This window comes from Prunus persica, chromosome G7 (genome assembly GCF_000346465.2).
Source record: "Prunus persica cultivar Lovell chromosome G7, Prunus_persica_NCBIv2, whole genome shotgun sequence".
Classification (NCBI taxonomy): domain Eukaryota; kingdom Viridiplantae; phylum Streptophyta; class Magnoliopsida; order Rosales; family Rosaceae; genus Prunus; species Prunus persica.
Genome location: NC_034015.1, coordinates 18,386,348 through 18,523,951, shown reverse-complemented (window position 1 = coordinate 18,523,951; position 137,604 = coordinate 18,386,348). Strand labels below are relative to the sequence as shown.

General features: G+C 36.4%; 21 protein-coding genes, 1 long non-coding RNA gene and 1 pseudogene across 26 annotated transcripts in view; 10 read left to right on the top strand and 13 right to left on the bottom strand.

Moving 5' to 3' along the window:
- LOC18769516 (pollen receptor-like kinase 3) overlaps positions 1 to 1,230 on the bottom strand; it is a 2,687-nt gene extending 1,457 nt beyond the window's left edge. The window contains exon 1 of the mRNA XM_007204778.2: positions 1 to 1,230. This exon is cut by the window's left edge and continues 643 nt beyond it. Coding sequence (XP_007204840.1) covers positions 1 to 795 — 795 coding nt within the window. The 5' untranslated portion in view covers positions 796 to 1,230.
- On the bottom strand, positions 1,332 to 2,991 carry LOC18770687 (photosystem I chlorophyll a/b-binding protein 6, chloroplastic). The gene is made up of 5 exons (XM_007202389.2): positions 2,836 to 2,991; positions 2,568 to 2,753; positions 2,408 to 2,445; positions 1,790 to 2,304; positions 1,332 to 1,674 (listed from the first exon to the last, which is right to left on the bottom strand). The coding sequence occupies exons 1-5, from the start codon at positions 2,877 to 2,879 to the stop codon at positions 1,654 to 1,656; spliced, it is 804 nt and encodes a 267-aa protein (XP_007202451.1). The 5' UTR covers positions 2,880 to 2,991; the 3' UTR covers positions 1,332 to 1,653.
- On the bottom strand, positions 6,445 to 8,129 carry LOC109950413 (F-box protein At5g65850-like). Its single transcript, XM_020569030.1, has 2 exons — positions 7,982 to 8,129; positions 6,445 to 7,742 (listed from the first exon to the last, which is right to left on the bottom strand). The coding sequence occupies exons 1-2, from the start codon at positions 8,127 to 8,129 to the stop codon at positions 6,445 to 6,447; spliced, it is 1,446 nt and encodes a 481-aa protein (XP_020424619.1).
- Positions 9,684 to 12,805, top strand: LOC109950270. 2 transcript variants are annotated; one of them, XR_002272588.1, is made up of 3 exons: positions 9,684 to 10,116; positions 12,004 to 12,111; positions 12,408 to 12,805. It is a non-coding gene; the product is annotated as an uncharacterized LOC109950270 (long non-coding RNA). The 2 variants fall into 2 exon arrangements; XR_002272587.1 differs by having other exon boundaries at positions 12,004 to 12,805.
- LOC18770229 lies at positions 12,857 to 13,789 on the bottom strand (annotated as a pseudogene).
- LOC109950269 lies at positions 14,501 to 15,930 on the top strand. The gene is made up of 3 exons (XM_020568770.1): positions 14,501 to 15,150; positions 15,243 to 15,318; positions 15,543 to 15,930. Exons 1-2 carry the CDS (start codon positions 14,583 to 14,585, stop codon positions 15,302 to 15,304), a joined length of 630 nt encoding a protein of 209 aa, XP_020424359.1. The 5' UTR covers positions 14,501 to 14,582; the 3' UTR covers positions 15,305 to 15,318; positions 15,543 to 15,930.
- LOC18769491 (probable polygalacturonase) lies at positions 23,142 to 28,540 on the top strand. The gene is made up of 5 exons (XM_007203812.2): positions 23,142 to 23,938; positions 25,009 to 25,129; positions 25,936 to 26,184; positions 26,888 to 27,041; positions 27,757 to 28,540. The coding sequence occupies exons 1-5, from the start codon at positions 23,513 to 23,515 to the stop codon at positions 28,280 to 28,282; spliced, it is 1,476 nt and encodes a 491-aa protein (XP_007203874.1). The 5' UTR covers positions 23,142 to 23,512; the 3' UTR covers positions 28,283 to 28,540.
- LOC18769244 (protein TIFY 10A) lies at positions 36,123 to 38,652 on the top strand. Its single transcript, XM_007202363.2, has 5 exons — positions 36,123 to 36,624; positions 37,148 to 37,331; positions 37,556 to 37,872; positions 37,973 to 38,030; positions 38,282 to 38,652. Exons 1-5 carry the CDS (start codon positions 36,453 to 36,455, stop codon positions 38,385 to 38,387), a joined length of 837 nt encoding a protein of 278 aa, XP_007202425.1. The 5' UTR covers positions 36,123 to 36,452; the 3' UTR covers positions 38,388 to 38,652.
- Positions 41,935 to 46,421, top strand: LOC18769549 (oligouridylate-binding protein 1). 2 transcript variants are annotated; one of them, XM_020567877.1, is made up of 12 exons: positions 41,935 to 42,320; positions 43,199 to 43,260; positions 43,509 to 43,611; positions 43,888 to 43,964; positions 44,042 to 44,103; positions 44,187 to 44,274; positions 44,415 to 44,490; positions 44,595 to 44,625; positions 44,752 to 44,871; positions 45,152 to 45,234; positions 45,507 to 45,680; positions 45,864 to 46,421. In XM_020567877.1, the coding sequence occupies exons 1-12, from the start codon at positions 42,237 to 42,239 to the stop codon at positions 46,140 to 46,142; spliced, it is 1,239 nt and encodes a 412-aa protein (XP_020423466.1). In that variant the 5' UTR covers positions 41,935 to 42,236; the 3' UTR covers positions 46,143 to 46,421. The 2 variants fall into 2 exon arrangements, with proteins under 2 accessions (XP_020423466.1, XP_007202165.1); XM_007202103.2 differs by having other exon boundaries at positions 41,937 to 42,320; positions 45,149 to 45,234.
- On the bottom strand, positions 46,988 to 48,320 carry LOC18771060. Its single transcript, XM_007202423.2, has 2 exons — positions 47,614 to 48,320; positions 46,988 to 47,490 (listed from the first exon to the last, which is right to left on the bottom strand). The coding sequence occupies exons 1-2, from the start codon at positions 48,192 to 48,194 to the stop codon at positions 47,331 to 47,333; spliced, it is 741 nt and encodes a 246-aa protein (XP_007202485.1). The 5' UTR covers positions 48,195 to 48,320; the 3' UTR covers positions 46,988 to 47,330.
- On the top strand, positions 52,215 to 56,333 carry LOC18771734 (beta-galactosidase 15). Its single transcript, XM_020567876.1, has 16 exons — positions 52,215 to 52,423; positions 52,513 to 52,579; positions 52,676 to 52,768; positions 52,867 to 53,010; positions 53,103 to 53,191; positions 53,288 to 53,393; positions 53,500 to 53,584; positions 53,671 to 53,789; positions 53,890 to 54,051; positions 54,132 to 54,328; positions 54,424 to 54,527; positions 54,633 to 54,742; positions 54,839 to 55,066; positions 55,166 to 55,380; positions 55,474 to 55,747; positions 55,862 to 56,333. The coding sequence occupies exons 1-16, from the start codon at positions 52,215 to 52,217 to the stop codon at positions 55,967 to 55,969; spliced, it is 2,310 nt and encodes a 769-aa protein (XP_020423465.1). The 3' UTR covers positions 55,970 to 56,333.
- LOC18771728 (ethylene-responsive transcription factor ERF017) lies at positions 56,764 to 57,865 on the bottom strand. Its single transcript, XM_007204667.2, has one exon. It carries the CDS (start codon positions 57,688 to 57,690, stop codon positions 57,043 to 57,045), a length of 648 nt encoding a protein of 215 aa, XP_007204729.1. The 5' UTR covers positions 57,691 to 57,865; the 3' UTR covers positions 56,764 to 57,042.
- Positions 62,305 to 64,543, top strand: LOC18770253 (20 kDa chaperonin, chloroplastic). The gene is made up of 6 exons (XM_007204661.2): positions 62,305 to 62,447; positions 62,581 to 62,753; positions 63,258 to 63,437; positions 63,564 to 63,719; positions 64,010 to 64,087; positions 64,204 to 64,543. Exons 2-6 carry the CDS (start codon positions 62,583 to 62,585, stop codon positions 64,375 to 64,377), a joined length of 759 nt encoding a protein of 252 aa, XP_007204723.1. The 5' UTR covers positions 62,305 to 62,447; positions 62,581 to 62,582; the 3' UTR covers positions 64,378 to 64,543.
- LOC18770792 (auxin response factor 7) lies at positions 64,640 to 71,670 on the bottom strand. 2 transcript variants are annotated; one of them, XM_020567694.1, is made up of 14 exons: positions 70,779 to 71,670; positions 70,035 to 70,147; positions 69,843 to 69,938; positions 69,656 to 69,712; positions 69,409 to 69,564; positions 69,211 to 69,295; positions 68,854 to 68,944; positions 68,602 to 68,766; positions 68,306 to 68,501; positions 67,914 to 68,052; positions 65,745 to 67,729; positions 65,356 to 65,546; positions 65,086 to 65,262; positions 64,640 to 64,976 (listed from the first exon to the last, which is right to left on the bottom strand). In XM_020567694.1, the coding sequence occupies exons 1-14, from the start codon at positions 70,819 to 70,821 to the stop codon at positions 64,964 to 64,966; spliced, it is 3,507 nt and encodes a 1,168-aa protein (XP_020423283.1). In that variant the 5' UTR covers positions 70,822 to 71,670; the 3' UTR covers positions 64,640 to 64,963. The 2 variants fall into 2 exon arrangements, with proteins under 2 accessions (XP_020423283.1, XP_020423284.1); XM_020567695.1 differs by lacking the exons at positions 69,843 to 69,938; positions 70,035 to 70,147; positions 70,779 to 71,670 and having other exon boundaries at positions 69,652 to 69,699.
- LOC18769591 (DEAD-box ATP-dependent RNA helicase 17) lies at positions 80,731 to 84,492 on the bottom strand. Its single transcript, XM_007203698.2, has 9 exons — positions 84,335 to 84,492; positions 84,059 to 84,241; positions 83,810 to 83,953; positions 83,617 to 83,725; positions 83,134 to 83,483; positions 82,882 to 82,955; positions 82,273 to 82,577; positions 81,629 to 81,869; positions 80,731 to 81,325 (listed from the first exon to the last, which is right to left on the bottom strand). Exons 1-9 carry the CDS (start codon positions 84,441 to 84,443, stop codon positions 81,077 to 81,079), a joined length of 1,764 nt encoding a protein of 587 aa, XP_007203760.1. The 5' UTR covers positions 84,444 to 84,492; the 3' UTR covers positions 80,731 to 81,076.
- Positions 84,604 to 86,781, top strand: LOC18771221. Of its 2 annotated transcripts, none has more exons than XM_007202468.2 (8): positions 84,604 to 84,712; positions 84,813 to 85,145; positions 85,345 to 85,438; positions 85,539 to 85,657; positions 85,743 to 85,826; positions 86,041 to 86,124; positions 86,214 to 86,268; positions 86,407 to 86,781. In XM_007202468.2, the coding sequence occupies exons 2-7, from the start codon at positions 84,861 to 84,863 to the stop codon at positions 86,265 to 86,267; spliced, it is 720 nt and encodes a 239-aa protein (XP_007202530.2). In that variant the 5' UTR covers positions 84,604 to 84,712; positions 84,813 to 84,860; the 3' UTR covers position 86,268; positions 86,407 to 86,781. The 2 variants fall into 2 exon arrangements, with proteins under 2 accessions (XP_007202530.2, XP_020424118.1); XM_020568529.1 differs by having other exon boundaries at positions 86,378 to 86,781.
- LOC18770245 (3-oxoacyl-[acyl-carrier-protein] synthase II, chloroplastic) lies at positions 89,202 to 95,030 on the top strand. Its single transcript, XM_007204133.2, has 14 exons — positions 89,202 to 89,993; positions 90,833 to 91,038; positions 91,115 to 91,318; positions 91,735 to 91,845; positions 91,944 to 92,039; positions 92,199 to 92,244; positions 92,344 to 92,423; positions 92,740 to 92,808; positions 93,178 to 93,262; positions 93,605 to 93,759; positions 93,842 to 93,922; positions 94,072 to 94,131; positions 94,247 to 94,410; positions 94,571 to 95,030. Exons 1-13 carry the CDS (start codon positions 89,612 to 89,614, stop codon positions 94,361 to 94,363), a joined length of 1,692 nt encoding a protein of 563 aa, XP_007204195.1. The 5' UTR covers positions 89,202 to 89,611; the 3' UTR covers positions 94,364 to 94,410; positions 94,571 to 95,030.
- Positions 95,360 to 103,171, bottom strand: LOC18769714 (RRP12-like protein). Its single transcript, XM_020569135.1, has 18 exons — positions 102,568 to 103,171; positions 101,869 to 102,388; positions 101,448 to 101,708; positions 101,244 to 101,335; positions 100,473 to 100,682; positions 99,983 to 100,387; positions 99,266 to 99,402; positions 99,047 to 99,140; positions 98,883 to 98,939; positions 98,400 to 98,543; positions 98,184 to 98,252; positions 97,912 to 98,025; positions 97,525 to 97,686; positions 97,240 to 97,368; positions 97,027 to 97,128; positions 96,851 to 96,930; positions 96,517 to 96,666; positions 95,360 to 96,226 (listed from the first exon to the last, which is right to left on the bottom strand). Exons 1-18 carry the CDS (start codon positions 103,066 to 103,068, stop codon positions 95,662 to 95,664), a joined length of 3,792 nt encoding a protein of 1,263 aa, XP_020424724.1. The 5' UTR covers positions 103,069 to 103,171; the 3' UTR covers positions 95,360 to 95,661.
- Positions 105,903 to 106,980, bottom strand: LOC18769631 (21 kDa protein). The gene has a single exon (XM_020567771.1). The coding sequence runs from the start codon at positions 106,733 to 106,735 to the stop codon at positions 106,127 to 106,129; it is 609 nt and encodes a 202-aa protein (XP_020423360.1). The 5' UTR covers positions 106,736 to 106,980; the 3' UTR covers positions 105,903 to 106,126.
- Positions 111,519 to 112,561, bottom strand: LOC18771134. Its single transcript, XM_007202513.2, has one exon. It carries the CDS (start codon positions 112,303 to 112,305, stop codon positions 111,679 to 111,681), a length of 627 nt encoding a protein of 208 aa, XP_007202575.1. The 5' UTR covers positions 112,306 to 112,561; the 3' UTR covers positions 111,519 to 111,678.
- On the top strand, positions 119,105 to 122,845 carry LOC18771117 (probable flavin-containing monooxygenase 1). Its single transcript, XM_007204046.2, has 5 exons — positions 119,105 to 119,622; positions 120,047 to 120,287; positions 121,115 to 121,296; positions 121,417 to 121,769; positions 121,859 to 122,845. The coding sequence occupies exons 1-5, from the start codon at positions 119,176 to 119,178 to the stop codon at positions 122,199 to 122,201; spliced, it is 1,566 nt and encodes a 521-aa protein (XP_007204108.1). The 5' UTR covers positions 119,105 to 119,175; the 3' UTR covers positions 122,202 to 122,845.
- Positions 126,334 to 128,192, bottom strand: LOC18769832 (peroxiredoxin Q, chloroplastic). Its single transcript, XM_007202494.2, has 4 exons — positions 127,789 to 128,192; positions 127,555 to 127,692; positions 127,210 to 127,299; positions 126,334 to 126,887 (listed from the first exon to the last, which is right to left on the bottom strand). Exons 1-4 carry the CDS (start codon positions 127,990 to 127,992, stop codon positions 126,669 to 126,671), a joined length of 651 nt encoding a protein of 216 aa, XP_007202556.1. The 5' UTR covers positions 127,993 to 128,192; the 3' UTR covers positions 126,334 to 126,668.
- On the bottom strand, positions 129,503 to 134,545 carry LOC18769663 (respiratory burst oxidase homolog protein E). The gene is made up of 14 exons (XM_007203734.2): positions 133,701 to 134,545; positions 133,454 to 133,613; positions 132,903 to 132,951; positions 132,667 to 132,780; positions 132,156 to 132,581; positions 131,655 to 132,038; positions 131,479 to 131,574; positions 131,257 to 131,372; positions 130,991 to 131,161; positions 130,744 to 130,903; positions 130,462 to 130,650; positions 130,239 to 130,367; positions 130,074 to 130,152; positions 129,503 to 129,922 (listed from the first exon to the last, which is right to left on the bottom strand). The coding sequence occupies exons 1-14, from the start codon at positions 134,236 to 134,238 to the stop codon at positions 129,813 to 129,815; spliced, it is 2,721 nt and encodes a 906-aa protein (XP_007203796.1). The 5' UTR covers positions 134,239 to 134,545; the 3' UTR covers positions 129,503 to 129,812.

Sequence of the window (137,604 nt, the reverse complement as noted above, 5' to 3'; positions counted from 1 at the left end):
TGGTGCGGATGGTGATGGGGTTGATGGGGAAGGGGAAAGGGAAGGGGCAGGGGTTGGAGCTGGTGATGGGGATGGAGCTGGTGATGGGGATGGAGATGGGGATTGACATGATGACTTGAGTGGCACGCCACACAGCCCTTCATTTCCTTCAAATGCCTTTGGGTTGTACTTGGACATGCTGTCTGGGATTGGACCTTGTAACTTATTATTGGACAAGTCAAGTGAGTTCAATCCTTGTTTTAGTTTGGGGATAGGACCTGTGAATTGGTTTTTCTCCAAGTGAAGTTCTTCTAGCTTGTTCAATTGGCCCAAGGACTCTGGGATTTTGCCTGTGAAATTGTTGTTATCGAGGTATATTTTTTTCAGTGAGGTCATATGGGAAAAGTAGTCTTTTGGTATTTCACCAGAGAATCCATTTCCTGACAGGAGCAAGGATTTCAAGGCGCCAAGTGTGTGGAAGTCTGGGATTGAACCTGAGAAATTGTTGTTCATGAAATTAATGGTTCTTAGGGTAGGAATGTCTTTCAGGGCATCAAAATCAATCTTTCCAGAGAGACCCATGTTGGAGATATGGAGACCACTGATGACATTACTGCCCTTGGAGCAAACAATCCCGGTCCATTGGGCTTTGCATGGAGATGAGTTTTGATCAGGGGTCCACTTGTCTAAGGCACCTGCACGGGTGAGTGATTTCTTGAACTTGAGGAGAGCTTCTTGGTCTTGTGGTAAGGAGAGGGAGAGGTAGGGGGAGGAAGAGAAGAAGAGGAGGAGAAAGAGGAAGCGAACAGCGGCCATTGCCGAGCCGGGAAGGGGGACAATGGGTCGTCGTCTCCACCGGATAGAAACGAGCCGCTGTTCGGAGAGAAAGACGGGTGGTGGTTCTTCTCTGAGGTTCTCTTGTGTTTGCTTAATTTCGTTTTGTTGATCATGAATTTGGGGTGTATGGGAGGAGGAGGAGTTGGGTGTGTCATGTTGGGTGGTGGGTTGGGGGTGTGTTTGTGGCTTTGAGATGGGTTTGGGGATGGAGATTACCAGATTTTACAAGATAAACTCTAAGAATAGAGATTGGGACAGAGGAAAGAGGGCTGGATTTGCCTCTTGTGGGATTTGGGGAGGAAACAGAGAGAGGTTGTGGAATTTGCATTGACCTTGTCAGCCTCTGGATGCCCTACATTTCAGGACTTTCAATTTCCAAAAAGTGCTAAACATTCATTCAGTTGGTTTCGCAGAGGCAGAGCAAAACCATATTTATGTTATTACACACTTTTATGGCAAACTTCTTCTTAAAAGAAATCACGGAAAACTTAATTAATTCAATCTCAAAAAGGAACTAAAACAAATAAAATTGAGTGAATAACAACCAATTCTAGCCAAGTTTCAAAGATGGTGCCTGGACACTTTGCTCATGATCATGCTTGTTGGATATCACCATGGCCACCCAAGCATCGGTCATGAACTTTTAACAAAAAAAGAATATTCAAATTACAGAAAGGATGTCATGAGGCTGTCTTGGCTTCTTTGTATGTACAATTTCTTTGTTCTTATAACAGAAGAGATTATCTCATAATGCAGAGATTAGAGATATACATGCATGCAGGCTGCTTGGTGTTTCAATTACAAGCTAGCCTTCCAGCAGTCTTCAAGCCCACAGCATCAATATTGTGAAGTGAAAGCCTGCACAGATGAATTGTTAGTTAAAAATTTATCAGCACATCAAAGTGTGTAATACATTTTATGTTTTGGACAATTCAGAGAATGCAATGAAGTATATCTATATATATAGCGTTACCGAAAATATGTTGCAGTGACCAGGATCTGCAATATGAGCCATCAAATTCTCAATGGGATCTTTCCCTGTATAAATGGCTTGGAACAAGAACCCTACAAAAGCCAGCATTGCAAGGCGCCCATTTTTTATCTCCTTTGTTCTCAACACCATAACAGGCTCAGGAGATCCTCTTCCCCACATCATGGGATCAAACCATAGCCCACCAGGGTACCCAACATCTGGTTTTGGGTTCTTTTTGTGAGGCAGCTTAGGCTCAATATCAACACTCCCAGGGTTAATTATGTCAGCCCATCTCCTTCCCTCAACCCACCCCATTAATGCTAACTGCACCACAAACAGGGTTGTGGGGTCTGCAAAGTATTCTCTCTCACCAGCCTCAAACCATGAGAAGTTCTCAATAAACCCTAATCTTTCAAGCCACTCTGGAATTAGAATTCCAGACACTGCCAGCATTGCCCATCTGCCATGCATCAGCTCAGCTTGTGCAAACCATTTTAGTAACTCAGGATCAGACCCTGCAAAAATTCGTCAAATTGGGTTTACATTTCTATGGAAATAAGTTAAACTAAGACCATACACAGAAAGTGTACAAATGGTCTAAAATTAACATGTACATACCTAATCCAAGGGGGTCAAAGCCAAAATCACCAGGAAGGCTATAGTTTTAACCCCAAAACAAAAGTCAGGATGAAAGCAGAGATAGATATAAGCTGAAAATATAGGAGGGGTGATGTGAAAACAGTCAAATTGATGAATTTAATTAATAATTATTTCTGACCTGCCATCAAGCCACTCTGGAGGTGAGCTACCAGGAAACCACAATGGCCTATCAGGAGGGAGTGGTTCACACACACTTGACACTCCTTTTGTTGCATTTAAACTGGTTGTTCTTCTTCCCAGCATGCATGGTTTTAATTTTCCTGGGCAAAATTTCCGAGGCACTTCTCTGTACTCAATCCGAAACCTTGTACATGAACGGTAGTATTTAAGAAAATTAGCGTTTGAAAGATTGAAATTAAGAATGTGGTTTAGGAAAACTTTGTTACCTGCTTGGGATGGTTGAGAGTGCAGAAGTAATAGCCAGGGCCATAGATGGCAAGACAGTCCAGCCAAACTGAGCAGAGTTTGATAGCTTAATTTGGGTTCCCTGCAAATTGTTTGACAGTTTTTCTACTCACCGGGAAGATGGATAGTTCATGATAGGGTGAATTATAACTTAATTGGCACAAAAAGAAGAAGAAAGAGCCAATGGGAAGTTGGCACGTGTTCTAGATATAAGTTCCTATCCTAGACTCGTAAAAATTTGAGGTATTGATTAGCCAATGAGAACTTTTATTTTATAATTTTTCTGCCTTCTTCAAAATTTAAAAATTATTATTCTTCTTTTTCCCACCTGTTCTTTTTAGTAGAGATTAATATATATATATAAAGCAAAAGACAAATAATGGTGAAACATTCAAAATACCATAAAATGCTCTTGGTTAATGCAAACAATAAGAATTGAAATTATTAATTAAATGAGGGTAATAGTAAATTTTCACACTTTTCATATTTAAAAAATTAAAAAAAAAATCTGATAATGAATCCTATTTTTATGAAACACAACTATCTATTATCTTTTTTAATTCTAAAATAAATTTAAATTTTTTATAAAAAAACCTCTCACAAGCACAGAAGCGCATGCAAAAAGGCTAGTTAAGAATTAAAATCAATACCTTGGTATACCATTTTTTAGGTAACTGGTATTATAAATTTGAAAATAAAACCGTGCGTGCCAAGAGGCTAATTAAGAATTAAAATTGGTACCTTGGTATACCATTTTTTGGGGTACCTGGTATTATAAATTTGAAAACAAAAAGGGTATGTAATTTATCAGAGAGCCCATAATTCATTTTATTTACTTGTTTTCCCAATAATTTTATATTTCCTTACAATTTAGCCCTTCCCATATTGCCTCTTTTTTTTTTCTTTTTCTTTTTGGTGTCTTTGTGGTTCATTTAAGGACTTGAGATTCCACCCCAATTGGCGGCCTGAAATAGTAGAAAACCCAACCCTATAGAAACTCTATAAAAATCCAAAGCCCCTTATCAGAAAAACAGAAAGAAAACTCCAAATCCAATCGCGTAGTCGTCTTCGTTGAAGTCTTTCCACAGATCTTTCCTCATTTTGACAATTCCGGTGAGGGCAGATTGAAGCATCTGTTTGTTCGAAGCATCTGCCTTCAATCTGCCGTCACCGGAATTGTCAAAATGAAGGAAGATTTGTGGAAAGACTTCAACGAGTGACTCTGGAAAGGAACTCTATCAGAGCTTTCCTGCTGTAGCAGAGCTGTGGTTACTGACAAAGGTTTCGGAATTTTTTTCTGAAGCTACGGTTCCACAGATTAACACAGACACCGTAAACCCCACCAGCTCCCCGAAACCTAAGCTCCCTTTCGGTAATTTTCGTCCCTTCCTTTTGTTGTTTCTGAATAATTTAGTTTTAATTATTGTTATTGATGATTTCTTATTTATCTTTAAATTTTGTAGCCACAGTTGTCGCACAGAAAGGATTACAGCAGATTCTCGATGCTGTAAAATTGGATGTGTAGCAAATATAATATTGGTAAGTTTCTTCATTCTGCTGCATTTTCTTGATTAATATATGTAAGTTTGTCTTAGGGTACCTTGATTAACTGATAATTAAAAAGGATTATAGACTTATAATAGTCAAAGTAGTCCCTATCCTTTGATTGATTGGATCACATATTTGTTGTCAACATATATGGTGCTATTCTGTTTTACTCTCTGTTAAGTCTGAACTAAATTATTTGCTTGATGGATTCCAGGTACAATTGATAACTAGCTGTGCTGATTTTGCTTCCCACCAGAACCACCCCCAACATACTTGACACCGCTGCAGTAGACATCTCAAGGCACACTGGTACATATGGTATATACGGCATATTGGTACATATATACATGAAAACAACCTAATACTGCTCTAGATTTGATAGTGATTTTCCAATTTAGGTTACTTCATTAAGCATCGGATTTGTCAAATAAACAACGGTCATATGAACTCGATTGGTAAAGTTTCTTTTTGTTCATTGAAATGGCATTGAGTTTGAGATGGCATTGATTCTCCCCTGCTAGATGTATTCTGGAATATCCGATTGGCAAACTTTCTTTTTGTTCATTGAAATGGCATTGAGTTTGAGATGGCATTGATTCTCCCCTGCTAGATGTATTCTGGAATATCCGATTGGTAAAGTTTCTTTTTGTTCATTGAAATGGCATTGAGTTTGAGATGGCATTGATTCACCCCTGCTAGATGTATTCTGGAATATCCAATTGGTAAAGTTTCTTTTTGTTCATTGAAATGGCATTGATTCTCCCCTGCTAGATGTATTCTGGAATATCCGATTGGTAAAGTTTCTTTTTGTTCATTGAAATGGCATTGAGTTTGAGATGGCATTGATTCACCCCTGCTAGATGTATTCTGGAATATCCGATTGGTAAAGTTTCTTTTTGTTCATTGAAATGGCATTGATTCACCCCTGCTAGATGTATTCTGGAATATCCGATTGGTAAAGTTTCTTTTTGTTCATTGAAATGGCATTGAGTTTGAGATGGCATTGATTCTCCCCTGCTAGATGTATTCTGGAATATCCGATTGGTAAAGTTTCTTTTTTGTTCATTGAAATGGCATTGAGTTTGAGATGGCATTGATTCACCCCTGCTAGATGTATTCTGGAATATCCGATTGGTAAAGTTTCTTTTTGTTCATTGAAATGGCATTGAGTTTGAGATGGCATTGATTCTCCCCTGCTAGATGTATTCTGGAATATCCTATTGGTAAACTTTCTTTTTGTTCATTGAAATGGCATTGAGTTTGAGATGGCATTGATTCACCCCTGCTAGATGTATTCTGGAATATCTGATTGGTAAACTTTCTTTTTGTTCATTGAAATGGCATTGATTCACCCCTGCTAGATGTATTCTGGAATATCTGTTTCCTTTAAAAGATGTGATATTTGTTGATATTGTTTAAAAGTTTCCATTTCCATCCAGTTGCATTCATTTGGAAATTATGGCCTACTCCAACCTGCTTTTTTTCTTAACAATGTGCAATGTGATTAGTATGATACTTGCACAAATATGGGCTTAGTCCAGACAAGGGGGTGCACATGCAGACTATATGTTTGTTGTGCAACGGCAAACTTAATAGTTTTAAGTCTTTGTGATCTGAAGTTTGCCTAGGAGTTGTAGCAGTTGTAGTTCTTCAATAATTAAGCACCAAGCAAATATTTTAGTACAGAACAGATTAGGAGTTGTAGCAGTTGTAGTTCTTCAATAATGAAGCATCAAGCAAATATTTTAGTACAGATTAGGAGTAAATACCATAAGACTACTAGAAATCAAGCTTTGGAGCATAGGCCCCCTTTTGCCATGGCAAAAGGAGGTGGGAGTGCTCTAATGCAGAAGTTAATTCAATGAGCCGTTATAGAGGAGTCTGTCATGTGCTGCCGGCGCTGCTCCTATCTATGACTGTGAGTGTATGACCCATGCTGGAATTACAAAATTGCTCCTCCCACTTATTTGCACACTTCCCTTTTAATCAATCAAAATGCCAGGTCCTCTCCCTCCCTACAAATGAAAATGCCATTTCCTCAATCATTCAATCTGCCATGTCCTCGTTTTTGCTGTTTCACTGCACACTCGTCTTTCAACCAAATTGCCATAAGTCTCTGAGGAAATCAGACTTTTAGTATAACTGAGGATGCTCAGCTTCAGCTTCGATTGACTCCGCCTAGTACCCGGAAGATGATAATAACTGAAGATGCCTGGTAATAATGTTTCATGATTTATGTATCTCATGGATTTGTATCTCATGTCCCAAAAATAAAATATTATAGGATATTTTTCAGTGAGAAATATGCCGTGCTCCCATTCACCACAAGTCTCAATCGATCTAAGAGAGTGGCCAAAAAACATTTTGTTGTCAATTTTGTAATCTAGCACCCACTCTTTCTTTTCATAATTTTTTAACACCCATATCTCAACAGACAAATGCCCAGATGACACAATGGCCAAACATCCTCCCAAATTAAGCAAATGCATGTCATGCGAACCACATACAAAACCTTGTGATGAATTAGGATAAGGATTCCAAACGAATTCATCTTTCTTGAAATCGAAAGACATAATATAATTCGGGCTTCCTCCAATCACATCACGATCAATCAACCAATGCATGTCTCCATATGCAGATACATTCTTGCTAGTAAACTCACATTGAGGAACTTGGTGTATTTCTTGCCACGATGATGATCTTGCTCCCAATGTATAAACATGAGCCACCAATATATCAGGATGTTTGCGTATCAAGTTTCTGTATCGGTCAATTTGAGAAATACAAACAATCTTGTGAGTGCTAGTTATACTGTCAAATCCCATGCCGTACCACTTTTTACCATAGGTTGGAAGGAGGTGATTCTTTGGGAGCTCTAGAACTTGTCCTCTAAGAGGATTGAGCAATAATCCAAATGTCCTTATCTCATGTTTAAAGCAAACCAAGTTACAGAAAACAAAATCTACTTGGTAATTACCAAACTCTGATAAAATCTTTGCATGCCAATGTTTGCTTTTTGTCAAGCCGTGCTCGCCGCTGTATTTCAATGATTGCAAGGCTGTTGAACGTTTGGCCCGAGAGGACCAAGACTGAGCAAGAAGCATAAGTTGTGGTACTTCAACAGCCGCAGCATAGTTGGTACCAGACGAATTAAGTAGACGCGGGGTGTGCAATGTAGCAAAATATGGGTTATCAACCATGCGCAAAGTGGTCTTAGATACGCAACGCATGTGACAAAGTGAGTTTGTTGGCAATCTTGTAAGGACGTCGAAGATGATATCATTGGGTATGTCCACTGAGGTTGACTTCTCGATTCTCTTTGCCCTCGACTTCTGCAACCCTACTCACTCAAACAAATAATTTTAGTAACAACTTTAAATACAAATTATCAAACTTATCACAAATATATATATATATATATATATCACTTCTATAAGAATTATACCCAAATACTCATGGTGGAAACAATATTATTAGCACAAGATTTTATTATTCAACAATAAGGAAAACGCAGACAATTTGATGTCATATAGTTACGTGTTTGAGTAAATTAAATTGTTATAAATCAACAATACATACCTTTCAGTGAAAATATTAAAAGATGCGGTATCAAAATTAGTAGAACATCGATGCATCCCGTTAAAAAATTTCCTCCATACTTTGTAACAAAACTGTTTCTTCCAAGCCAGGAACTACCCAAAATTCTCTTCACCTCAGTTCCAGCCATTCTTCGTGCAGAAATAAGAATATTTGTTGATCATTCGGTGCTTTTATATATTGCGCAAGTTTTAGCCTTCTCCCTTTGCTAACTGGAATATAAAAAAGAAAGAAAAAGGCTACTCTCTTTTTTTCCTTTTTCTTAGAGGGAAAGCAAATCAAAGGCGAGTTGGAATGGAAGTCGTGTTTAGCTAGGAAACAAACAATTACTTCCCTAATAAATAATCAAGATTTTAATTTAACTAATGAATTTTTTTATAACAGAATTGTTACACAAGTAACATGTTCAATATATGGCATAGCCTTCATAATCAAAGCATCTTGCTACACAAGTAACATGTATGTTATGGTTGGTTCTGGAATTTACATGAATATAGCAATATCATATTTCATCTACATCGATCCCTGCTAACTCAAAGTTAGCCCTTGGCTGAAATTAAAGCAACAACAAAGTTGCAACTCCAACTTACTCGCACGTGCGCGCACACTTCTCTTTTGATCAATCAAAATGCCATGTCCTCGTTTTTGCTGCTTCAAAAATTGTCCACCTGCACACTAGTCTTTCAACTAAATTGCCACAAGTCTTTAAGGAAATCAAGCCTCTAGTACAACTGAAGATACTTATAATCCTACCCCAAAGATGATAATATAGATTATCATAACTGAACATGTCTGGGAATAATGTAGCACCTGTGATATATTTTATGGATTTATATCTTATGTCCCAAAAGTAAAATATAAGAGGATATTTTCTTTCAGTGAAAAATATTCCGTGCTCCAATTCACCACAAGACTCAATTAAATTTAGCGGAGACTTGACACCGCTGCAGTAGACATCTCAAGGCACACTGGTATATACGGCATATTGGTACATATATACATGAAGACAACCTAATACTGCTCTAGATTTGATAAATTTTAAGATGTCAAATTCTAGTGTAGTGATTTTCCAATTTAGGTTACTTCATTAAGCATAGGATTTGTCAAATAAACAACGGTCATATGAACTCGATTGGTAAACTTTCTTTTTGTTCATTGAAATGGCATTGATTCTCCCCTGCTAGATGTATTCTGGAATATCCGATTGGTAAACTTTCTTTTTGTTCATTGAAATGGCATTGAGTTTGAGATAACGGAGAAGAAGAGAGAGAGAGAGAGATGGAGAAGAAGAGATTTTTTTAATATTAATTTTTTTCCATTTGTGATTTTTTTTTTATATTAACAAGTAATTACATTATTTAATTATTTATATTAATATTTTAGTCTACTTAAGCAGAAAAAATGAGGCCCACATCTGACACATCATTACTTGTGGTAAAAAAAATTAAAATAATCATGCCACGTCATCATAATTGTCGGAGTTATTAATGGAGATAACGGTATGGAGTAAATTAGAATACAAAACTTTGATAATGGGGTTAAGTGGGCTATTTTAACTTTTGTGGAGTAAAATAAAATTTGACCAAAATTTTAAGAGGTATTATAGTAAATAAGCCTAATCTGAATGTGTATTTGGTAGTGAATGTTACTTTCCTGCACACGTGGCGCGACCTGATACAGGCACCGTGAAATTTCCACGAGACTGCCTGTTAAACTGTCACTCGCGTCACTGCCCCAGAACTCAACCTCTCGAAGCCAAAGCTCCAAACTCTGTTTTCCTGGTTGCTGAGAGACCCGAAAACCCAAAGCTTTCAAATCTGAACCAACTTTTCCTCCTCTCCTTAAACACCCTTCCCTTCAATTGCACTCAAGCTTCCCCATTTCACAATCCAAACCAAACCCACCCTCTGATCAGCAACAACATTAACGTCTCACCACAATTTCCATGCTATCAAAAATCAAACGCCCCGACTTCCCCAACCACAGCTCCATTCGATTTTCTGCATCAAATTGGCCCAACCCACTTGTTCATCTGTGAAAAAGATCACTGCTTTACATTGTTGTACAGTCAAATGACTCTCTTTCTTGCTGAAGATGCTGAGATTCGTGGGATTCAGGTTAGCTTTTGTCTTTCTTAATTGTATCTGTGTTAGCTTTTGCCTACCACCATTTGTTTTATTTCCGACTAAAACATGGAGACAACCTGGAATGCTGCTCTAGATTTGTTAGTATTAGGCTATCAAATTCTACTGTTGTGACTTTCCAGTCTAGGTTCCTGTAATAAGCATAGGATTTGTCAAATAAGCAACGGTCACATGGTAGATGATATGACTGCTTATCCAGCGCCTCGATCTCTAGAATAGACGAGGTATATGTTTATATCCTTAGATGAGAATTTGACTTGAACCAGACTTATGCGGTGCATCACCTGACCATCTAAGGCTACAAGGAATCAAGCTTTGGAGCTCTTACACACAAATACACATACTGCCATAATGTTATTGATTCATTCAAATTAATTAGCATATAAAAAGTCTTATTTTCACTCAAAAAATAAGTTGTAGTCTACGTGGCTTTGCTAATATTCTTTAGATCCTTCCATGATTCTCTCTCTCTCTCTCTCTCTCTCTCTCTCTCTCTCTCTCTCTCTCTCTCTCTCTCTCTCTCTCTCTCTCATACACAAAACCTGCACATCAGTACAGTTATTTCTGCTGATGCATACTCCTTTGATGCCTCCATTTCCTTCAAATGGTTATTATAGCCGTTATACATGAATATAAGCATATGTTGACATTTGTGAAAATCAAGAAAGATTACGCGAATTAGCCATCTTACTATCGTAACAGTCAATGATGATTTTCTGCCGAACCTTGTAAATAAAAAATTAATTAATAGTTTCCCATTTCATTAACATTACTTAATTTGGTCCGTTTAGATTTTCACTGAGGTCTTCGGCTGTACCAAGTTGATCCTGACAATTTATATGGCAAAGACAATGAAAGAATTGACAAATGATTTTTATATAAAAAATGGATTGACAAAGCGTATTACTCTATCGTGATTGAAATACCAGAGGCAGGAAGTTGCCTTCATTTCATTTCTTGTTGTCCACTTGGCCATCATGTATTCTAGGGAAGTCGATGATTCTAATTGTCCATTATATTATCACATAGCCTTCAAGCCTATAAATCTTTCAGAGCCTCTTACTACAAGAGTAACATGTTGTGGCTGGTTTTTATAATTTGCATACTGTTGGAATTTTAAAAGGTTTTAAAAATTTAACCGTTTTATTTATTTAATTATTTTGGCTGTTTTATTTTATTTATTGTGGGGGTTATATATATTTAATATTCAAGTTTTATTTCTGGTTGGTGAAAGCCTTAATTTTTTGGTTGGTGAACTTTTATGGTTGGTGAAGGTTACATGTTTTTAGATGCCTATAAAAGGCCACTCCTCCTTCACATTTGATACACACAATGACACATAATAACACACACGATATATACAATACACTATCAGAATATCACATACACATTCTAATTCTCTCCTTTTCTACTTTTACATATATTCTGTACTTTATTATTATTATTTTGGGCAATGGTTATGTGACTTGGATACCTATATCTGTCTGTGAACGTGCTCATAGCGGATCTTGAGTTTGTGTATAAGGGGTCGTATCTTGGAGTCTTGTAGACCGTCAGTACCTGCACGTAGGGAGGCTACAAAGGCTTTAGGACAACGTCTTTGACGTGCTTCACCGTACCAAACTCACTTTCTTACTTATTATTTATTTTCCTTTTACTTACCTATTATTTTGTTTTCTTCAATTTTATTATACCTTCAAAAGTTTCCAATTTGTTTATAAGTTATTTATAATATAAATATTTTGTATTTGGCTTTACGGAAAGAGGAAAACTATTATTTTTTTATAACACATACTTGGTGTGTCAATCAGAAGGTCGGTGTATTCAGTGCACTCTTATCTTATGGACACTATTATGCAGGTCTAAGTTGTACACTTCATCCATATGACTGCAAAAATGTTACGGTAAGAAATGTTACGATTTTGGCTCACGTAGTTGAAGCTCCAAATACTGATGGAATGGATCCTGGTAAGTTTATCCTACTCGGGGTTTTTTCCCCCAACTTTATGTTTGATGTGCTGAATAATGCTATTCTGGTACTGTTATATTTTGCATGGGTTTCCATTCTCTTTATTTATCCGTTGCAGATGAGCTTATAAATATTATTTAAATGCTCCGGTTCACTAAAAAAGATATTGGGTGACACTAAAGATATAAAGTGAAAGTGAAGTGTGCAGTTTACACCACGTTCAGAATCAGAAATGCTTCAATTAATAGGTTTTGGAGTTTTGTTAACCAACTAAACAGGTTTGATCGATGAACAGGGAGAAGTCAATTGTGTGTTCGAGAGATGATGATTATTATAAAGGCTAGCCATGCTATTTGGTTTTGCTTTGTCTAGATGCTGCATGGGACGGGTTGCTTCAGTATGGAAACCAGACCACTTGGAGCAGAAAGAATTAACTTAAAATGTATATCAAATGTCATCTACATCCTAGTAACTTGTTAATTGTTATTTGTGGTTTCGTGTGTGTCTGAGAGAGAGAGAGAGAGAGAGAGAGAGAATTAACTTATTTTCTTGTATGCAAAATTGCCTTCATTGTGTTTGCATGTATATTGCCATCTTGAAGTTGTAACAGAGACTACTTGGTCGTTGTATCCTGTTACGTATTAATCATTAAAATTGGGGGGCGCCATTCAGCGCCCTTGTGTGTGTCGTTCTTATGTCTGTCAGGCAGTAACTCAAAGTTACCCTTTGGCTGAAATGCAACAGTGCTGGCGTATGAACAGGCAGTGAGATGTCTGGTGTGACGGTGGAGAACCTGCTTGTGTGGAGCTGAAGGCCCTCCTGATTTTTGACAAGGTGATTATCCCATAATGCAGAGATTAGAGATGTATGCAAGCTGTTTGGTGTTCGAATTACAAAGCATTCCACGAGTCTTCAAGCGCACAGCATCAATACTGTTGCAGTGACCAGGATCTGCAATATGAGCCATCAAATTCTCAATGGGATCTTTCCCTGTATAATAAATAGCTTGGAACAAGAACCCTACAAAGGCCACCATTGCAAGACGACCATTTTTAATATCCCTTCTTATCAACACCATCACAGGCTCAGCAGGAGGCCCTCTTCAGAGCACACCAGGGTACCCAACATCTGGTTTTGGTTTTTTTTTTCTTTTGTTGAGGAAACTTAGGCTCAATGCTAACTGCCACACAAACGAGGTTCCGGGGTCTGCAAAGTATTCTCTTTCACCAGCCTTAAACCATGAGAAGTTCTTAGAATGAAAGCAGAGAGATAGATATGTGCTGAAAATATAGGAGGGGTGATGTGAAAGACAGTCAAATTGAAGAATTTAATTAATAAGTAATTCTGACCTGCCATCAAGCCACTCTGGAGGTGAGCAACCAGGAAACCACAATGGCCTATGGTAAACTTGACACCCCTTTTGTTGCATTTAAACTGGGTGTTCTTCTTCCCAGCATGCGTGTTGTTACTTTTCCTGGCAAAATTTCCAAGGTACTTCCCTGTTTTAATCAGAAACCTTGGACATTAACAACAATATTTGAGAAACTTATGAGTCCCTATGTATAATTTGTGTTGGGAAATTTGAAGGTTGAAACTAAAGAACAGGTTAGGATGGTTGAGTGCCAGAAGTAATGGCCAGGCCAATAGACGGCAATACGGTCAAGCCAAACTGAGCAGAACTTTTATTTTATAATTTTTCTGCCTTCTTTAAAATTTAAAAATAATAATAATTCTTTCTCCCACCTGTTCTTTTTAGTAGAGATTAATTAAGAATTAAAATCGGTACCTTGGTATACCATTTTTTGGGGTACCTGGTATTATAAATTTGAAAACAAAAAGGGAAGGTAATTTATCAGAGAGCCCATAATTCATTTTATTTACTTATTTGCCCAATATTTTATATTTCCTTACAATTTAGCCCTTCCCATATTGCCTCTTTTTTTTTTTTTTTTTCTTTTTGGTGTCTTTATGGTTCATTTAAGGACTTGAGATTCCACCCCAATTGGGGGGCCTGAAATAGTAGAAAACCCAACCCTATAGAAACTCTATAAAAATCCAAAGCCCATTATCAGGAAAAAAAGAAAAAAGAAAAAAAAACACTGCAAATGCCTATAAATTAGAACACTCCCACAAACTTAAGGATAGTTTCATAAATACTAAATAGTATATGAATCTCTGAGCAAATTAGGAAAGTCAATTGAAAATTTATAAATAAAGAGCCATAAGAAATTTGAAAAAACAAGTTGTTGGAAATTAAAAAACAAATGAAATATTGAGTCGATCCAAAAGCCGCGCGAGTGTGATCAATAATAATTGATCGAACGGCCTAGACCCATGTGACTTAAAGGGCCATGTGACTTAAGGTAAGGTCATTGGCAGCGCATCATTTGCCGCGCTCACTCCAAATCCAATCGCGTCGTCTTCTTCGTCTCTTCTCCCTCGTCTTCTCCATCTCCCCTGAAAAATCCATATGGCTTCTACACAGCAACGAGACCTCAAATGTTACTACAGCAACATTAGGAGACTCTACGAAATGGAGAAATTGATGAAGGCACAAGTGGATGGCATGGCAGATGATGAGAACAAACGGATGCTTCAATCTGCCCTGACCGGAATCCTCAAAATGAGAGAGGATTTGTGGAACGATTTCAACGATTCGTTGAAGGTGACCCTGGAAAGTAAATCTATCAGAGCTTTCAGGGTGGAGGAAGCCCTGGAAACCCCCCAGGAGTGGGACGTTATGGCCATCCTTATCCAGTACCTATGCCCTAATACGTCTGATTCGGCGGCGGCGGATCCGTATTCGGCCTCTTATGCGGGGGAGAATCGAAATCCATTGGCTCCTGAGAAAACTTTACGCGAGAAATTGTTGTCATGGATTCTTGCTAGAGGTACAACTGTTGGGAATTTTGCTGCTACTGTCGCAGAGCTTTGGTTACTGACGAAGGTTTCGGAATTTTTTTCTAAAACTGCGGTTCCGCAGATTGACACACACATCGTAAACCCCACCAGCTCCCCGAAAACTAAGCTCCCTTTCGGTAATTTTTTGTCCCTTCCTTTTGTTGTTTCTGAATAATTTAGTTTTAATTATTGTTATTGATGATTTCTTATTTATCTTTAAATTTTGTAGCCACGGTTGTCGCACAGAAAGGATTACAGCAGATTCTCGATGCTGTAAAATTGGATGTGTAGCAAACATAATATTGGTAAGTTTCTTCATTCTGCTGCATTTTCTTGATTAATATATGTAAGTTTGTTTTAGGGTACCTTGATTAACTGATAATTAAAAAAGGATTATAGACTTAAAATAGTCAAAGTAGTCCCTATCCTTTGATTTATTGGATCACATATTTGTTGTCAACATGTATGGTGCTATTCTGTTTTACTCTCTGTTAAGTCTGAACTAAATTATTTGCTTGATGGATTCCAGGTACAATTGATAACTAGCTGTGCTGATTTTGCTTCCCACCAGAACCACCCCCAACATACTTGACACCGCTGCAGTAGACATCTCAAGGCACACTGGTACATATGGTATATACGGCATATTGGTACATATATACATGAAGACAACCTAATACTGCTCTAGATTTGATAAATTTTAAGATATCAAATTCTAGTGTGGTGATTTTCTAATCTAGGTTACTTCATTAAGCATAGGATTTGTCAAATAAACAACGGTCATATGAACTCGATTGGTAAACTTTCTTTTTGTTCATTGAAATGGCATTGATTCTCCCCTGCTAGATGTATTCTGGAATATCCGATTGGTAAACTTTCTTTTTGTTCATTGAAATGGCATTGAGTTTGAGATGGCATTGATTCACCCCTGCTAGATGTATTCTGGAATATCTGTTTCCTTTAAAAGATGTGATATTTGTTGGTATTGTTTAAAAGTTTCCATTTCCATCCAGTTGCATTCATTTGGAAATTATGGCCTACTCCAACCTGCTTTTTTTCTCAACAATGTGCAATGTGATTAGTATGATACTTGCACAAATATGGGCTTAGTCCAGACAAGGGGGTGCACATGCAGACTATATGTTTGTTGTGCAACGGCAAACTTAATAGTTGTAAGTCTTTGTGATCTGAAGTTTGCCTAGGAGTTGTAGCAGTTGTAGTTCTTCAATAATGAAGCATCAAGCAAATATTTTAGTACAGAACAGATTAGGAGTAAATACCATAAGACTACTAGAAATCAAGCTTTGGAGCATAGCCCCCTTTTTGCCATGGCAAAAGGAGGTGGGAGTGCTCTAATGCAGAAGTTAAGTCAATGAGCCGTTACAGAGGAGTCTGTCATGTGCTGCCGGCGCTGCTCCTATCTATGACTGCGAGTGTATGACCCATGCTGGAATTACAAAATTGCTCCTCCCACTTATTTCCACACTTCCCTTTTAATCAATCAAAATGCCATGTCCTCTCCCTCCCTACAAATGAAAATGCCATTTCCTCAATCATTCAATCTGCCATGTCCTCGTTTTTGCTGTTTTACTGCACACTCGTCTTTCAACCAAATTGCCATAAGTCTCTGAGGAAATCAGACTTTTAGTATAACTGAGGATGCTCAGCTTCAGCTTCAATTGACTCCGCCTAGTACCCGGAAGATGATAATAACTGAAGATGCCTGGTAATAATGTTTCATGATTTATGTATCTCATGGATTTGTATCTCATGTCCCAAAAATAAAATATTATAGGATATTTTTCAGTGAAAAATATGCCGTGCTCCCATTCACCACAAGTCTCAATTGATCTAAGAGAGCGTCCAAAAAACATTTTGTTGTCAATTTTGTAATCTAGCGCCCACTCTTTCTTTTCATAATTTTTTAACACCCATATCTCAACAGAGAAATGCCCAGATGACACAATGGCCAAACATCCTCCCAAATTAAGCAAATGCATGTCATGCGAACCACATACAAAACCTTGTGATGAATTAGGATAAGGATTCCAAACGAATTCATCTTTCTTGAAATCGAAAGACATAATATAATTCGGGCTTCCTCCAATCACATCACGATCAATCAACCAATGCATGTCTCCATATGCAGATACATTCTTGCTAGTAAACTCACATTGAGGAACTTGGTGTATTTCTTGCCACGATGATGATCTTGCTCCCAATGTATAAACATGAGCCACCAATATATCAGGATGTTTGCGTATCAAGTTTCTGTATCGGTCAATTTGAGAAATACAAACAATCTTGTGAGTGCTAGTTATACTGTCAAATCCCATGCCGTACCACTTTTTACCATAGGTTGGAAGGAGGTGATTCTTTGGGAGCTCTAGAACTTGTCCTCTAAGAGGATTGAGCAATAATCCAAATGTCCTTATCTCATGTTTAAAGCAAACCAAGTTACAGAAAACAAAATCTACTTGGTAATTACCAAACTCTGATAAAATCTTTGCATGCCAATGTTTGCTTTTTGTCAAGCCGTGCTCGCCGCTGTATTTCAATGATTGCAAGGCTGTTGAACGTTTGGCCCGAGAGGACCAAGACTGAGCAAGAAGCATAAGTTGTGGTACTTCAACAGCCGCAGCATAGTTGGTACCAGACGAATTAAGTAGACGCGGGGTGTGCAATGTAGCAAAATATGGGTTATCAACCATGCGCAAAGTGGTCTTGGATACGCAACGCATGTGACAAAGTGAGTTTGTTGGCAATCTTGTAAGGACGTCGAAGATGATATCATTGGGTATGTCCACTGAGGTTGACTCTGAGGTTGACTTCTCGATTCTCTTTGCCCTCGACTTCTGCAACCCTACTCACTCAAACAAATAATTTTAGTAACAACTTTAAATACAAATTATCAAACTTATCATAAATACATATCACTTCTATAAGAATTATACCTAAATACTCATGGTGGAAACAATATTATTAGCACAAGATTTTATTATTCAACAATGAGAAAAACGCAAACAATTTGATGTCATATAGTTACATGTTTGAGTAAATTAAATTGTTATAAATCAACAATACATACCTTTCAACGAAAATATTAAAAGATGCGGTATCAAAATTAGTAGAACATCAATGCATCCCGTTGAAAATTTTCCTCCATACTTCGTAACAAAACTGTTTCTTCCAAGCCAGGAACTACCCAAAATTCTCTTCACCTCAGTTCCTGCCATTCTTCGTGCAAAAATAAGAATATTTGTTGATCATTCGGTGCTTTTATATATTGCGCAAGTTTTAGCCTTCTCCCTTTGCTAACTGGAATATAAAAAAGAAGAAAAAGGCTACTCTCTTTTTTTCCTTTTTCTTAGAGGGAAAGCAAATCAAAGGCGAGTTGGAATGGAAGTCGTGTTTAGCTAGGAAACAAACAATTACTTCCCTAATAAATAATCAAGATTTTAATTTAACTAATGAATTTTTTTATAACAGAATTGTTACACAAGTAACATGTTCAATATATGGCATAGCCTTCATAATCAAAGCATCTTGCTACACAAGTAACATGTATGTTATGGTTGGTTCTGGAATTTACATGAATATAGCAATATCATATTTCATCTACATCGATCCCTGCTAACTCAAAGTTAGCCCTTGGCTGAAATTAAAGCAACAACAAAGTTGCAACTCCAACTTACTCGCACGTGCGCGCACACTTCTCTTTTGATCAATCAAAATGCCATGTCCTCGTTTTTGCTGCTTCAAAAATTGTCCACCTGCACACTAGTCTTTCAACTAAATTGCCACAAGTCTTTAAGGAAATCAAGCCTCTAGTACAACTGAAGATACTTATAATCCTACCCCAAAGATGATAATATAGATTATCATAACTGAACATGTCTGGGAATAATGTAGCACCTGTGATATATTTTATGGATTTATATCTTATGTCCCAAAAGTAAAATATAAGAGGATATTTTCTTTCAGTGAAAAATATCCCGTGCTCCAATTCACCACAAGACTTAATTGAATTTAGCGGAGAACCATTAGGTAACATTTCGTTGTCAATTTTGTAATCTAATGCCCACTCCTTTTTTTCATAATTTTTTAGCACACATATCTCAACAAACAAATTCCCAGATGACACAATGGCCAAACATCCTCTCAAGTTGAGCAAGTGCATGACTTGCAAACCACGAATAAAACCTTGTGATGAATTAGGATAAGGGGTCGAAACAAATTCATATTTCTTAGAATCAAAAGAAATAATATGATTAGGGTTTCTTCTAGCCACATCATTATAAACCAACCAATGCATGTCTCCATATACAAATACATTCTTTCTACTAAACTCACATTGGGGAACTGAGTGTATTTCTCGCCATGATGATGACCTTGTGCCCAAGGTATAAACATAAGCCACCTGGTAATTGTGTGGTATACTTTTGAAAACACCAACAATCTTGTGAGTGCTAGTTATACTGTCAAATCCTATGCCGTACCACTTTCTAGCATATGGTGGAATGAGGTCATTAATTGGGAGCTCAAGAAATTCTCCTCCTCTAAGAGGATTGATCAATAAGCATGGAGCTTTAAATGCCCCCGTCTGTTTAAGGCAAATCAAGTTGCAAAAAACAAAATCTACTTCATAATCACCAACTCCAGATAAAATATTTGCTTTGCAACGTCTGCTTTTTGTCAATCCATTCTTGTCATTGTATTTCAATGATTGCAAGGCTGTTAAGAACTTATTATCCCGAGAGGACCAGGAATGAGCAAGAAGCATAAGTTGTACTTCACCAGCAGTAGTAGAATTGACAGCAGAATTAAGCAAACGTGAAGTGTGCAATGTCGCGAAAAATGGATTATCAATTATGTTTAAAGAGCTCTTAAATATGCAACGCATCTCAGAAAGTGATTTTACTGGAAGTTTAGTAAAAACATCGAGGATGATATCCCTGGGTAAGTCCATTAAGGGTGAATGCTCGTTTCTCTTAGTCCTCAGCTTCGCCAACCCTAATTATTCATCAAACAAATAATTTTAGTAACAACATTAAATATAATTATCTAACTCTTTACTCATACATATAAGTATATATAGAGAGCTTCAATTGAGGGATTCCCCAAATAAGTTTAAGCTCAAATATATATATATATATATATATATATATTATGAGTATTATTCTCGTTGTATCTAAAGATTCATGTTATTATTGATACAAAATCGTTGCATTTACCAAAAACAAAGACACAAACAAGTATCACAATTGATGTCATAAAGTTAAATGTTCAATGTTCAAGTAAATTAAATTGAAACAACAAATCAACAATTGTTACCTTTTATTGAAAATATTAAAAGATGCGATATCAAAATTAATAGATGATCAATACATCTGGTTAAAAAGTTTCCTCCAAACCAGCAACTGTGAAGGATTCCCTTTATCTCAGTCCCAACGACTCTTCACCTAGAAATAAGAATATTTGTTGATGATTTGGTGTCTTCATACACTGTGATCGTTTTGCTTACGGGAATAGAGAAAAGGCTAGGGTTTTTATCTTTTTCTTGAGGGGAAAAAAGTGAAGAAGGGATAGCTTCGCTTCTGGGCTCCAGAGATGGCTCCATCTCGGCTTGGAAAAGAGAATGAGAATCTCGTTCAGCAAGAGGAAGAAGATAGTTGGAATGGAAGTCGTGTTTAGCTAGGAAACAAACAATTAATCAATAATTAAATAATATTTTAATTCAACTCAAGTTTTGGTTGCTGTCCTTTATTTGTGCAACAATTAATAACGTGGACAAATTAAGTTCGTGTTTGCTTATTTAATAATAATAATAATAATAAGTCCCTTGAAGGATACTTGCAGGACAATAAATAAGTAAAAATAAAACATAAAAAAATTGGTCCTCCCACTTATTTGCACACTTCCCTTTTAATCAATCAAAATGTCATTCATAGGGAAAGGCCAAATGAAATGCCAGCTATAAGGGGAATGAAACATTAGAAGCCCCCTGTGACAAAGATTTCCAGATGAGAAAGCAAATAAAGGATAACAAAAGCTCACCTAATTATTATCAAATGTCAAGTTCTATAGATTATCGTATAGATTATCAAATGATAATGAGAGTTTTGTAGAGAATTTGATAACCTAATATTTAACAAATCTTATTTTTTAGATGGTTGTTTAACAATCTCTAGATTAGTTAATTTGATCTTCCAATTTGGACATCCGGACCATGAATACTGCTCTGGTATCTTATTTTTCAGATGGCTGGTGTAAATACCATAAGAATACTAGTACTAGAAATCAAGCTTTGGAGTTGTTACAAATTCCAAATAAAAAGGGGTTGTTGATATCGTTTACAAAGTTTCCATTTCCATCCAGCTTTTTCCAACAATGTGCAATGCGATTATTATGATACTTGCACAAATATGCGATTATTATGATACTTGCACAATTACGTGCTTAGTCCAGGCAAGGGGATGCACATGCAGACTGTATGATTGTTGTAGCTAAAAACTCATCAAATTCCTAGTAAGGTTGGTAAATATATGTTAAGCTAGCCAACTGTGTACTTTGGTGGTGGTGTAGGAAAGTTGGGTTCTTTCCAGATACATTTTCACATTTATGAATGGTAAGGTCTGAGGCCAATTGGGGTTTGTTTCATGGTTAGTCCACGGCGGTGTAATTGCTTCACGTATTGGTAGACCTACTGCATTGCCAAAGAATGAAAAGAAAACGATAAAGTACCGAGAGTATCGTTTTGCAGTGGAGTCTGTCCTGTGCTCTTGGCGCTGCTGCTATCTATGATGTGACCCATGATGTAATTACAAACTATGTTTGACAAACAGATCATCATTGGAGTATCCAATTAGCCAAACACCCACTTTTAAAGCTGGGTGTGTTTGTGAGAGGTTCATTTACCTAATTGGGTATTGCAATTGTGGACATTTTGGTAATAGTTTGGTTGTCAAACATAGTTTGGAATCGAACATGGGTCGCAACATAGAAAGAGCGGTGCCAATAGCACCAAGTCAGATTCTCTTGCAAACGATACTATTAGTCTTTCTCGGAAAGAAAAGAAAAGAAAAAAAGAGTGCGGCTATAATCCTTCATCAAACACACCCAATATCAAACCTAATATCTATTAAATTTTCAGCGTTGCCATAATTCAATCCAAGTCTAACAATTTGTTAAACATTCTTTATTTATAAATAAAAAATCCAATTTGATTTATGCACCAATTTTGTTAACCAAATAATCATCTGCTCAACCAGCTGAGTGTGGTAAGTATGCTTTAGGGTAGGTGGTGTGGCTCATCCAATCCATTGCTTTCTCATAGCACAGCGACCAAGCACACATAGTAATTAATTAATATTGAAACCTGTCAATGTCATTACTAGTTCGACTAACTTTGTTGATGTTATCTGATACGTATTTCCTGCAGTGTTACTTCATATTGCAGCAAAAGAGACATTCCATTTGCATCCTATTGCGTATGCTACAATTATGAGTTATGAGACCATAAATTAGTGTCATTAAACATGGGATATTGATTGACAATCTATTAACTTAACTATCAACTATATAACAAAATAACTTTTTTTTTTAATTAATAGAAATAGGAGATTCGAACTTAAGATATTTTTTAGTTTAATTTTGGTATAAATAACATAGAGCATTTTTACTCACCATTTTAACCCAATGTGTATTATCACCACCTTCTTAACACTTCACACGTGTCCATGAGTATAATTATGATTCCATAAATACAAAGTAGATAGTTGACTATAGTTAGGCTCATAGATACAAGTCAAATGTTAAGAAATATAATAAAGATACACCTTAGATTAAAGTGGTGAAGAAAAATATTTGCATAAATAACACTAAAGTTAACTATCAAACTAAAGAGAAATGTAATCAATGTGGATTGTTTTTAGATATTTTGTTTTGTTTTATGAACACCTATCTAATAACACATTCTAATGACTACCTTAATCTGAATGTGTATTTGGTAGTGAATGAAACGAAAACAAAATAATAATAATTAATCAGAGTTTATTTCCCTACACACGTGGCGCGACCTGTTACAGGCACCGTGAAATTTCCATGAGATTGCCTGTTAAACTGTCACTCGCGTCACTGCCCCAGAACTCAAGCTCTCAATCCAAAGCTCCATACTTAGTTTTTCTGGTTGCTGGAGACCCAAAAACCCAAAGCTTTCAAATCTTAACCAACTTTTCCTCCTCTCTCTAACCTTAACAACCCTCCCTTCAATTGCACTCAAGCTTCACCATTTCACAATCCAAACAAACCCACCTGACTCTGTTCACCAACAACATTAACGTCTCACCACAATTTCCATGCTATCAAAAATCAAACACCCCGACTTTCCCAACCACCCATCTACAGCTCCATTCGATTTTCTGCATCAAATCGGCCCAACCCAATAGTTCATCTGTAAAAAAGTTCATTGCTTTACATTGTTGGACAGTCTAATTGACCATGGTGGAGACCATACCACTCGGGCGGTTCCACCACCAAAGGCTGGACTTGAAGCGCTGGTTCCCGACCTTCTTGTCCTCGCACAAAACCCTCTTCACTGTGCTTTGGATCGCGGCATTCGCATCGGTTTTTGTGTGGCAGAGGAATATTGTAGATGGGTTTTCAATATTTAAGCGAGTTCCGGTGAGGGCCATGCCAAAGCTGAGACCTGTGGCTTTCAATTTGACTGATTTTGGGGCAGTGGGTGATGGGGTTACTTTGAACACCGAGGCCTTCGAGAAGGCTGTGTTGGCTATTTCCAAGCTGGGCAAAAAAGGCGGTGGTCAGCTCAATGTGCCTTCTGGGCGCTGGCTCACAGCGCCCTTTAATCTCACCAGTCACATGACTCTCTTTCTTGCTGAAGATGCTGAGATTCTTGGGATTCAGGTTAGCTTTTGTCTTTCTTAATTGTATCTGTATTAGTTTCTGCTTTCTTTTTTTAAAATTGAAAACTTGCCTTGTATTTGCATCTGTTTCGTGTCATTTTCCACTTCACGATATCTATTTTGTCATCTGTGAAATGGGAAATATCAGCTACAAGGACATACAAAGTTCATTGCCTGGAATTTTGGCCTTTTCTATATGATAATCTTTAGAACTTGGCATTTGATAATGGTTAGGGAGGTTTTGTTATCCTTTATTTGTTTTGTCTTATTTGGATTTGTATACAAGTCCTCCTCTGGATTTGGTAGTATAGATTATATAATTAAGCAGTAATGGTGATTAGATCATGTAGTAAGCTTAGGATTTGTCAAATAAGCAACGGTCACATGATGGTGACAGCTATATCCCAGACTAATTTCTTTTAAATTATGTTATGAGCTTTGTAATAGTATGAACCCAATTGGTAACTTTCCTTTGTTCATTTGATTGGCATTGAGTTGGAGATAGCATTCACACATGCTAGATGTGTTCTCGAATATCGGCTTCCTTATCGTATTCTTTTAGATAGCTTTTGTGAAAAGACCCTACAATTATTAATCTTTTTTTTTTTCCTGAAAATGATCCCTGCATATGGGGGTTCTGGACTTTGTTGAAATGTTAACTTATCACTGGAGACTGAGAAACTAGAATACAATTCATGCATACAGTTATAGATGATATGCCTGCTTATCCCATTGCCTTGATCTCTAGAATAGATGAGGTATGTTTATATCCTTAGATGAGAATTTGACTTGAACCAGACTTATGTGGTGCATCACCTGACCATTTAAATACATAAGGCTACTAGGAATCAAGCTTTGGAGCCGTTACACCTTCACCCCAAATACACATACTGGCATCATGTTATGGATTCATTCAAATTAGATCCTTCCATGATTCTCTCTCTCTCTCTCTCTCTCTCTCTCTCTCTCTCTCTCTCTCTCTCACACACACACACACACACACAGACACACACAATTCCTACACATCACTGTAGTTATTCCTGATGATGCATATTCTTTTCCACATGACAGGATGAGAAGTATTGGCCTTTGATGCCTCCATTGCCTTCGTATGGGTATGGGAGAGAGCATCCTGGGCCTCGGTATGGGAGTTTGATTCATGGTCAAAATCTTAAAGATATTGTTATAACAGGTAAGATATTTCATCCTTTCTCCTGTTCAGGTTATATGTTTAGTTCATAGCAATAGTGTTTAGTTGGAACATAAGTAATTGTTTTAAAAGCTAATCTAAGTAGGATCCAATTTGATATTAAACACCAATAAGGTTTCATATGGGTGTTATAGCCTGTAAACATGAATTTAGCATTTGTTGAAATTTGTGAAAATCAAGAAAGATTACATGAGTTGGCCATCTTAGCGGTCAATGATGATTTTCTGTTGAACCTTGTAAATAAAAGGTTGATTAATAGTTTCCCGTTTCATTAACATTATTTAATTTGGTCCCATTTAGATTTTAACCGTAGGTCTTCAGTTGAACCAAGTCGATCCTGACAATTTATATCGCAAAGACAATGAAAGAATTGGCAATGATTTTTATATTAAAAATGGATTGATAAAGCATATTAATCTATTGTGATTGAAATACCAGAGACAGGAAGTGCCTTCATCTCCTTTCTCGTCGTCCACTTGACCATCATGTGTTCTAGGGAAGTTGATGATCCTAATTTTCCATTATATTGCATAGTTTTCAAGCCTAGAAATCTTTCTTGCTGGCAGTCATTTTTGCCATGGATACTTAATCAGAGCATATTGCTACAAGAGTAACATGTTGTGTTTGGTTTTATAACTTGCATACTTTGTATGTAAATCAGAAGGTAGGTGTATCCAGTGCACTCTTATGGACATTATTATGCACGTCTAAGTTGTACACTTCTCTTCTTTCCAAGTGTTCAATTTCTGACTTGTTCTAATTATATTTATGTATTCACTGACCGACAGGGCATAATGGTACCATAAACGGACAGGGTCAAACGTGGTGGAAGAAGTACCGGCAGAAGCTTCTGAACCACACTAGGGGTCCACTTGTACAGATTATGTGGTCAAGCAACATTTTGATCAGTAATATAACTTTGCGTGATTCTCCTTTTTGGACACTTCATCCATATGACTGCAAAAATGTTACTGTTAGGAATGTTACGATTTTGGCTCCCGTAGTTGAAGCTCCAAATACTGATGGAATAGATCCTGGTAAGTGTATCCTACTCAGGGGGTTTTTTCGCCCGACTTTATGTTTGATGTGCTGAGTAATGCTATTCTGGCACTGGTGTTTTTTTTAATGGGTTGCCATTCCCTTTATTTATCTGTTCCAGATGAGCTTATAAATATTTAAATGCACCACTGGACACTAAAAAATATATTGTGTGACACAAAAGACATAAAATGAAAAGTGAACTGTGCAGTTTACACTAGACGTTCAGAAATGCTCCAATTCATAGGCTTCATAGTTTTGTTAACCAACTAAACAGGTTTGATCGATGAACAGGGAGAAGTCAATCGTGTTTTTGAGAGATGATGATTATAAAGGCTTGCCATGCTATTTGGTTTTCTTTGTCTAGATGTTGCATGGGTTGCTTGAGTACGGAAACCAGGCCACTTGGAGCAGAAAGAATTAAACTTAATATATATAATATTATTTCATCGACATCCTACCAACTTGTTAATTGTTAATCCTTTTTTCATGTCTGTGTGTATTAGAGAGAGAGAGAGAAGAATTTTCTTGTATGCCCCTTCACATCTGGCTTAAAGTCTGATGTGATGAAATTGTCTGGGTTCATATATAATTTGAGCTACATTTTGTTGGTTTGCTCTTGTGATTTTAGTGGTATGCTTTATTCTTATTGGTTTATCATCTAATCAATACTGAATAACCTTGATTTTTTGGTAAAAACAGATTCATGTGAGGATATGGTGATTGAGGACTGTTACATAAGCGTGGGGGATGATGGAATTGCAATAAAGAGTGGCTGGGATCAGTACGGAATTTCTTATGGACGGCCATCGAAGAATATACTCATTAGAAATCTTGTTGTTCGCTCTATGGTCAGGTGAATATTATGCTTCTAGCAGGCTTTAATTGCACGTATATTGCCGTCTTGTTCATAAAAAAGACTACTTTGTCATTGTATCCTGGTCCTGGCATCATGTTATCTATCTTTAATCATTAAAATAGAGGGGAGCCATTCAGCTCCAGTGCAGGGTATGTATTTACCCTCGCACACTGGAGTGCGGAGGGCAACAGGTAATGCAGTAGCACTCCCTGCCCTGTAAAATTCCTTGATACCTCTGTCCAGGCATTCTAAGCCCTCTAGCTCTAATTTCTTTTTGCATTTATGAATGTGGTCTTCAATTTGGACTGAAATGCTAACCCAAAAAATACTGAATATAACGAATAATAAAAGAAACAACAAAAAAGAAGAGGTGAAGAGGGTGAGGGGAATTGCTAGTCTATCAAAGCTTCTGAGTGGGAAATGAGGAATGGTCAGTTCATCAGTCTTGAGTAGAACACTGTTAGGCATTCTACCTGTACGGCTCTCGGCCCAGTGCTGGGTGCCATATAGCAGCAACTGCACCAGTAAGGAGAAACTTCATCTTTAGTTGATTGTCAACATGTAGTCAGATATTTCGGACATCTATTAGTTCATTAATGTCCTAATACTGTCAGAGAATAGAGTTACTATTCCTTCACTCCCTTATCTGTATATGTCTTTGTTGTGTCTATCTGGTTGTAACTCAAAGTTACCCTTGGCTGAAATGCAACAGTGCCGGCGTATCAATAGGCAGTGAGATGTCTGGTGGGGTTTCAAATGTCACGGTAGAGAATGTTCTTGTGTGGAGCTCAAGGCGTGCTGTTCGGATCAAGACCGCCCCTGGAAGAGGCGGATATGTGCGTCACATAACCTATCGGAATCTGACATTTGACAATGTTCGAGTTGGAATTGTTATCAAGACAGACTACAACGAGCACCCCGATGAGGGCTATGATCCAAAGGCTCTTCCAGTGCTCAAGGACATAAGCTTCACAAGCGTCCATGGACAGGGAGTTCGTGTGCCCGTTCGTATCCATGGGAGTGAAGAGATTCCAGTGAGAAATGTGACTTTTCGGGATATGTCAGTAGGTCTAACATACAAAAAGAAGCACATTTTTCAATGTGCCTTTGTTCAAGGTCGCGTAATAGGGACCATCTTCCCTGCCCCTTGTGAGAATCTTGACCGGTATGATGAGCAAGGGAAGTTGGTGAAGCACTCTGCATCCCAGAACATGACAGACATAGATTATGATTTTTGACAAGGTGAGAGGTTCTCCATATCAATGGCTCATTTTTTTGGAGGTCAATAACTTCAATGTCTGTATGAAGCATCTTGGGAGGATAAAGATCGATGGAGCAGTTTATGCTGTTTTTACGTTCCTTTTTTTGTGTTTTTTTCTCTCCTATCTTATAGCTTTTTTATTACATGGAGTTGTATATACCAAAAAATTTCAGTTCGTGAAAAAAGGGCATAGTTTGATGTTGTACACTAATCTACTCTACTCACAATTACAAAAGCTTGTGTTTTATACATAAAGACCTCCAATCACTGCACATTCAGAAAGATCAAGAGATCACTCAACCGTTATAAGTTATGTTCCAGAACATGCACTCACTTCGATTGACCAATTCCAAGTCATAGTTGCTTATGTTCGGGCAACTTTCAAAGCCCCTTTTTTTGGTTGCTCATGCAACCCGTCTCTTGTAAATTTCAAAACTATCACAGTTGGGACGATAATGCATATGGGAAACACAATCAATCTTGTGATGCCACCAGGTATATGTGGATCATTTGAGGAAGGGAGTTTTTATGCCACCAGGTATTTGTTTGGTGCGCCTTTGGAAACACAAACAATCTTGTCAGTGCTAGTTATAATGAATAATTTACAGTGCTATATTAAATGTTTTGCATAACAAGAATTGTATTAAAAGGCTCATGTTAGAAACATACAAAATTGTATTATTTAACCCAAATCAGAAACACAAACAAATATCACACTTCACTTGATGTCATAGAACTACATTTTCAAGTAAATTAAACTGAAACTACAAATCAAACGATACTTACCTTTTATCGAAAATATTAGCAGACGCTCGATGCATCCGGTTAAAATGTTGCTACCACAATCTGTATGGAGACAGTTTCTTTCCAACCATAAACTACTCAGGATTCCCTTCATCCTAGTTCCAGCCATTCTTTGTTAAGAAGTAAGAAGATTTGGTGCTTTCATATATTGTACAAGTTAATATCCTTTTTGTCTAATAATGGAGAACATGAAAATCTGATGTACAAGAGCTTCTGCAACCTCGTTTAATCGTTGTATTAATCTATTTTGCAACACTTGGTTTGATTGGTCATCTTGATTTAAAGAACATGCACTCCCTTTCATTGACCAATTCTAAGTTTCTTAGCACAAGATAATGAGAATAATGGTAGAAAAGAAAAGGGAGAGTTTGAATGTGGTCATGCAAATATGTTGGATATATTAATGTAAAACTTGTGCATGAAGTTGCTAGGAAATTCTTTTATTTTTAAATGATAGGGACATGATGGGCTCAGTTGCCTCAATCATGCTATTAGGATATATTATATATATAGAATTAACAAAGGGAAAGCAGGTACGAACAAACCTAAAAACTTGGTTTACTTAAGCAAGTTTTAGACTTAACACTGGTTGCTAATTTAACACATCACTCATTTCTACGAAAAAGGCTCGAACAGCCATAAAGTCTCGACAATGCGCGTGTTAGGGACAGTCATCCACACTCGTGGCTGATTCTCAACTGTCCATATTTTTGAGAAAACTGTACTTTATAACTTTCAATTTTAATACAAAATAAGGGAGATTTGCTTTAAGGCGTCGATGAATGTGAGACCCATTATAAAGTTTTATGTATGACTTACAATCACCCACGCACGCTTTATTTTCCCTCTCTTCTTGACTAATATGAATGTTGTGGATGTCACCTAACTCTTGCGGACCTAATACAAATTCCAATTACTCCATTTTGTACGGAAAACCTTCGTGAGAACAACCCCAAAAAATATAGAATAGGACTGGTCAAGGGGATAGCAAACAGGAATGCCTATAAGTTAATGCATAGAAAACTTGGTGGCTTTTGATGATCCTGTAACGTTAGTATGAGGAGAAAAAAAACAGGTGGCCTATTAATTACAAAGATCAAAACAAATCAACCTTAGAAAAGACACGTGTACTGGTTTGGTGTTATAAGTATGTCTACAGGGCCACCATGGTCCTACATTCATCGTATTATTTCTTCCTATCTTTTATGAGGAATTTCAATTATTCTCACTCGTAATGTTCTTTTATCGAACTTATGTTATATTATTCAATTTCATAAATATAAATTTGACATTCACGTGAATATCAAACTTATCGATATTTGAACCAACGCATATGAAACACGAGTTTCATATGGTCGGATTCTTATGAAAAACAGTAATCATATTCTCTAAGGCTCGATAGCTATGATCTATCCAACAGTGAGCAGTGAGAAGGTCAAAGGAACTACACACGATCTCATTAATTCTTAAGACTCAATTTAAAGCACATCTTTATTTTAAACAATTTTGCATCCAATTGCATGTGAAATGTGAGCTATAGGATTGCTCGCTAGTGCATTGTCTGCACCTCCCCTGATTAAGATATGACCGACCACCAGTCGAAGTCCAAGTTATGGTTCGTATTTTTAGGTCTTCTTTTTCCCCTTGACCTAGTCCTTAGTCTATAATTGGCCATTAGATTGAACCTCTAGGCTCTAGCCCATCGTCCTTTTTGTATGCCCTCACAATTTAACAATATACCCGTGGTCAGCTAATGTCCCCAATATTAAGGTCTAAAATATCGATGGTTTTAGAAATTTTGATAATTAAAAAATTTGGAAATTTGAATGGAAATATCGAAATATCATCAATATTGATAAAAATTAAATAAAAATTACGGGAATTGTAAGAAAAATTTGAAAAAAATTCTTGAAATTTTGGAGGATGTTTATTTAATTGATTATCTATTACTTTATCACAAAAAATTAAAAGAAAATACATTGCATGATGGGTTTAACTGATTTAAATTGATTATATAGCGAGCTGACAAACATTGTGAATGTGAAAATTATGTATTAATTAATAAAAGAATATTAAACACACTATAATTATTTATTTATAATAATTTACTACAATATTTTACATTTTTTACATTGCATAATAAGATACAATGAATAGTCATTCAAATCATTTCATGAATATTTCACCTCCAAACTAGTAAATGTTAATTCCAAAATGTTGTGTTGGACGTAAATACTCTCTCTAATATACACAAAATGAAAAACCAAAAAAACAAGATATCATCAGTGACGTAAAAAGTAGAAGAAGGCCCACAGCAGTAGCATCATATAGATAGATACACCGACATTGATTGACCTATACATTGAAAAATATCAGCTGGTAGTTTGGTAATTTCCGTAAATGCTAAGCCTCCGTTTAAATGAAGAATTGAAAATTACATATAATTTTTAAAATGACAAAATTTAGATTTTTATCATTTTAATTTCTAGCAATTAAAATTTTAGATATTTGAATTTATGTATATCAAATTTAATAAATTGCACTTTATAAATTGTAAAATGAAATATATTTTTGTATAAATTATACTCGAAAATTTAATGCCTCAATTTATATATTTAAGTTGCCAAATAAGATAATTGTAAATTTCTCCATTTTAAATTTTCTGACTTTTCAAGTTACTTCTTGTTCAAAACGGAGGATAGGGCGAAGCACAAGAGCAGACACAAAGATCACGTGGAGGAAATAGAGTTTTGAGTGCCCTAAAATAGATAGAAGTGTCGGTCGCTTCCCCGCCCAAAAGTAGGTAAATAAAATATCCAGGGCTCAAACGTCGCCATCACGAGGAAGATATTCTGCAACCACCGTCCAATCACACTCGGCCACGAGGGCCAGCACGCGGTGTGTGATGCATGTGCGCCCCACCCATCGCTCTCCGCGTTTCCCACACGGGTTTGCCAACTGTTGCTTCATCTTTGTGGTTGTTTGTACAATGACGGGATTATCCTAAACCCGAAAAATCAAATTAATTTAATTTAATTTAATTATATTATATTATATTAAAAATCAAGGAGAATCGAAGCTTTGCTTGGTCTAGCAAACGTTGTATGAATGAAGTATCGAAATAATTAAGAAAGGTATATAGAATCATCTGGTCACTCTTTCTGCCTTTCAACTCAGTGGGAGAACAAATTTTGTAGTCCATCAAATGTTTTTTCTTAAATATTCGTATATGTCTAATTCAATTTCTAATCATGTTGTCACGATAAACCACATAAGCATATCCTTATGTAAGTTGTTGAATTTCTCTTATATATTTCTCAAACGGGGGTTTAGCATAGTGAAAAAGAACATTAACTTACTGATATCTTGTTTTAAATTTGAAAACTTTATGATATCTCGACAATGTGTATGTGAACAAACTTTATAGTATCATAATAGATTCTGTCTTGATTTATTTTAAAATAATTGTATTTGTTAGCATCTTAAAAGTTGTACTAAATTATCATTTCCTTTGTGTTACTAATATATTTGTTTCTATTATATGCTTTATGGCATGCAATAATTTAATATAGTCGCAAGACACAAAGTGTAGACGCTTTTACGAAAAGCACATTGAAATGCTTCTTTAAAAAGCACAAGCACAACCTTAAAAAGCATTCTTGAAAAGAATTTTACATATACTTGTTTTATTTACTCTATAACAAATTCTCATGCTTTATAGCATGCCGGTCCAAAAACCGATACCCTATTACTTTGTTTACACTTTGATACGATATGTTTTAAACGGCAAAGCCAATAGAGCCCAAGAGGAAAGAGGAAAGGTAAAGTGGCAATAACATATATGTGACTCATAAATACTTTATAAAATTTATGAATTAACAACCAGCTTTGTGTTTAATAAAATTCCTTTTTGTTTACATTAAAAAGAGTATCAAGTTGGAATCTTTCTTCCTAAATACCCTATATATATAAAGCAAAAGCAAAGAATTGTGAAACATTCAAAATATAAGAAAATGTCCTTAGTTAAATCAAACATTAAGAATTAAAATTATTAATTAAATTAGGATAATATGATAAATTATTTTTTTTCATATTAAAAAATTAAAATTAAAAACAAAATCAGATAATAAGTTATATTTTTATGAAACATAATTATCCATGTTATCTTTTCTTAATACAAAAAATAAAATAAAAAATAAAACTAATTGACACATGCATGAACATGTACCAAAGGACTGCTAATGATAAAACCCGTATAAAAATAATAATAATAAAACGTTACCAATGCGCATATGACTTTTTCAACATTTATCTAAGAAATTTATCATATTTAATTGAATTAATTTGCATGTATTATTTGGCTAATTAAAATAATATCAGAGAATAGCATTGTCCACATGCCGACTTTTAGTTGGTCGAGGAACGTGGGTTTGCCGGCTTCGCTTTATTATTTTTTTATATTTAAATTATTGGTTTTTTTTTTTCCATTGTATTATAATTAAAAATATATAGTGTTTTTGAATACAAACTGTATTCAGGGAGGAGAGCATCTACAATCATGTTCTCTATTTTTTAGTTAAATTTTAGCTAAAAACATATAAAAGTTATTTTAGAATCTTTCTATAAAATTTAAACTTCAATCATGCTCTCTAGTGTAGGAAGTCATAAATGCTATATCTCTTTTTTGATTAGTCAATCTCTATTATAAAATAAAATAAAAATTAGTTAGCATAAATAAATGTTTGAAATACTCAATAAATAAAGCAGCATTAAATTATAAGGAGCCACTAGGAGTTCATTCTCTCTCTTCAGATTTAAGAGCTCTTAGAGGTCTCCCTATTTTAGAAAATGGATAAGGAACATGGTTAGAGTTGTATTTTTACAATTCCTCCCTAAAATTTATTTAAATAGATAGTTTTAAAAGCCCATTATAAATACTCAGAGTTTCAACTAGAACGTTTACGACCTAATAGGTCCTAGTAATTACCTTCTTTTAATTACTTAAGCTATAAAGTTTTTAAAATATGATTTATGTATTTATATATATAATTCAAAAATTAAAAAGATAAAAGAGCGTGTGGAGCCCACGTCGGTCCTATTGCGTACCTACGGGATGGCACATACGATAAAGGACCAACCACGTACCTGACGCCGTTAACAAGCCCAAAAATAAAATAGTGGGAAAGTGGAGGGCCTGAATGTGCTATACCTTATGAAATTACCAGAATACCCATCAGTGATTTAGATAAAAGTTTTGGCTTCCTTTGGCAAGTGGGGATGGTAGGACCAAGGCTGTGTTGACTATGGACTATTTGAGCAGCTGTATCACATGAGAAACTATATATTATTATTATTATTTTAATCATAATGTAGCACACACGTCAGTCTCACGTATAATAATAATAAACTAAATTAGTATAATAATATTTCTGTTTTTTTTAAAGACGAAAAACAAAACTTATATACTTGTCTGGCATATCAGTTGCATAAGCATGTCATGTGTGCATAACAGGAGTTCAAATTGTCCACTTCTCTCATATACTATTTTTGTTAAATAATACAACTAAAATATTTTTCCACAACTTCACTTAGCTTACCGTCATTTAATCTCGTTCACATCGTCATCTCGCCTACACACATAAAGTGTTCCGAATTTGAATATCGCATATTATACATGCTTCATCTCTACATATTAATTATGTTTTCTTTTTTTTCTTCATCATAAGTTATCCTTATAAGTAGTGGCGGTTTCAGAAATTAAAAACCGTTTGAGCAAAATTTACGTACTAAACTGGACGGTACGAGTGATTTCATTAACAAACTTACATACATAAAAACTTACATTATAATTCACCCCTAATTAAACCCTATAATACTCAATTTTAACAAAATCTCAAATCAAAGCCCTAGAATAATTCATCCCTAATCAAAGCCTCAATTAATTTCAACAAAATCTCTAAACTATAATTCATCCCTAATTAAACCCTAGAATACTCAATTTTAAATTAAAACTATAATTAAAGATATATAGCAAAAGAGAGGAGAAGAATACCTAGCCTGCCCTGTGCACAACACCGCCACTGCTTACTAGCATTGCACGTGTGTGATACAACAAATTTTCATTTACTATTTTTTGAATATAACCTTTTAAACACTCACTGCAACACTCATTGCAAACCATGAGACTCATATGCCAATTAAAAATAAAAAAAAATATGGCAATTAATGCATTATGCATGCATTGCAATAAGTATGGGACCTACAACTCTATTGAATCGCATTATACCTTTCTTTGCCTATATTTTTGAAAAAAAAAAATTCAAATATATACATTTCCATATAATATTAAAAATTGATTGTTTTTAAAGAATGGTTTTTGAGAATATTTCAATGATACAATTTTAAGAAGATAACTACTAATTTGAAGCTATTAAATTGTACCATTGCAAATACAAATACAATTAATTTCAATATATGTCAAAATAATTCAATCAATTCAACTATTGAACAACCATGATAGATGCTCTTAAAACGATAATTTAGGTCTGATTTTATCAATTTGAAACACATCTTAATTTGTTTTCCAGTCTCTTCTATTGGTATCAACCTTATAAGTTACTAAAAAAACAAATAAGAAAAAGAAAAATAGGCAGATATTATATATTATTATTATAAATAAATAAAAAGAACAGAATGACGTGCACGCGAAACAACATGGGGCTAAGAAAAATAAACATGAACATTCTGGTGGGGAAGAAAATAATATAATAAAATAGGCGGGAGGTGATACTGTAAATAAGTTGAAAATGCAGGGGTAACGTTGAAGTTGGCAGATGGGAACGCAAACTTGGACGTTACCAAGCGATGCAAAGAACACGTGTTTGAAACCTGAAACCGACGGGTGGTAAGGCCCACCGGGACAAATTTTTTTAAAAATAAACATCACGTAGACCTCGGAAGGTGAGAGGAACCCGCCTTTTAAAAACACCCATATATTCCTCGTGCTTTAACTCAAACCCCAATAATAATTAAAAACCAATAAATAAACAACTAATATTTTATTAAATTAATAAGCAGAGATAAGCCTCTCTCTCTCTCTCTCTCTCTCTCTCTCTCTCAGAGGAAGATGTAGATAAAGCCATAAGGGGTAGAGAGAGAGGAGAGAGGGCTATAAGTCTTCTCTCAGTACATGAAGAAAAGAGTATAAAGAGAGCTTGTTTCAGCGCCAAGACTGATACTGCCATATTTGTCTGTCTTTATTTTTATATTTTTGCGTCTAGAAAAGGGTAAAAAAATTGGATTTTGAGTTGTGGGTTGTGTGATTGTGAATTGGGTCGGCGAGAATGTCGAGTTCATCGGAGACTCTGGAGGTTTCAGGGCAAAGAGGGTTGAGGATGGCGGAGAAGCCATCGAGCTTCACTCAGACTTGTAGCATGCTCTGCCAGTACCTCAAAGAGAAGGGCAGCTTTGGAGATCTGAGCCTTGACATGGCATGCAACATGCAACAATCCAACGGTAAGCACTTATTTTAGCTAGTCTTAATTCATGGGAGCTTATGCATCTGTGTTTGTTTGTTTGGTTGCTGAGAAAAGCAGAGGAAGAAAATGAATTTCATTTTTTAATCTTATCTCATGCGTGCATATATATATGTTTATTCATTTATTTTTCATATGATGGAAGTTGAATTTTGATTTCGATCTTTATATCGATGTTTTTATTTCCCTTTTTTCCTTCTTTGTTCATTTAATTTTGTAAAGTTCTTTCTTATTTTTGTTGTTGAATTGGTTGTTGTTTTTGGAGATCCACGAAAATCTCGATTGAAATTGATTGATTCCGTTTAAATGGTTCAAGGATAGAAGAACGTGTCCTTTGTTTCCTCCCCAGAATAAGCGTTTTTATCTTCACACTTGTTATGTATCTCGGATTGTGTCGGAGACTTAAATTTGTATTTCTAGTAGCTGCCCACCAAAGGATTTTAGAATTTTTTTTATTTAGTTCCTAAAATAGTATGTGATTCATTGAGCTGATGCTGCTACAGGGACAGGGACACCTGAGATGTTTCATCAGAAAGCCCCACCCGTGAATTTCTTTCCATTTATGGAAAACTCAAGGAACCTGCCAGCAACTCCTGGAGACTTTAAATCCATGGATTTGTTCCCTCAACAAGCTGGTTTTGGTTCCTCAGTTCCCAGAGGAGATGTTCCCAAGATGGCTGATTCTAGGTATGCCCAGATCCAGTTTCTGTAAATTTAAAGACATTGTTGGGTTCCCATAGCTAATACTTTGTCAGATTTTGGAAAGTGGGAATGGTATTTCTGGAAAATTTTTGCAGCAAATGATTTTGTTCAGTTTTTTTCACATGAACAAGTAGGAAGTTATATATGTCTCAGTATGTTATATGTGATGTGTTTCTTTAGCTCATTATGGCTTGTTTATCATGTGTCAGTGTGAAGAAATCTGTCCCAGGAGAGCCTCAAAAGGCACAAATGACCATCTTCTATGGCGGACAAGTAATCGTGTTTGATGATTTTCCAGCAGACAAGGCAAAGGAAGTTATGCTCTTAGCAAGCAAGGAAAGTTCCCACAGCCAAGCCGCTCAGGCTTCTATTCCGGCCAAGAGTAACAATGTGTTTGCCTCTCATTTGGGCAAGAATCCAATGAATTCCAGCAGTTCAGTTCCTCCAAGTGCTAACATGTTTCCCAAGTTTGGCAATCAAGTCATTCAGGAGGCCCCTAAGCCATCGCCTCAACCCATTGTTTGTGGTAATTTTCTTTTTCTGTGATCCCTGTGTCTCCATATCAAGAAGTGCAAAAAAAAAATAAAAACATGCTTCTGATTAATGTTTTCCTTTTCGATTTGCAGATCTACCGATTGCAAGGAAAGCTTCACTTCACCGATTCCTGGAGAAGAGAAAGGATAGGTAGGCATCAGAAACAAATACAAGAATTTTTTATCTTCCATCGTATCAAAATTACAAATCCATTAATCTCATTAGTGAATTACCAGTTTGTTTTATCATATTGAGATTGTTGCTCTCTACCAGAAGTGTGTAGGATAAATCTTTAGCAGTCAAAATCAATATACCTTTGCGCAACCTGTTTGCTATAGATTACAGTAATAGATTCTTATGGTCCAACTGATTGATCTTCTTTGCAATTTTTCTATTTACAGGATCAACAACAAAGCACCATACCAAACAAGCAGCCCTGCAGCCGGCCCGGCAAAGCCAGCTGAAGGAAAGTCATGGTTAGGCTTGGCTGCTCAACCAACCCAATGATATGAGCGCCAATACATATATATATATATGCATCCTTTAGGCTTATATTATAGTTCCAGGTCTGCTATCTTTTCACATTTGGTGGGCTAAGCCAAGAATATCATGTAGCTCTATTTTTGTTTAATTGTAAGGCTTGGCTCAACTGAGCGGATGCCATAGAATGTGTTGTACTAACTGTTGATTGATCTTTAGCTGCTGTTATTGTAATTAAGCTTTGAAGAAAAGGAATTCAATTAATGATAATCTTGAATTTATAATTAAGTCATGTCACCTCTTGTTTTTCTCTCTTGGTGGATGCAAGTTGCAAGTTGCAGCCATCATCTCCTATCCGATAAAAAAGCATGCTTTCCTTTAAGCACGTTCAACAATTATTTATTATATTATGTGGTCCGCAAAATCCTATCTTTTTCTTTTCCTCGGTAGAAATTTATGTGTGGCCCCTTTTCTTGTTGTGGGTTTGTTGTCCGACCAAATAAAGAACAGCGTGTAGCTTGTAAAAATGGGAAGTTATTTTTATCTCCATCTTTAACAAATGCAATATCCATGAAAGTTGTTGATGATATAAAAGTTCTCATCAAAGATGCACTTTGACTTCTTGAAAAAGCATTGACCAACTACCTCAACTAACCACTTCTATCTTCTTTGATGCCATTTTCACTAGATTTATGCTCCCCCAATATGCTTAAAGTTTCAGATGCAAGTTCAGAACCCTCACAAGAACAACGATCTTTCATTAGAAATTAACGGCAGAAAGTAACTTTAAGGACCAGTAGTATAAAAAATAATAATTTCGCAAACCTCATTACCATTTATGATAAAAAAAACCTTAGAATAATAATGGGTTTTGCTCAGCTTATGCATACAACTTGCGCACAACCAGTTTCTGTGACGGCTAAAGCTCCAAAACAAAGACAGACAGTGAGGCCAAAATATTTTTGGGTTTTTCTGATATCTTCTACTTAAAAGCACAGCGGATTCAAACTCGTACAAGGAAAAATGGCCTGATTTGTTTTCTTCTTTTTGGGCAGAAGAAAATCTAATGGTGGCTTCTTTGGCCTCTATCTATTCAACTTTCAAGACAAGTCAATACCAACCAATGGAAACAAAAGGTATGCAGTATAAATTAATAATGGCAGACACATGCTTCACAAGGCTCATGCACAAGGCACAACTAGTATATAAATTAGTTTAGTAGGAAATATTAGGTCTACATTAGTCTATATTAGCCACAAAAAATATTATAACACGTATTTTATTTATTAACACTAGACTCTAAAATACGAAAAGATCGACAATTTATAGTAAAACACGTAATTAAGTAACTTCATATATATTAATATATATATAAATAAACTATCTATATTATAACACGTAAATAAATATAGTTTAGACCCGAATATTTTCGGGTGCCTTGTATTGGTTATGGCGAGCACTAAGCATCTTTTTACACCAAGCAAAGTTTGTAAACCAATGGTTTCATATGGTCACGTTGTTCACGTCCATTCCTTGTTCCATTATTAATTTCTTGCAAGTGCATGAGTGGAGAGATATATCTTAGGTATTGCCAAATTTAATTAATTGGGCATCACATGCTATGTTGAAGGTGGTGGGCAGGTGGGGTCGCCTCTCTTTTGACCCTTTCTTTTCTTTTGAAAACAAAAATTATGGTGATTGATTCTGTGAAATGCATATGTTTCAAGCGTTTGCTTTACCCATTTTGCCACTTGGCATTTGTATACGGGGTGCCTTTGGCAACTGGGTTCCCTCCTTTGCTCATGCTTATGGGGCACCCAATTCTCAGCCCAATAACTAGTTGGGTAGTCTTGGGTTTGGATAATTTTCTGCTTTGGCCCTAAAAAAAACCTCAATTTTAGGATTTAAAATATCATTATTTTAATACGAAGCCGACCATACTAGTGTAGTGGTAAGGAGTTTTGTCTCCACTCAACTAATCCTCGGTTCGAGACCTGGCATTGTAAATCATTGTAAAATGTGTGTGAGTTTGCATCCCCTTCCCCTCCCTAACTAACTTATGGTGTATATATTTGTAATTTGCACTGCATAACCAAACTCTCTTCGCTCATATATTGGCTTTGCTTATGGGCTCAAGTGAGATGCTCTAAATTATAATGGTATGAAATGGATTTCAAAGAGAGTTGGCTCTGGAACGATTGGTTTGCTGAGTTTCAAAGCCTGATATATGGTGCTGATGTGAAAAAAAAAAAGGGCATGGCCATTGGGCCATTGCAAAAGCAACAAAACAAAAGTTCACTGATGAGGGCTTGATTTGTCGTCCATTCTATGAACCCAACGCTTTGGCCCAATTGAACTCAGATCATGGAGTGTTAAATTCTAAAAAGATAATTTTAAAACTTTCAATATAAAAAGGAATATGATTTCTTCCTTATTGTAAAAAAGAAACTAGTTATTTAATTTAATTGGAAGTAAAATGAGTTCCTATTTTGATTTAACATGGCTTCAATATTTATTTATTTTTTGTACAAAGCGATAATCTATAAAGAGAGAATTTTATATATATATACATAATTATGATACCGTGATTTATTTCTTTATTCTTTTAAGTAAATAAATCATAACATGTTCTGATTTTAAATAAATCATCAATTTCTAGTCCCAAATACGGATTTTCAATTTACAAGTTTGTATTAGGATATGATGCTTGATAAATAAAATTAAAAATTAACAACAACAATAACAAAATTCCAGTTAAGGGTGTATATCAATTTGAAATCAATTAATTTTTATGAATCTAATCCAATTCAATTTTTTTTATTAGATTTAAGATTTTACAATCTGATCAAATGTGTTCGGATGTCAGGATCCAATTCAATGTACATTGAATAGGATTGGATTGGATGTCGATTTTTTTGAAAACATAATAATCGCAAAGATAATCGTATAGAATTCAATCAAATAGAAAATACCATTAAGTATGTTCTAAATAGACAAATAAATTTTAGAAAACAACATTACAACATGAAGTTCAACATTTAAAGTTCAAGTTACATTCATTCCTTTATAAAATAAAAATTAAAAAAAAGAAGCTAAAATCAACATAAAACTTAGAAATCTATATTTTTTTATGCTATATTAATATTTTTTTTAAAAAGAATATCAACAAAATTGTGTTAGTGTATTAGTGTAACTTTGTAAGTGTAATGTGAAAGGTGGTTTATATTTGAATACTAGAAAAGACAAATATTTGCATTTATTTTTAAAAGGTTAGATTAGTTCGGTTTGAATTGAATTTTAAACTCTAAATTCACTAACCAAACCAATCCAATCGATTTTTCAATTTTTTTAATTCAATCCAATCTGCCAATATTATTGAAACCAATAAAATTAGATTGAATTAAATTGAATTAATCGGTTTTGATGAATTAAATTGGATCTTGTACAACCTACTAGCAATGGTTTCGATAACAGCTGATACTCACTCGCCCAACTTATTTTAATTTTAATTTTTTTTTGAACAAAATTGAAGTTAAGAAATTCGAATATAAAAATCAGCAGATATAATAAAGGCGCACACTTCCTTTACTCATTCTCATTTTCTCAATCAATTCCCATCTTTTTGCTTTTTCCTTCTCATCTTTCCCTCCTCTTCGAGAGGGTTTTTATTTTTTTTATTTTTCCTTTTTTTTTGGTTTTTCAATTTCGTTTTTTTTCATCTTCTTCCTCTCTTTTTCCCTGATTTTTTTTTAAAAAAAATAAAAAAAATTCATCTTCGTCTTCGTGTGTCCCTGAAACCCTAACCCTAAAATTCCACAGCTGGTTATATAAAATCTCGGATTCTCCTGTGTCTCTTTGTGTTGTGTGAAGAAGAGGATGCAACAGCAGAGGCTCAAACAACAGCAAGCCATGATGCAGCAGTCGCTGTACCAACACCCTGCCATCTTAGCCGCTCCTCAGGTTATTATTTTCCCATTCTCTCTCTGTTTGAATAATTTTGTAGTTTAATTCTCGTCTACATGTCCATTTATTTTGTTGGAAATTTTTTATAGGTCAAAATTGATTTTTGATTTTAGTTAAACTGCAAAAATTTGACAAAATGTTGGTTTATTTCCATTGTTAATATGTATTCGCGGGCATTTTTTGGTTGATCTGCGTATGATTTTCTTTTACGGTGATCCTAAGGATTGAATTTTTGGCAGAAATTTTGTAATTTTTTGGGGGTTCTGCTACTGCTGGAATTATATAAATTATTCCGCAGCTTATTTATCTTGTTGAAAGTGTTCGTGTTATGTTGTCTTCTTTTTGGGTATTTTTTTTTATTATCCATGGAGGAATCACATTGTTATACGTATAATATGACAAGCTCTACTGTTTGGAAACTTGTAGTTTGTCCTGCTTGTTATTGTTTCCTTGTTTTTATTAATCCATTATTCAACGAGGGAATGTAAAGTTTGCATAATGAACAGAAGGAACAAGATCAGTTTTGGTTTGATTACCATTCACCCTTAAGCAAAAACCTTAGTTACTATTACATATAATGGTTTTATGTGCTTCATCCTATTTAAAAAAAATAACAGGGTTGGCTTTTTTATGCTTTGGATATGTATTAAAGCTTATGTTAAGTCTCGGGAGAACTTGAAGATGAAGGGGATTGTTATTATATCAATAGGTTTCCATCTTGTAGATTTATTCAATTGAAGACTGGTCTTCATTTTTCTGTTTCAACCATTTTGTTTGCATATGCATCTCGTTAAGTTTTTGTGAGGAGTGCAAATTCATTACTCTAGGTTTTGTTCTTCTTTTTTGCTTGTTTTTTTTACATTTTTATTTTGCAGATAGAGCCTATCTTGAGTGGAAATCTGCCTCCTGGGTTTGATTCAAGTACATGCCGCAGTGTGTGAGTGTTGTATAGATATTTTCCTTTTTTCCTTTTTTGTTTATTTTATTTTCACATCTAGGTTTCTTTGAACTGACTGAAAATAATTGTTTTCTTGCATGCATATTTAGTTCTTGCATGCAAGTTTAGTTCATAAATATGCACTGAGTCCTTGTATGTTTTGACACATCTATCATGTAGGCAGACTACATTTCTCAATCATGCTATTGAATTGTATGATATAATGTTTTAATTCATGGGAAATGCAGGTATGTTGGAAATATTCACCCACAGGTTACTGAACCCCTTCTTCAAGAAGTTTTCTCTAGTACTGGTCCGCTTGAAGGATGCAAGCTCATAAGAAAAGATAAGGTGGAGTTTATTTTTGCCTATTTTGTTTGCCTTTCATTTGATGGGGAGGTTAGGACAGATGATAGAACATCTTAGTGCCACCAAAGATTCCATCTGTTTGTTGTGTTAAGCCCCATAGCCCTCACTCGAATTTATTTGGATTTTATTTTAGGACAAGCTGTAGCTTCATATGATTAAATTCTGATAAAGATTTTGGTAATTTGTATTAGTGATCTATTAGATGTTCCTTGGTCAACTTTCTACTTACATGTTAGCTCCATTGTCTTCTCTATGCAGTCATCCTATGGATTTGTTGACTACTTTGATCGTAGGTCAGCTGCTTATGCTATTGTGACTCTCAATGGCAGGCATCTGTAAGTATAAATCTTAACAGAATCATGGTTGGCTCTCTTTTTGGGGAATCCTTTGTCTCAATATGCTTCTTATTCAGGTTTGGGCAGCCGATCAAAGTTAATTGGGCATATGCAAGTAGTCAGAGGGAGGATACATCAGGTTTGTGTATGCATTAGTTTTCAGGGAGTGATGTGTTACTTTCAAATCTTTAATTTCTTATGCTATGTTATTTTGGCATGCAGGTCACTTTAATATTTTCGTTGGTGATCTTAGCCCTGAGGTTACCGATGCTACACTCTTTGCATGCTTTTCTGTTTATTCAAGTTGTTCGTAAGTTCCATTTCCTTGCTTTTGTCTCCAACAATTCTTGTTTTCCGTTATTCTATTGATATCTTTTGGTTTATTGGGATTTTTTAAAACAGACTCACCTGTTTTAACTTTAATACAATTTGACCTGATTTCTATCACAGAGATGCTAGGGTTATGTGGGATCAGAAAACTGGGCGTTCAAGGGGTTTTGGGTTTGTTTCTTTCAGAAGTCAGCAGGTACTAGAATTCTTAAGAATTCCTTTTTATAATTTTCTTTTTATTTTCCTTCTTGCTGGTTGGGGCATTACATGATTGTGTCATTTGTTTGTTCTTTGGTTCAGGATGCCCAAAGTGCGATAAATGACTTAAATGGTAAGACAGTGTCCATTGTTTATTTCCTTATACGTGTTGCTTAGATTTTTGTTAATTTTGGAGCAGTGCTGGATCTCTTGTAGCTGTTGGTTTGTTAACTCTCTAACTTTTAAGTTGATATCTCAGGAAAATGGCTTGGAAGTAGACAAATTCGGTGTAATTGGGCCACAAAAGGTGCCACTTCCAATGATGACAAGCAGAGTTCTGATTCTAAAAGTGTTGTAGAGCTGACAAATGGAACATCAGGTGAGCTACCCCATTATTGATGAAACAAGTTTTTTATAGTTGTCTACGTAGTTAGTGGAAGTAAAATTGTTTCTGTCAAGTTGTCAACTTTTTTTTTTTCTTCATTGTTTGTATCGTTTATTTGGATGGTTGGTGTAGCTCTTGTGATTGTTGTTGAATTGTTGTTAGAAATCTATGGATGATGATGCTTGATATATGATCCTCACTGTCCTCTCTTTTTGCCATATTTGTATTCTTATCACGTTGAGCTTGCAATTTTTGTGCTTTTCCCTTGCAGAAGACGGTCAGGAGAAGCCTAATGAAGATGCTCCAGAGAACAATCCTCAGTATACTACAGTTTATGTGGGCAATCTGGCTCCAGAGGCAAGGATTTTTATTTATTTTTAAACTCATACATTAATATGTTTGGTCATTTGTCAATCTTACTGTGTAGCTGGTTCAGTGTTGAAACCAGCAAACAAACCAATTCTATAACGTCATAGATTAATTGGGTGTAGTGGTAAGATTTGTGGGCAATCAGCTCTGGTGAGCCTGGAACTCCTAAGTGGGCATAACAAATAATTGTATAAAATTTGTCAAATTTGCACAAGAAACAAAGAAAAATGTTTTAAATATTATGTACTATTAATCTGCAGGTTACTTCAGTTGACCTCCATCGTCATTTCCATTCCCTTGGTGCTGGAACTATTGAAGATGTCCGTGTGCAACGAGATAAAGGTTTTGGGTTTGTGAGATTCAGTACACATTCTGAAGCCGCTGTAGCTATCCAGTTGGGGAATGCTAGGTTTCTCTGTGGAAAACCAATTAAGGTATGCTATTGGTGAAGATTACAATTTAGTATAATCAACAACAATTGACTAAAAGAAGAAGCCATGTTGAAAAACTAAATATATACACCCAAAAATTTGTTTGTGACATTTATATTTTCTAATGATGATGTTGTCAAATGATCCTTGGCTTGATCATCCTATATTTTTCCTTTTTGGTTACAGTGTTCATGGGGTAGCAAGCCTACTCCACCAGGAACAAGCTCTACCCCCCTTCCGCCGCCAGCTGCAGCTCAAATGCCAGGTTTCTCGGCCGCTGATCTTGCTGCCTATGAAAGACAAATGGCACTGAGCAAAATGGGTGGTGCACAAGCCCTCATGCTGCCGCAGGGTCAGCATGCTCTGAAGGCAGCCATGGGAATGGGTGCCGGAGCTAGTCAGGCGATATACGACGGCGGCTTCCAGAATGTAGCAACAACCCAGCAACTCATGTACTACCAGTAATGATCAGTTAGAAGACCCCCATTATACCTCAGCACTGAGGAATAAGTACTTGAGAAAACTTGTAGGATATGTAACCGTTTTTCAGTTTCCTTATTTATCTTTTTTTTCGGGGTTAGTTTTTCATTGGTTAGATTGGCGTATCTCTTATCACTTATACCTGATCTATGTATGGACACTGTGTTTTTCTATTTTTTACTTCTGGGGGTTTATGATCCGACTCAGATAAAGCATAATCTTATTTGCAGCTTTATGACCTAACGACCGATTATATTTAAAGCTTGTTTTTCGATCTCCCCCGGCATTTTCTAGCAGTGCATTTTTGCCCATGGGTTGTCAACCATTTCCATCACCAGTAAAATGGTCCCAATGGACGACAGTGTCTTGATAGTTTCAAGAGCTCCGGTTGGCAGGACCACAAGATTTTTAGGATATGGGTGCTCTCTGTAGCTGGACAGTTCATTTTCGGGGGTCACTGTCTAATTTAGGTTAAAGTCTTCAATGGGGTCCACTCTGTCCGAGTGATGAGAAAGCTTTAAATGCTCTTTTCAATCCATTCCATTATGTATTGTACAAAGCACTATTTTGTAGAATCATTCCATTACTGTACTAAGCACTAAGCAGCACATTTGACAAAAAGATTCGTACCCCGCGTCCTCTGTTTAGAGATTACCAGATTTTGATCGTCACAAATTTAACAGAGCCTCTCAACACTTTCTTTGTCGAATCACATCGCAATGATGTTTCTGGTCACCGCTTAAACGTAAACTTTAGAGACAGTCGTCTACAAACTCGAATGGATTAGAAATACGTTAACAAAAGGACATCTAAATTGACTTAAGATTATAGTTCAAACGGCACAACCCGCTGCAAATTACTAGAATGAGATTATTATCTCAATGTTATTCTGGGCTAGTATCTAATTACACTGGCATAAATCTTACATGAAACACTAAATCAGAAGCCGACCCTCCCTTCCAAGTGTAACTGAAATCTAAGTATAGAATTGTTCTTTATTCTTAAAAAATGTTCCTGTTGTCATCACAGAATACAAAGGTCGATCGATTCCAACTTATAGCCAAAATTTTCCTTTTTTTTTCTTTTCTTACTTTTTTGGTTCTTAGGTAAACAAAAAGCTGATAGTTCTCATCTATATGTATTTAGTGTGAAGCCGCCTATGTACTGACAGTGCTAAATCACAAGAATCCCAGTTGAGAAGATCTGATCTCTTGAACAAGATGACCCTGAAACTTCTACCGATCTTAAAGCTTCTGATCTGCATCGTTCTTTGCTCTCATCCATCATCATCTGCGTTGCTCTGCATTCTGTGCTACAAAACGCACTCTCTCCTCTGTAAACCACACAGAAAAGAAAACATATATTAATCACAAAACCCAACATCAACTTCAACATGACGGGTTGAACCAAACATTTGCAATGAAACATAAACAAGAAAAAGTAATTGTGGTTTTACCTGTACATGTATATGTCTTTGCCGTGGAGGTTTTTCTTGCACAAATGGCATGAACTGAGAAAATCCGAGGTGGGAAAAACAGAAGCAAGATTGTTATCATTACATGTCTGCAAATCATCCTCTACACGATGGTGCATGGAACTGGTTTTGCAGTCACCTCCATCATAGTAAACCCTAGTGAAAGACTTGTTGCGTCCACGCTGAGTCACATAAGTATAATTCTCCAAGCTATCTTCCTCAAACTCCGGGAGACCCCTGGTTGAAAACCCATCACAGTTTTGAGCAGAGCTTACAGGAATTGGCTCTGATTGGTTCAGGTTTTGACCACAAACCGCATACTTGGCCAAAATCTCACGTCCATTATGGCTCGACTTTTCCAAGGCAGCAACTATGCCCAACCCAACACCACCAAGATCATAATTCTTCAACCCTCTGGGGCTAGAAGATTGCATCTTGAGGTCTAATGGACTTCTTGGGCTTGTCGTGCCCATGTCGAAGAAAAACCCGGCACGGTTGCCGGAAACTAGCAATTCCGACAGCTTCCCGATCATTGGAAATGGCCTCTTGCCAAACTTCAACATAAAAATGAACTTGAAGCGGTTTGGAAATTATCTCCTCAAGCTATTTTGCACAAAATGTGTGTTTTAGGGTCTTCAGTATTTGAAGGAGGAGTGGGTAGGACTCAGCCCATGGTTTGGTTTGGAATTATATGGGTGATGATTGTTTTTCAAACGCCCATGAAATCATTGAGTTGCTTTACCTTTTTTTTTTCTTCTTTTTTTTCTTTTTTTAATAAAATAAAAATAATTTTAAATTTATTATAAAACTGATTCCAATAAAGGTCACTTGTCAATAGGCCAATTTTTTTAGAAAATGTCCTTTTCCAATTATTGGGGCCACATGCTTAGGGGTGTGGCCCACCATAAGATTCCTTGGGCATTTTCACCGTTGGACTCGTCGCACGTGTCGACGATCCAAGGCTATTGGGCATGGCAATTATTACTAAACCACTAAAGAGTTGAGTGAGCCCACTGAAAACTAAGGGCCCACTTCTGGCAGTGAAAGTGATGCGGGCCTGGTTTCTTGTTTGCAACACTAAATTACTAGAATACCCTTGCATTGTGGTATTCCCATCGAAGGACAAAAATGCATTTTGTTTTGAGCATTAGCTGTCTTCTATGTTTTATGTTCTTAATTTTTAATTGGGCAAGTAAAACGTGTAGCTTTCATTTCATATGTAAATTTCGCGTTTCTTTGAGAAAAATAGCGATGAGCATATGCTTTGAGTTAAAATGATGAGTAAAAATATTTCTAAAAAATTATACTTAAACATGTTAGAAAAAGAAAATCTTAAAATTTTATTATATCACAATTGAGTTAAATGGAGAATTAACTTATTAATATATGTAGAATTTAAAAGAAATTATCACCATTTCATAGGCTTATTTTTTAGTATGTATTTTTACAAAAAAATACACGTAACTTTTAGTATTATATTAATTATGATCTTAGTTATTACCGTCTCCAAGATGTTTTAATAAAATAAAATATAATTTTGTCTTCAAATGTGTGCCAAGCTCCTATGGTTGGGATTCTGAAAATAAGTTAAGCTAATATTTTGAAATTTTTAAGAGATTTTTGTTTTGAAAAAAAATTTTATGAGGTGAAATTATTTTATTTATATTTTGGGTAATGAAGTAGGTTTGGGGAACACCAATGGAATTGTACTAGAAGAAAGGGAAAGGCTTACTATTATCTATATATATAAAGCAAAAGACAGAGAATGGTGAAACATTCAAAATACCAGAAAATGCTCTTGGTTAATGCAAATATTAAGAATTTAAATTATTAATTAAATGAGGATAATATGGTAAATTCACACTTTTTCATATTTAAAAAAATTAAAAGAAAAAGAAAAAGCAGATAATGGATCCTATTTTTATGGAACACAACTACCCATTATCTTTTTTAATTCTAAAATAAATTTACTTATTTTTTTTTAAAAACCTCTCGCAAGCGAGGAAGCTGGTGTGCGTAATTGTATTGAATGTCAAACCCAATATGGGGATTTAACATTAGAGACGCCTTTGTCATAAGCAGAGAAAGCTCCAAAACATCAATAAACCAGAAGGGGCCAGAAACCATAGGTGGAGGTCTGTGATTAGACGGCTCAGGTGGAGCCACGTGGAGCTGAAGTTGTATATTATTGCCTGTAGCCGGAGTAAAACCGCAGTCGCCAGTCACAAAATTGACAATGACCTCAGAAAGAATCATTTTACAGGATGTTGATAACATTCAATTAATTACCAAAAAATAAAAATAAAAGATTAATACACGCAATAGTCTAAGGACATGTTCGGAAGAACTTTTGGAATGATTAAAAGCGTTTCTAATTGCATTTGGTAAAGTAAGTTAAAAAAGTATTTTTGAGTTATAAAAGTGTTTTTTGAAGAAGTACCTATGCGGTGCTTCTTTAGAAGGCACTTGAATTTTTAACAAAAATTTCAACATTCTTCTAATAAAAACGCTTATAAAGAAAATTGCTTCTTGTAAAAACAGTTCCAACGGGCCTAAATTACTCTAATTTGAGAATAAAACTTTCGTGTAAAGGGACATAAACACTCCCCCAACAAACGTCTGCAACTTCAATTGTTTGTTTTTAATTGTTGGTGTGAGATGCAAGATGTTGACCGCCACCAATTAGTTTTACTTTCGCCTTAATGTTTGAAAGCGATATAAACATTGTCTTTGTATGGACAAATTGATCACCATCATCACCTCTTTCAACTGACCTAAAGTGTATGGATCACATCAGAGCCCGGGCAAGACTCATTTCGATGAATGGGCCGGACTGATAGGCCCCAAGACGTGTAAGACCGTGCTGATAGTCTATGTGTTTTCCTAAATAATGATTTCCTATTTATGCTTGATATAACAAACTAGAAACAGTTTAATCTTTATAATTACATGTTCCAAAAACTAACAAATTCCAGACGAAATTGATGTATGGGTTAACGTGACGGACGATCCATGTTCGAGAAAAAAAGAGAGGAGGAAATCTCATGGACGTCTTGCGATAAAAACCATAGTGCTTAATATAAAATTAGCCTTTTTACACGCGCTTTTGCGCATGCGAGAGGTTTTTTTTTAAAAAAATTTAAATTTATTTTAGAATTAAAAAAGATAATGGATATTTATGTTCCATAAAAATAGGATCAATTATCTGAATTTTATTTTATTTTTAATTTTTTTAATACGAAAAATTGTGAATTTACCATATTATCCTCATTTAATTAATAATTTCAATTCTTAATGTTTGCATTAACCAAGGGCATTTTCTGGTATTTTGAATGTTTCACCATTCTCTGCCTTTTGCTTTATATATACTAGCCCCTTGACACATGCTCACGCATGTGCCAATTGGTTTTCTTTTTCTTTTTTATTTTATTTTTAGAATTAATAAAAGATAACATGGTAGTTATGTTCCATAAAAGTAGGACCTATTATCTTATTTTGTTTTTAATTTTAATTTTTTTAATATTAAAAAATGTGAATTTACCATATTATCCTCATTTAATTAATAATTTCAATTCTTAATGTTTGAATTAACAAAGGGTATTTTTTGGTATTTTGAATGTTTCACCATTCTTTGCCTTTTGCTTTATATATATAGATAGAAGATAGATAAAGTGTTAAGAATTTTATAATGTAGACCTTTGTATATTGGTGTTCACATCGTACTAGTGTTCTAGTTATATAAGGCTTCATATAGCTTTTTCATATACAAGATTTTAACTTTGTTGGTAGTTGTCGATTGTTGGAACCAACATGGACTGTTTGATGGACACCATTTAACTGCTGTTTCCATAAAAGAATTTATATTCATTTGTGTATCTTTCTGATCGTGATGAAGATGAGTTATACAACGAAATAAAAACATACCAGATAACTCTGAGTTTTGATATATAATCACACCTGGTATACATTTTGGATAACTTATCTGGTTTGCATAATCACACTTGGTATAGATTTTGGATAACTTATCCGGTTTTGATAAAGAATCACACTTGGTATAGAATTTGGATAACTAGAACTACGTCGGATTGATGATCACCTATCTGCTCTGCTCGGTTTGAACTTCAGAAAAGTTATCCATTCTGGATAAAATTTTGAGTAACACAAATTTATGATTATCCAAATTTGTTAAACCAGTCATTAATTCAATTCAACCCTTCTGACCAGAATAAAAGTTTGATTAGGATACTTGTTGGTCTCACTGATGCATATAAATAGAGCACACTTCTCTGATCATTCTCATATTGTGTTTTTCTTTGTTACTTCAACAATGGCGATCTCCAAGTTTGCATTTTGTTTTTGTTTATCGATAGCTATGCTTAGCTTGTACGCTAATGCCACCGAAGTTTCACACGACGGAAGAGCCATCACCATTGATGGTAAACGAAGACTTTTGCTATCCGGTTCAATTCACTATCCTCGAAGCACATCAGGGGTAAATTTTTTTCTTAGTAAAATACGATTCAGTGTTTCTAATGTGTTTTTCTGTAATCAAATTAACTCATTGATATGTTGTGCACATGCAGATGTGGCCAGACTTGATTAGGAAGTCAAAGGAGGGTGGACTAGATGCCATTGAGACTTATGTCTTTTGGAATGTGCATGAACCAGTTCGTCGCCAGTATGATTTTACTGGTAATCTCGATCTTGTTAGGTTTCTTAAAACCGTTCAAGACGAAGGACTGTATGCTGTTCTTCGTATCGGTCCATACGTTTGTGCTGAATGGAACTATGGGTACATGTTCTGTCAAAATTTTCTGTTTCATTTTCTTTTACACTAGTTTTTGTCCCAAACACAATCTGATTGTTTCATCTTATCAACAGAGGACTTCCTGTTTGGCTGCATAATCTGCCCGGATGTGAGATTCGAACTGCTAATGATGTTTACATGGTAATTTCAATGACTTTCATTTTATGTCACCTAAATTCTAGTATTATGTTAACAAAACAAGTCAAAACCTTTAATCTTGTTTGTTCTTTTTTGCAGAGTGAGATGAAGAATTTTACCACGTTGATCGTTAATATGATGAAAAAGGAGAAACTTTTTGCATCCCAAGGTGGCCCAATTATTATTGCTCAGGTATATACATATAAATACAATTGTTTTGAATTTATTCATACATTATACAGAAATATATATTTATTCTGATAATCTAAATTTGTTATTATTATTTGTAGATTGAGAATGAATATGGTAATGTGCAATCATATTATGGAGATGCTGGCAAAGCATATATGAACTGGTGCTCAAATTTTGCCCAATCTCTTGACATTGGAGTTCCATGGATTATGTGCCAACAAAGTGATGCTCCCCAACCAATGGTAAAATTTGCTCTCTCTTTTTTTTTTCTAAATTATTTATATTAATTTGGTTATGTATGATTAATTTTTTTTATTCAATTCTTTATTATCAGATAAACACATGCAATGGCTGGTACTGTGAAAATTTCAAACCAAATAATGACAATAGCCCTAAAATGTGGACTGAGAATTGGACTGGCTGGTAAGTTTTTGAATCTTACATGACTTTTTTTTCTTTTTTTTTAAAAATTATTTCTTTTGGTAAAGTTTTCTTAAATTTATATAACGCATAATTCAGGTTCAAGAGCTGGGGTGGTAAAGACCCACTTAGGACCGCTGAGGATCTTGCCTTCTCTGTTGCAAGATTTTTTCAGACCGGAGGAACTTTCCAGAATTATTACATGGTTAGTACATTGATTATTTCAAGATTATTCATCGGATATATATTGTTTCATGTAAAACACTTTTTCTAACTGTTATGTATCTCTGTGTGTTTGTGTCTATCCTTAGTATCATGGTGGAACAAACTTCGGTCGAACAGCAGCTGCATATATTACCACAACTTATGATTATGATGCTCCTCTTGATGAATACGGTAAGCGAATTGTCGAATTCAAGTTTTACACATTTCTTATAGTCCTGGCTTTATGATTTCTTACATATTTTTTGGTCCATTTACAGGTAACTTGAACCAACCTAAATGGGGGCATTTGAAGCAACTTCATGAGATTCTGAAATCAATGGAGTATACTCTCACCCATGGCAATATTACCACCATCGATTTTGGAAACTCTGTTTCAGTAAGTTTATGATTTTGGATTGATTTACTAATTGATGTTTTATAGACTTTAAAATTGGCACAGTTGACTCATTTTTTGTATAAATATTTATGTATTTTAGGCCACAATGTATGCAACAAATGATTCAGCAAGCTGCTTTTTTGGCAATGCAAATTCCAGCACTGATCATACAATCACTTTCCAAGGAAACAAATACACCATTCCCGCTTGGTCTGTTAGCATTCTTCCTGATTGCAAAACTGAAGGATATAACACTGCAAAGGTATGCACTAATTATTTCTCAAAATTGCTTCATATATATATGAATTATTTTATTAATTTGTTTTTTACCCTTTTTTTTAGGTGAACACACAAACATCTTTTAAGGTGAAAATGATGAACAAGGCTGAGGATGAACCTGAATCTCTTGGCTGGCTGTGGAGGCCTGAAAACATTGATGACACAAGACTTCAAGGAAAGGGAGAAGTTACTGCAAATAAACTCATGGATCAGAAGGAGGTTGCAGCTGATGCCAGTGATTACCTTTGGTACATGACAAGGTATTATTAAATGTTTTAATTATTTTTTGTATCTTTTTTTTTAAAATTCCAGGTGTACCTGTATAGAAGTTTTTTTTAACTTGGATTTTGAGCAGTGTTTATCTCAACAAAGACGATCCAATCTGGAGTGGGAACATGACTCTAAAGATCAATGCCACTGGTTTTATCCTTCATGCATATGTTAATGGAGAATATCTTGGTAAGATATTGGAATCTGATTTGTTAATGTATCTTAACTACTTACTTATAGCTTTGATTGCTTGTGTTAATTTTTATTTTATTTTTCTAACCTCGGTAAATATAGGTTCTGAATGGGCTAAATACAATGACTACAATTATGTTTTTGAGAAAAATGTCAAGTTAAACCCCGGAAAGAACGTGATTTCCTTGCTGAGTGCCACCGTTGGATTTCCGGTTCGTATTAACTGCATTCTTGTTTTAAGATCAATTAGGTGGTTGTGATTAGTTATATCAGTTTTAATTTATTTTAAATTTGTGGGTTATGATCAGAACTATGGAGGTGGATTTGAAGTGATAAATACTGGAGTTCCTGGTCCTGTTGTTTTGGTGGGACAAAATGGTGATGAAATGGTGATCAAGGATTTATCAGCACACAAATGGTCATACGAGGTTGGGCTACATGGCTTGAAGAACCAGCTCTTTAGCACCGATTCTCGTTACGCTGCTAAATGGTCAGCCGAAAACCTACCAATTAACAGGATGATGACATGGTACAAGGTAAGTAAACCCAAATGTTATAAACATTAAGCTTGTTTTAATTACTCAGTAACACTTTAAGCAATATAATAATATTTGGTTATGTTTGCTTTGTTTCAGACAACTTTCAAAGCTCCTCTGGGAACTGATCCAGTTGTTGTGGACCTGCAAGGGTTAGGCAAGGGCCATGCTTGGGTCAATGGCAATAGCCTTGGGAGATATTGGCCAAGCTATTTGGCTAAGGAAGATGGTTGTAGCCTTGAAGCTTGTGACTACCGTGGCTCATACGATAACAACAAGTGTGTCTTCAATTGTGGCAAACCTACTCAGAGATGGTAATTACCAACATTTTTCTTTGGCGGCTCATCAAATGTTTTTGCTCGTTTATCTTAAATCACGATTTTAATTATATGTTTATTATGTTTAAGGTATCACGTTCCGCGATCGTTTATGCAAGACGGTGAGAACACTCTGGTTTTGTTTGAGGAATTTGGTGGCAACCCATCTCTTGTGAATTTCCAAACCGTCACAACTGGAACAGTGTGTGCAAATGCCTATGAGAAGCACACATTGGAATTGGCATGCCAAGGTCGTCCAATTTCATCAATCAAGTTTGCTAGTTTTGGCAACCCACAAGGCAGATGTGGATCATTTGAGAAAGGAAGCTGTGATGCTAATAATGTATTGTCTATCATTCAAAATGTAAGTATTAATTATTTTTCTTCCCCAATCATTTGTTGTAAAATTCAAGTTGCATTTCCTTCTTAATTATGTATATAAATATGTAACCTCCTTTTTTTAAATGTGATTTTATAGGAATGTGTGGGCAAGGAGAAGTGCTCGATCGATGTTTCAGAGAGCAAACTTGGATCAGCAAATTGTGGTGCTTCTGTTAAGAGGCTGGCTGTGGAAGCTGTTTGCTAGGGTTATAGGGTTTTTTTAGATTAGAAGAGTTAGGTTTTATCTTAATTATTGTATTATTATGAGGTCAATTTGGTAGTAACCAAAGCTTTAATTAGGGGTAGGTTAGGTTGGTTGCAATCATTTTCTAGTTAGTGTCCAAGGCACTATTAACTTTTTTATCTATCAATAAATTTCTTAGTTTCCTTAATGTTCATTACTTCTATCCAGTTGTGCATAATGGTTATACATTAGGATTCAAACACATCATATAATAGAAGTTCGTTCCATTTAAAATTGTAAGAAATTAAGTTATCATAAACAATTTCACACGTACTATAATTTTTTGATTCTAATGTGAAGTAAGTCTTCGTATCGTATCCTATTGTCGAAACTAACTATTTGAAAATCAACAAATCCTCTGTTTTCATCTTTTTCTTCTTGTGAATTAACTGAGACGAATGAAATTTTACCATAAAATGAAATCTTCTCGGGCCACCCTTGTTATTTTAAGAAATGTGTATTAATTTGAATGAAATAATACACTAGCTAGGTTTAGAAAAAGGACTAGTAGGACAGTGCAATAAGCATGCACGTGGTAATTGATAGGTGGCCCCCTTCCACTCACTTGCTGTGTGGATCCTCTGGATTTGGATTGGGATATTTAGAATCATGCTTATTTAAAACGTGAGTGCAATATTCTATTCCAATATTATTATTATTATATTCTAGATAATGGAGAGTTAGTAGGTCTTTTCGTTGGAACTATATTTTCTATGGTGGTTGTTCGTTCTTGAAGAAAAAAAGAAAAAAAGAAGTTGAAATGAATAAAAGTTCCACTCAATTAACCACGGAATAAATACATTTAGTTACAAAAATCTATACGAGTCCAATTGTGTTGTTTTTACCAATTGTATGAACAATGAATGCAATCTAGGATGGCTTCCACAAAAATTGGTTCATCCATAATCGGGTTACGTAATCAAGCTTCGAGAAACTAAAACTTTCCGGAGCTCCAACCCGTATGAAAAAAAATTAAAAATTATACTTTTTAATTTTTAATTTTTATCTCAATTAGACTGTGTACGTGTCCAGTTTTAGAAATTCCAGAGGAAAGACCCCTGACCCGGTGTAACGCCGTCCAAGTTCTCTTCCGCGTAGTAATCAACGCCTGTCGTTGGCTCTGTCGTTGCTGGACTGAAAAACTGCCCATTCAGCTCATCAAATCCCGGAAACAACCCGTATTCCGTTGCGTAATTACCCGACCCGAACGACCTAAAAAGATCCGAAAACGAATCGTTTTGAGTCACTTGAAAATCACTGTCCATCGGGACGGTTCCACTCCCCTCCGACACCGACGGGGATGGAGACTGAGACTGAGACTCCGTCTGCAACTCCGACATCGAATGATCCGAGTGGTGCTGGGTTGTCTGAGGCTCCGAATTTGCAAACCTTGCCGCCTCGGCCTGGATCTCTGCCCGGCTGAGCGTCCGACCGCCCGAAATATCGGGCGGGTTGTCGGGGAAATTAAACTTGGCGGTGCGGCCGCGCAGGCAGAAAAGCGCGGCGTCGAAAGCTCGAGCCGCCTTCTCGGCGGAGTCGTAGGAGCCAAGCCAGATTCGCTCGCGGCTGTTGGGTAGGCGGATTTCGGATACCCATTTGCCCCACTTGCGCTTCCGTACTCCCTTGTACTTGAAGTCGTTTCGCTCCGAGGGCTTCCCGATGGTCTGCTGCTGCTTCACCATGGACGACGAAGAAGACGACTCCGTTTCGTAATAGTAGAAAATGGATTTGACTTTGAGTTGTGTTGAGTGATGTTTTGTTGTGGGTTTTGTTATTAACTTGTATGCATCTGAGAATGGAATTTGCGGCTCTGCGATATATATATGTGGGTTTTGAGGTTGGGGCTTGGCCCCTGGGAAGGCCATGGGTTTTTTTGACTGATGACTGTGGAAGGTCAACACTGCAGAGGCGCGTAAGCTGGGTTGCTACAATCGTCAAAGGTGGACACGTGGCTACTTCAGAGAGTGGTGTTAGGATAGATTACGCGGGGGAAGAGTAATATGTGATTCAAGCACGTGTGTTGTTCATTCCTCATGTTCCCTTTGTTAGAAAAATAAATAAATTTATAAACAAGGGAAGAGTAACACCCCAAGTTGAATCTTATACTTATAATAATGTGTTTAGAATAAAACCCAAGTGGATATATACGTTTAAATCTTTTATGTTACATCTAGAGTTCAAGATTCATCTTGGATGACAAATTTTTAGTTTAAAGTCACAATTGGTTCCATTGGTTTTTTTTCTTAGTTTTCAAATACGAAACTTAAGGTTCAAAATCTTAAATATTAAGCTTAAATTTGAGGTTCAAGGACCTATGTTGCGGGTCTAGTGCTTGAATTTTTGTTTATAGATTTTAATGTTTGAGATTTCAAATCCTGAGTTCATATTTTAAATTTATATGTACATTATGAGTCGAATGTCAAAGGCCTAAAAATAAGAGCTTTAATTCATAAAATAGAACCAAGTCAATTGCATAAATAAAATATAAATAATCCTAAACTTCAATTTGATAACTCTCATTTCATTGTATAGATGCTCATTCTCAAATCTATGTGTGAGTCAACCAATGAATATTTTTTTTCAAAGGACAACCAAAGGGATATTCATTCCATGGGAATGATCAATGATGTGATCATATTCCTCCGAACCAAACATTCACAAGTACTTCATTTCATTGCGAATGAATCACCAATCATATATTGACATGACGAATGAAAAATTTGTTACTCCAAACTTTTATAGGCTCTAAAAGTGCAAAAAACTTATATGTAATGGGGATAATATTATTTTGCTATCTTCAATTAATAACACAATGACAAGTATAAAATTTATTCTACATATCATTATATTATTAGCAAAAAATAACAAAAAAGGTTATTCCCGTTACATAAGAGTTTCTCTCCTCAAACGAATGAGAGGATTCTAAATGTATATTATAAATTAATGTAAAAAAGGCAAAAGTAAGATACTACTAATTATTAACTAATTGAAATGCAAAGTAGAAAAGTCCAAAACCATGACCTCCCCCACCAGCTAGTAAACCTCGTCAACTGGGTCAACCCATCCCCATCAAATTCGCAAGTACAGATAGATATAGATACGTCATCTCAAACACAAGCACCAAATATAATTCGTGCATGATCAACGAAAGGAAAATAAATAAAAAACAAGAAAGAAATATATATTCAACAACGCGTAGATACTCTAGTAAGTTTGTCTTACATAATGCAAATGACCTAACTAATATTGCGTCATCCAGATCCACGCCCATGCCATGCCTGTCCTGTCCTCTTCCTTCTTCGATGCTTCATATGTTATACGTCGAGATGTTCATGTTGTAGGAATGGTCTTATGGACTATTCAATCCCCTACATTTTAAACAATCAAAATCATATGTACTTTAGTTTATGTTACAACAATGATTCATATCGAAAGTTGTTTCGTTGTTTAAAACATGTAGAACGACGCAAATCGTTAAATTAAACTAAAATAAATATATGGACAATCAAATGGCTAAATCTAATAAATAATTTCGATTACTGAATATGCATTTATGACTGTGTTTGGAAATGGAGGATAAAATTATGAACGTTGTTTCTTTCTGCATTTACCAACATGATATTCCGTAGATGGGCATGGCTGAAGTCAAGTGCTTATAATCTGGCCAAATTATCAATCAAAGAAGAAAACAAAACACAGTCAACTTTGGCAAACGTGCCTTTTGATTTGATTATAACACCATCTCACTAGTTAAGCTTAGCCGCCCACATGAAAGTAAGCTTTTACAATCACTAGAACCTAAAGTATGCGGTTAAGAGGATTTACAATCTTAAGTTTTCATGTCAAATCTAAAGTAAGTTTTCTAGTGCTTAAATTTTGACTTCAAGTATGTGGTTGGAGGTGAGTTTTCTCACTTCCTCACTAAATTTTATATAAGGAGGTGATTTAGGGAGTCCATTGTAAACGCTATAAATCTTAAACTCAAATTTGAGGTTACATGTCTAGTGCTTGAGTTTTTGTTTATTGGTTCTATGTTTGAGATCCCAAATTCAGGATTTTATATTTAGATTATAAGTCGAATGTCAAATACTTAAAATTTGGACTTGTACTCTAGATCCAGTCGATTGCATAGATGAAATGAGTATTTTCTTAACTTTTAATTTGGAAATGCTCATTTTATTATATAGATACTCTATTTTTAATGTTGGAAGAGATTTCAAATTAGAATCCCCTTTAAAAAAATCATGAATACTTTTTTTAAGGAGAACAAAGGGATATTCATTTCATAGGAATGAATGATTTGGCTATATTCCTCCGAACCAAACAATCTATATAAGGGATATTCATTTCATAGGAATGAATGGCTTTACTAATCCGCAATCGGAATTAAAATAAGGAGTTGAATTCATATTACGGATACTCATGTGTTTATTTCTAAGAGCATTTTCACCCATTTGTCATGGCAAAAGGCAATGGGAGGCAATGGATGTTACTATTTACATGAATAGTGCATGCCCTATCAATTTTTTTGTGGTTTTTACCCATGGTCATTGGGAACCCACTTATTCACCTGAGATATGATGGAGAGGAAATTGGAATAGAGTTTTAGTGTGGGAAGTGAAAGAATAATGGCTAGGGTATTTATTTTTAAAAAATTCTAAAATTTTTTGGTCTTTTTTAATTGTATTTTATTCAAATTTTTTGTTATTTTAAATTGACTGCTGATATCATAATGACTTCAGCATTAGGTCATCTTGTCTAGGCACCAGCCCAGGCAAGTCTTGCCTTTGGGCTTGCCCAGATTGGTGGAGACTAGCTCTTGCCCTAGCAAGACTTGGGTGCTAGAAACACATTTGGGGGCCTAGAGGGCCTCCCAATGGAAATGCTTTAATTCTTTGGGGACTGAGTAACCCATTAGGAATTCATATTTTTTACCCATTATATCGTCACACAAATTTTAAAATTTCTAATTTGTCATATACTTTAACCCAACAACGAGGGAATTTTAGTAATCAATTTGGTTTAATTCAATTCCAATTCATGGAAATTTAGTAAACAACTTATAAAAAATTAGTACCACTCCCACTCCGATTCCATATGATTTAGTAAACAACTCCAATAGAAATTCAGATAACTCTCTCATCCGATTAGGAAAATAAACATACCATAAAAGCATCTCATTTCTTTGTGAATGAATCACCAATCATATATGACATGAAATCTTTGACCCCAAAAAACAAACATTGACTTGAAATTGGTAATGGTAAATCCCTAGCAAAACAACTGTACTTTAAACAAGTCAACTTGGTCAAGTCATCCTTATCCATCCCCATCAAAAGGTAGTAAGTACAAATTTAAAAGCGTCATCTCAAACATAAGCAAGCCTATTATATAATCAAAATATTCAAAATCAAAATCAAAATTAAAAAGTGACGTCTGACCAAAATGGATCATGTTCAACAACGCGTAGACACTAGTAAGCAAATAAATAAATGAGATTATCGCGGAGGATTAATGAACAAAGTATCCCACGTCAACATAATCACGCAATGCAGTACGAGGACCTAACCAAGATTGCGTCATCCATACGTCCCACATACAATCAGATTCTTCGATGGTTCGTAAGTTAACTTCCCATGTCCAGAGAACTTTTCTATATTAAGGATGTTTATGTTCTTTTCTATATTCCGATGGTCAGAATCGTTTGTATTTGAAGTTATTCTTAAAAAAAACAATATGTTAAGTGAAAATGAGACGAAAATGCGGATATTTAAATAACTAAATTCTGATTTAGCTGATTTTTTTGTATAGATAGTCATTGAAAGATAACCTAAAAACTTAACGCTGATTTGGCTATTACCCCACTTACACATTTTCTGTATTTACAATGTGACCAAATTACCAGTTAACTTATGAAGAAATTATAACCATAGCCAGCTAGAATGAACTAATGAACATCTGAGTGGTGCGCCATTTTCACATTCCTCTGTTGACTGTTGAGTTACCTGGTGTTGTGTGTGAAAGATTATTATAAAAATAAAAAAATTGAGAAGAAAAAAATAACTTGCTTGTTTGGGCCAAAGCAGATTCGCAACAGTTATGAATTGCCTACACAAGTAGCAGATGGCCCAAAGCAGAAGCTGGATGCATTTCGAATTTTTGACCCACTCTATCAGGCCTATGTTTCCAGAATCCTCTAACTTGTGTGATCGGGCGGGTACCCATGACCCACCCAAATTAAAAGGTGCGGTGAAAGCAAAAAAAAAAAAAAAAAAAAAAAAAAGAGTTCTAGAAGAGTCGTTTTATCATCTGATAAAACCCAAGCCTGCGAGTGCATAGTTTAGGGTTTTATCTTTTTCACTCTAACTAAGCCACTGAGTTTTCCCCCTCATCTTCTTCCTATTCTCTCTTTCTCTCCCTTCTGCTTCAAATTCAAGAGGTTATTAGCTTTCCCTTCGTCGTTTCAAACTTGTATAGCTGCGTTTTATTCATTTGGGCAATTTTAATTTTTTCAATTGATATACTTTTTCCTTCATTTCTATGCTGAATTGTTTCATGTGGGTGATACGCAGAAATGGCCACATCTCAGCTGACAGCGTCGTCAATCTCGGCGAGGAACTTGGCGTCATTTGAAGGCCTCAGACCTTCAAACCTCAAGTTTGGGTCTCCAGTAGGAGTCTCACTTGTAAGCCACAGGTCCTTCCGTGGTCTCGTCGTCAAGGCTGCCACAACGGTCGCTCCCAAGGTTGTTATGTTTGCTTCTTCTTTGTTTTTCTATTGCTTCTTGTTCCCAATCTGACTATGGTTCATTTCTTTATTATTTTTTTTTTTTGTGGGTAAAATTTGGTTGCTTTGGGCAATTTTCCTAATTGTGTGTCTAATTTAGTGATGATAATGATTTGAAAAACGAGTATCCGTACATGATTTGAATTTTTATTATGCCATTTGTAGTGATGGGCTTTGTATTCTCTACTTATATATGTTTGAAACTTTAGATAATCGTTGGGTTATTGTTAGCTCGGCAATTTGTTATATTTAGGGTTTTTACTATTTGTGGTAGGTTTACCTGTTTAAGTTTCGAGTTATGTTTGCCCATCTCTCTAAAAGAACGATTTTTTATAAATAAAAAATTATGGAAGTCTGTTTGTTTGTTTGGATTTGTTATAAAATTAGCTCCGTTATTGAATTCATTGTGTCAGTGTTATATGTGGTTTATCTGATGTTCATTTGTTCTGATCCAATTCTGCAGTACACTTCGATTAAGCCTTTAGGTGACAGAGTGCTTGTGAAGATCAAAACCGTGGAAGAGAAAACTGGTGGTGGAATCTTACTCCCAACCAGTGCTCAGACAAAGCCTCAAGGAGGTGAGGTGGTTGCTGTTGGAGAGGGTAAAACAATTGGGAAGACCAAAGTGGGCATCAGTGTTCAGGTGCTTGATGATTGTACATGTTGTTATCCTCGTTAGCTATGATGAACCATTGTTTGAATTTATTGAATATTTTCCATTTCGTTATAGCCTTAGTTTCCTGTTTACCGAATGCTTTCCATTTTATAGACTGGTGCCGAAGTTGTCTACTCCAAGTATGCTGGGACAGAGGTAGAGTTCAATGGTTCTAAGCATCTTATACTAAAGGATGATGACATAGTTGGTATTCTTGAAACCGAAGATGTGAAGGATCTCAAGCCTCTGAATGATAGAGTCTTAATCAAGGTTTGTTGCCCATTCAAACTTTTTAAATCTCGTGTATAATTGTTTCAATAGTCAGTTGTAGAAGTAAAGCATAAATTTGATTAATATTCAGGAAGACATACAGTTAATACCTGTTTTGGCTTTTATTCACAATTGATTCTCTTCCTCTCTCTATAGTGAAAGTGGTCGGCACTATAGTACATACTCTTATACATATCCTGCATTTTGCCACCAATTGTCAATTTGTCACCTTTTCTTCCACATGTTTGAACCAAAGTTCATGATCTTGTCCCTATGTTCAACCAATGCAGGTTGCTGAGGTTGAGGAAATGACTCCTGGAGGCTTGTTGCTGACAGAGGCAAGCAAGGAGAAACCTTCGATTGGCACGGTAAGGGGTAGTAAGTTATGAATTTTTCCATCTTAGCCCAAGGCATTGCGGCTATTGTGTAAAAGGTTTTGGACTTGTGAGGTAGTGTAGCTTATGTTCTGCTTACGATGTAACAGGTGATTGCTGTTGGACCTGGTACTCTTGATGAGGAAGGAAACAAGAAACCATTATCCATTTCTGAGGGGAGCACTGTTTTGTACTCCAAGTATGCAGGAAATGACTTCAAAGGCAAAGATGGTTCCGAGTACATAGCTTTAAGAGCTTCGGATGTCATTGCCATACTTTCTTAGTTGTCCAATTAGATGAGCTCAATCTGTATTTTTGAAATATCCGGCAGAGTTTCTTCAAGACATTTCTGATTACATAGTTTCAGGGGCTTCAAATGTCTTTGCTGTACTTTTCAATGTAATAACACTTGGAATATAATGATTGCAGTTGAGACAATTTCGTTACCAAGTCTATTTTCAAGTATCCTAGGATGAAGAAGCAATTTAAGAGAAATGAATCCTTGTGTGGATTGGTGGTGGAAAATCACAGGGATATTGGTTCTCATACAATCAAATGAATCCTTATGTAAATCAAGTGCCATTTATACAGTAGTAATCAATAGCTGCAATGGTTAGAAATGGCACAAAACTTGGTGCCATAAGTCATAACTATAGTCACATATTCCGTCTCTTGATTGTTCTCTACCGAAGCCTTTACAAATAAGTCAGAAATAGAATGTCAAATTGGTCTCAAAAGACGAAAAGGTCATGTTGTACATAATTCAACCCCGCCGCATTGCACCAAAAATATGTGATTGAGCTCAATTCGCCAAACTGGTGGAACCCGTCACCGTTGAGGAACAATTACATCACTCCATCAACTGAGACTTCATTTTTGATTGCTGTGATCTCACAAGAAGGATTTTGTTCACATCAATTACAGCTTAGAGATCCCAACCAGATGGGAATTCATCTATCAAAGACTTGATCATTTGATTGTTGGAACTTTACCGATTAAATGAGGCTGCAGAGTTGTCATCGTACGGCGCTCTCCATGCATTTCCACTGTCACTTCCACTACAGGCTTGATTGGGGACGGGAACATTGCCCAGGTCTCCATCCAAGCTCATCTGCTGTACTTCAACGGATGACAGTATCTTTATACTCTGGACACAGCCTACAAACTCCCTGAAAGCAATTTAAGAATGAAAGCATGAGGAAAAAACAATCAGAAGGGAAAAATAGAAGACTAATTTAGTTTTACAAGGTGCTTTGACTTACTCCCATGGATCATCACCAACAAGAAGTATGTCATTTTCATGATCCACATAAACTAGTTTCCAGTCAGTCCTATGTGGATCTTCTAGTTGCCCTTCAATCCCAAACATGCGAGCTAGATCGTGCCTGAGCTCATCGTACCCTTTATAACGGGTGACATCAATGCATCTTCCCACAGATCCACGCTTTTGAACCTTTAAAATGTTTGAATTGGTATTAGGCAAAGGTATTTTCATGAAGATAATAGAACATTACGACATCTTGACCTGAACCACAGAGTTACGGTGAAAACAGAACTAGTTGCAGACAAGTTAATTCACAAATTCCATGACAAAATATGTACCTCACTTCAAAAGCAGTAAAGCAAAGATAAATCAGTACGAGTGACAAACCTTTGTATATGTTCTCATGCGTTGAGCCTGGTTTGCCCACAATCCATTGCTTAAAACTCCAGCTTCATTTATGGCAACATCACTTGAGCACCCAGGCTTGAAAGGTAAGTTTGCTGCCCCAAATGACTGAGAGCTGATTGCAGCAGTAGATAACTCTGTCTCAATATCTCTTGGTGTTCCACCATAATTAGACAGTAAGTTCTGGAGGTCTTTTTGAGAGTCATATCCCCTTGACAACAAAGTGTCAGGTGCCAATCCCTCAATATTAGCTGAGAAAGGAAGACTGTTCCGAGGATGTGATTGAACATCACTATCCAAACAAAATGTGGGGAGTGCGTAGTTCTGCTGGATTGTGCTAGCATCCAGACAATACGATGTTCCAGATGATGAAGCTTCCAACTGATCAGTAATTGTACCTTTATATTTTATCTGGTCTGGTCCCTTTGAGCTGGGAAACTCATGTTTAATTCGAATATCAGACTTGCTTTGAAGCTCCTGAACCAAATTACTAGCAGGTTCTGCCACTGAATCCCCCAACAACATGGCTGTTCCTTGCTGATTCCTGTTCAAGAAGTTTGATGGGGACATCTGGCAGTTATTAGTAGAAGGGGAAGTTGAACATGATGGACCGTCTCCTTCTGTAAGACCAGAATGGCTTCTGATTGCTGTAAGTGGCTTGTGCTGGCTCTGGGGTTGGACTGAAGATATATGTTGTGACTGCATCAGTGATGGAGCTGAGAAGTTGTTGTTGAGAAGTTTGTCTGCTGAGAAGCTGTTTCCGCTTAGCTGTTGTTGATGATGCTGAGACACAGGCAACTGTTGTAACTGCTGGTTTTGTTGATGGGCTAACTGCTGCTGTAACAGTTGGGGTTGCAAAAGTGGGCTTGATGGGGAGAGTAACTGTTGCTGCTGCTGCTGCTGCTGTTGCTGTAATTTCTGTAGCAACTGTAATTGGAGTTGTTGCTCTGAGATGCCCTGTTGTGACGATTGCTGCACTTGTGGTTGCTGCTGTACTTTCTGCGACATGCTCGAGTGCAACAATTGCAGTGAGGACTGTTGCAACTGTGCTGACTGCTGCTGCCTTTGTAAGAGGCTTGGTTGTGGTTCCAGTTGCTGCTGCTGGAGCTGTGAGTCTTGTGATCCTGTTGTGAACTGAAATGAATTCTTACTGGAAGAGTGGACAGTTTGCTGGGATTGGGTATTCCCTGTTTGCAATTGCTGCTGTTGAAGCTGGGAGAACATAACTGGTTGGTGTGAATTTTGGCCTGGGATCTGATTAGGAGCAACAACACCATTATTTACAACAGTTGGTTGTAATTGTTGTTGTTGCTGCTGTTGCCGTTGTTGTTGTTGTTGTGGTTGATGTTGTGGCTGCTGTTGATGTAGCTGCTGCTGCTGCTGCAGCTGTTGAGACTCTTGCGGTTGTTGCTGCTCCCGCTGCTGATGGGAGTAATTCTGGAGCTGTTGGCTCGTAGGAGTCTGCAATAATTGTTGCAGCTGCTGCTGTTGGGCGTGATTTTGCTGCTGTTGGTTCATAGGAGAGTGCAATAATTGCTGCAGCTGCTGCTGTTGGGGATGACTTTGCTGCTGTTGGTTCATAGGACTATGCAATAATTGCTGGAGCTGCTGTTGCTGCTGCTGCTGCTGTTGGGGCCATGTCACAGTTGGCTGTTGCACTTGACTTACTTGGTTTTGTGGAGCTGATTTATTTAACTGGACACCTGGCGCAGACAGAACTGGAGCTTGAAAACTCAATAACTTGGATGGATCATCAGTACTGAGGTTATTTTGCAGGCCGGTTGGAGGGACCATGGATGGGAAATATCCAGACTGAGCAGCTGAAAACTGATTATTTTGTTGCATGTTCATCCACTGCACCAAACTTAAACCAGGGAAAATCGAGTTTGGAGCACTCTTCATGCCAAAGTCATCTCCAAGCCAAGGCATGGCTCTCTTGAAAGCATTCTCTATGTCGGATTCATCATCTGCAAAAGAACTCCAAGGGATGAGAAAAAGATTTTCTGACACGAAAGGATTCACGTGGGCATACAACAAAATGTTCATCATGTGATTCCATTGGAATTTTTTCAAGCTAAACTTAAAACATCCTTCCAAGTTACTAGACTTTGAAGACTTTAAGAATCTAGCCGACTTGCAAATATGGTTTACCTGGCATCCCCGGTTGTTTGGGAAACTTAGGTCTGAAAAATGGAGGAGGGCATATGTAGAAAGGAGTTACAACAGGCTCAATTTCCCAAATTGAAACTCGGCTAGGCCGTTCACCAGCTGTTGATTCATCCCATCCAACCTATAAAAAGTACAAAATTTTCATTAGCTAATAAGCTTAACTACAGGTCAATAATGCCTAGAGAATTTTGACTAGGATGTGTATTACGTAGTAAGCTCTAGAAGAATGAATCAAGGACATGCAATACTAAAATAAATGCCCATTATGCTACTTAAAATTCACTAGTAACTCTAATGATGTACACTATAAATATACAAAACATTATGTAACCTAGACTAATTCCTAAAATACCATATCAATGGCTAAACAATACCTGAAGATTGCGCCACTGCGAATTTTTCCATCGAACAGTATCCATGTCGCTAATGCCAGTGATTGTGCCCATGTATCGGCGTACTCCTGACTCTTCAGTCTCAAACATCATTCTGAATCGCATGCCAAGTGAAACTTGGGTATACATCGCTTTGTTGTACTTGGCTAGAGGTACCACAAACTCAGAAGGGCTTGCCCTATTAAGATAAAATAAATTGTCAGAACCTATTGAATAATAATTACAGATGGCGTCTATTACATACCAATAATGACAATCTAAACATCCTATAGCATTACCTTGGGTTGAAAAATATGGTAAATGGACTGTTATTTGCAGCAGCATGAGCTGCAGCAGCAAGAATTCCGATATGCATGCTATCACTGGACATGACTGATGAAGAGAGAGCTGGCTGCTGTCTATTAGCACGCCTTATACCCAAGAGAAGCTGAGATTTTTCATCCCTGCATACAACCAGATTGTTGTAACTCAATAACCAAAGGTGCTATATCTAGCTGAAATAATCATCCAATTCACCATATATTTCATACCTTATAAAAAGAACAGAATCTCCAGCGAAGAGTCTTTTTGTGCTAACAAAAACACTCCAACCAGTAGTCAGCAGGTGCCTTTTTGGTTGACCTGAAATGAATGTGGTACATAGTTAGGGTGAAATTTAAGATATTTACATCTCAGTATCTAATAAGAAAAGCCCATAACAGAAACAAGTCTATCCTACAGAAATTCAAGGGGCAGGAAATGGTAGTAAACACAAGGAAAAGTTAACAGGGCCAGCAGAAACAGCTTCTCTAAAATGATACATTCAAGCAACATATGGTTAACAATTGATCATATATCATTGAAAAAAAATTGAGAACTGAAGGAGAATGTTTTAAAGAGGGAACTACCTCGATAGATATGTCTGAACGTCCATGCACTGTCATGCAAATCTTTTGCCATAAGCTCCTGGGCAGGTGGTTGCATTGAAAAATCCTATCCAATATAATTTCTTTTAGTTACCACAAGGAAAGGTGTACATTGAATGTACTACACAGAATTCTTCGTTATTTTCAAACTAGAATAGAAACTTTCCAAGTTGTACATACTAGAGGTGGGAAGATCTTCTCAGCTGCTCGACGAGGTACGGAAAATCCACCATGAGTGCTCGTGTCACTAGCTGTAAGAGTTTTGCAGAAAAACTCAGAAGGTTGCCTACTTTGCTTGAGGCCCATGTCAGATGCCAGTATTGCTTCCTTCTCATACTGCGGAACAGAAATTCAAGTGCATATGATTATATGTACAAAGTAGAGTTGTAAAGTATTGCTTAATTCTCAAAAAGAATGGCTGACCTACTTTGTTTACTGGTTGGAGAGTCATCTGTGCGTAGACCTCATCTGTTTCAGTATCAGCCTGAATAAGAAATACAAATCAAGAATCAGATAAACAATCCATTTACAATCAATGTTTTACAAAAACTCACAACTTTATCTTCGTAACAAAAATTTCATCATGTTAAAGTAGCTGCATGGAACTGCCATACATGCAATGTGACATTATGAAGCATGCATATAAGTTTTGACGGAAGGTTGGGGTAGTTGGGTATGAAATCAGTCTCCTTTTGCATTGATGCTGCAACCTGCGAGATTTTATAGTCAAAGAAATTCCATCAGAACCCAGAATCTAAAGAAGAAAACAAAATTTGCTTTTTTGGCATCTAGAGAGAGAGACGCACTTGCTCACTGTGGCCTTGAGGGAAGTACACCACAAGACTTCCAACTGGAGGCAAAGAAACCAATGGCCCAGCACAAGCATGCCATAACTCTGAATTAATTCTCTTTTGTTCTCCTGTTTCGGACCAAACAAAACTTCATCAGCGTTGAAGACAAGTCAGAAGTAATGACAGGATAATAAATGTGAAGTGCTCAACTTCTTAAAATTGGTTGGTTTCCTGTGAGACTACAGCATACAAATATCTAAAATTAACAAATACCTGTATGAGATTTCAAGAACACAAGATCTGTTGTGTTAAAAAAAAAAAAAAAAAAGGTTTATTTCACAAGTGATTTCAAATTGTTTTTAAAAGATTTTAAAAAAAATCTGTGAATGATGTATGTATCAAATCCATAGAAATGTCTGCATGTTCCTTCCGGAAGTGATTAATTCCCAAAATGAAGTTATATCGGTCGAAAATGCACGATATGCAAACAAAGAATCAAAATCTGAAATCCAAATGTTACATGGCAAGAAAAATTGTTTAAACTTTAAGAGAACAAGAAGACGTTTAACCAAGAAAATAAACTATAAAGAGAAACAAACCCCTGACCATGAAAGTACTTCCACTTGCCACAGAAATCAAAATCCAAGTGAGCATTTTTAAAGCATCAAGCTGAGCTAAATCTTAAAAAGTAAATAGACTAAGGGATAAAGAGGGGAAGAGAGAAGCTGTAATGGCACAAAAGAATAGTAGAACTTTCACCTTCCCCTGAAGTCGCCAAAAACCCATTTGAAGGAGCCTTCATGCTTGAGATTTGAATGATATGTCTAACAGAAATTCAAATTCCTACTCTGTTCACTCTAAGATATGACCAGAGGGCTCTAGCTGCAGCCCATTACCCTTTAATTGCAGTACCACTTGTTCTAAAGCAAAGTGCTTGAAGAACCAACTTGAATGGTCAGTAAAAGCTTCTCCAATTCACATTGAACCCAGGTAATTAGGCCCTACCACAATCTCCAAAATGCAACAAGGCACTAACTTTGCCTCCAAAAACACAACTTGTTCTAACTTCACCTAAATTGAAGAAACCCATCATTGCCCTTCAAATCCAGCTGCTTCCTCTCAGCTCAAATCCCAGCAACCACTCTCAGTCCCAATGATGTTACCAACCAAAAAACAGAAAGACACCCAGAAAGAACAGAACTTTGCAGCTCTAACGTTCGAATCAGCAAAGCAGAAATTCCACATATTCCATTTCCACAGTGAACCCAAGTCTCCAAAGTTCACCAAAAAACAACCCCACTTTGCAAATTGGAAGCTTCTCCTTCCCAACCACCCAACCGCCAAAGAAAATAAGAAAACTAGAAACTGGGTTATATGAAACAAATCCCAAAACAAAAAGAAAAAACAAAATGATCACAACAACGAGGACTTGTATTTTCTTTTCGTTTGAGTTATTGGGTTTAGCGTTCTCGTGAAGTTGGGTTTTTGTGAACAGAGAATTGTTGACGGGATCGAAGTGAAAGAAACTAACTTGTCGCCGGGAAACCAGAGAGGCCAAAGCAAGCAAACAAAGCTCAGACAGCTTTTTCTACTTTATGAATCAACAGCCCGACATGAAATAGACTTAAGCAAAGCAAAGCAAAGCATTCACTCTCATTCTCTCTCAAACAGTTTCTCACACTTAGTTAAAAAAATAACAAAATAATTAACAATAAAAAACAGAGGTTAAGTTAATTAAACACCATCATGAATTATTGATGTATGTATCATATTCATTAGCGTGTGTTATGCTCTCCGCAGACATTGATTAATAATATTCCTTCCCAGTCCCTCAGCAGTGCCCACCTCAAAATATCAAAATTCCAACCAAATTCACCTCAGATTCCTGTAAATTCGCATTTCACTCTCTTGTTTCTTTATCTCAATAATGCTTAGGCTCAGTTGTTTTATTTAGAGTTAATTTCAGTTTAGTATCCTAAATTTTTACTTTTAAGGCAAGTTTGTTCATGCATTCTCAATTTTAATGATTATTTACCCCAAACTTTTCAATTTTTTCCAATATAGTTCCAATATTAACTTCATTGTCAAAATTTCCGTTAATTGCTTGTGTGGCAAGCCTGAGTCCCACCTATTTACTTCTTTCAATGTTAGTTGAAGGGTCTTTTGTTAAAAAATAGTTTGGTATTAATACACTTAATGTGTTATTTATGGGTGGAAAGACACCAAATATGCGGAAATACTCTTCAACTAATATCGAAATAAGTGAATAGGTGAGACCCATACCTCACGTGCAAGCAATTAACTGAAATTTTAATGTTGAAGTTAACGTTGGAATCGTTAAAGTATGTAAAAATTTGAAAAGCTTAGAGTATGTAATCATTTAAATTGAAAGTGTAGCGACAAACGTGCCTTAAGGATAAGAGTTCAAGTTACTAAATCAAAATTAACCCTTTTATTTATTAAATTTGTTCATCATATTATGTGATATATACATTAAGGAAGTCTTATGATTTAATACTGAATAAATAATTTTATTATGTGTGAGGGATTACATGACATACCAAACTAATATTGTGATACCAATTCACGTATATCATCAAAATTCTATTTGAAAATATTAAATCATCAATCCACACGTGTTATGATATTTGTGACATATAATATTACGTCTCTAATCAACTAACTCTTGACTTAATGATATTTTTCTTATCAATTTTGAAAGAGTTTGAATCATCTATCTATCCTCTGTTAATGATGAAATTGTTGTAATGAGAAAAACTTCTCCATACGATTTGATTTTAAGATTTTCTCCATATCAACCTACCTCACCTAAAGTAATCGTTATTTTCTAAACAAAATTTGGTAAGTCTAAAATACATTTTCTTTAATCTTTTACTTATTTTTCATTTTATGAAATTAATTATATAATTGTGAAATGTTTGTGTCCAGCTGGGGAGTACGTGCGACGTTTGGTGTTGTGTGTTTGGTAGCCATTGGATGAGTGAAATGAGATTTTTAACTTTTTTGGGAAAGTTTTTGACGGTGGGAATGAGATTTGGTTGAACTGCGCATGATCTCATTTGGGAAAAAAAGAAGTTTCCTTTTTATATGGTTGCTGACGTGGCGACGCACTTGATGTTTGACTAATAAAGGGAGCCGTTTATTTTATTATTTTTGTAATGATCCAGCATCCAACTATTTCTGCCCTTTTATTTGGGCCTTTTCTATGGAGACTGGACCCACCAAAACCCTTGCACCCTCAACTCTACACATCATTTTGATGATTCTCTTCGTTTTATATGTTTTTTTTCCCTAATCATGGTAAATAAGGGATTTGTAGTGATTCAGAGTTGTTATTCTTATATCGAATTTTTCTCTGTATATGTTTTCGGCAAAAGACAAATTATAATCACTTTTGAGTCATACTTAACCTAAATTCTTCTAAAATGCTTTTCTAATAGACAAGTTATCCATGAAGAATCAAATTTAATTTTGCGACTAGTAATTATCCAAATACGTCTAGCCATAATTGAGAAAATGACTTGGGCCAAATCTTTTTCTGGTATGGCGGTCTAATGCAAATAATGCTAATTGATTCCTCTATATCAAAATAATAATAACAAATAATGGCTGATCCCCAAACCTTTCAAGGAAAAAAAAAAAAAAGTATCCAAAAAAGAAAGGGGTGAAAAAGAAAGGAGAATTTTATATACAAGGTAGGGAAGGGCAGCAGCCGCAAAAGCAGGAGATGATCACATGTCACAAATTCGGTGGATTCCTCCTATACTTTCAATTAAAGTTTACCTCTCAAATAATATTAAATAATTTTTTTGCAATAAAAATTTAATATAAGTCAAAGTTGGGAGACTACATATACAGATTTTAAGCAGCAAATGACAAAATTGGCAATTAATCTGGACAATAAGAAAATCCTGGTTTTGAGGGAACTTGCAGAAAGCTGTGACAGCCCAACTATTCCTTTTGTTCATTCTATCTCTCCTTCAAGAATCAAAGACTGCCTCCTTTTCCCCTAACCCACTACCTCTTTTCTTCTATTAAATTCGTTATCTGGTTTTGAAAGAACAAAATTCAAATAGATCATTTTCGGGATATAAGTGATAGTTTAAACTACTCTAATTTATGAAGATAATGGTTCATATGTGGTAATTAATTAGTGTAACCCACGGCTGTATGTGACAGATAATCTACCAAGTCAATCTTTTTTTTTATCATGTGTTAATTAATTCCAATGTTTTCATGTGCTTTAATCTATATATAAATAAGGACCACAATTACTCATGGACCACTTGAATATATAAACTTAGAGAGCAAGAAGTGCTGGTAGAATTGACATATGTTACTCAAGAGTCTCAATCAGCTGAAGCCTACTGTTAGGTTCTTATCTCAGTTGATATGTTTGGTTTGGTTTCTGTGACAAAATTCTCTCTCCAAAACAAGTGTCAATTTCATCAGAGCATAGTAAGAAAAAAGTTGGCAAAAACAAAAGGAACGAAGAAAAGAAAACTGGGGAAATTTGTGTTTCACTTTCTCATGCAAAGAAACTCAATGAATATAATTAAGAAGTCACAGAAAGAAGAAATCTTGAAAACACATGCTTTCTTTGATTCCTTGAAGATGCGTGTGTCCGATCAGTTCATGGATCAACGCTAACTTTTGAATTTTTTTTGTGGACAACAACTCGTTTGTATAAAGTATCAAACTTTTCCAGTTTCTTTCCATATATTTTTTCCAATATAGAAAAAGAAAGCTAGAATAAATTCCCACAATTAAAATTAGTTATTAATATAAACCAGATATAGAGACTAAACAAAGATATAAACAAGCTGATAATCTAGCAAGCAACACTGATTAATAATAAAGTGAGGTTGTTTTTATACATGAAACGAAGACCATCCATTCTTATACGGTTTAAAGCAGAGGAGGGCAGGCAGTTGACAGAGAAGACTGAAACCAAAGGAAGGAGGGAGGCGGGACATGTGCAAGGCTGCAGCTTTTGTCGGGCCAACCACCTCCAACTCCGACCGGAATAATATTGCCTTAAATCTTTGCTTTTGTGGCTCTCCTCCATTTCCACCTTTTTTTACACTTTATACTATACTAATACATCTCATCTCACCTTCTGCCCCCGATTGTACGGACTAATACGGATCAAATATTTATTTCTTTTATTATTGAGGGCTGCTAAGCGGAAATAACTTTCATGTCACGTTGTGTATACATGCATCGTTGTATTTGTATTTTTCTTAGTATGCCACGTAAAAGTTGGGATGTACGCAATATATGCATTTGGTGCAAAGTCACTCTCATGTTAAGCGAATCTTATTTTAATAATTAGTGATTGAATGGTACGGTGTATCTGTTTACAATATCTAGTACATTATCGATAGATTGTCGTTAGGTTGAAGATATTATTTGGTTTATTCTTTGTGGCTCTCCTTCATTTCCATCTCTTTACACATCTCACCATTTTCTCCAATTGTATGGATTTATAAGAACCTTATATTTCTTTTACGGGAAGCTGATAGACATAAATAACTAATATGTTATGTAGTCTATAAATGTTTATGTTTATCTCTCTCATTACTTGATGTGTAGTGTACACTTAAGAGAACAGTACATGCACAAAAGTTATACGCACCCTATAACCTAAAACATAGTGATTCTTAACTATAGATGCATTCGGATCTTACATAAATAATTGGTGATTGATTAATAAGGTGCATCTATTTAATTACACTATCTTATACATTATAGATACTTTCTCGAGTGGACATGGATGATGTTATTTGGTTTTACTTGTCGAAATTATAAATAGCTAGCAGTAATGTTTAGGTAGGAGACTGGCTATAGCTAGCACTGTCCATTAATTACTGTGGCCAACCTCAACAAAACCTCTTTAACAATTAATACGAGCACATGTAGGGTTCTTCCACGAATGGTGAAGATGTTAGATAAAAGATTTGGAATATCATGCACAGGGATTTTGATGGATCATATGAGAACAGCAAGACGACATGGAAATCATCGATTAAATTCACATCCCCATCCCCATATATCGTCGACCATATGAAAAAGGAAAAAGAAAAAAAAGGAGACAAGACATAACTAACCCTTCGTCCTCCAATGATCTTTCGTAAACCTAACTGATAGCTGGCCGTACGTAGCTAAAGCTGATGCCATTATTCTTCATTAATTCGATTTCTCAGATAAAGCAGTTCTTGCTTGTTGTTAGCATGGAGCACTAACAATAAGATGTACATCAACTCCACGCAGAAAGAGTGTCTGCCATTACTACTATAATATCACCACAAAAGCCCCATCTTTTTTTCAATTTTCACGACATGCATGTGCTGGATAATTTGGATTTAAAGTAAATGATTAGATAGCTTACACCTACTGGCGGATATCAATTTATAATTTCTGATACATCAAAGAATCGATTACAAGTTAACCTAAATATTCAAAAATTGACAGATTTAATTATCGATTTAGTACCAAGTAGTGTAAATTAAAGATTTGGGATGCACAAGTTTAATTAATTAAGGCATATGATAGAGGCAAATCCAAATGATTCCGTCTGTCTTAATTATATTCCGATGCCCGTGGCGCTTGGCATGCGAAGAGAATGATTTATGAAACCATGTTAGTTTGCACATGGCTTTGCTAATCATGTAGTTTGATATTAGCGCAGCGCAGAAAGGTAAGGAACAACAAGGAGACGAAGGAAACTTAATTATACATCTTGGGGCCTAGGCCTGGGTGTCATTTTAATCATTGTTAATTAACTACTGTCTTTAATTGACTACGCTAATCATGAGATTATTCCCCACTAAACCAACCTCCGTAAGTTTAAGTTTAAAACGTAGCTCCCAATGAAAATTAACTAATTTTATGACTGATATGTTAGTATATGCTAAGACAAGGACGTGACATGCAAATCTCTTGATGGATCCTCCCACCGTTAAACATGAGTCATGGTTCATGCCCTGTGCCCCTCAGTTTGGCAATTCCAATTGTATTAGTAAAAATCTACAAGTGTCCTTTAGGGTTTTGCATTCTTAATCTTCTTGGTTGATTATTTTGAGGACGAAAACAGTTGTACTTTATGATGTATTTTTAAAGATAAACTCTTAATACGCATAATTACTCATAAATTATGTTCTAGCCAACCCTAATTTCATACATCATTGAGCCCTAATCGGGAGTGGTTTGTTTTGTGATATGTGCTAGAAGCTCTCAATGGAGGAAAGATAATAAGGAGGAGAAAGACAATGTTGATAACTGAGCCACTATGGTGATGTTGATATCCGAGCCACTAAGGTCACCATCCAGGTGATTCAACAATATCTCCAAAGGAGGGCCTGCAAATTATTTGTTTTATCCACTGAGAAAAGATTAGCCACATTATTTTCTTTATGTAGACCAATTCAAGGAGGCATCTTGTACTGCACCATTCATAGGTGGGGTTCAATCAATCAACTCCCATTCCCTCCAACTTGTGGTTGAAGATAGGTTTTTGAAGCCAATTAGTGATATGTGTATGTTGTCCAAGCAAATCCCTCCCCACCCTTTTCATCTTCACTAAAATGGGTTCGTTCTTAGAGATAATAAATGATACCTACCAAGTTTTAGCAATCCATTTGGACTGTTTGATCCTAATAAGCAACTGAGTTGTTAATTAAATGTGACCTTTTTAAACTCTATGTGTAACTCACTCTATGTTCGAGAAAGAAAGAAAAGACGTGTATGTGTACGAACAAAACAAGATATCCAACAAGCAAAAAGAACAACACGACAAAGAAAAAAGAATCAAAATAAATAATAATAAGTAACCGTCTATTCTCTATTTCATTTATGCATGTTCTCTCTTAACATGGGGTTGGATCTGATGAGAATATTTGGTAGCCATAACCCTACAAATATAAATATACATACAGTGAACATTGAGTAGGAAGCAATTGATGAACCCCCAAGAAGCAAGCAAGAAACGGGATTGACGGAACGAATGCTTGTTAGAGGAAACCTTCCCTTCGAAGTGTCCCAAGAAAAATATAAATGCACAACGAGTCTGTAAATATCATTGCCTCTGTCTCCTATATACATTTGCATATCCAAATTCTAGTAATTTCCAATCAAACCTCGCTCCAAATAGATTAAAGAAAAGTCGGCTCTTGCATTTGTATTGCAAGCCCGACAACCCCATATAAAAATTAGTATGAATTATTATTGTCAGTCACGTGGGGACTGGTTTTCAAAATGACTCTGTGTTTTCTGCATGAAAGCGAAGCTTTTTCCAGTCTTGTTTCTTTTTCTGGTAAAACTTGAATTATTGGCCTTCTTTTTCTGACGCAGAAATATATATATATATATAGCAGGACATTATAAATTTGTCACTATTAGATAGATACATATCAAATTTATTAGTGTGGACAAAATTTCTGTTTTTAATTAAATTGTTGAAAGAGAAACATCTTCTTCCTTCATAAGGGCAATTTCTCAATGAAACGGGCTTTTTCTTCCCCTGCCCCTGCTGATGGGTCAACTGCTCTTTCTAATGTGACTCCTATTGGCGATGATCCCCAGCAAATATTTGAAGCTTTGACAGAGGCCTTTAATTTCTGCATCAAAAGGAGAGGCTGGCAAATCATTTGCGTATAACTCCAACTTACACCAAACAACCCAAAAACAACAAGTTTTGTGTTCCAAAAGCATTCAATCTGCGATTTGGTGCAGAACGTACCACCTAAATGTAGATCAATTGACCCTTGCATTTCCTGCTGGATGCCATGTGAGTTGCCAAGCAAGAATTTAGTTGACATTAATTCCACGCCATACTCGGTGTTATGTGAATTGTTGATCAAAAATAGATAGAGTTAGTGCACCACATCTTCTAGGGTTCATCGGATTTAATTTGATTTTTTTCTAACTCGACCGATGAAATTATATATATATATATATATTTTGGGTTTAATCATGTAGTGCACTAGTTGTACCTAAGAATATTGATGCTTGTTTTGTTCAACCATCTAACAGTTAATTATCGATCACGATATTTGAATTCAAGACATATTTAGATTTAATGTTGAATAGTAGCCGTTCACATACCAAAGATAAGGTCACCATTATAATGTCACACCGAACCTTGTATCTATGCATGCCCTACACTTCGAATCATCAATGGCCATGATTAATTCTTGAAATGAAGATTTCCCACCAATGATTCTGTGCCCAAAGAACTTCCAACCGTTAAATGCTCCAACCAAGCATACTGATTATTTTTACAGAGACTGTAATTATTGGAGTTTTGTTTACAGTGGAGAGAGAATATTCCCAGTTGAAAAACTTGATTTATGATCCGACAATAAGGACGTGAAGTGGGCCAAACGATACGTCGTGGGCCTGAGCTGAATTTAAGATGGGCCTACACTGTCCCTTAATTAGGTAGGTTTGTGGGCCCAACGCATAACCGAAACCAAGCGATGCTAAATTCACCTGACGTGGGGGTATGGACACCTCATCATTGGCCTATGGTCCTGCGTTCGTCAACGCGTCTGATGCTTTCAGGGAAGAAATGAAATGATCGTAAGGATGTGATTGATTTGGGCCCACCCAAATTCCGTAGCTCCGTCAATCCATGTGGCTTTGATTTTGACCCTTTATCTAACATATGGTTGACTGTTTGCAAACGTCTTGCTCAACTCCGTCCAATTATTCATAAAATTGAACATCCATTTTGGCTTGGCATGGCAAAAGAGTTTAAGAGTGTGATAATTTCTTTTTCTTTTTTCCTTGGCCAATTGCCAATAGCAAATGTGTCTGGTCTATCAATCTCTAATCATAAACTAGCTCATCAGGTAGCTAAATCTTCTATATTGTTATTATTGGTAGGTTTTACCCTGTTGACACTAAAGTCCGATATAATGTTCTGACATACAGAAAAGAATGCAGACAAATTATATCATATAATCGTACTTTAGTACCATAAATAATATTTTCAAACTCTTTTTTTGTTTAAAGAAATACATAGGAGATGTTTTTCTCAAAAAGTGATTTTGACTTATCTAGAATCACTTCCGAATGAGCCATTAAATTATATAGATTGTGGAGAATGTTGTGTCATTGTCCATCATATTGAAAATCATCTTACATAAGATCACAACAATTCTGCATTAAAAATCTCCGGACTTATTGTAACTGACAGAACTGTACAATTCCTTCCAATGCCAACAAAACCATTGATGAAAGTTTTTTCTCCTCTATGAGAAAGCATGTGACATGATGAGGACGGTGGATTTGGTCGACTAATATAATATATTATAAATACATAGGCCTCCCATATTTTATCGATTTCCTCATTTTGTAGGAAAGGTAAAGTCATCATTGAACAAGTGGTACATTATGCATACTTACCTAATTCGATAAAGCAGTCACATTAATCTCAATGGTGCTCCCAGAGTGCTACAGAGAGAACAACACTGGTTGTGGCCCAAAATTGTAGACTGGGCTACATTTTGACAAGGTGAGCTATGGCTACAACGAGAAACTAACATACTACAAAGATGTCTTCTTGCAGTATTCAAGTTAATCACGTATTGTCATGTGTTTTTAACCTTTCCACATGGCAATACTTGATTAGTTTGGAATCCTCGTCACAATGACATCCTGTTGCATGAAAGTTTTCACGGATGGCTTATTGCTAACTTTGGGTTGCGAATTGAGATTCCGTAGTTATAAGTTACAACAAATGACAATTGACTGCAAGTGTGTCGAAACAAATTTAAATTAACAGCAAACTATCCCTTTAAATTTGCATGCATCAGCAAAACTGCATTGCAAATGAACCATACTTTACACAGAGTGAGGTCGACCACCATCACTTCACACAGAAACAAGGTGAAAACAAGTATTCTAGGGAAGCCCGCAATACATGCAAACTTTGTTACAGCATACAAGTTTTCTTAACCAAAACAAGATTTTACCCATCTGCATGATTGCATCTCCCACAACCATCTATATGTTGGTATCAAAGTCTGCAATCATGTTTTCCTGGAAACCTTCCTCTTTCTTGATAATCCCTTTTGCTTTTCATCCCTCTTCCTCTTCTTTACTTGATTCTGGAATGATTTACCAACCAAGGAAGGTTGTTCTTTCAAGGCAAAGCTTTTTGCAACATGTCCCAAGTGAAGTTTCTTCACCATAAATATTCTTTTCAGCTCACCACGATGGGCAGTGTATGCACGAACCCAAGAGCAAAATGCGTTTTTGGCCAGTGTCTTTGTATCTGGCTGAGAAAAGAAATGAAGGCAATGTGTTAATGTTAATCACAAAGAAAGGAACTCATAATTATTACAAATATTCAAACCTATAAATCTGGCTGGCATACCCAGCAAACATATTAAAAGTGAAAGGATATTTCCTTGAAGTATCTGGTTTGGATAAGTCATTTGCTAAGGTTTCACAATAATGCGAGATAGCTAAAGATTAAGAAAAAGTCCAAAACTGGATGGAGGGCTTTCTTCACAGTACAAACACAGCTCGATAAAGCAACTTTAAGGCACACTGAAGAAGAATCAGGAGAAGAGAAGTACCTTCTCTGTAAATGCTTCAAGTGCCTTTTGCAAAGACATCACCCAAGGATGTGAGTCAATGGAAAGAAACTTCCTGACATGCTTATGACCAAATAGTGGAAAACTATCTAATACTTTGAGGAGGGGATACTCTTGTAGGGAAACACCATGTTTCGCCAACTCTTTCAAATAATCCATTTCAATTGGCTGTAAAAATAACAATGAATCTCCTCTTTCGCCAAGCCGAGCAGTTCTTCCAACCCTACATCAAGTATGAAATAAATATCAAGAAAAACATTAAAGATGCATGATAGACTTAGCGTAGTGAAATTCCATGCTAAGAAACAAAACTTCAAAATAAATAACCTTGTAATTTTAGCCGCTGAAAAAACAACATCACTCCATTTTAAAACCAATAAGTTCTTAAGGCTTTTCAAATATTTGAATAATTTAAAATATTGGGATATCGTTATTTTCTTATGCATCTCATGAGGAACTTTGATGATCTACAATCATGAAATGCTGCAGATAAAGGTGTTACTTAGTTGAATGAGCATTCATGGACTGAAAACAATCAAAACTCTGGCTTATATTGTTGCACATGCAGGAAAGAAGAGGGGGGATAAAATGGGAAAAGAAAACTGAAGATGGATAAGTTTAAATACCTATGAACATATTCAGTAGCCTCGCCTGGAGAATCATATTGTATGATACATTTTACTTTCGGGAAATCCAAACCTCTAGCACAAACATCTGTGGACAATAGAAGAGCCGATTTTTCTTTTTTGAAGGTTTCAAACGCAGTTCTTCGATCCTCCTGCTTCATATTCCCATGTAACCGAAAGGTCTTACATCTAACAAACAGCTGATTAAGTTCTGCTTCTAGTCCTGAGTGAGGTCTGAATTGGAACTCACTTATCAAGGAGTAGTGAAAATCCACTGCATCACATGTTGAAAAGAATAGCACAATCTGTAAAATGAGCAAGTGAGTGAGAACTGACAAGGTAAAGCATAATAAAATGAAGTTGAAGACTGCATAGGAAGACCCAAACTGTGTTAACAATATAAGACATCACTTCGAGGATTTCAGGATGTGGTAAATAGGATACATCATTGATGCTGAAGGACATTATCCCTTTATATGAACTCACTAGCACAATATCACAGAATTGAAAAGTATAATCTTGAATATGAAGATTCTAAAGACTGCCAAAGAAAGAAAAAGCTAGCTTCCATAACCATTAGAAAATGGAAGGTTGAGAAGTAGGCTTTACCTTTTCGGAAGTTTCTCGCTCAAAAAGATGTTTTAGAATGGAAAGAAGTACAGCAAGCCGTGCATTACATGGCACTGCAAAGAAATTTGATCAAACAGTTAATCACCGCATCTATTATGTAGTCTAATGAATCATACCCTGCCCCCACCACCACAAATCTCTCCCCCCCCCCCCCCCCCCCCAAAAAACAAAAAAAACAATAAAACAATAAAACAATAAAAAAGAAAAGAAACGAAAAGTATTGGCACATACCTTTTACATATCTCTGGGTCAATTGAGCTGGAAGTTTATAATCTTCACTAAAAGAGCCTGTTGTCTTTGCTGAAGGTTGTGGTTCATCATCTGTGTCAGATCCTAAATGCTCATGTAATGCAATTGACTGCGTCTTTTTCTCAGGCATGCCAATCATAACAGGTTTTTCTAAACTCATTTTCGCAAGATGATTGACTTTTTCATTTAAGGTCGCTGACAATAGCAAATTCTGCCTCTGAAACTCATATTTAGTTGAAACAACACCATCCTCATTGGCAGAGCCATGTTGCATTGAACCCAAACGATCTAGTATTTCCTCTATTTCTTTTCCAAATCCCAATTCCAAAATTCTGTTAAAAAACATATGGATATCTAATGAATGCATGTCCAAATTATACAATGACAATTGGATACAATAATAGCATTGCACACATTCATAATAGAGTATATAATAAAAACTCGAATGGTGTATGTGTAGCATACCTATCTGCTTCATCAAAGATAATCCAACGCAAATTTGTGTGCAAGAACGATGATGTATTCTTCAGGTGATCCAAGAGTCGTCCAGGAGTAGCAACTAGAATAGTTATGCCTGAAAAAAGCAGATGGGTAGTGAGCAGACCATACAAAAAAAATCTTTAACAAAAACCAATAACCAAAATTAAATTTCGGGCACCTTTGCGCAGCCTGGCCTTCTCCTTGTTCCTGTTTTCACCTCCCATTACATAACCAGGGACAATCCAATGAAACCTGTGCAGTAACTTGTGCAGGATTTCATGAACCTGCAAACACAGCTCTCGCGTTGGCACAAGAACCAACGCTAGCAATCAAAACAAGCATATGAAAATGTTAGTATGTGAGCTTACAAGCATGCTTGTATGTTTGTTCACAAAATATATCGATGCTATGTTTGTATGGTACCTACCGAAAGTGCCATCGGAGCGCTGAATTCGAGGTTGGTACAAGTGCAAGTGGTGGATAACCGGAGCCAAATACGCCACCGTTTTGCCTGTGCCCGTAGCCGCATTCACAAGCACATGGCGGCCGGATAGAATTACAGGGATGGCTTGAGCTTGCACCAGAGTTGGAGCTTTGAAGCCCAACCTTTCTGTTTCGTTCAAACAACAAAAAGGTATTTTCTTTATTATTTTGGAAGAGAATTAAATTATAGTTTTGGCATAAATAAAAAAATTTGTATTACCTTCGAGCTGCTCGCATAAGTTTGAGTGAAGGCCGAGGCTGGAGAAAGAGCAAGACGAGAAGATTTCACCTTCCTCTGTTTCTGTGTTTTTTCTCTTGGCGGCCACCATTTGGAGCTGCTGCTGCTTCTTGTTTCTTGCTCCAAGTTCTTACTTCGAATTCACTTCTTATTCCAGCACCAACCCGACCCGAAATTTATTGGGCCTGGACCCTAAATATTACAAATTTGGACCCTGGCCCAGCCCACAATGAAACTGCAGTGCCTGGCCCGCCTGAGCTGAAAGACTGAAAAAAGCTGAAGAGGTGCTTCTGAACCTCGTCGTCTTTCTCTTGCATCTTCAACCTGTGAGAAGTCTCCAACAAACACATTAATCAATCGGTAAGCTTCATTTGTTTCCATGTGAAAGTGATCGAATTATTTACACTTCGTGTAGTTCAATTTCGGGAAAATTTTACCTTTATTTCGTGGTTGGCTGTAGCTCGGGCTTTAGGGTTTGTGTGCGCATCTGGATCTGTGAGCAATTCAGATGGTTTCGGACGACGTCGTAGATAGCTTGGAGAAAGGGTTACTATCCGAAACTGCAAATGAAGCTGAAGATGAAATAGTTCTGTATTCAGCTTCGTTTCAGGAGATGGAGGAGAATTATGTGAAGTACCAAACAGCACAATGGCTTCTTTACTCTTTGCTTTTAATATTGGCATGGGGAATTGGGTTCTTCATGCTGCTTTATTTACCAGTCCGAAGATACATTTTGCGCAAGGATATTCGGTCCAGAAAGCTCTATCTCACTCCCAATGCCATTGTCTACAAGGTAAATTCAAATTTCAAGTTTGAATCTTTTTTCTTCTTGTTGATAATTTGACTCTTGAATGTGCTTTGTTCTTGTTTAATATGATTGTTTGTCAATTGATCAATCTTTGAATGCTGCTGGACTATGGTTGGTTGGTTTTGCTTTATGAAATTATGGACAGATGGTTACCTTTGGATGATGCTTTGTTTCTTTAGCTCAGGTTACAAAGCCAGTTCCATTTCCAATTTTTGGGGTGCTGAAGAAAGAAAAGCATGTTTTGTTGCCTTCAGTCGCTGATGTTGTAATTGAGCAAGGTAAAGAGCATTGTCAGTTGCTACATGAATGTTATTTTCCAATACCTTAGTCTTGCTGGTGATGCCTTAGAACCGCCTATAATGCTATTGTTATACTCAGGATATCTGCAGTCTCTCTATGGTGTCTACTCACTTAGAATAGAGCATGTTGGTGTCAGAAGACCGCCAAGCGATGATGTTCAAATCCATGGCATTGCAAATCCCAGTGCTTTCAGGAAGGTACTTACTCACTGTAGTTGTGTTAAAGTTATCCCCAAGTTTAGTAAGTATGAGTTACTTGATCAACCTTGATGTCCCATTTCAGGCTGTCCTCATGCGCCTGTCAAGCATGACGAATGAGGTTTTCTCTAGACAAGTTTCCACGCTCGAAGACATTCCCAATTTGAGGGTAGGGTCATATGCTAGATGCTTCCGGTCCTTATCAAAGGAAGTTGAACTTATTTTGGTTATATTTGACAAGCTTGATCTGGGCATATTGATTAAACCTTGATAACCTGTTAGCCATTAACAATGCTAGAAAAAGCCCTTCCTTATCTTATTCAGCTAGGCAATTGTCTTTCACAAGTTCAATATTTATTAGTTCTCTTTCTTTCTATTGTCAGCTTCAGATGTCCCCGTCAAAGCCCCTCAGGTATGGGGATCTAACACTACTGCAGAAACTTGATGAAGTTGGAAGTTCTGTAAAGGTAGAACGCCAAACTTCCTACTTTTGTTTTGAAAGTAGGGTATGCTCTTCTTTCTCGCAGACTTTACTTACATCTGGTATATTTTACAGAGAGTTCAAACATTACTTGAGGAGCACCCTCCAACATCAGAACCTATAGAATGAAGTAAGTTGATTAAAGTCAGCAATGAATTTTAGTTCTTCTGGCCCTTCACATATTCTTAGTTGGACATTTTTCTTCTCAACACAAGCTGATTGTTTGATAACATACTCAGATGTGCCGTTTCCTATGTTTTGGATCTAGTATGTGATGCAGGATATGCAGGACGGCTGTAATTTCACATCAGGCCTTTCCCTGGTACAACATGTGTGCACGCCGATACCATTTTATCATCACCTATCTCAGCTGACAATCCAGCAGTGCAATTTACAACCCCACAAACATGAGATATGCTTCCAACGTGTCTGTTGGTGATTTTGGTGTACTTTGTATCTTATCATTTGCAAATATAGAAATTGTCCCGTGTAAAAAAAAAATTTATGATTCTCCCCATTGAGGTTTGTTGTGTGCTGTTCTTTTCACGAAAAAGATTTCCTTTTTGTTTTCATTTCTATTTCTCTCCTGTAATACTCTGGAAATTCCATTACATATATTTTAAAATTGTTCCATTTTTCACTATATTATTATTTTCAACTTTTGACCCTCTCGTGGGCCTAATCTGATTGTGTGAATATCTCAGTTTCAGGCCTTCACCTGTTGGGCCTTACTATATGTGCTGCAAATATAAATTGGCCGTTACAACTATTTGGGTTATCTGAGATACTCCTTTGTCAAACTTTTTTACATTTTCCACTGTTTTTCTCGCCAAATTGTACGTTCAGTAAATATATTTGAAGGGCCATCCATGATAAGGTTGTATTTGTTGTGAGCCACATGAAAGAAGCAACAATAGAACAATTCATTCAGACAACAAAAATCATTATATATTTTTCGTACGATCTTCTTGTTGGGGTGAACCCAAGTTTTCTTGTAAGAAATCTTAAAGCTTTAGGGATGGTTGAGATGAAGTTGGGGAAAGGGAAAAAGTGGTTGTGAGTCGCTCTCTAATAAAATTTTCTATTACGTCTTGGCCGTAGGGTTTGCCAACTCAACTTGTTTTTATTGAAATATGCATGAAAAAAGGAAAACCGAGGAATTTGGTTGGGAAGATGTCGAGTTTGGCTTACCTATGTTGACTTCTCATTCAATTCTCCTTGTGTTTAGTAGAGTTGCCTCTACCTCTTATTATGAGGTCTTTCCGTACCTTCTTTTGGGTTTTTTTTCTTCTTCTTTCTTTTAAGTAATACAATAGTAGTTATATATGCACACATGGATTATGCTAGTTGGTAAGGCATGTAGGCTTGCTTATTGCCATTCAAGTTCGATCATCCTCTTCATTCATTAAATAATAGTAGTTTAAAATATCGTTTTGTAAAAGAAGAAAAAAGGGTAATAATTATACATACAAAATGTTAATTATCAAAGTATCTAAATAGTGCCCTTCAAGACAATAACAAGAGCATGGTGCTTGGGTGTTTATGACTAGATGGACCTTTGATAGAACATCCTCAGATGCTCTACGAATCAAATTAGAGGGCAACAAAACCTATGGGAGTTGGATGATTTGTCACTATCTACCGCCCAAGTATTCAGGCCCCAACAAAGCATCAAAGCATTTTTAACATTAATAACCAATTGGAATTTGGGAATTGAGCTAAAAGAAGATAGATATAGCATGGAAACTTGAATTGAAAACTCATTAGGGTCACGCAAATTTAGTGCTTTTGGGAAAAGACAATTGCAATAGAACACGGATTTCGTCATGTGAAAAATGCCGTGAGCTAATATGGTCGATGAGATTGAGGCGTGAGAACATCATCATCGTCAAGCAAGCATTGGCTTGGCTTGGCCTTTGCATGCAAATGTGATGCAGCACGACATGTTTTTAGAAAACCAAACTTTTTGACCAAGTTAGCTTGGCTAGCTTTTGATTGTTTTGCATGCAAATAAGTTGAAAACTTATTTCTCTCATAAAATAAATATTGCATGCATATATTGATGTCAATAGGGGCCGACTAGCTAGCACAATCTCCTACAGTTGGATTTTGTTTCTTTTATATTTATTGTAATTTGTATCCAACAACCTCATTTTCAATTTGCTCTTAAATTGAATGTAGGTGCCTATTTTTGTTGGCTAGTTTATTGTTCGACAAGGATTGTGGGTTTTGGTACATTATTGTCCTTTTATTTTTGTTTTCATTTTATAAATACAAATGAGATTTTACACTTTTCATTGATATTTTAAATGACCACGATTCAGTAATGTGACAGATATAATTGACCAACGATGTAAAATATTTGGTTCTACTCATCTCAAATGAAATGAATTTATTTTGTTGGAAAGTAGAGCATTCCATTTCCTTGTAGGTAGGTAGGTAGGTATAGTAATTAGTGAGTGGAAGCAAAGTTCAACGCCTAAATTTTGAGTATGAATGTTGGCTGAAGAAACTCATCATCCATAATACAAACATTATAGAGAAAAAGAAAAGATAACAAAAACCAAATCAAATCCAAAACCAATGGTAGAGTGGTTGTGATGGTGGTGGTGATGGGGGTTGTGATGGTGGTGCTGATGGCGGTGAAAAGACATAACTTTTTGAAAATTAATTTATATGTGACTTGACATGAGTTCCCCAAACCCAAAGTACTGAATAGTTCTTATTACTTTCTGGTCTCACGGTGATGCATTTATTCATGACCCCTCTGATCTCAAAAGAAAAGAATATATATATATATATATATATTTTTTCAAGAGAGAGACTGTCCTATATATATGTGTAACCCAAAAACAATATTTTATTTTTTATAAAATTCAAGGCTGCCAAAGACAAATCAAAACAAATTCAGTCAGTCGCACTGATTAAATTATATGTATTTTATTTATTAATTCATCTGTCTTGGCAGTTTATATTTTGTTTTTTTTAATTATCAAAGATAAATTAATTATATAAAAATTATATAAAATACATAATTGTACAAATTTTTCTGGTCATAGATCTTTGTATTTTGCTAGACGATATGTAAAATGCCTCTCTGTCCTCATAGCACAGTAACTCAGTGAGAGGGAGAGGGAGAGAGAGAGGGAGCGAGTACTTGTCGTTGTTATTCTGAGGACGACTGAGAGTTGCCCAATACTTGGTGTCTCGTCTCCAACCGTTTCAAATACACAGTGACACAAAATCGAATGCTACCACCGATTCTCTTTGAGTTCTTCACCACCTCAATCCCACCACCATTTCTCTATCTTTCATCAATTCCATCAAATACCCTTTAGCCTTCTTCCTCTTCTCTTCTTCCCAAGATTGCCATTCTTGCAAGCTTTTCTCATTGCTGGGTCTGGGACTTGCTCCAAATCGATACTTTCCAATTGGGTTTTTGCTGTTTTGGGATTTGAGCATCTGAGTCGTCCATGGCTGCCTCCTCTGTTGCATCTCCGCTCTGCACGTGGCTCGTGGCCGCTTGCATGTCGGTCACGTGCGACGGGGACTGTTCCACCAGACCTTCCATGCTCAGCTCCTCCAAGAGACGACCCAAATGTGCTGCAAGAAGGAGGCTGCCGTCTAAATGTAGTAGCTTCAGTGCCGATTTTCAGAAAGGCCTGAATTCTGCCTTTAGTGGATCCAGCATTCAGGGCCTCATGAGCTCCTGTTTGGCTTTTGAGCCTTGCGATGAGTACTACAGCTCAAAGGGTTTATCTTCTTTGGGCTCCAATGGACTCTCCTCGCTGTTTGGATCCAAAACTGGGACTACCAATCGAAGGCAGAGGCGTTTTCATGGAGCCGCCCATTCTGGTAATCGTGTTTTTGTGATCTTTTACTGGTTTTGACCTGTTATCAGTTAATTATTAATCCTGTGATTGAATTTTCAAGTACGTTTTTATTTTTTAATTTCAGAATCTTGGAAGCTATCAATTCAATGTATTTTGTGTGTGCGTGCGTGTTTGTTTTTTTTGGGTAGGGGGGTTGTTTACGCACTGCAATTGCTTTGGGTATAACTTCTTGTTTCGCTTACTTCCTTGAACGTTTGTATCTGAAGTTGGATTTAATTGATTGAATTTTTTTTTAAATATGTAGTTTGGAATTTTAAAAAGCTAGTTTGTGTTGTGTGTGTGTGAAAGTTCAAATTTTTTTTTTCATTACAAAGCTAATAGGCTTAGTTTATCCTTATACTGCAGTTTGGTTTATTTGAAGTTGGTTATGTTGTTGGAAAAAGGAGAAAAAGTTTTCATGTTATGCTTGTCTTCTTTTCTTTTGTAATAAAAGTGGGTTTACACTGGCCATAAGATAAACATTGGGTTAATAGTAAAATGGTTCTAATGGAACTAATTGACTCAAAGCATCTGCAATGCCCAACTGTTGATTGATGAATGATTATACTAGCCAGGAAATGTCATTTAAATGTAGAAAAGAGTAAAAATGTCTTGTTAGTCAAGAAGTTGCTATATCTTGAACAAGGAAAGAGAAGAGGGACTAATCCTCTGCTACCTAATAAACCTTTGAGGACTCTAACTAAAGCTTTCCTAAGATTCAAATGGTATAAAATGATAGATAGTAATTTAGTGACTACATATCCTCTGATATGCCGATCATCTCTGTTCATTTCTATATTACTGTTATTGTTGGAAATATAGGGGAAACAATGGCCGTAGCTGTGCAACCTACTGAAGAAAGAACAAAACAGAAGAAACCTACAACAAGACAGAGGCGAGTGGTTGTGACAGGAATGAGTGTGGTGAGCCCACTCGGTCATGATTCTGATGTCTTCTACAATAATTTGCTGGAGGGAGTTAGTGGCATTAGTGAGATAGAAGCTTTTGATTGTACCCAATTTCCAACGGTAAACAATTTACTAAACCTAGCTTCAATTGTTGTATTCTCTATATTATGGTCTTAGTACCTTTTCTTTTCTTTAGAGGATTGGTGGAGAGATCAAGTCTTTCTCAACTGACGGATGGGTAGCACCAAAGTTTTCCAGACGAATGGATAAATTCATGCTTTACATGCTTACTGCTGGGAAGAAAGCCTTGGCAGATGGTGGAATTACAGAAGATGTCATGGATCAAATTGACAAAGCTAAATGTGGAGTTTTGATTGGTTCAGCAATGGGTGGCATGAAGGTAACCTCAGTGCTCTGTGGTTTAACATTATGTACGAAAAATTGGCTTGCAAGAGCTTCTACTGATATATCTTCAATTTATGTTCTTCAACAAGCCTAGTTTAAAGTCTGTAAGGTTATGTCACATCTTTCGACTGTTATTTTTTTTGGTGCTCTGAAACTATTTCCTTTTATTTCAGAACTGGACTTGTTTATATTATTTAATTATTTATGTAAGACAGTGTATCCCTATTTCTCTCCCATCCTGAAATGTTATGTTAAGTTGATCGAATCTTTTCACAAAATATGGAAATTCAAGCTAGATATTACCACATTGAGCCACAAATCCGTAGCTGGGACAAGGAATCTTATGTGTTCTTCATTGCTGCAGTAAATATATCAACTGACGACTTCATTTGGTATTTTGACATTGATCAGGTGTTCAATGATGCAATTGAAGCTTTACGGGTTTCATATAAGAAGATGAATCCGTTCTGTGTACCTTTTGCAACTACAAACATGGGTTCTGCCATGCTTGCAATGGATCTGGTGAGCTTATATTTAGTGTTTGCAATACTTTTACACACCATAATGACTGCTGGAATTTTGTACTTGTCCTTTTAACTGCTTTACTCATGAAATTGCAGGGTTGGATGGGCCCAAATTATTCTATTTCTACTGCTTGTGCTACGAGCAACTTCTGTATCTTGAATTCGGCAAATCATATCATTAGAGGCGAAGCTGTAAGTGGTCTACAAAAATATTATGGATTTTTTTTATAATGTTAAGAAAATGTGAAGTGAATCAGTGGTAAAGTTGAATAGAAAAGAGGATATACTGACTAACCATCCTTAAATATGCCGTTATGATTTTATTGCAATTTTCTTTGAAATTATATGCAGGATATTATGCTCTGTGGTGGTTCAGACTCAGTGATGATACCTATTGGTAACTCTCCCATCCCTTAACTATATCATTTCTGTCTTATTTTTACTGAGATTTGCACAACGTTTTCATGATATTCTTGCTCTTATGTTATCACTCCAGGATTGGGAGGCTTTGTGGCATGCAGAGCACTTTCACAAAGAAACAGTGATCCAACGAAAGCATCACGCCCTTGGGATATTGTAATGTTATCAATAACCGTGCTAATTTCATTTGTTCTTTTTCCCATCCTAATTGGTTATGTGCTGAAACTTTTAAATTTTTTTTGTCAAGAACAACAAATGGTATGATCACAGAAAGCATCCCAATGTAATTTTAGTTCTAGACATGTGTATTGAGCTCGAGATTTGAGTTTATTTACTGTAGAAATGTCTAACAAGTATAAAGGGACATCATTCTGAAAGCAAAACCTGTAATCTGTATTCTGGGTTTCTTACTTCCTTGTAGACTTACATTAGTGTTGTTTCTCACGATATCTGGTTTTTGGTTATTGGTCAGAATCGCGATGGCTTTGTTATGGGGGAAGGAGCTGGCGTTTTGCTTCTAGAAGAGTTAGAACATGCTAAGGTATTTTAAACTCTATATCTATGACCGTGGTAATAGCACTTGGGTGTTTCTCGGAGTTTGCTTTTTCTCTTCTATGTTCTATGTAGGATCACATCTTTTGTGAGGTTGTAGGTCATCAGGTACTTTAAACCACATTCTGCAGCAATTCTGTATCCTTTAGTTCCCTCAAGTTAATCCATCTCATGCTTTCTGTTGTTACTTCTCTTGGGTTACATTGGGTGACTCATAGTCAACTTTGCTTGCTGCTACCTCTGAAGTTGCATGAACCCAATTTCTAATTCTGTATTTCTATCTTACCATGTGATATGGTGTTTGTGTATAGATGCTACTTTAGAGCATTTAATCACCAATTAGTTTTTATTTTTGTAGAAAAGAGGTGCAACTATCTATGCAGAATTCCTTGGTGGAAGCTTCACATGTGATGCTTACCACATGACTGAGCCACACCCTGATGGTAATATGCTTTGCCTTTGACAATATCATTCTCTCATTGTTTTGTTGAACCAAGGAAGCAAGAAAATTTTCTTTTAAGCTGTTTCTGTTGATTTATTCGTTTCTTTATTTTGTACGGCATTTACACTAAAGAAATTTCACTATTTAAGAAATTTAAATGCAAATATTCATATGAATGTCTTCATAGCATGTCTTTGTTTATCCTTTTTTGCTAAGTGATATTCTATATTGATTTCAAGATTTTTGAAAGTATCCTTATGGCTCCTGAGTCACCATGCACTTGTTTCATTGAATCTTATCACATTCTAGAATCTGAATATGTTATTAATGTCGTCTGAAACAGGTGCTGGTGTTATTCTCTGCATAGAAAAGGCATTAGCTCAGTCTGGGGTGTCTAGGGAAGATGTTAATTACATCAACGCTCATGCTACATCCACACCAGCCGGAGACCTCAAAGAATATAATGCTCTTATTCATTGTTTTGGCCAGAATCCTGAGGTAACCCCCTTTGCATAACATGTATTATCTGTTTCCTTAATATCATGTTTTGCCATGTTTGGTAACCTCCTACTGTTTACAGTTGAGAGTGAACTCTACAAAATCCATGATTGGTCACCTGCTAGGAGCAGCTGGTGCTGTAGAGGCTGTTGCAGCAGTACAGGTAACTTATGTGTTGTTTTTACCTTGGAAGAACTACATATTTTTCAAGTCTTGTATGTAAAGACCAAATACAACTTGCAAAATTATGCCTTAGCTGATTTTTTTCATTTTCAGGTGTAGTTCTTGACATGTAATTTTCTTTTTGTGTAGGCGATACGAACTGGGTGGATTCATCCAAATATCAATCTGGAAAACCCAGATGAGGGTGTGGTATGTGACCTTTTATGGTCTTGTCACCCTTTTCTGATGTATGATAGGAAGTGAAACGATAGTTATTTTCAATTTATCACTGGAATCATCTAATTCTGTCTACACATCAATTCAGGATACAAAACTACTAGTGGGCCCAAAGAAGGAGAGACTGGACATTAAGGTGGCATTGTCTAACTCATTTGGGTTCGGTGGCCACAACTCGTCAGTCTTGTTTGCCCCTTACAAGTAGTAACACAGATCTAGTGTGCTACTCCAACTTTTGCTGCAATCCCTAAGGTATGTTTGCATACTGTCACTTTTTTGTTAGAAGGAATTGTAATATGTATAACAAATAAGGCAGAACATATTGTAGGACATCTTTCTTTAGGAAGTAGAACATTCACTTTCATTCGTTTAGTTTGCTTTACATAAGTTGAGCAAAAGTTGTTATTTGCAGATGGGATTGATCCAATTGCAGTAAGCGCCCATGAAGTCTCCTTTGTATTTGATCTTCTGTTTGGTTGAGTGAGTTGCGGCTCTGAAAACTTAATTCGGTTTGACAGTTGATCGCTGGAGAAGACTGTTGAGGTGGCCAATAAGTAGAACATCAAGAGCTCACCCAATGGTTATCAAGAAATACTTTTGCTTAGAAAATTTCCCTTCTCATAAATAGCCACAGTAGGGTTTGATCTTCGTATGTGCTAGTCATTGAACTGCCGCAAGGGCAATAGTTGCCGTTTGATTTTGGTTTTCATGTACAAGTAGTTGGCTGATAAGATCAGATAGTTGTATGAAATTTGAGTTTGCAGTTGCATGACATTACTTTTTTCGAAACTGTGAGCTGCTTGTATCTTGTCAAATTTTTGCTTTTATCATGATGTTTCCAATAACAAGTATTTTGTTTTGTTTTGTTTTAATTTGTGTTTCGTTTTTGCTTTTTGGGTGACGATTTTCACACGCCCATTTTATCCATCACACTCCTCACTCTCATAGTTTGTGTTTTAGAAATCGTAAGTTAAAGAAAGTTGACAGAATGAGATTGAAAATCGCTTTTCTTTACCCTTATGAATAGATGATGACCAAAAAATGAAAACAAGAATTCGGTTTCCCTTTTTTCATTTTTTATGTTCCTCGACGATCTCTTCTCCTTCTTCATCGCTTATTTTCTTTTTCTTTTTTGATAGGCTGGCTGGGCTGCTCAGTATGATAGACCCTAATACTGAAAGACAAAGGAAATTCAGAAATGGGAAATAAAAGAAACGTTCCACTTCATTTCATTCATGCTTTCTTTACAGTGGAGCCTCAGGGAGTAACAGCAATACAAAGCCCATTAGAAGATTTTTAGCAACCCATCAGCTAATATGCTTACCCACAACATGACCCGAGCCCATAACAAGCGTCCATTCAGTATAAGAACAATAATAACAATTAATAAATCAAGAAAATTACTGTAATTTATAAATTAAAAAAAATAAATATATAAAATATAAAAACCCTTTAGTACAAGTTTCCCTTCGATGTGTCGATCGAAGTAGTCCTGTTCCTCACCTATTTTTTCTTCTTGCTGCCTCCCTTCTGAACCTTACTTTTATTCTTAAACTTTAAGCCTTTAGTGGAGAGAATAGTTGAGACACTCTTCCCTTCCAGCTTCTTTGTCATCTTCACCACACTTGATATCCCTTTTCTTGCAGCTGCCCTATGCTCCGGCCTACGGCTCATCATTTTTCGATCAAGTGGCCAATACGCATACGGTTCAAGTTTGTCCTTCCTCTTCAAATCCCCACCGGCCTTCTTGCTGGCGTACTCTTTGCCGGTGGCAGCCCACCCGGACTCTGATGTCTTCCGCCGCTTCTGTGTTTTCTTTGAGTCTACGGACAAGTAACTACCCGCTTCACTTCTTGCATCCGAATGAGGTTCCGATGGCTTTCTCTTGTACGATTCTGCTTCGTCACGAATTATTAGGCGCCCATCATCGTCTATCTCTGGCCCATCATCCGACTCCATTTTTCGCTTTAAATTCTCGGATGATCTAAGTGCTGACCTTGTTCTTTGCCGATCAAGCAAGTCGAGTGGCTCATCTTCTAGTTGATCGAGCAAGTTCTTCTTTGTTCTTCTGTATTACAATTTACAAACAATTGTGTTAATTTATATTAGGCATCGGATGATGTTGAACTTCCGAAATATGGCAAACAAAACCACCAACTGAACCACAGGCTACATGATCTGCTAGATAAATTTGCTTAAATTGGATTGTGTTTATTTAAGAAATCATTTTTTTAACATTTCTAGACCGTCCGATATGATCCAAGCAACACCTGTTAGACAAACTTCTAGCTACCAAGATCATGATTGATACATAATCTACTTATTCCCAATCCATTATGAACATAAAATACAACCTACCGTAATGAAGATGCTTTGGATTTGAGCTGCGAGAAAGCCTTGCCACGTTTGCCCAAGACTGTTTTGGCATCCATATTTTCTGTATCACTATCCTCAGTTTCATCATCATCAAAATCAGAAAATATTTTTGTATGGTTCCATCTGCTTAACCTGAAAAGAAGATAGAAAATAACAGAAAGTTACAAAACATAGCCAAGTAGAAGCTGAATTGAAGCTTATATCACATAAGCTTCAACTGGTAACATACATGTGTGTACAATAAGACATAAATATGCACACAAGTATTTGTTGTGCTCAAGCATTTATTAATTTTAAAATTATGTAAGACTGAGACCTGGATGTAGTTGCTTTGGAAACTTGAGATCTAGCTTCCTCAGATTTAGAACCCAGTTTCCTGTCTTTCCGTTCCTTGATCTGTGTTCAATTAAAAAAACAAAACAAAGGAAGATCAGAAATAAGTAGTGAGTACCCTGGACAATGTTCATTCCACCAAGATGCCCCTCGACAGACCTTCCGTATGTTGGTAAGTAATTTCATATGTTCTTGAGGCATCACAGCCTTAACAGCATCGAGCCCACATTTCTTGACAAGCATTTCTAGAAGAAGCTTAACCTGAAATTAATTCAGGTTTGACGAGCTAGTGGTCAGAATTTGGACTAATTATCAAACCAACTGAACTAGATGTCTAAATTGAGTCACAAGCATTTTAATTGAGGAAACAACCTTGGCTTTGAAGTGGGTTTTAGTAGCGTCTTGCCACTTCAGCAAGCCTTCCACCATGCTTTTCAAGTGCAATTGCAACCCCTCGGCTTGTGATTTGGCCACTAATACCTTCAACAAACCTAAATTAGCCTGCAATAAGGAAACGCCCGACTAAGAATAAAATAAATAAACAAAAATATTCTTGTAAGGTCAATTGAAATAACAAATCACATAATGATTTATTAAGCAGTTAACTCAAAATAATTAATAACTCCAAAATGCTGATCTAAAAGAAAGGGGGTCTACTTTAATTATTTCTTTGTTCTTTCTCTGGAGGAGGAGAAATGCGGACGGAAGCAAATTGGTAGCGGTTGAAACAAGATCAGAAAACTCATAAGCCAACCGAGCTAAGCCCTTCATTGCAGCACTGATCATATGAGGAGTTTCACCAGCTAGGCCCCCAGCTACCTGTGACCATAAGATCAGCTTAGACTTGCTACACATTTATATATCAAATTCTACTCTGGTCCACAGAAGACCAATTAAAGATGATAGAATCAGTCAAAATCAAAAGGAGGAAGGGGGCAAAAGAGGTTGCTTCACACAGACTTCTGAAGTATGGACTTCTAGTCAATAGACTTATCAGTAAATTTGAGCCGTAATAACTAAGCAATCTGAAACAATATTCAGTACCATGTTAAAAAATTCCAACAGGTGTTCTCTATTCCCGCCTTTCTCCTCATCACCACAGGCGTGGCCAATTTGGACAAGGATATCATAAGCTCTATTTCTTGTCTTTTTGTTAGCCTGCATTGGAAAAAAACAAACATTAACAATTCATATCAAACATAAAGTTCAGAAGAGCCATGCAAGATCTTTTACCTCTTTAAGTGCAATAATTTTATCCGTCAGGAATACTAAAACTACTTATTAAACCAGATATTGCAGCTGATAAACCACTTTACCTCTTTAAGTGCAAGAACTATTTCTGTCAGGAAACTTATGATGTCATCCCGCCACTGCTCTGTGTCACTCTACAAAAGGATTGAAGTTCTTAGGTATTGAGCGCCATACATACGAAACTTGAATCTAAACTTTGTTCCTAATAATGGAAGATTTAATGCTACAAGGAATGAATCTTAGATTAATTGAAAAGTGAGGTATCGTTTATTTATGGATACCTTTGAAACATGGACTACTAGGAAGTACAAGCAGTCGAGTCTGTGCCGTTTAGCTGAAAAATGGCATGAAGGCAGTACATTAACCATAAGGTCAAGCAATTCCTTGAGCTTCGATGAATTCGATGAAAGAAACGAATCACAGTCCTGACCATATTCAGCAAAGAGATACATAAGCTAAAAAGGGTGCAAAAATACACCACCGTAACAGGCAGGTGATGGCCCAGCAGCACATAATTTCATCTTATTGTTTCTCCTTTTTCTTATTTTTGAAAACATGAGTATTCCAGAAAATTATGATTGATATATGTGACCAACTCTTCTTCAACTACGACATTAGCAGCAAAACAAACCAATTACACCCAGTAAATCATGTTTCCCCGTATTTTCCAGTGACAGATGATGACAATAAAAGTCACAGTATGGAAGCATTATTATAGATTATCCATATAATTCAAAACATACAAATTATTAACTTTTGCATACCCTGAGAATGATTGAAAGGACTTTATATGCCTTCTTTTGTATCAAACCTTCATCATCCTGAAGTCAGGAAGCCCTTAGTTAGTGCAACCTTTCCTTTTTTGAAGCATTGCAGGATCCCTTAGAAATGAACAAAATAGCCAGACAGAAGAGAAAGACTTTCAAACCTGTAATGCATTCTTTATTGCAGTAAATAGAACATTAACCTCATTATCATGTAAACCAGGTAAAAATGAAACCGCCAAGTCAAACAGTTGGGCCCTGCAGTTAAGATGGAAGAATTAATGTAATGTCAGATGTTCCACAAAGAGAGAGAGAAGAAATAATTAAATTATAAAAAGCCAAAACTAAACGAGATCAACAACAACAAAAAAGTATTGATATACCGCTTGGAATTAAAATCTCTAGGACTTTCTGCTTTGCTAGCCTCTTCAGTAACCTTTAAAAGCATCCCCATTCTATTTCGGAAAAACTTTGACACAGCTTCTTTATCTGCTATGGAAGCAAACTCACCAATTGTGGACTGTAAACGGTGCAAACATAATCAATCTCAACCTCACAAAAACTGATGCCACATTAACAAGTACGAACATGTATCAAAGATAAAGGTCTATTTTCAAGTAAAAATTGGACCCATTTTTTAAAAAGACAAAATGTTGGGGGAAGCAACGGGAAAAAAAGAGGTACAAATTTATTTAAAACGTCACAGGGAAAAGAAAAAAGAGACTGAAAAGGGTGATACTGTAAAAAAGGGACTGGAGCTTATAGAGTGAGTCTGTCACGACCCCATTTTCTTCCTTTGCCTTTGTCGCTCAATTATGTTGAAATTCTTTAAAATGTCCACTACCAAGTACCTAGTACATGTGATAAAGAGACAACTCCTCTCCGCCTCTCTTTCTCGAAGACAAGATTGTGCCATGAATACTTTTTACTTTTTGGTTTTAACAACGATATGCATGATTCTTATGGGAGCTGTATTTGTTACTCCAGTGGCAAACTCACAAATTCATGACTATTTTAAAATCCATGCCAATTTGGCATTCTTGTCAAGCATTTTGCAGGACAAACACTATCAGACATATAACCTCAGTATACTTACGTACCTGCAAACAGCCTGCATCATCTTTTGTGGTATTCAAGAAAACACCTGATAGAACATGCAGTAACTCGCAAGCAGATGACTTGAGCACGCTTAAGTTATCTGCTGTAACCTGAGGGGTATAATGAGCAATAGCTCTGTATCTCGCACTACCTACTTCACTATCAGACAGATCATTCATTTCTTCCACAATTTTCTTATTTTGTTGTACAAGAATCTGCAAGCTCAAGCATATTATTCCACGAAACTCAGGTTCATCTTGAAGGGCACTGCACAAGGCTTGCTCTAGATCGTTGAAACTTTCAGCAGTATCTGAAGCGTAGTTGCAAAATGAAGGTAACAGTGACCACAAAGCATGTACAAATGCATCTGTACTCCTTGATGAAAAAATACGTCCTTGTGACTCGAGCTGCCAAATACAAGACGACGACATAACTAAAAAATTCCATCTGAATTAAACAACTAACACTCCATCAGTATGAACTGTTAAATACCTTTCTAGATTTCTCCTTTATCGTTCGAACCATACCCAAAATTGACTCTGTAAAGAAGCTCAAACGTGCACCAATAGTATACTGCTTCAGTATCGGAAAGAGCCAAACATTCACCTGACTTGAGTCTTCAGCCTCCAAATTAAGAGGTAGAAGACCTAAAAATGTTTCAGGTCCCATTGCAACAAGAGCCGATCCAAGGCATTCATGCAGCTATAAAATAATAAAGTCATTATATTAGTAAGTGCTGCACTAATAGAGAGTAAACAAAGACGAAAGGACACAAGAAGCTTCCAAATAATCTTTATAAAAAAAAAATAGTTTGACTTGCAACCAAGAAAACTTAGTAAATGCTAATAGTGGACCTAGTTACGATATCAAACCTACAACTGTAGCTATAGAATATAAGGTTTATATATATATTATGCATTTGCAATATTAGACCAGATATCCCTGATCAAAGCAATGCAACAAAACAGGGCTTCCCTCATCAATTATTCTTGCAGCTGCAAGTTATACAGTATGAGGAATTATAGCTTTTCTTTTCTTTTCTTATTTTAGCATTGGGTGGCCAGAAAACCCAAAAAAATAATAAATTACTGCAATCCAGAATGTAAAAGATGGTATAAGACCATTAAACTGCAGTCAACAAACCAGTACACAGCCACAATTGTCAAACAACAAAGATAGCCGTAGAGCAAATATAGAGATCCATAAGATAATGACAAGTAACAGTACTCTTTATCTCTTAAAACTGAATGATATGAAAAAGACCTGTTTCCTGAAAGGGAAATCTTCATCGGATAACTTCTCCATCTCTGCCAAGCTCCTGAGCGCACCCCTCATGAAATAAGAAGCATATACCCCTGTATGATAACGGATATTACACCTCTTAAATGAAATGGAGAGTGCATAGCAAGTGAAAAACAATTTAGTTAAAAATGACAGGAAAACAGTCAGATACAGCAAAAGCAATACCTAATTTATCGAACATGGCTGAAACAACTTGGAATGCAAGGTCCCAGACACCAGCGTAGTGATAACCAAGTAAGCTTTCAATAGTAGCACATACTTTTTCAATTATAGTTGGCCCAGACTTCCTTGCATCCAGATTTGCATTCATTACAATCTGGTCAACTCCCTGTTTGATCAAGCTTTCATCAATGCAATCATGAATGAGACTCTTAAATGTATGCGCTGCTGCATGTATAGCCTCTTCATGCTCAGATGCCAATACATCTGCCAAACTCAAAGAAAAAACACCACAGTACTTTTTGAGTCTTGCTTTCTATAATGGAAAGAGATACAAACAGGAACTCAGGGGAAGATTTTTTTAAATGTATAGGGAAGGTAACATGTATACAACTAAAGTCAATAAAGGAGGGAAAACATTACAAACCTCTGAGTGCATTGAATACAATAGGGAGTTTAACTACGCATATATGCCTATTGAGGGAATAAACTTTGGCCATTCCACTACCGAGCAAGCGAGCTGTGAACATCATCCCATCGACAGATGTCTCATTTGTGGAGACAGAAAGAGCTAATGAGCATAACAGATCGAGCAACACTTCAGGAGGAACGTCTGTAGATGGATTGAGACAAAGTATATTCAAACTATCTGTTATGCGCTTTGTAACAAGTGGTTGGTGCAGATCCAAGAGAGTTTTGTAGTACTTGAGGACGGAAGTTTTGTACTTGATTGACATAAGAAAAAGACACTCTTTCAAAGCATCCAAAATATACAAGACCTCCTGAGCTCCCTTGGGTCCTTCACCCGCATCTGCATTTGACCCACCAGCAAGCAGAAGAAACCTTTCAAATAAGTTAGTAAGCCCTTCACTTGCAGGGGCAAGCAGCGGTGTTCCTTGAAGACTTTGCAGTACATCACGAAGACACAATTGTGATTGTCTTCTCACCTTTTTTAGAATACAATTAGCATAAAAATAAGTACATTATAAAGTAGACATCTAAAACACCAAATAAAAATTAAAACTTCAATCCATTTGATATAATCTACATTACAAATATCAGAAATGAAATGAATTCTATGATAACCGATCAACATTAAAGAACAAATAAAATGTGAGCAATTCACCTTAGGGCGGGAATCTGTAATAAAGCTCAATAAGAAGCCATACAATGAAGACACATCAGACCAGTTGACACGGCCTCTGATGATGAGCACATGCGATATGCATTTCAATCCTGAGACGGCGGCGCCCACTGTCAAAGACGGAGACCGCAGAACACGCACCAAGAGCTCCGATAGGAACTCGGACTTCTTCACGAGAATTGCGGCCGAGACTTTTTGAAAGACAATGGAGAGAATTGTGAGGAGGGCGTCGATCACATGAGCGGGAGGCTCGGGCTGGGAGGAGAGGCCGTCGAGAGAAGAGCACGTGAAGCCCAAGTAGGCGACCGGGGTCGAAGGGAGGTTCTTGTCTTTGAGCTCCTGAGCCATGGCGCCTATGGCTGCGCAGAGGTGGTGGTGGTCCTCGCGCGTGGAGTTGCTGAAGCGCGCGAGGATTGAGGTGCAGATGTCGTCGTCTTCGATTAGGGGAAGAGTGTAACCGTCGTCCATTTCGATCCCTTCCATGTTGGGCGGGGATTGGGGAGTTGCAGAAAAACCCTAGCGTCAATGAATTCAGGAGGTACCTAGGGTTTATGGACAATAGTCGAGAGTGAAGAAGGAGAATTTGGCCCAGTTAGAATTGGCGGGTTCATGTCCTGAGTCCGTGAAGCGAACAACCGACATTCTTTCCAGACCCCTTTGGGCTCAACGGTTCTACATTTTACTGGGCCGGGTCGGACGCGTTGCCCCGAATATAACCCTCCTTTCTTCTTTTTTTCCCTTCTTTTATAGGGCTATGGGTTCGTTTGGTACGTCGGACTGTACTGACTAATTTCCGTCGGATAGTATTAATCTGTTCCGGAGAGTACTGACTATTTATCGATAATATTATAAGGCGTTTGGTGCTATTTCGAATAAATAATCTGACTAAGTTATACTGTGTTTGGTGATGTTTCGGATAACATCAGATCAGACTATTTATAAATAAAAAAATTAAAAAAATTCTTTGATAATTTTAATGGAAATTGAGATTCAAATGACACAATTTTTTTTTTTGGGTAAGATTCATATGACAAGAGTTGTTTTTCAATTGTTTTTGCCAAGATTTTTTTTCATATAACCCATTATCATAATTGTAGTATCTCATAAAAATTCCAACATACTTGCATACGTTAATAAAAACAGTACCAAATAATGTATAATTCAAAGTGATCACATATTAAGGTGCTAAGAGCAAAAGAGAAAGTTGTTCATAAACCAAACTACATCAAAGAGTGAATCACAACTCTCTCGCCCCAAGTAAGAGAAGAACAAATGCTTTTCTCATAGCACCATCCAATGTCAGGAATGTTTTTTCATCACTTGCTTTCTCCAAAATTAGCCGTAGTGCCTTAATTTGGTCATTAATAGACAAGTCCATCTTTGCTTTTCTAATAGCAATTGACAAATTAAAAAAAATGGTTCCTAGAATTCAAGTTCATACAATTTTAATTTTGTAATTTTGCTCTCCTAGTCGTCATGTATGTATGTATTCAACTAAACTACCAACACTAGCACAGTTGTTTGTTTTTGGACGAAAATTGGCAATACTCTGTTTAATACCAACAATCTAAATATTCCCACAACGTCGAATCACTATATCACATACAAAGAAAACATTCAATTAAAAAAAATGCCAAAAAAAAAAATTCATAACCTAATTTCCACTAAAAATTTGAAATATATAAAGCATATTGGAGAGAGTATGAAAAAGAGAGAGAGTGAGAGATGGATACCTGGAGAAGAGTGAAGAAAATAACTTGTGGAGAAGATAGTAGAGAACAACTCTAGGGAGAAGAAGATGAAAAGAGCGTCTGATTTTTTTTCATAGAACACGTGTTCTTTTTCTCTAACCGTATAATTAAGCGTGTATTATCTAAACCCGGGTGTGTGGGTGGTATTAGTTAGTCAGGTAAGGAGAGTATTAAAAGCCCAAACCGTATAAAATAGTCGGGTAATTAAATAATACAAGTTGACACCAAATACCTAACATAGACTATTTACTCCTATTCAGAGTCTAATACGGTGTACCAAACGAGCCCTATATGTACTTGTTTAAGATGGATTGTTGGTGATTATGGTGATATCAACTTATTGGACTTCGATAAAAATTAGCTCTAGTTATTGTTAAATGCATCTTTGAACTCCAAACAGTGTAAATTTTCTTTGTGTGGGCCCAGCCCTTGATCGAATGGCTTAAGTCAATTGATCCCTTGTGTTCTCACACCTTTTCAAAAGCTGCCATTTTGCTACTTTAGTTTGGTCACATGCTTTCTGGTTGTCCAAGTCCCAAACGCTTTCAAAAGCTCCTTCATTTTTTGTATACACACCATAAAGTTTGGTCCCTAAATATTCATGATGCCCCACAACTTTTCCAAGTCATTATTGAGCTTTATGATCAAAATTATTTTTTCATGAACCAACACAGAATTTTTCCAGGCATATGAGCTACAACAAAGAAATAATACAATTGTACAAGTGGGTTTGCCCAATTAATTAAAGTAGTAAGTTTGCCCCTGTACCCGATTTTCATTTCAATTCGATTAGTTTAGAATATAGTGGTACGAGTTCTATTACAATTACAGTAGTTTAGAATAGGGAGATTCACTATTATACCCAATATGGGGGCCCAAATTATAAAAATATCCTATATAAAATGGACTTTAGAAACACACCCAAAGCCCATTTACAACATAACAAAAAAGCTTTTAACTTCTTATAAATTACAAAACTGCCATCAATTTCTTAAAACAAGCCCAACCCCAAAATCTCATAAAAATACCCAAAGCACTTAATAGGGCATCAAAGTAATTTAATAATCAATATTAAATTCAATAAGGCCAGCTATCATTTTTTGGGTTTTTTTTGGGTTTGTTTATAGGAATTCAATTGTGTAGGGTTTATTTATAATATTAGTGCTAGAAATGGGTATATCACTAAATATCTCTTTAGAATATTGTCTTCTGGTTATAAACGTGTTTTTTAACATTGTTATTTATCACGTAATTCAAGTGACTTTGATGAGTAAAAGACAAAAAGGACATCAATAGTTAATTTGATAGCCTTTTTATCTATATATATAAAGTAAAAGGTAGATAATTGTGAAACATTAAAAATACCAAAAAAATGTTTTTAGTTTAAAGAATTGAAATTATTGATTAAATGAGAATAACATGGTAAATTCACACTTTTTATATTTAAAAAAATTAAAATTAAAAGAAAAATCAGATTATTGATCTTATTTTTATTAGAACACACAACTATCAATTATCTTTTTTAGTTCTAAAATAAATTTAATCTTGTGCGTGGGAAGAGCCTAGTTTTAGATAAAACATGACATGATACACTATGAGGAAGAGTTTATACATGCAGCAGTCGATGAGATCATACGTACAACTTTATAAATAAATAAAAAAAACTCAAAAGTAAAATACAAAAGAGTACGAACGAACTACACACGCTATAGATAACGCCCGCGGCATGAACTGATCTGATACACCCGGTGAAACAGAATCACGGCCGTGCATCGCCATCATCATTCTCATCAAGGTTTAGATCTGGGCCGACCACGGCTTTCATCGAGGCGGTTGATCAGGTACAGCGCATTGCTAGTAACCCTAGCCGCATTCGTAACCTTGCGCTTCATATCCGCCTTCACCTTCACATCAAGCTCCTCAAACCCATCAAGACACGTGTCGTCATCTGTGAGGGCCGCGCTGACCCAAGTCTGGGCGTTGCTCATCTGAAACAGAAACGTTTCGGCGTGGAGGTGCTTCAACTCGTCAAGCGTCCGGGTTAACTCGTCCACGGACTCGGACATGAGGTCGATGCAGGCGCTGAGAGCGGAAAGCTCTCGTTTGGTTCCCTGGTCGGAGTTGGAGAGTTGGGCGAGGTAGCTGGAAACGCGGCGGGCTCGTGAGAGGCTGACGGTGACGGCGGCCTGGGCCAGGTCGCGAGGGGTGTTTGCGGGGCCCACGTAGGTGGAGAGAGAGTGGATGCAGAGGTTGGGGTAGCTGGCGTGGCTACATGACGAACGGACGAGATGGGATGAGTTGGTTGGGTTGTTGTGTGGGTTGTGTTTCCGCGCAGCGGCGGAGTAGGGTAGGGAGTGGAGGAGGAGGAGGAGCGGGAGGAGAGAGAGCAGGAAACGCATCGTTTTGATGTGTAATGGTGGGAAGATCTGAGGTAGACAGAGAGAGAGAAGGGTGAGGGTGAGTAGAGTGAAGAAGAGTGTGAATGTATGTGTTTGGGTGGTTGGGCTGATGGATGTCTGATACGATTGTATTTAATTAATTAATGGGTGCGCCAACGGTTGGTTTTATAGGGGTATGTGTGCTTGATTGGGGGGCAAGGCTACGAAACAATCGAACAAAATTATGCTTGTTAATTTTGAGTCCAATGAAATTAGAGAGGTTTGTAACTCAAATCGTTAAGAGCAATTATTTTGCATTTGATTTTTTATGTTTGAGTTTCTCTCTTTTAATGTTGCTTGTATCAAATACTTCGTTAATCAATTTTTTCATCCTTTGATTATGTATAGTTAACTAACCAATCTTTTCATTCTATAGGCTCATTTGGGACTGCTTTTCTAAAAAGCACTTCTACTTATAAGTGCTTCTACTAAAGACGCTTTTATTATAAAGATGTTGAAATTTTTATAAGAAATCAAAGTGCTTTTTGGAAAAATACTCGGGAGTGTTTTCTGAAGAAGCACATGATAGGTGCTTATCCATAAAATACTTCTATAGCCCAAAAACATTTCTAAACTTTTCTGCCAAATACTGTCAAACACACTTTTAATTGAAAACGCTTTTAATTATTTCAAAAGCACTTCCATGTTAGTTTACTTTTTGTCATTTTGACTTTGGTAAATCTTTGGGTTGAAGATATGGATGGTATTTATTTCATCCACTCCTTTAATTGAACCGACCCATGTCTCAGACTCATCACTATCTATGCACTATTTTTGGGACGAATAATTTAATGACACCCGTAAGTTTTGTTTTGTTTTGTTTTTTTTTTGTAGTGGTCTGATTATTTGTATTATTATGAAAAAAAAAGTGTAGGGGGAGAGGAGGGAGTTTATTTTCCTCTTTGGGGATAATCATCAAAACAAATGAAAACGAAAAAAATAACAAAAGCAATGGAAATTTTTTTTGAGAAATTCAAATGAGTTATTTACACTAACACTACTTAAGATTTTTGGCTTTTTCACAAAATTCCCTAAGGTTTTAGAAATTACACAAATATCCATAAGATTTTAATTTGTTTTCAGAAAATTTCTATTTATTGATTTCTCTTCCAAAGATTAATGATTTTATACAAACAAATTATTCAAATAACAAAGTTTACTTTTTAGATTAGATTGCATATGCATTTATTGAGATTAATTTCATCATTTGTATAAGCATTTTTTCAATGTAATCATCAATTTTTAGACGAATAATAAATAAAAAGGAATTTTGTAAAAACAAACTTAAACCTGAATGTTCATGTAATTTTTAAGACATAAGAGAGTTTTACAAAAACACCAAAAAGCTCGAAAAGTGATAATTTAAATATCTCAATTCAAATTCCCTAACCAAAGATATAAGAGAGTTTTAAGAAAACACCAAAAAACTCAAAAAATGGTAGTTTAAATATCTCAATTCAAATCCCCTAACCAAAGAACACATCTTGTCAAACATCTTTTCTTTGTGTTTCTTATAGGCAATCTAATTACAAATTTACGCTCCCCAATTTGTGGCTATTTTGGCTAAGTGTTCGGGACCTGTCGAGGGCCCTGAATAAATGCACCACAAGTAATCAACCTATCACTAGCCAACATGCAAACATGTATTCATTGACGAATAACCAAAGTCCTCAACCGGGTTCAGTGCATGCTGCCTGCCGACCCATTGCTCCTCAAAATGTTTCAGTGAGGTGGCATTCAAATAAATTTGGAGACCAAACAAAACAATCATAAAAAATGTCATTTTGTTAAACAATCACGAATGACTTAACACATGGATTATTCTTTGTAGGAGACCCCAAAGAAAATCAAAAAAAAAAAAAAGTCATTTTCTTAAACATGGACTATTCTTTGGCTTGTATGGTCTTGTATATGTATAAAAACTCACTAAAAGATCTATTTTTAGAGGCGGAGTCAAAAAACTCTTTTTTGAAGCAAGAAGTCTAAATATCTTAGTTTTGGGGGACATCATCATAATTAAGTACATAGATCGATATGAAGGTTAGGGGTAGGCAATGCCATTTTTAAGAGAAAAATTTAGTTGCAACGAGAATAGTAGTGTTTTGCTATCCGTGACCAATACCATTATGCTATGTGGAAGTGTTATCATGCGTGTCATAACATTATTGATCGAGAATAACAAAATGATATATTTATCTCCGTTTTATGGAAATCTCTCTCCATTTTTAAGTCTACATGTGACTCCATAATTACTTGTATCCATACCATAACCACTTTCCAAAGAAAAATAATCCGTATATAAGATTAATTGACATGCTTTAACTTACTGGAAAAATGTTTTATTACCAGACTTTTTGTTCATGTTGATTTTTTATTTACTTCCATTTATAATTTAACAATATAAGTATTTGGTTAAAAGAATAATACCGACAGGCTAAGCCCACCCTCAATTAAGATACCAATTGGGGGACATGAAATGAAGCTATATATAGTATATAGTGTAGGTATAGGGGCTTGTGATTTAATGTGCATCACCAAACGGAACCAATTATACTTTATATAATAGTGAGAGTGAGAAATCAAAAACAACTCCTTTGCATGCCAGTTTGATGGAGTGAGTGAGTGAGTGGGAGTTTGATCGGCAAACATGGGTCCCCTTACCCATGAATTATTATTAGCAGCGGAAAACCGATAAGAAACACACTTTTGTGAGCCCAACAGCCTTTCCCATGAATTTGACATGGCAGGGGTTAAGTTCTGAAACACAGCATGTGAAATGCAGTCTGGAATTGCATTGTGACATAATGCCTACCCCACCGTATAAATTGCATATGCAATTTTCTCTCTTGGGTTTCTCTCTCCCCTCTCCTGGTAAAAACATTTGACAGCACGGGCACTGCAGCTCTTCCAGCAGGCCCAATTGAGTTCAAAATGTGTGGCGCACGATGTGTTTGATAAAATGCCAGAGTGAGCGAAATTAGGTTTGTCTGGAGTGGAGATGGTAAGGGGTCTACCCACGTGAAGCTGGATTGCGAGCAGTTGGGGCTTTTGGCCCAATTGGAGAAAACGGGCTTCACAATCCCCACCATTAAATTTGTGGGCCCATTTTCCTGATGCATACACAGTATCCACCAACTATGAAAGCTGAGACCCTATGGACCCTTGGATGATATATGATATCATGTCCATGAGCTGGTAACATATAGTAAGATTGTAATGGTGGGGTCTTTGATAAATCAATCCCTCAATATTAGACGGCTAGATTGAACTTCTCAAAACACTTCTTTAACATTGCCCCTCGTTATAAAAGCCCCTAATAACATAAGGTGTCAAGTATTATATAGGAAATTGGGCATAGTATTTTTTATTTATTTTTCCTATATTTACTTACAAGTTAGGATTTCACACCAGCTTGCTGAGAACAGGTTTGAGGTATTCATGAAGAATTATTGGTGATGGTAATGGAAGCTTGTAACATATGGCTGTAGTTTTGGTGGGAAGCCCAACAAGTTTAGGTTGCTATCAATTGTACATGTACAACCTCTCTTACCTGGAATCCATCAAGCATATAATTCAGTACACACATAAAAGTTCTATTATGCTATGCTATTGAAAATACTAGGAAATTTTTCATCTCCCATGTTACACAACTATTAAACCACAAAAAGTTTTAGATGTGCTTCAAGATTATGAACTAATTAATGCATGCTTTTGCTAACTATAAACATGAAATTGAGGAGAAATTTTTGCATCTTCCGAGTATACTGTATACCATCAAATATACATAGGACATATAATTTGGACTTTCCAACTTATTATACTGTTTTAAAATATATATATATATATATAAATATTTCCACATGTCCTACCTCCAACATGCAAAAATTCTAGCTCCAAGCCTTCTACCTTGAGAGTTAGTAGCTTATTTTTCTATGCACCCATTCCCTGAGTAATGGTTGGTGGCCATTGGTCGTCATTGATGCAGGTCTCACCAATCAAAGATTGTTCATAATGATGTGTTATAACTTATATTTATTTTTCTTAGGTTGTGTCGTATATATACAACAAGTGCATGATTTTTCATCAAAACTGCTATGAATCCACATCATTCTTGTGCCTACACGTACTCATCTTTCCCAACAGGTCCTACATACTACAAGGACCATTTGTTAAACATAATTGTCAATATGTAGGCGACTTGAAACCATTTGATTGATTGTTACAAGATTCTAAGATTCTTTATATAATTATATTATATATAATAATTTCTCACAACAATCAACATTATTAGTAAGATTAGAGGAGATTTGCTAATGGAATTTAGTTCGGGAAAAAAAGATATTGACTTGCAGATGAAGCATTGTAGTTGTGTGTGTGAGAAATCTCCTTCTGCTATAATTTATACTATCGCTAGTACTATAAAATAAAAATAAAAATATGGTGCAATTAATTAATCTAATAGAATAAAGTTAATGAAGCTGCTTCAGCCTCACTTACCATTTTATAATTGCATATCTAGTCAGATAAATGGTTATTAATTAATATAGTACCACCAAACACAACCACCTCCACCGCATCAGTCCTATAATTTATCTGCTGCTGTCTTCTCTCTTATTATTTTGGCTGTACCCAGTTTGTCAATTATATATATATATATATGTATGTATTTTATAAACACACACGAGGTACAATAATAAATCACATCAACTGGCAATATAATCTGATTTAATGGAAAGAATAAGAATTAGAGAACAAAAAAGAACCAATTAGCATTGCATTGATTCCGCGGATTAATCATGTTTAACCCAAACAAAATGTATTTACATTTTTTTTACAACCCTAATGCCAAGAACAGAAGCTTATTAGAATAAAACAACTCCCTCTGCCATACGACAATCTAACTACTACATGACACGGTGTGTTGATTTTGATGAGCTGTGCCTTTCGCCAACTCTACAACCATCCCATAATCTAACGACGTTACCGTTAAGCTCCGTCAAGCCCTGGTGCCTGTACCAACCCATCTCCCCTAATCTCAGCCTCAAAACACCCTCCAACCACTCCCCACAACCCTCAGCCACCGCCTCATCGCCGGCGCTCTCTTCCGCTTCCTCCTCTTCCTCCTCCGCCGTTAGGTCAACGCGGCCTTCTGCGTTATCCTCATAATACAGAGTGAACTTCAACCCTTTTGTCACTACTACTCTATCATCTTCAAACTTACAAGGCGCAGCCACCGGAGACAAAACAGAGCGCGGTGGCTCGTCGGCAGTTTCCGAAGGCGTTATCTCCGGAACCGGTGACGACCCATTTGAGCTCCGGTCGTCATTGGAAGGTGGTGAGTTGAACAGACAAGAAGAAGAGATAGCAGTACTGGCAGCTCTGGTACTGGCTCTGAGCCTGAGGCTCAAGAAGCTGACGGCGGCCGTCAAAACGGCGACCCAAGTCCACAAATTGTTCACAACAGTGAACAATCCGAAGCTGACATAGTTGAAAGCAAGAGCTTCGAGAGGAGAATCCAACACAGAGTTCATGTTGAAATGGAACAGAACAGAACAACAGAACAGGGGTTTTCTGGGGGTTTTGTGTTAAGGTTTGTGTCCGAGTGTGGTGTAGAATACGAGGTGTGGATCTGGTGAGGATGAATTTATGGTGGGAGGAGAGAGAATCCGAGGGAGAATTTGGGCCGTTGGATTTGTTATGGTTGGTGTGCCAAGTCCAGTTTAGGATCCGTATAGAGAGATGCCAATAGAGATGCCAAGAATCGAGAGCTAAGATGCGAATTGCTCAAGGTAGATCCCAATTATTATACCGCATTTTCCCACTTGCATGATTTAGTCCTGTGACACGTGTCAGGCCAGGAACCAAGTGTCGTATTCGTTTTCGTGAACCCCACAGTTCCTCTCCTTCTCCGCCTCCTCCCTTATCATGCTGACCACACAAAAATAGTATGGGGGTCTAGAAACTGATGGAGAAATGTAGAGTAAAATTATGCATGCGGTTCATAGTTTTCGGCCGTCATTTCAATTTGACACTAGCAATTTGATTTGTGTCTTTTCTTTGCAAGTTTCTTTGAAGGATGAAGTCTCCAAAAAGCCAAAGTGCCATTGTCAATAATAAAAAAGTATTGCATTTTGCCTTCGGTGGCTCATGAAGACCTAGTTATTCTAACGTATTAAAAACAAAACTTATAATATAGTACAATAATGTGATATGTCTAGTATTTTTCTACATTTTACACCTCGTTAAGTTAGGAGCGTTCGCATTACTGTGTAGAATATTAATGTAAGATTAAAAAGAAAAAATTGGAAATTTTTTTGCAAGAAACGTGAAACGTGAGAGACGGTTGACGCTAGTCAAGCTATAGCCTACACGTGGGTACACGTAAGTAATGCGTGTGTATGTGAATTTCTTACCTATAAATTTCACTACCTTTAGATAATAGAAGGCAAAAAAGAAAAAGAAAAAAGAAAAAGAAAAAAGACTTGGTTGGGAAATAATAATAAATTAATTAATGGGCCAAGGCTTTTGAAGGAGTTAGGTAAAAGGAGAAGACTTGCAAGTCATAGATGATAGCCGGTAGTTAACTATATGAAATGCTGATTATGAGTGTAGGGATGAAGTTACCTTACACGTGATTCAAGTTGTAGGGGTTAAGATTAGATGGATGGTGCCCAGGTTTCCATATTTGTATTTCTTTTACGATATTATAATATGCCCAAGTGTAGCCAGGTCCAAGTCAAAAGGTCTCAAATACCGAATTTTGATAACTGAAGTGCATTTCATTTGCGGTGATGTAAAATTAGTAAATAAAAAGAGTGTGCAAAAAAATAAAAAATGGAAAAGAAAAAAAAAATTTATCAAACAACCCCTCAATTAGTGATCAAACCAATTTAGAATTTGGGTCCAACCATGCAAGCCTGCTATGTTTTTTTGGATACATGGAGTGACAAATTTTCAGCCTGAAAACCACATATGGTTTTTAAGAGCCCAAGACAAATACAAAAAACAGGGCTGTGGATGGGCGAATATATATATTTTGAGTTCTTTTTCTACTTGCACCTGAAAATTCAATTTCACACACAATTAAAATTTTCATAAACTTAATAATTATTTAATTTAACAAATGCTATATACCACTTTGTGTATTATCTCTTTAATAGAGGTGATTCCCGTTGTATTGGTGCACTCCATCCTTGTTAAAGATGTTGTAAAACAAATTGATCATCATTTTACCTAGATTGTTCAAGTATTAAATTTATTACATTTTAAAGAAAACTAAATAAGGAATTAGACTTGGAAAAACTTCACAATCGTTCAAATTTCCATAACCCCAAAAGATTCTTCATGAAATATATTGATACGAAAAAGTGGTTTAGCACGTATTTCGTCAACTTAGTTATATTATGCCTTCGGCAGGTGACTATCTTCGGATGACGTCTCGCTTCAGAAGAGTAAGTACCTGCAAAAGGACGCGTTCGGTAAGTCCTTGGGGTACCGGTGTGGTACCGGCCGAAGGCTCTCCGATGCTTTAGTAAGTACGGTTTTAGTAATATTAACTGACAGATCAATCGGTAGCGTACCGTTAGTTCTGATTCCCTTCCTTTTGGGGATAGGGGTCTTCTTATATAGGTCTTGGGAGGTGTGCACTGTGCTCATATTTCCGATGTGGGACTGTGGACATGGATTGTGAGCATGACACGTGTCCGATGGTAAAAAGGCCAAGATAGATGGCTTCGGTAGGAAGCATGCCGAAGGCGTCTCTGCAGCCAAAATCGATCATGTCCACGTGTTCGGTTGTCATAGGCCGTTTATCTCTGGTATAAACAAAATAGAATAGATAGACCTTTACGTATAAAAATCTCTGTCTAAAAAGAAAAAAGAAAAGAAAAGAATGCGAAAGTCATAATAATGCAACTCCATCTCCAATGGGTCTTTACAATTGAAAAAAAGCTTTTCTCTTCCAACTATCTAGATTGCACGAGATTCAAAGTGAGAAAACTTCGAGGCCGTTTTTGAGACTACTGTGAAAGCAAATATTTTCGTTTCTAATCATAGCACGTCACGTAGAAAAGAAGATTATCTCTTAAATTAATTAATTGAACCAATTTATCTGGCTAATTAATTAATTGGGATAAATATCTTAATTAATATGATATTATCTTTATTTAATAAGATAATATCATTAATTCAGATATTATCATAATAAAGAGAAGATAATATTATTAATTCAGATATTATCTTCATAAAAGGAGATAATATCATTTAATTCAGATATTATCTAAGTCCGACTCGATCCCTACGAATTTGGGTAGAGAATAAACTTAGCATATTCTTTACAAAACCCTAGTCCCAAGGCTCCAACCTCATTCATCATTCAAAGTACATCTAAACCTACTCCTAATACCCGAGAAAAATACCTGAAGCTCTTTCTCCCTCTCAACTCTACATATTTTCTCCACACGGCTCCGGCCGCCTGATTCACACCATACATACAACTCCGTACCCTTTGCTTAGTTATTGTTTTCCTACAAACACTCGAACTAATTTAGGCATCGGAGGGCCTTTGGCCAACACCCGGGTGTGGTCTATTTACTCCAGTCTTTTTTACAGGAATCGAGGAAGAGAGAGAAGGAAGATCGAAAGTTGAAGAATCTAAAAGCGAATATTCTCCCACGAGATTATTTACACAAACAACTACAAAGGTTCAAGTTCAAGTTCTAAAGAAACTTAGTATTTTTGAAGTCCTAAATAGAAATGAAGGCCATAAAAGCTTAACTAGAATGTTGATAATTATAAGTCCGTCAACAAGAAGCTTGCAGTTTGTTTCTAGATCTAACCAACGTTTGATGGCTCTGTTTGACTTCCATTTCCAAAAAGTCAGCTATTGATTTCGAACAAAGTTATCTTCTACTACTAGTCTGCAATATTGCTAACCCTAACTTTGCAAAGCTGAAGAATTTTCATGTCTGCTTCCTCTCTGAAACCAACAAGACTTGTCAATTCTCGAATGGGATGCATTCACAGAGTCATGAAAAAGGTTTAAAGCGCTAATTAGTGCAGTGTTGGTGAGCGATGATACTAGAGTCAGAGTGCATGCAGCAGACTTGCTCCCACAGTTATGTGAATCTGATCACTTGATGTCCTTCTCAGTTGAAAGGTGCAAAAGCCATTATTTATTTTGTCCAATTGTACATGGAAAACAACAATAAAAATAATTGAATCTATACATTTATCATATGCATAGAGCACATCATATATATAATTAAAGTAGAGATAAAACCTACGTGATCAATCCATCTTCTATCGCTAACAGGGTCTACTTAAGTGAAAAATGAAAAATGATCTTCATTTGCAAACTAATGGTCTTAGGTTCGAATCTCCATGATATCTTGGTCGTGTGTGTGTAAGAAACTCTCTCTCTCTCTCTCTCTCTCTCTCTCTCTCTCTTTTATAATTTAGACTATCACTTGTATTAAAAAAATAAAAATAAAAATCATCTTCTATCACTTTTTATGTTAGCAAAATTTCTATGGACAAATTTGGGTGGGAGCTTCCCTGTCGTGTGGAAGGGTCAAGGTCGGATTCAGAAATTTTGGAAGAGATGGGCTACTATTTTGTTAAGTGAAAAAATAAAATAAGCTGTAGGAATAGCTGTACTTTGGAATTTTTTTGGACTTCGAAGATGCAATTAACAATGACTAGAGGTAGCAAAATATGGCTTTTGTGCAACTAGCTAGCTGTAAAAATGAAGAAATTACAAATTCGAGAGCTAGATGGGTGGGCAATATCCTAAACTTTTGTGCTGTAAAAAGTATTTTGTACAAAGGTTGCACTGCGCTATAGTCTAGGGCAGTTAACATCTAGCTTTGTTGTTCTTGGGCAGGGCAAGGGCGAGTGACATGTAGAGTTTAGTTAAAACATAATATGTGTCAAATAATTTACGTGTAATATTGAATATATTTGAATCGGACAATGTAAGTTAAAACTGAAAATGTGGTTTATAATGTTATCCATATCATATATTTTGCGCGGAAAATATATGGAGAGAGACGGATGCAGAATGTGAGATTACCAAGTATAGAAAAAGAAGAAGAGAAAGCAATAGGGCAGAAAAGCATATGGTATAATCTGGTCCACATCTACATGTGTCTAGGGCAGCTGGGATGGAGAGAGGAGGGGATGCGGCCAAAGTTTGTATCACCCAAAAGCCACCGCAGTCCATGTGGAAATATATGGATAATTAGTGCCTTTGAAATTGAAAGATGGATGGATCTAAATATAAATACATTTGAAAAGTCGGGTCAGCTGAGAATGTGAGTACTGGCTTCCTAAAATCAATGTGTATCTATTTAGTGTGGAAAGCCATCGTATATCTGACTGACTTCCAGCTCCATCCATCTGCCAATTGCACGACTATTTGACTCTTACTTACTAAGTTACAATTTACTTCATGTTATTTTCAATTTCAGTTTTCATTACTGAATTGTATGTGCTCATGTCGTCAATCTACTTTCTTTTCCGAGGCAACCTCCCCCATACATATTTTGTCTCCTCTTCCCTTTTGCTAGCTTGTGATTGTGATACATACATTTTATATAGAGATATGAAAACATATATTTTATATATTGCCAAACAGTTCATCTTGACCATTGATGATAAATGTATGGGTCAGTTCAGATTATTTTAAGAGTTTTCATATAGTGAATCATAAATGGACTTTTGTTGTTGAGAACAGGAGTCCTATAATTGGTAAGAGACTTTTAGCTCAACTAGTTAAAAGTATTTACTCCTGTATTCGAGATTCTAGATTCAATTCTTCCCTCCTCATGTCGCTTGATTTAAGAGAGAGAGAAATAAAATAAAAAAACTACCAGATAGTTGGTGCTTAAGACTTTTGAATTTGCACAGGGTTTTCTTTAGATGATAAATTTTCTACTGAATTATAGAACTTTAAGCACCAACAAAGCTAGGTAGGTAGGTACTTATTGTCGGGTCATAGACAGATTTGAAATTGCTAATGTAATTTCACTCATTTGTTTGAATCGAAATTGTCAACCAATACTCCACGTGTGTATCTGACTAATTGTTTTGATACAATCCTCCTATACACTTCTTATTAATATATATATATATATATATATATATTTGGATATCGCTACATATTAATTTCCAGTTTGCTTCTGGCTTCACTTTGCGTGATAAAGAAGGGCAAACTAATTAATTTTTTTTTTAAAATTATAATTAATTGTTTGTTTTCTCTAACACTGAATATTGAAAAATTCAACCCAAAACACAAATATTTAAAACGCAAGAAATGAAACCATGGAAGAATCAACAAAACACTGACTGAATACCATTGAAGAAGCATATATATATATATATATATATATATATATATATATATATAAAAGCTTGAGTTGAATCAAACTGCATGCGTATAGTCTTAGTTGTGGGTAAAAAGACTTTGATTTTCAAGAAGAGACGTGTGTGTGTGTGTAGTCTTGATTTTCACATTCCTTTCTCCTCCTAAAAGTAGATTCAGTCTGCAAGTGCCTCATTTCCTTTAAGTTTCTTCTTCAGTTCTTCGTTGTTTCCTTCTACATTTGCATGAACTTTCTACTATAAACCAAAACCACCTTTTACATTTTCTCCTAATTAATCCAACAAGTTATTAATCTTCTTCTATTCAAAATACCTAAAGTAAAATGCTTACCTATTTATTTATTTTATGTGTATGTGTATGTGTATGTGTACATGCATGCATATACGATATATATATATATATAATGCATATCCACATACATACACACACAATACTATATGTGTGTGTGTTTTGTATTTTATATGTGGTACAGATCAATGCATGCATGTGTAATTAATACTTTAAGTGAGGGACAACTACATCTAAAGGTGCATTAAATTGTTTGGTAGATCTGAGGTGCCTGGGCATCGTGATTTCATCTATAGAAATACTTTTATCACTTGGTAGATCTTATACTTTTCTTAGAAAATTAGGTATGGCAACACTTCATACACTCACCACTGTATTTTTGTTATTAATTTCAATTTGCAATAAATAATTATGATAATATTATTATTAAGGTAAATAAACCACGAAGGTTCCTCTCCTTGACGGGCCAATTTCACATACGATTACTAGGGAAATATTGGTCACAATCTTTTACCCTAACAAAGCCTTTGATCTCAAAATCAATTTCACATTCATGCTTACATCATACATGAGACCAGACTCGCTCATGCAACCCCTATAAATGGCTTTTGCCCTCAGCTTGTTTTGTACACCAAGCAAATCGAGTATATATCAAAATATACACCACCTTTTCAAAATCATCTCATCTTTCAAACCAAAAAAGCTTTGAAACACACCAAAACCAGCAACAATGGCTCCAATTGTCTCAAAACTTGGCATCATTGGTGCCGGTGTGAGTGGCTTAGCAGCAGCCAAGCAGCTAGCCCATCACAACCCTATTGTTCTTGAAGCCTCTGATTCCATTGGAGGCGTCTGGAGGCATTGTTCTTACAGTTCCACAAAGCTTCAATCTCATAGACGTGACTATGAGTTCTCTGACTTCCCTTGGCCTGACAGGGACAACGCAGACTTTCCTTCCCATCTTGAGATATTGGACTACTTGGACTCTTATGCTCAGCACTTTGATGTCCTTAAGTTCGTGAGGTTCAATTCCAAGGTGGTCGAGGTTCGGTTTGTTGGTGACCGGGAAACCGTTGATTTTTCTGTAAAACCTGTGGAGTATGGGGGCCTCTCGCCAGGCCGCGGTCAGCCTGTTTGGGAGGTTTCTGTGCAGACCAATGATTCAGAGGCCATTCAGGTTGTTAGCTATTTCATACCCAAATTTTGGTATATTATGAGTCACTTGCATGTGTAGGGTTTTCAACATGTCATGTGGATTTGTAGTTTCTCCACTAGTGGTTGTAACATGAAACTCACAACCAATGTTACACAACCTAACTAATATTGCTTTGTTTAGATCCAGGTTGAGACAAGAGCTAATCTGAATCTGATCAACGATCCATATTCACAATTTGACAATATAAATATCTGATGTCATATTACCTAACAAGAGAAAACATTTCCCATGTTACATATGCATATTACTGACATGTCCTATACTCTCAACAAATAGTTTCTTTTTCTTTTTCAAAATCCCACTTATGAAATTGCATACAGCATTAATCATAATTTTATGTTTTTTCGGTGTTCTGATTTTGGTGTGTTTGTTTTGAATAATACAGTGGTACGCCTTCGAGTTCATTGTGGTTTGCATTGGGAAGTATGGTGATATACCCAAACTTCCACAGTTTCCACAGAACAAAGGCCCTGAAGTATTTGAAGGCCAGACTCTGCATGCTCTTGATTACTGCAAATTGGACAAGGACGCTGCTTCTGATTTGCTAAAGGACAAGAAGGTGGTCGTAGTTGGCTACAAAAAATCAGCTATTGATTTAGCCATCGAGTGTGCAGAGGCAAATCAAGGTAAATATATAAGGGTTTATATGATTTCCATCACCTTTCATGTACCTGTTTGATTTTCGAGTGCGGTGATGATGATATATGCTAACCAATTCATCTTCAGTGATGATGATTACTGGAAAATTTTGGTAAAAAAAGGATTCCCAATGAAAATAAAACAAAAATAAATGTCCACAACCACAATTTGGTCGCATTTTCCACGTTAAGGGTTGGAATTTGCATGGTTATAGTTAGTTCCACACACAAGTCACAGTCTCATACACACACAACACAGCTCAGCTAGCCAAGAATTCATTAATAAAGATTGCAAAATTGCGTTGCGTGGTCAAAGTGTCAAAAGAGAACTCAATTAAATTTGGTTTTGACTACACTTTGACTAGACACGTGTTTTCAACGATTCTGAATCACATGAATAGAATAGAATTCCACAACATCAGATTTGACTTGAAACAAATATATGCTGTTCAATATCTAACATCATAACTTTCATAAATATGTAGATGATACAAATTTCAACTTTTCTTTAAGCTTTTACACTACTATTTCCTTACCTTGACCCATCTGCATAACGCACACACCAATGTAGCATGCCACCTTCTTGTCTTCTTTTGTTGCTGAAAGTCTCTTCTAAGAAAAATGTGTTAGTCCAAGTCTAAAAGTTATGCAACGGGTTAGTAACTCAATTGCTTAAAAGTATTTAAACCTACATCCTAGGTCCTAGATTTGATTCCCCTTCTTCCGATATCGCTTTGTAAAAAAAAAAAAAAAAAAACGTCTTGTTGACCTGAGTTATTTTGGTGGTTTGATTTTTCATGGATTTTTTCTTTCAGGACCAGAAGGGAAGCCATGCACCATGGTTGTAAGGACTTTACATTGGACTGTTCCCCACTATTGGGTTTGGGGTTTGCCCTTTTTCTTGTTCTATTCAACACGATCTTCACAGTTTCTCCATCAAAGACCTAACCAAAGCTTCCTCAGGGCCCTCCTTTGCTCCCTAGTTATGTCTCCAATGGTAAATCAACAACATTAATTAATTAATTGATTCAAGAAAATAAAATGTTTTAGTACTATCTTGCTCTGTAGCTAATAACATAGCACTGAGATTTGGTTGTTGTGTTATGTTTGTTCATAGAGGCATGCAGTGTCCAAGTTTATTGAATCATACATACTGTGGAAGCTGCCTTTGGAGAAGTATGGACTGAAACCAGACCATCCATTTGAGGAAGACTATGCATCCTGCCAGATGGCCATCATGCCTGAGAATTTCTTCTCTGAGGCTGATAAAGGCAAGATTCTGTTCAAAAGATCAGAATCAAAATGGTGGTTTTGTAAAGATGGAATAGAATTTGATGACAACACTAAGATCAAGGCTGATGTTGTGGTTTTTGCAACTGGTTATGATGGTAAGAAAAAAGTTAAGTCCATCTTACCAGAGCCTTTTCGCAGCTTGCTAGAATACCCTTCTGGTCTCATACCCTTATACAGGTACTTGTTTTCTAAGATTTCCATAAATTACCAAGTGTTAGAAATGTTAAAATTGGAGAGTAAAAACTGTTTGAATGTTTCTTTTGCAGGGGCACAATCCATCCTTTGATCCCAAACATGGCTTTCGTGGGTTATCTCGAGAGTGTTTCGAACCTTCACTCTTCAGAACTGCGCAGCATATGGCTGGCTAGGCTGCTGGATAACAAATTTAAGCTCCCAAGTGTGGAGCAAATGCTTGAGCAAACAAGGAAAGAATTGGAAGTCTCGAAGAAAACAACCAGGTTCTACAAGAGGCATTGCATTTCTACTTTTAGCATCAACCACAGTGATGAAATTTGTGAGGAGATGGGGTGGACATCTTGGAGGAAGAATACTTGGTTGGCAGAAGCATTTAGCCCCTATGGCAGTCAAGACTATCTGAAGAAACAATGAACCTATAATTTGCAATAACATCCTAAATGTATAATTGATAGCTCCTTTACACCAGAACTCAAAATAAAGAACACCTACTTGCAGGAAAAATGATCAATGTATCATGTATTAGCAAATCATAATCTATATTATCTGAATAAAGAAATTTTCCATTGTTTACTTTTGAAATTCCCAAAAGTATGATGTGAATGTGGTGATATTGCAGAAGGGCAAAAAGGCAGGGGATAAGAGAACATTAACCATCTCAACTGGCTTTGAAATATACAAAAATAACCACTTGCTAACCATATCCGGTGGAGATAATGGACACAGGGATGAAAAAAAAAGGAGAGCCTTAAAGGCTTTGAAGGAGTTTGAGAGTTTCATCAGTATATGCTTCTGAGGTTGTAACTGGTTGTTGCATCTGTCTGCCAGGCAATGTCCCAAACAGATCTGATGGCACTCCCCATTTCCTCACCTTATTACCCTGCTCGCTTAGTAATGTGGACGGAAGTTTGTATTTCTTTGCAAAAGCCCACATAAATTTAAAACTACATAATCAACTTCAAGCACGATTTGCAATCAACTCACCCAAGGCTGAATGTGATGATGTCCTCCAACAAACCAAGCAAATTTACCAATGTACTTCAAGCTTTTCCATACTAGAAAATGTATAAAAACCAAGCAAGCAAATCAATTCACCCAAGGCTATACAGTATATACGCGCCTTTTTTTTAATAAAAAGAATATAGCCGATCGGCTATACAAAAGTTTTTATTAAAAAATAGTATGACCGGGCGGCTGTACTCGGGATTTTTTTACTCACATCTTTTTTTGTAAATAGAGGTTTTCAGGATCTTGTTCGTCCATTAGTAATGAAGCACTGAGCATTATAAGCTGTAACAATTGAATGAAAGCAACATTTATTTGGCTTTGTGAGGAATAAATAACTTTTTTTTTTGTTTTTTGTTTTTTTTTGGATCAAGGAGAGGAATAAATAACTTGCTAAAAAAGCAAATGTTAGATGGGATTTTATTAGTTTCCTGTAGTCAACAATTTTTATTTTATTTTATCTCTTGCACTCCTTCCCTTGTGATTCTTCCATCTTCATTGCTATCGGCCCTGAAAATATTCCAAATTCTAAAAATTAATAAGAAAATAATAACTATTCTTAAACCGGCAAAATCACAAACACAAATGACAAAAGGTAAATGCTAGACGCAGTTGAACAGCATCAAACCTAATTTGTAGAGGTTGATGATGGAACACAAACAAGACGCAACATAGCTTGGTTGGCAGAAGCACTTCACCTAATTTTTTAGAGCTGTTTATGGAAGGTTGAATTTGATGGAACACAATCAAGACACAACATTTGGAAAACCTTATCTCTTTTGGTCAAACTAAAGACAAAAACAAAAGGGAAAAACCACCCAACCCAAACACCCCAAAAAACCATCCACGTGATTTGTTGAGTGCATATAAATCTTTGTGTGTTTACTTCTACCTATTTAATTTAATTTACCCATAATCATTACAAAAAAATATATTTTCAAATGAGCTTCGCCGTATGGACCATCGATTTATTAAAAACACAATTACGGAAACTTAATCAACGGCTGAGATAGAGAGAGAAATATTGGTCACTATCTTTTACCCTAGCAAATCCTTTGATCTCAAAATCAATTTCACATTCACATGTTACATCATATAATATGACCAGACCCACTCATGCAACCACTATAAATAGCTTTTCCCTCAGCTTGTTTCGGACACCAAGCAAATCAAGTATATATCAAAATATACACCTTTCAAAACCATCTCACCTTTCAAACCAAAAAAGCTTTGAAACACACCAAGATCCAGCAACTATGGCTCCAATTGTCTCAAAACTTGGTATCTTGGTGCCGGTGTGCATGGCTTAGCAGCAGCAAAGCGGCTAGCCCATCATAGCATGTTTCCACTGGCACCAATGATACCAAGTTTTGAGACGATTGAACAAAGACACTGTTTCTGATTTGCTGAAGGATAAGAAGGTCGTTGTAGTTGGCTACAAAAAATCAGCTATTGATTTAGCTCTTGAGCAAGGGTAGAATCAGGAATTTTTCAACGGGTGGGCTAATTAAAGTTATTAGCTTAAAATTTAATGATTATTTTTTTGGGTACTTACAATTTCTATTGTCTTTCTAGAAATAAAAGTAAACATTAAATCATAAAAATCAAGCTAGTTCATAGCTCCCGAAACCAATTTTCAATCAATTTTAATATAAACCAAATAGGGTTTAACACCATAATAGATTGAACATCTAAGGTTTTTTACCTAGATTGACCTTAGGTTCCTTCATGCATTCATACCATACATGAAAAATTGTTTTATGTAAAAATATTGACTAAGTATGAAAAATGAGTTTTCGGAATAATCATTTTCTCAAGATAATTTTTGGCAGCTTTTATTCCTCACACATCAAATAAGAAAATTTGATTTTATGGGATTTTAGTATGAAATATATATGGACTTAATGAGCCATCATTTTTAGCCTAAATCGTATTTTGCACTAAAACCGATTTTTCATATTTTGATTTAGTGAGAATTTGATTTTCTAGTATTTTATTTGAATCCAAATGGGGGGTACTTCCTTATTTAAATTGTAAACTTAAGTTGAAAATGGAAATAAGGTAATCTATACGGTGTCACTAACTGGGCTAATATTGAAAATAAATTAAATATATAGATTATACATTTTTTTTTTCTTAGAAAACCACACTGGGCTACAACCCACTGTAGCCCTTAGTGTGGTTCCGCCCTTGCTCTCGAGTGTGCAGAGGCAAATCAAGGTAAATATATAGGTTTATAATTCCCATCACCTTTCATGTACTTGTTTGATTTTCAGGTCAAATTTTAAATATGTTTTCCTGTTCTGGATTGTTAGCTTTCTTGTGTAATTTTTTTTTTGGGGCATGCTAACCAATTAATCTTCAGAGATGATGAGCCCTGGAAAAATTTGGTAAAAGAGAATTGTAATGAAAGTAAGATAAAATGGAAAAAAAGAGAGGGTAAATTTCACTTTACTACCTTGAAGTTGATCAATGTTCAGACTTTACTACACGAAGTGTCTCACTTTCACACCCAAAGTTTCATTTCACTACAGTTTCATACCTACCGTCAGTCTTTCTGATAACAACTTTGTTAACTATTGAGGTGGCAGTAAATGGGCCACGTGGACCACTTAAACTATGTCAAAGTGAAGTCAATTAAGGTGGTTATGACTACACTTTGACTGGACATGTTTTCAACACATGAATAGAATAGAATTCCACAACATCATCTTTGTAAAGATGGAATTGAATTTGATGACAACACTAAGATAAAAGCTGATGTGGTTTTTGCAACTGGTTATGATGGTAATAAAAAAGTTAAGTCCATCTTACCAGAGCCTTTCCGCAGCTTGTTGGAATACCCTTCTGGTATCACAACCTTTTACAGGTACTGGTTTTCTAAGATTTCCAGAAGTTACCTGGTGTTAGAAATGTTAAAAGTGAAGAATAAAACCGTTGAATGTTTATTCTGCGGGGCACAATTCATCCTTTGATCCCAAACATGGCTTTCGTGGGTTATCTCGAGAGTGTTTCGAACCTTCACTCTTCGGAACTGCGCAGCATATGGCTGGCTAGGCTGCTGGATAACAGATTTAAGCTCCCAAGTGTGGAGCAAATGCTTGAGCAAACAAGGAAAGAAGTGGAAGTCTCGAAGAAAACAACCAGGTTCTACAAGAGGCATTGCATTTCTACTTTTAGCATCAACCTCAGTGATGAAATTTGTGAGGAGATGGGGTGGACATCTTGGAGGAAGAATACTTGGTTGGCGGAAGAATTTAGCCCCTATGGCAGTGAAGACTATCTGAAGAAACAATGAACCTATACTTTGCAATAACATCCTAAATTCATAATTGACAGGTTCTTTACACCAGAACTCAAAATAAAGAACACCTACTTGCAGGACAAATGATCAATGTGGCATGTTCTATTTTATCTCAATAAAGAATTTTTCCATTGTTTACTTCTGAAATTCCCAAAATTACGATGTGAAAATATTGCAGAAGGGCAACAAGGCAGGGGATAAGAAACATAAACATGAGCTGATTGCAGAGTTTGTCAACTAATTAACATAAGCAAAATACCCTCATGATCCACCATTTACAATAACATTCACAATCTCAAAGATATTACATCACTTAGAACGAAATTATTGCCATCTAGGTCATGCTGTATAATAGCCATTGGATATTCCACAAAAATTTCGACTTGAAATTTGCTTTCATAGGGCAGAAAACAACTGCCCTTTTACTTGGGACAAGTACAAACATGGCCAGCAGCATTAGTAATTATAACTGGCTTTCGAATTATACAAAAATAACTACTTGCTGACCCTGTTTTGTGGAGATATAATGGACATAGGGATGAAAAAACAAAGCAGCTAAAAACAGGAGAACTTTAAAGGCTTTGAAGGAATTTGAGAGTTTCATCAATATGCTTCTCAGGTTGGAACTGGTTGTTGTAGATGAGTTGAACAACCCCATTCTTGTCCAGAACATAAGTCTGTCTTCCAGGCAATGTCCCAAACAGATCGGATGGCACTCCCCATTCTTTCCTCACCTTATTACCCTCGTCGCTAAGTAATGTGTATGGAAGTTTGTATTTCTTTGCAAAAGCCTACATAAATCAAAAACTTCATAATCAACTTCAAGCATGAGTTTCAATGGTTATGCATTTAAAACCATACTCAAATAAACTAAAGGTACTGTAGATATGATGAGTCTCATACTTTCTCAAAAATATAATAATCTTAACTGAATGAACTCACAATTCATTTAGACGCAAACAAACCTTAGTTATCATCTAGCAATGCTCAAGCCAGTAGAATATCTACTAAACCCAATTCTGCTGCAATTACTGCAGCATATGTCCTCCAAACAACCAAGCCAATTTACCAAAGTAGTTAAAGCTGTTCCATACTAGAAACTGTTCACATTACCTTGTGTGATGATGGGTCATCACCACTAATTCCGACGACCTGGGCTCCAGCCTTTTTAAACTTCTCATAAGAATCTCTGAAAGCACAAGCCTAAGGGAGTATCAATTTGTCAGTGTCTGCACTAACTAAAGATACAGTCTTTATCTGGTGTTGTCAGCTCCAATGTGAATTGCATATCATAACAAATTAAAGGTTACAGCAAAAATTGTTGGAGAAAATCAATATAGGATAAGCTGACTGAAAAGATAACCAAGCTTCTCAGTAAGGAAATGAACACTTCAGGCTGCCCCTAACAATAAACTAAAAGGAGAATTAGAAAATGCAACAATGTCATTATGTTTAAACCTGTTTGGTGCACCCTGGGGTCTCATCAGCAGGGTAGAAATAGAGAACCACAGGCTTTCCTTTGAACTTGGAGAGACTCACAGTTTTTCCATCCTGATCTTTCAATGTGAAGGCTGGTGGAACCTTACCCTTGTCCACCTGTCAAGAAACATATAATCATAATCAATCAACAAAGAAGTAGCCATAGCCCACAAAACACTCAACATATCAGAAAATGTGAATTAAGCAATGTACCTTAGCAGCACAAATAAACATCTTTCCAGAAGAAGAAGAAGAAGGGATTGGCAAAGAGGAGGAATTGGAGAGCTTGAGGCCATAAAATTGAGAATGTGATGAACTTGAGACAATTGGGAGGCTTTTCGAAGATGGGTTGTGTCTAGGAGTTTGAGTGGGGAGCACAGAAGGGAAGTGGTGCTTAGGAAGAGAAAGGGAAGCCATTAGATGCAAGTTTAGAACCAGAGAGATATATCAAGTGTGTCCTAAACTTGTGCTTTGAAACTTTGTTTTTGTTGTTAATTTGCTTACATCTGTTTGAGGAAGATAAGGGAGGGAGAGAGAGGGAGAGTGTTGCGAGTGTTTTGGGTGTTGGGTGTTGAGGAGAAGATGGGGATAGATTGGCTTTTCAGCGTGGACGATTTCTGACCCCAACCCTTCTATTACTAGTTCTACTTCTAGTTCTACGTCGACCAGCCAAAGAGTACAAATTTGCTAAATACAGTAAAGTAACAAATAAAAGCACAAAAACGACTACAAATGGATGAAATAGAAAATAGTCAGTAGGGTAACTAAACACGGTAAAACTTTTGCACTCGCGATTGAGTTTAAACCAAAGCTCCTAGGAAATTAATACATGTATAATAATAAAAATAAATTAAGAAAGTAAACACATATGTGGCTACTTAACTGGACCAAGCCCAAGTGGCTGGGCCCAAGCCAGTTTTGTTTTGGGCCTTGAGCCTCCTGTGAAAATTTGGAGGGGAGGTGAACAAATTTGACATCTTCAAGAGAACAAAGCGTGCTCAATTCAGTGCTCTAAATCTGAAGCGGGCATTGAGGAGGCAGTGTTGAACCCGGCGACTCAAAATCGGTAATAAACCCTAAACCCCTCAAAACTCATATCTTCAAGAATGGAATGCATAATGAATGTTGTTTCTGTATTGTGAACCGAATTAGGTGTTCTGGGTTTTAGCGTTCTCTGCGTTGTCTCTGAAAACATTGAGTTATGGAGGGTTTGCAGAAGTTGATTGGCAAAGTCTCAAAAGACCCACCAAAATTGGGCAACTCTTCGTCTTCGTCTTCGTCTTCATTTGACAGTCACCGTGCCGGTGAAGGTCTCGCTGCCGCTTTGTCTTCTTCTGATCAGTCTCGTATTCTATTCAACAGACCTGCCAGGTACCTCTGCATACCAATTTCTCTTCTCCTTCCTTTTACTTGTTCTGTTCAGCCCCCTTTACAGTTTCATTTCATTAGGGTTGCGTTTGTAATGGTCTCTGTGAAACCATGAAGGGATTTATTTGCAACCAACAAATGTGCTCTCGAAATGGAGAAATGGGATTTTCCGAAAATTGGTTTGGTGTTTTTGAAGCTGTGAATTGCATGGATGCCTTCTAACTAAGCTTTTGGCAATTGTGTTTAGAGGAGTTGAGGTTGATGCTTTTTGGATATAAAATGTTTTGACAAACAACATGCAGTAAATGTTCTAAATTACAACAAAAGGAAAAAAAAGAAGAGAAATTTATGAAGGCTCGTTGGATGTTGTCTTTGTTTTCCTCTTCTTCTTCTTACACCAAAATGGCAACATTCCCATGTCTACTTACAGGCAAGTAGTATCACTGTGGACGTGTTCAAAGCTTTGTACACTTTGCTTTGTTGCTGGAATTGTTGTTGGATATACACTGAAGCGACGCGTCCGAAGCTGGGCTTCCAGACTACTCAAGAGAATCAAAGATGAATGATTGCAGCCGGATCTCTTTGTATTAATCTGCTTAATATATCATCGTCCATAGATAAATGATTCTGCAACAATAGTTGTTTGCTCTCGAAAGGGTGCAATTTTGAGAAGTTATCAGCAGGAAAGGTATCATTTTTTTTGGAACTTTGTATTATATTGGACGACATTTCTACGTATATGACAAACAATTGCATTTACATCTTTCTGAGCTACGATCATTATACAGATATAATTATTTTCCTGTATCGATAATCAAAATGAGTAGAAAAGAATGGCTGCTTGGTCTTTTGATGATGGTTCTCTAGTTTTAAAAATACTCCTTGTGGAACTCAAAACGTGTGGATGTCTTGTGACTGAGCTCGTGTGATAGCACCTTCAGCTCCTTTGCCAACATTGGCATCCCACAGTAGAATACCCCTGCAAATTAACTGGTTATTCTGATTTCTGTGTTTCCTGTTTCATTATTTTAGCAGATATGATTTCGATTCGTAAAAGCAAGAAACATGAACTCATGCAAACTTGTGTCGGTTATGTTTTTGACAATTTAGTTTTGGTAGAATATATTTACCTACTGTAGAATATGGATGCTTGGAAGCTATCTTGGTAAACACTTCTTTCCAATTTGGTCTTGCGAAGTGAGTTCTTACCTGCATCGCATCAATATAGGAAGGGTCATTAATTGCTTAAGAACATAATTGCTTTGTCAACTGAAAATGGTGATGAAAGATCATACTCGGGTGCCAGATAGGATGTCGACACCATGTTTGGCATGGTTGAGAGCTTGGACCATTGTGATTAGAGTTGACCTTGCGTCACCCTCTTCGTAGACACTCGTAAGGTAGTTGTGCAGTTCAATCTGACCCTGCAGCAAACAAGAAGAGCATAACGAAGTCACTTAGCAGATCATCCCAGACGAATATAATTATAATGTAAAATGATTAACAGTCAAGGTTTACTTTCTGATCCATTTCTGCAATCTCATCCATGACTCCTTTAAACCACTCAAAAGAGCCAGGCTCTCTGGTAACCCAATAGAAGTGAGCATTTGTATTCCTCTGTGATTTCTTCTTGTCCCCGGGTGTCAAACTTGAAGATGTAAAACTGTTCTGGCTGTCTTCTGATCTACTAGTTTCTGTATTTGAATCCTAGGTCATGAATGCATTATACCTTAGTACCCCAGAAGAGAGAAATTGATAAAATTTCCGAAATATTGTGCTTAGAAAGAGTATGAATTGTACCATTTGTTCTTCTGCTGTTTTCGTGCTGTTAAGTAGATCTCGAAGGATGCTTATAAAAGGGGTAGCTCCAATCCCAAGTCCAACGAGGAGCAAGACGTCATAGTTCCGGTATTCCTGTGCTGGTGCCCCATATGGACCGTCTACAAACAATCTGGGTTGGCTGCATTGATGTTCATCTACTACATTAATGTTCCCATACATACGCTGAACCTAAATCTCAGAAGGTAAAATTGCGTAGGTTATATACCCTCTCTGATCCAGATTTCCTATATGAACAAGTCTAGCTTGATGATCAACAGATGTTGAATCATCTCCCTCAGCAATGACTCGCTTCAATTCTTTAGTCCAGTCGCCTACTGTTCGGATGTGAACACTGAGGTGATCATCTCCTGGTGCTGAGGTAATGGAAAATGGGTGCCTGAAATTTATAAACAAATGGTTCAGTAATTAGTGCATGATAACATTTTCCTGAAAATGGTTCAGTATGATGAATTTAGTGGAAATCACACTCACCATTCAAATGGGGAGATTGTTGGGCATTGCAGAAATATGTATTGTCCACTTTTGTACTTAAACCCAGGCGGTTTGGACATGATTAAGCTAATGACATTTCCCGGTAGGACCAAAACCTGTTTAAGACACTCGGATAGCAATAATCTCTTGTTAATTCTTTCAACTGCAAACAACTCAAAGTATAAACAAATAGATTTGAGTAAAGCACTAAAATTAGCTTACCTTTAGTATCTTAACTGAATAATGCTGTGATCTGCATGTTCGCACACTGCGTTCTGCTATATAGAGCAACAATGGAACAGAGATGTACATCCATGTCTGCAAAGTAGAAAGGCATCAATAATTTCTGAGTCATAAAGTAAATCTTGTTTTGTAATTTTTACTGTCAAATTTCGTACCGTTTTCTCGTACCACTTGTGGGCCAAATACAAGCAGCTTCCATGGATGAGGAGCAAAAGGTAGACCAGACCTAGCAGATGATGAGAATACCAGAACGCATTAAATCCAGTCAAGTTGTTGAAGGGCGCAGGAAGCCTCACCATGTTCCTCCGAAAACGACGTGCTGCTAGTGTGAATGAGATGGCTATTAAAATCACCATTAAAATTCCAGTCACGCCCTCAGCTCCAGTGAGCAGGAATTTGTAGGTTGGCTTTGTGCCATGGAAATCAGAGGAAAGTGGGGCAAATTTTTCTGGAGATGAGTTTACCAGGCGAGGAAAATCGCATGTCAGATGGTTCCCGGCATGAACGATTATCCCAACGGCTATAGCAAATGCAATTATCTGCAGCACAATAAGGAAAACAAAATGTCAAACATTTTTGTGACTTGAATGAAAAACAATTGGGAAGTTCATGCACCCTTTTCAGTGTTGATTTTCACATTGTCACGTATACATTACCTTGTGGAAGTTAATGTTGTCATCAAATGGGATGAAGGACCTAGCCCTGGTGGACCGGAGCCACGTCAGCGTGTTTCGACAGACCGGTAGGAGGATGAGAGCCATGTTGAGCTTGAGAGTCTCTCCAGCCCCTTTGGCCACGGGCAAGCAATAGCGCATGACCTGAAATGCTGCCCTGTTTTTTCTGTACTGGTAGAATTTCCAGGCAAAGAGAGAAGCCATAGCAATAACCCACAACAGTATAATCCAACCCCTCTGCCAATTCTCCAGCATGAAACACTGAAGCGAACGGCTCAGTCTACGAAACAGGTTCTTGGGCATAAAGGAGCTCAGGTTCTGGCTCCAAGCCACACTTGCTGTGCTCAGTGGCCTGCTATAGTTTATGTAGACGTCTCTTTGTAGAAGCAGTGCTTCCAATTGCCATAACTGATTAAAGGGCAAAAGTACATTAAGAGACACTAATTGACTGATCAAGACCTAGAATTAAGACTAATGACTTGTTTTAATTTACCTCAATGTAACCGAGGTTTTCAGGATCGAGTTCTTCCATTATTAAGGAAGCATATTCTTCAGCTTGTTCTTTGAGCTTAGATAGCTTGTTTGCAGAAGCACTGAGCATTATAAGCTGTAACAATTGAATGAAAGCAGCATTTATTTGTCTTTGTGAAGAATAAACAACTTGTTAAAAAAGCAGTATTAGATGGGATTTTATTAGTTTCCCTCAGTCAACAATTTTTATTTTTTTACCTCTTGCACTCCTGCCCTTGTGATTCTTCCATCTTCATTGCTATCGGCCCTGAAAATATTCCAAATTCGAAAATATTAATAGGAAAATAATAACTTTTTCTTAAAGCAGCAAAATCACAACCACAAATGACAAAAGGCAAATGCTAGACGCATTTGAAAAGCATTTAACCTAATTTTTTTAGAGGTGTTTATGGAAAGGTTGAATTAGATAGAACACAAACAAGACACAACATAGCTTATAACCCATGCCCCAAAATTCATCACTTTTGGTCAACTAAACACAAAAACACACACAAAAACAATGCGCACCTGCAAAAGGCAAAACCCACCCAACCCGAACACCCCAAAATAGACTAGAGCTAAACCATCCACTTGATTTGTTTTTGTTGAGTGCATAAATTTCTGTGTGTTTGCTTTTACGTATTTAATTTAATGTACCCACAGTAATTTTTTAAAAAATTTAAAAATGAGCTCCACCGTCTGAACCGTCGATTTGTTAGAAACGCAATTACAAGAAACTTAATCAACGGCTGAGATAGAGAGAGACCCACATGTCAAAGAAAATTTGAAGGCGCGCGTCAAAGCTGTTGTCCGAAATTTGCAACCAAAACTCGCGAAGCTCCTCTTTCGTAATTTTGGTGATGTTCTGCCCCCTCCTCCTCGCCAATGCGTCAAATATCCCCACCGCAAACTCCTCCGAGTCCACCATCCCTTCAAAATACGTCAAATTTCCTTTTCAATTTTCTCGGTAACCAAACAGAAAATTTAAGCTCATTGAATTAGTTAAGAGAAACTTACCTATGCATTCACCGAAGTCTGGTCTAGCTAGCAAGCCGTCGTCGGCGAGCGACTCGAACCTCGCCTCCACTTGCTTCCACAGCTCCTCGGCTCCATTTGCGCCGACAGTCGTCCTGCTGATGAATCTTAGCCCGTCGAGAGCTCGCCGCGCGCTCGATCTCGTCCGTTGAAGCTTGGCTTTGAGCCGGCGAGCGTCGCGAGCAGAGAGAGCGAACTCCAGCGACTCAGAATTTGACGCTGTGGTCCTCGAAGACGCCGATCTCAGCCACCCGAACGTCCGCCGAATTCTCCTGGACGTCGCCGACATGCTCCGCTGCAGAATCCCTTCGGACGCCGGAGCGACGCTGCACAAGACAATCTCGTCGTTGTCGTCGTTGAGCTCTAAAGTCACTTCGACCAAGTCCTGGCTGAGGTCGCTGAGAAACTTAGGCAGCATTGCGCCACCAACGGACGACGTCGTTTCCTCCGGCTGTTCAAACCGGTGGCCGTTACTCGACCGCTTTGGACTAAACGACGCCGTCACCTTCTCGGTCGTCATTTATTTTGGTAAGTAATTAAAACGATCAGTAGCGTTAAGGTTTGCGTTTTGTTGTGTGTTGGGGTTAAAGTGCGGTGGGTGTGTAGAGCGAAAAACAAGACATGCGCCTCGCAACCGATTCGTCTCTCTCACTCACGCCATTTCAACTCTTTTGTGTAGTTGGGATTTTGGTCATGAATCAATCAACGAAACCAATTTGTCTCCACTTAAATATCTATTATTGTATTCGTAATTTGATGAGATAAATAAATAAATAAATAAAAATAAAAGTTTGGTGGTTTTCTGAAAGAAAAAAAGAAAAGAAAAGTACGTACTATACTTAATTTTCATGATACGTACTCCCTCATTTTTGAGTTTGAGAGCAAGTACAAGTGTGTGATTCAGAGGAGATGGGATTTATCATATATAGGAGGAGTTTGGCATCTACAATTTGAGAAGAAACTAAGTTTACGTTCATCAACAACACTAAGTAAGTGTATTTCTGAAGACAAAGCATATAATCTAAACGAAAAGGAAAATTCCCAAAAGACAAAAACCCTAAAAATATATCGTTTTCCACCAACCACACTCTTGAGTCTTGACTTTTACATTTCAACTTTAAGTTATTATTCTAACAATAATTAGATGCTTGTAGTAGTTATTATCAACTTGTGCTGTCGTATTGTTAGACCTTGAGAATTATAAAATATTACAGTAATAATATGATCACGTGGTATATCTTGTACACGTGTTATAATATGAACGAATAACATAATTTATTTAACTATATATCAAAGATGAATATGGTGGTGTCTATTTTCAGACAGTTTTATTTGTTGGAATTAATAGTTATTCAAATAGAATTGCAAAGGAGATAGCCAGATAGTTTTTTTTTATAGTAAAATAATGATGGAAGAGTGAGTAAGAAACAGCTAATACACGCAGAATTTAAGGTGATTCTTGCCTTCACTGAATAATCACTGAAATCGGAGACTTGTTTTTATCCAATGCTACACTTTAACCTCTTATTTGTAAACTTGTTGTTGAACCGTCAGCCTCAGACTTCCGTCCACAGATTCAACCAAAACATGCATGCATGCCTCTTTTTATTCTATACCTAATCATTTCTTTTGACTAGTTAATACGTACCTATATAACTTAATTAATACATATCTTACAAGTATCCGTAATTGATAAATTCTATCTATATCCGGTTTGGTGTTATGTTGAAGTAAGAAATGAAAGGTCGATCGGAGTTGAAGGATTTTTCATTCTTCTAAATACTTGTAGGTTGGAGAGTCATGACCACCGTAGACTTGTATGTGGCTCCGTCATTTGCCGAGATTGTTGAGTTTCATTTTCAGCACTACGATATGACTCTTTTTTTTTCGGAATGCATTAATTTGTACTCTCGTTGAATTTGTTGCTTGAAAAATACCCTATTTGAGAAGATGCTTGAACTGTATATACTCTTTGATTCTCTGAACTAAAACTCTTAGATTGGAACGTTGAAAGTTAAATTGTGGGTGTCTGCTGTCGGATCTAATTAGAGCATATAGCTTCAAGTTGAATATGTTAACATTCCCTTAGATTTTGAACAAGTGATTTCAGAATCACGTCACATTCAATTCAGGTGCCTCTTCAAAATTCGAAACTATCAATTTCACACTAGCCTATATATATTAACTAGATTAATAGTTGTTGTGATGCCTCGATCATGTTCAAACAAAAACTATTTTTGTTCAATTAATTTAGATTAGAGAATGTATATGGAGATCGAATATAGCTAACAAACTAAATACTTTACCATTAATTCATTGACTTTGTTATTGAATTTTGTTAATACTGTTCTTTATTTTCTTGTATATGTGGCGGGATATATGATAAGAGAATAACAAATATATAATATTGCTTTTAAAATATAAGTGTGAAGAAACCACATATGTGGCAGAACACCATGCACAGAACACGAACTTGCTAGCTTGTTAGGAATGTAAAATACATATGTTGGTACTTTTATTTATTTATGAGGAAAGGTGATAGTTTAAATTACAGAGAATAAATTTTTTTATACATCTAATTTGTAAATTAAGATATTTTTTCATTGGGTTAGACCCGTTGGCAATATATATGTTGGTGCTCTTAAATAATATATAAAAGAGGGCAGAAATAGAATAATCTTGACTCAACGTCGTGTACATTTTTTTTGTTTGATATGATTCTCTTATCTTATTGCTAAGTTTTGTTATTAAAAGGGTTCGTGTCTTCCACTCCTGCCGCCCATGAGGCAGCTCCTCCTTCCTACCACTTACACTTCACATCAAGATAGAGATTGGTGATTTGGTGGTGCCCTTCAAGAAATTAATAAACGCACCAAAATCATGTGAAACAGATTTGGTATTTACCTAATTTAATCCATATATGTTGCTTAATGTAAGTTTAATTATATATGTAAGTCAACAAGTGGTCAAATTGAAATTTACATTACATCTAACGCGGTTGCCATCTAAACTAATTATTAGTTAAGATCTTAAGACATAATTAGCTAGCCTAACAAGGAACAAAAGTTATTAAATCTATTTTAGAGTTATCGCGTTTAACCGTCAAGCCATGAATAGCAGAAGAAACTCGATCGTACAGTATGCTAGCTGCGCTCGTAGTACTGCAAGCTTGCAAATTAAGCAAGACAAGACAAGACAAGCTCTCGTTTGTTGCGGTGGGAGTTGACCATTGCCTTCACATACACTGTTCTCTAATTTGTCTTTTGGGAATGTTTTTATGAGAAGTACTGATTAGTGCTTTTGCTAGAAGTGTTTTTATTAGAATCACGTTCAAATTATTAAAGATCCAAGTGCGTTAAGAAAAAAATAAACATATATTTGAGAGTGCTATTCTAGAAAATATTTTTATGACTGAGAAACAGTTTTAAGTTTTTTTTACTAAACGCTTGTCAAAAAGTACTGAGTTATTTCTAGATGCATTCCTAAACATACCCTAAGCCGATATTTAAATTGAGCCACAAATAAATAGAAGGGATTCTCTGGGGGAACATTTTCAGATAAAGTTAGGTAACGAATGACATTATGAAATTGCTTAGGTCGAACTTAATTTGCATGTCACTCCTCAGCCGTTGCTTGATTTGTCATGATTTCATGTCATCCAAAACTTTTGCATGCTATCTATATATCTCATCTGAAAGCCATAGCTCACGGGCACCACACACAGATGCCACAAATTTTTTTTAATGAGAGAAGCAACTCAACCAACTCATTGACTTTAAAATTTTTGATTAAAGATGCATCGAGAGCTTTCAAGTACAAAATTTTCTCGTCAATGTTAGGACAAAATTTTCTCGTCAATGTTAGGACATCAAATTGTAAAAATTCG

Excerpts from the sequence above, each read along its gene's own strand:
- LOC18770687 (XM_007202389.2), bottom strand. The coding sequence starts at position 2,879 with ATGGCCCTGGCTATTACTTCTGCACTCTCAACCATCCCAAGCAG. Across the intron at positions 2,754-2,835 it reads CTCTCAACCATCCCAAGCAG|GTTTCGGATTGAGTACAGAG; the intron begins GTAACAAAGTTT and ends TTCATGTACAAG. Across the intron at positions 1,675-1,789 it reads GTCACTGCAACATATTTTCG|GCTTTCACTTCACAATATTG; the intron begins GTAACGCTATAT and ends TCATCTGTGCAG.
- LOC109950413 (XM_020569030.1), bottom strand. The coding sequence starts at position 8,129 with ATGGCTGGAACTGAGGTGAAGAGAATTTTGGGTAGTTCCTGGCTTGGA. Across the intron at positions 7,743-7,981 it reads TTTAATATTTTCACTGAAAG|GGTTGCAGAAGTCGAGGGCA; the intron begins GTATGTATTGTT and ends TTGAGTGAGTAG.
- LOC109950269 (XM_020568770.1), top strand. The coding sequence starts at position 14,583 with ATGGCTTCTACACAGCAACGAGACCTCAAATGTTACTACAGCAACATT. Across the intron at positions 15,151-15,242 it reads GAAAACTAAGCTCCCTTTCG|CCACGGTTGTCGCACAGAAA; the intron begins GTAATTTTTTGT and ends TAAATTTTGTAG.
- LOC18769491 (XM_007203812.2), top strand. The coding sequence starts at position 23,513 with ATGGTGGAGACCATACCACTCGGGCGGTTCCACCACCAAAGGCTGGAC. Across the intron at positions 23,939-25,008 it reads CTGAGATTCTTGGGATTCAG|GATGAGAAGTATTGGCCTTT; the intron begins GTTAGCTTTTGT and ends TCCACATGACAG. Across the intron at positions 25,130-25,935 it reads TAAAGATATTGTTATAACAG|GGCATAATGGTACCATAAAC; the intron begins GTAAGATATTTC and ends ACTGACCGACAG.
- LOC18769244 (XM_007202363.2), top strand. The coding sequence starts at position 36,453 with ATGTCGAGTTCATCGGAGACTCTGGAGGTTTCAGGGCAAAGAGGGTTG. Across the intron at positions 36,625-37,147 it reads CAACATGCAACAATCCAACG|GGACAGGGACACCTGAGATG; the intron begins GTAAGCACTTAT and ends ATGCTGCTACAG. Across the intron at positions 37,332-37,555 it reads CCCAAGATGGCTGATTCTAG|TGTGAAGAAATCTGTCCCAG; the intron begins GTATGCCCAGAT and ends ATCATGTGTCAG.
- LOC18769549 (XM_007202103.2), top strand. The coding sequence starts at position 42,237 with ATGCAACAGCAGAGGCTCAAACAACAGCAAGCCATGATGCAGCAGTCG. Across the intron at positions 44,872-45,148 it reads GCTGACAAATGGAACATCAG|AAGACGGTCAGGAGAAGCCT; the intron begins GTGAGCTACCCC and ends TTTCCCTTGCAG. Across the intron at positions 45,681-45,863 it reads TCTGTGGAAAACCAATTAAG|TGTTCATGGGGTAGCAAGCC; the intron begins GTATGCTATTGG and ends TTTTGGTTACAG.
- LOC18771060 (XM_007202423.2), bottom strand. The coding sequence starts at position 48,194 with ATGTTGAAGTTTGGCAAGAGGCCATTTCCAATGATCGGGAAGCTGTCG. Across the intron at positions 47,491-47,613 it reads AAAGACATATACATGTACAG|AGGAGAGAGTGCGTTTTGTA; the intron begins GTAAAACCACAA and ends TGTGGTTTACAG.
- LOC18771734 (XM_020567876.1), top strand. The coding sequence starts at position 52,215 with ATGTGGCCAGACTTGATTAGGAAGTCAAAGGAGGGTGGACTAGATGCC. Across the intron at positions 52,580-52,675 it reads CTGCTAATGATGTTTACATG|AGTGAGATGAAGAATTTTAC; the intron begins GTAATTTCAATG and ends TCTTTTTTGCAG. Across the intron at positions 53,192-53,287 it reads ACTGAGAATTGGACTGGCTG|GTTCAAGAGCTGGGGTGGTA; the intron begins GTAAGTTTTTGA and ends CGCATAATTCAG.
- LOC18771728 (XM_007204667.2), bottom strand. The coding sequence starts at position 57,690 with ATGGTGAAGCAGCAGCAGACCATCGGGAAGCCCTCGGAGCGAAACGAC.
- LOC18770253 (XM_007204661.2), top strand. The coding sequence starts at position 62,583 with ATGGCCACATCTCAGCTGACAGCGTCGTCAATCTCGGCGAGGAACTTG. Across the intron at positions 62,754-63,257 it reads CCACAACGGTCGCTCCCAAG|TACACTTCGATTAAGCCTTT; the intron begins GTTGTTATGTTT and ends CCAATTCTGCAG. Across the intron at positions 63,438-63,563 it reads AAGTGGGCATCAGTGTTCAG|ACTGGTGCCGAAGTTGTCTA; the intron begins GTGCTTGATGAT and ends TCCATTTTATAG.
- LOC18770792 (XM_020567694.1), bottom strand. The coding sequence starts at position 70,821 with ATGAAGGCTCCTTCAAATGGGTTTTTGGCGACTTCAGGGGAAG. Across the intron at positions 70,148-70,778 it reads TTTGGCGACTTCAGGGGAAG|GAGAACAAAAGAGAATTAAT; the intron begins GTGAAAGTTCTA and ends GGTCCGAAACAG. Across the intron at positions 68,767-68,853 it reads GATTCTGTTCTTTTTATAAG|GGATGAAAAATCTCAGCTTC; the intron begins GTATGAAATATA and ends GGTTGTATGCAG.
- LOC18769591 (XM_007203698.2), bottom strand. The coding sequence starts at position 84,443 with ATGGTGGCCGCCAAGAGAAAAAACACAGAAACAGAGGAAGGTGAAATC. Across the intron at positions 82,578-82,881 it reads AGCGAGAAACTTCCGAAAAG|ATTGTGCTATTCTTTTCAAC; the intron begins GTAAAGCCTACT and ends CTCATTTTACAG. Across the intron at positions 81,326-81,628 it reads TTGAAGCATTTACAGAGAAG|CCAGATACAAAGACACTGGC; the intron begins GTACTTCTCTTC and ends TTCTTTTCTCAG.
- LOC18771221 (XM_007202468.2), top strand. The coding sequence starts at position 84,861 with ATGGTTTCGGACGACGTCGTAGATAGCTTGGAGAAAGGGTTACTATCC. Across the intron at positions 85,658-85,742 it reads ATCCCAGTGCTTTCAGGAAG|GCTGTCCTCATGCGCCTGTC; the intron begins GTACTTACTCAC and ends GTCCCATTTCAG. Across the intron at positions 86,125-86,213 it reads AAGTTGGAAGTTCTGTAAAG|AGAGTTCAAACATTACTTGA; the intron begins GTAGAACGCCAA and ends TATATTTTACAG.
- LOC18770245 (XM_007204133.2), top strand. The coding sequence starts at position 89,612 with ATGGCTGCCTCCTCTGTTGCATCTCCGCTCTGCACGTGGCTCGTGGCC. Across the intron at positions 91,846-91,943 it reads CCATGCTTGCAATGGATCTG|GGTTGGATGGGCCCAAATTA; the intron begins GTGAGCTTATAT and ends ATGAAATTGCAG. Across the intron at positions 93,760-93,841 it reads GTTTTGGCCAGAATCCTGAG|TTGAGAGTGAACTCTACAAA; the intron begins GTAACCCCCTTT and ends TACTGTTTACAG.
- LOC18769714 (XM_020569135.1), bottom strand. The coding sequence starts at position 103,068 with ATGGAAGGGATCGAAATGGACGACGGTTACACTCTTCCCCTAATCGAA. Across the intron at positions 100,683-101,243 it reads ATTTCCCTTTCAGGAAACAG|CTGCATGAATGCCTTGGATC; the intron begins GTCTTTTTCATA and ends ATTATTTTATAG. Across the intron at positions 98,940-99,046 it reads CAATAAAGAATGCATTACAG|GATGATGAAGGTTTGATACA; the intron begins GTTTGAAAGTCT and ends TCCTGACTTCAG.
- LOC18769631 (XM_020567771.1), bottom strand. The coding sequence starts at position 106,735 with ATGCGTTTCCTGCTCTCTCTCCTCCCGCTCCTCCTCCTCCTCCACTCC.
- LOC18771134 (XM_007202513.2), bottom strand. The coding sequence starts at position 112,305 with ATGAACTCTGTGTTGGATTCTCCTCTCGAAGCTCTTGCTTTCAACTAT.
- LOC18771117 (XM_007204046.2), top strand. The coding sequence starts at position 119,176 with ATGGCTCCAATTGTCTCAAAACTTGGCATCATTGGTGCCGGTGTGAGT. Across the intron at positions 121,297-121,416 it reads CCCTAGTTATGTCTCCAATG|AGGCATGCAGTGTCCAAGTT; the intron begins GTAAATCAACAA and ends GTTTGTTCATAG. Across the intron at positions 121,770-121,858 it reads GGTCTCATACCCTTATACAG|GGGCACAATCCATCCTTTGA; the intron begins GTACTTGTTTTC and ends TTTCTTTTGCAG.
- LOC18769832 (XM_007202494.2), bottom strand. The coding sequence starts at position 127,992 with ATGGCTTCCCTTTCTCTTCCTAAGCACCACTTCCCTTCTGTGCTCCCC. Across the intron at positions 127,693-127,788 it reads TGTTTATTTGTGCTGCTAAG|GTGGACAAGGGTAAGGTTCC; the intron begins GTACATTGCTTA and ends GTTTCTTGACAG. Across the intron at positions 127,300-127,554 it reads CCCCAGGGTGCACCAAACAG|GCTTGTGCTTTCAGAGATTC; the intron begins GTTTAAACATAA and ends ATACTCCCTTAG.
- LOC18769663 (XM_007203734.2), bottom strand. The coding sequence starts at position 134,238 with ATGACGACCGAGAAGGTGACGGCGTCGTTTAGTCCAAAGCGGTCGAGT. Across the intron at positions 132,582-132,666 it reads AAAACCTCGGTTACATTGAG|TTATGGCAATTGGAAGCACT; the intron begins GTAAATTAAAAC and ends CCCTTTAATCAG. Across the intron at positions 130,368-130,461 it reads TTGCAGAAATGGATCAGAAA|GGTCAGATTGAACTGCACAA; the intron begins GTAAACCTTGAC and ends TGTTTGCTGCAG.